Source organism: Asterias rubens, chromosome 15, assembly GCF_902459465.1.
Source record: "Asterias rubens chromosome 15, eAstRub1.3, whole genome shotgun sequence".
NCBI lineage: Eukaryota > Metazoa > Echinodermata > Asteroidea > Forcipulatida > Asteriidae > Asterias > Asterias rubens.
Window position 1 is genome coordinate 12055289 of NC_047076.1, and position 136301 is coordinate 12191589.

The 136301-nt window shown below is 39.8% G+C and overlaps 5 protein-coding genes across 11 annotated transcripts; 1 reads left to right on the top strand and 4 right to left on the bottom strand.

The window, feature by feature from the left end:
• Positions 1-22525: 22525 nt before the first annotated feature.
• Positions 22526-64520, bottom strand: LOC117299817 (golgin subfamily A member 4-like). Of its 6 annotated transcripts, XR_004520109.1 has the most exons (26): positions 64394-64520; positions 63133-63213; positions 62100-62288; positions 61056-61313; positions 60238-60285; positions 58563-58619; positions 57093-57191; positions 56171-56284; positions 55267-55386; positions 54079-54310; positions 53303-53434; positions 51879-51991; positions 50017-50145; positions 48648-48827; positions 42949-47918; positions 41816-42015; positions 40440-40570; positions 39112-39318; positions 38142-38234; positions 36344-36437; positions 35451-35527; positions 33805-33852; positions 32812-32904; positions 29645-29695; positions 26718-26764; positions 23504-23544 (listed from the first exon to the last, which is right to left on the bottom strand). XR_004520109.1 is itself a non-coding variant. In XM_033783341.1 (25 exons), exons 1-25 carry the CDS (start codon positions 64478-64480, stop codon positions 23028-23030), a joined length of 8316 nt encoding a protein of 2771 aa, XP_033639232.1. In that variant the 5' UTR covers positions 64481-64520; the 3' UTR covers positions 22526-23027. The 6 variants fall into 6 exon arrangements, 5 of the variants coding, with proteins under 5 accessions (XP_033639232.1, XP_033639234.1, XP_033639233.1 ...); XM_033783341.1 differs by lacking the exon at positions 29645-29695 and having other exon boundaries at positions 22526-23544; XM_033783345.1 differs by lacking the exon at positions 26718-26764 and having other exon boundaries at positions 23466-23544.
• A 2191-nt stretch (positions 64521-66711) lies between these two features.
• On the top strand, positions 66712-84300 carry LOC117300175 (protein Hikeshi-like). 2 transcript variants are annotated; one of them, XM_033783895.1, is made up of 6 exons: positions 66712-66802; positions 70416-70542; positions 74397-74584; positions 79100-79337; positions 81880-82010; positions 84021-84300. In XM_033783895.1, the coding sequence occupies exons 3-6, from the start codon at positions 74492-74494 to the stop codon at positions 84219-84221; spliced, it is 663 nt and encodes a 220-aa protein (XP_033639786.1). In that variant the 5' UTR covers positions 66712-66802; positions 70416-70542; positions 74397-74491; the 3' UTR covers positions 84222-84300. The 2 variants fall into 2 exon arrangements, with proteins under 2 accessions (XP_033639786.1, XP_033639787.1); XM_033783896.1 differs by lacking the exons at positions 66712-66802; positions 70416-70542; positions 74397-74584 and adding an exon at positions 76116-76401.
• A 16316-nt stretch (positions 84301-100616) lies between these two features.
• Positions 100617-107518, bottom strand: LOC117300273 (protein Hikeshi-like). Its single transcript, XM_033784007.1, has 5 exons — positions 107481-107518; positions 105454-105526; positions 104847-105084; positions 103097-103227; positions 100617-101073 (listed from the first exon to the last, which is right to left on the bottom strand). The coding sequence occupies exons 1-5, from the start codon at positions 107516-107518 to the stop codon at positions 100954-100956; spliced, it is 600 nt and encodes a 199-aa protein (XP_033639898.1). The 3' UTR covers positions 100617-100953.
• An 8274-nt stretch (positions 107519-115792) lies between these two features.
• Positions 115793-116848, bottom strand: LOC117300274 (alpha-1A adrenergic receptor-like). The gene has a single exon (XM_033784008.1). The coding sequence runs from the start codon at positions 116846-116848 to the stop codon at positions 115793-115795; it is 1056 nt and encodes a 351-aa protein (XP_033639899.1).
• Positions 116849-126060: 9212 nt separating this feature from the next.
• Positions 126061-127203, bottom strand: LOC117300275 (octopamine receptor 1-like). Its single transcript, XM_033784009.1, has one exon. The coding sequence runs from the start codon at positions 127201-127203 to the stop codon at positions 126106-126108; it is 1098 nt and encodes a 365-aa protein (XP_033639900.1). The 3' UTR covers positions 126061-126105.
• Positions 127204-136301: the final 9098 nt, after the last annotated feature.

A 136301-nucleotide genomic window follows, 5' to 3' on the forward strand; every position in this document is an offset into this window, starting at 1 on the left:
CAATGGAAAATCACTTTCTCTTGTTCGTTTCAAAGAAAAATACGCATTGAACAAAAGGCGATTATATGGCTTAAAAAAAGTGTCTTAAAAAAGAAGAAAAGGAAAGAAGGAAAGATCGTTGGTCTGTTTTCCCAAGAGTCAAGCCTGTCAATAATTGATAGGATTACATCTGGATGTCATCGAGTCCATGCTTGATGTTATTATCCTGCAATAAAAAACCCAACCCCTGATGACGTGTGACCAGACAACCACTGCTGCCTGCCTGCGACGTTCATAACACTCGTTTCTACCCAGCATCGCTTTATTACCGCGAATACGGGTTGTGTTTATTTGGGTTTCCGAATGACAGCGCGACTCTGGGCGAAGATGGATCTAAACGTGCGCGTCGTGCTAAGACGAAGAGGGGCGGGAGGGGGGGGGGGGGTAGCTGAACCTAGTCACGACATCTTGCAATTAGCCACTTCTTTGTTTAAATTTCGACTCTGTCTCTCTCATCTTGGGATCCAGATGCACTTGTTGATATTCCCAAGCTCTAAAAACTTCCGAGTCCAAAATTGAAGTCATTGTGAAACCGGCGTTGAGAATTTCGAAACTACTATTTGTTTAGTCATTTAATATAGGCCTAACCATGTCTTATACAACATAGCATAAACTCCTTAAAGGAACAGTAATGTTTGGAACCGTTTGGTTGTTTTAATCAAGATAAATGTAGATGTATACAATAAAACTAACATGTGAACATTTTGCATCAAAAGGTGTCCACGTTTGATAATGTCGCTGAAAATCCGGAGAGAATTATGCCAACGCTCGAAGAGCACTTCATAATCGGAACACACAATCTGAGAAATCAGACTCAAAAGTGATAAAAAGTTACCTTTTTTAACAATGGTGACAGAAAGTGTACAGTGATAACAAGTTTACTTTTTCGAAAGTCCTTGGCTTGCCAATCAGAATATAACAAATGAAATTAAATAACGACAACCAAGAAGTAAACAAAAAAACAAAAACAAACCAGTGCTGAGATTTCCAGTCATCTCCACCCATGTGGACGTTGTTTTCTCCTACCCCCTTTGAAAGTTTCCCCATTCACCTCTAACCAATACCATCTCTCCAAACTTTGTAAAATAATCCACAATCTTGTATACAATCTTCCCCATCAATCCATCCCTCGCAATATCTGTTCATCATCATCACAATCAATTTCAAGGTGTCATAATCCTCAGCTCACAGAATCATATCAAACCCAAGACCCCATCTCCCCGGGGAATTTCAGCCTATTCCACGGTCTTCAGTCACGCCAGGCGTCACGCTCCCCTCCCCCCGTCATACGCTCCTCCGGGCCCCACTAGGTTGCCGCCTCGACTCGCCTTGTACAACTTTCAGTCACCCGTGTCTTGGTCTTTTTCCCCTGGTCTTTTTTGTTTAAAAGAGTGAAACCCCAAACTCGTTTAATATCTTGCTCTCCCAGCCCACAACAGGTGTGCATCGTATATCAAGTCATGAAATACCTGTCATCTACGAACGTTATGAATGTCATATTAAATATTTCCCCTTGAAACAAAGATGTAATTATTGCTTGGCTGTATATTATGTAGACACACGCGCTCACAACCTGTTCGTTTGGGGTGATTTATCTGTGGTAACATAAAATTAATTATCTTAGGTAATTTAGTATCAATGAAAACAAATGTTATACTGTTAGGCTGCTGGTGTGTATCTCATTAGAGATTACTGTAAGCCCCCCTTCAAATGAGAATAATTTCCGAAACTAACATCATTTTTGTTTAGGCATTTACAACTTTTTTAAGTCTTTTAAAATACACCATATAATAAAGCTATCTCCTTATATAGCCATTGGACACTTTCAGAACAGAACAAAAATTTAAAGTTCACAGATTTTCAAATAAATTACAGGGTTTACAGAAGGTAATGATGAAAGACTTCCCATGAAATGCTTTACTTTTTGAGAAAACATTGGAACAATTATCAATTCTCGATATCGAGAATAACGGATTTATTTTAAACACATGTCATGACACGGCGAAAGGGCAGAAACAAGGGTTGGTTTTCCCGTTATTTTCTCCCGACTCCGATGACCGATTGAGCCTAAATTTTCACAGGTTTGTAATTTTATATATAAGTTCTTATACACGAAGTGTGGGCCTTTGGACAATACTGTTTACCAATGTTGTGCGATTGCTTTAAAGGCAGTGGACACTATTGGTAATTGTCAAAGACTAGTCTTCACAGTTGGTGTATCTCAACATATGCATAAAATAACAAACCTGTGAAAATTTGAGCCCAATCGGTCATCGAAGTTGCGAGATAATAATGACAGAAAAAACATCCTTGTCACACGAAGTTGTGTGCTTTCTGATGCTTGATTTCTAGACCTCAAATTCTAAACTTGAGGTCTCGAAATCAAATTCGTGGAACTTCTTTCTCGAAAACTACGTCACTTCAGAGGGAGCTGTTTCTCACAATGTTTTTATACTATCAACCTCTCCCCATTACTCGTAATCAAGAAAGATTTTATGATGATAATTATTTTGAGTAATTACCAATAGTGTCCTCGCCTTTATAGACCAGGGCCCAATTTCATAGAGCTGCTTAAGCAAAAAATTTTGCTTAAGCAAAAAATTCATTGCTTAGTAAAATCAGATTACCGGCCAAGACTCCACTCAATTGTAATGCTTAGTAAACAACAGCGTAATACTAGTCATAAGCAATGTATATGGCAAGAAATTGTGGCCAGTAACATGTGTAAAATAAGCGAGCTATTTTCGTGCTTAAGCAAATTGTTTGCTTAAGCAGCTCTATGGAATTGGCCCCAGTTGGAATGAAAATGGCAACATTTAAGTGAACTTTAAAATGTTTCATTCCATACGGAAATAGGGTTCACAACAGGGGAGTAAGCAGATTAAAATTGTGAAAAACCAAAAATTGTGGTAAGCAGTTTAAATAGCTAATTCTATTGCATGAAGTGTACAGTGGCGATCAAACATATTTTGCTCTTATCAATAAAGTTACGCGTAGAGGTTTTAAGTAACCCATGCTGTATCTCAGCGTAGTCGGTCGCGTGGCACACATCTGCCATACCGCGCGCAATGCCCGTGCACCCGTGCATCAAACTCAAAGCTAACAGCTGATAGCCCATTGTGATATTAAAGGGGCAGTCTGACCACTTGCAGGCAACTCAGTTCAATATGTTAAATGTTCTCAGCATTTCTTTACTCAGAGGCACTGGACACTCACTGGTAACTACTCAAAAGTAATTGTTAGCATAAAAACTTACTTGCCAACGAGTAATGGAGAGCTGTTGATAGTATAAAACATTTTGAGAAACGGCTCCCTCTGAACTAGCGTAGTTTTTGAGAAAAAGTTAATTTCTCACTCAAATAATAAAAGACTTCAGGCCTGTAGCCTTTTATAATTATTAGGCATCTGAAAGCACACAAAGTAATGCAACAAGGGTTTTTTCTTTCATTATTCTCTTGCAAATATGATGACCAATTGAGCCAAATTTTTCACAGGTTTGTACATGTATGCTTTAATATGTTGGGATACACCATACACCGAGTGAGGATACTGGTCTTTTACCAAACGCGTCCAGTGCCTTTATGATTGAGCTTTTTCAGCCAGCTTAAAGGAGCACCCCATTGCTACTCACAACTTCATACAATTAAAGACTCTGGACACTATTTGTAATTGTCAAAGACCAGTCTTCTCACTTGGTGTATCTCAACATAATATGCATTAAACAAAAATTGAAAATTTGAGCTCAATCGGTCGTCGAAGTTGCGAGAAAATTATGAAAGAAAAAACTCTTGTTGGACGAATTTGTGTGCTTTCATATAGGAATAAAAGACTCTGGACTAGAAGTTTGTGTTTAACATTTTAGTTAGAAATTACCTCTTTCTCAAAACTACGCTACATGAGAGGGATTCGTTTCCCATAATGTTTCATACTATCAACAGCTCTCCAATGCTTGTTACCATGTCAGTTTTTAAGTTAATCTTTGTTTTGAGTAATTACCAAACATGTACATTCCCTTTAAGTGGGTCATATTAAAGAGGTTTGCCATTATTTCGACTAGTGAAGTCAAAACGGAAGACTGGTTGAAAAACATTAAGATAAACACTTGTATTAAACATCAACAATCAATGGACTTGTCAGTCTGTTTCCAATTACGTTAGTCATCTGGTTTATTATTACTGCCATCAAAATATTTTCTTTATAATCTCGCCTTGTGCCCAGGACGGGCATAAGGCTGTAGCCCCCCCCCCCCTCCTTACAGACACACAAAAAGGCCATAAGCAATCACGACCCATGTCCATAGAGCTGCTAAGCTACACACATCGGTGTATATGGGTAAAACCAAAAATTAATATTCTTTATCCCGATGCAAATTTAACATCTATCACATCAATAATGCTTAGCATGAAATTTCGTCCTTGATCAAAATTTCCATTTGTTGCATATTGCTTGTTACTTGTATTCAGCTGTTGTTTGCTTATCCTGAAAATAACGTTGAAATTTGGTTGTAATCCTGCAAATTGTTGTGCTCAAAGTCGAACAAACAAAGTTAGGACGAGTAACTCGTCCTAACTCGAGATTATATAGTCTGAACTCTTTGTGAAATCCACCCCTGCACTTACTCAAAACGAATCAGAATGAAAATGAATGAGCAACAGAGAGCTGTTTAAGGAAAAGATATTGCGAGAACAGCTCCCTCTGAAGTAACAAAGTTTTTGAGAAAGAAGTACTTTTCTCACTAAAATATTTAAATATGAGAAAGACCTCAGGCCTGAAGCGTTTCTCACGCATCTGAGAAGCACACGCATTTGTGCAACAATAGTGGTTTTCTTTCATTATTTTCTTGCAACTTCGATGACCAATTTAGCCCCAAATTGTCACATTATTTGTATGCATATGTTTGGACACACAAAGTGAGCGCACTGGTCTTGGACAATAATTGCCTTTAACCTGACTAGACATCTTTTGTCAGTTCAAACACCGGGTACATACGCACGCCTTCGGAAAACAAAATATTCCACGGACGAACTCATTACAAACAAAACACAATTCCGTTATCTCATGCATAATCCCATGATAAGAGAAAGCCTATACGAGTTAATTAGGCTAATTAAGAACCTCATTTGACTGTTAATCCTTAGCTTCGGACAGGCGTCTTTGACGGTACACCGTTTGCATGTGTCTGTGTGACACGGGATTAGGTTGCAGAGGGGGCTTTTGTTTGTTGGGGAAATAGAAGGGTGCTTAGTTTGTTCCGTATCTTCTTAGATGATAAAGGACATTATGCAGGGAACAATGGAGTGAACATTAATCCTTAATGCTTTCATTTTCCGCTTCTCGTTCTTTTATTTTTGGATGAGGATTTGTTTGTTTGGATGGGGCGTAAAGCCGTTGGTCACGTGCGTTATGTAATGCATGTATCAGAACACTTACACTGATCGTGAAGAGAAGGGCGCACCCCACCAAATAAGGAGAAAACAGGGCGTCGATCTTAGTTCAATTTCTATATTAGACAGATTTGAGAGCCCCCCAAAAAGGGTTTCAGGACGTATTTTGGAAGACATTTATGCCCTACAAAATTTGTCATTTTTTTTGCTGAGACGGTCTAGGGACATTTTCAAAGACTGGTGTTCGCACGTTTGGAGAAATTACACTGGGGTGTTTTGGCATGGACCGGGGGGGGGGGGGGGCGTAAACTCGACGGGCCCATGGACTCTCCGTATGAAATTGAGCAAACGATTGCAATTCAAAAGTCAATGAAAACGTTTCCGTTTACTGTAAGTTTTTGTTCGTGTATAAGCTTTTTGCAATGTATGCTATGGAAGTTCAATACACAGGCCCAATGTTTTGACCCTATAGTTACACCCCGATGAAACGGCTGGATATCTCAGTTGATAGAGCACCGGTACACTAACCATAAGGCTGTCGGTTCGAGTCCCACCCCAGTCAAATTTGTCTTTGTTAAAACCCAAACTGTGTAATTTTGTTTTCATCCATACAGCTGCGTACTTCATGGGGCGCATCCAGAAGTGTTTTTGTTCAACCGTTTCTCTCTTTTCAGTTTCCAAATCATCCTAACTTGGTTAATGCCTTTTAGCTCCAAGGTATCCTATTCCAGTTCCTTCAAGATTAGCCTGACCCTTGACTCCCTATTTTCCGGCAGAGCTAACCTCTTTAACCCGTCGTTATTAACTGCCATTGAACCCACTCAAAGTCAAAGCCGTTTTTTTTGTCTTTAGCTGAAAGAGTTTTTAATCCCTTCGGTATCATCTGCTTTATCATGTTACACTGTGATGAGATTGCCACTTGTTCCCGCAGGGCAATAAATACTTGCGATTGAAGACAATAAAGAGAGAGTGCCATAAGAACGGCCCCAAGTTGGCAGAAATACAACTAACAACCAACTTGTAACATTTTTAAGTTTCATGTTTCAGATGTGGTTTATTCGACTGTATTGCCACATTAAAGGCAGTGGACATTATTGGTAATTACTCAAAATAATAATTTGCATAAAACCTTTCTTGGTGACGAGTAATGGGGAGAGGTTGATGGTATAAAACATTGTGAGAAACGGCTCCCCCTGAAGTGCCATACTTTTTGAGAAAGAAGTAATTTTCCACGAGTTTGATTTCGAGACCTCAGATTTAGAACTTGAGGTCTCGAAATCACAGTCTAAACGCACACAACTTCGGGTGATAAGGGTGTTTTAACTATGAAAGAACAAAACACCCTTGTCACACGAAGTTGTGTGCTTTCTGATGCTTGATTTCGGGACCTCAAATTCTAAACTTGAGGTCTCGAAATCAAATTCGTAAAAAATTACTTCTTTCTCGAAAACTACGTCACTTCAGAGGGAGCTGTTTCTCACAATATTTTATACTATCAACCTTTCCCCGTCACTCGTAATCAAGAAAGGTTTTATGATAATTATTTTGAGTAATTACCAATAGTGTCCACTGCCTGTAAGTATTTTCCATCACAGTTGCTCAGATTTCAAAATCTCCATGTGCTTTGACACTGACTAATTTATGTGAGGAGGTTTTTTAAAACCTGTCTGGTTTTGTTTATAGTAATCTTTCCCAAGCGTCTGTCTCGCAACAAAATGTCACAACAACAAGTATGCCAACTCAATTATGAGAACTTCACAACGTGCACGCGTTTTGCTTCAAGTTAATTGTCTATACCCAAAAGCCGGTGAGAGAGGGCTTGTAGATTGCGCGTGGTATAGCCCAAAGATAATTTAAATACTTACTAAAAAAACACATTCACGAGTTGAAAACAACCGGTGTAATGAGGCCAGTAATTGGTCCGAAGATGCTCGTTCATTTTGGGATGGCCAAGTGTCCATGTTTGGTACTCACGTTATGCATAGTGGATAATTGGATTGGGATGAAGCGTGAGATGAGAAAAGGGAAACTGGACAGCGACAGACATACTTTGGTCTTTGTGATGATGGTAGTGAGATTGGGAACAATTATAGTTTGTTTTGTGTTCGGGATTTATGAAGATGTTTGCGGGGGCTTAGTGTGGTGATTGTGTTTTTAAAGAGCCGTTTCGGGTTAAGGGGGCTGGGGAATTTATGCAACATAAGCTACTATAAGCAACATTCTCTCTGCAAAATTGTTTAAGTTTTTGCCAATGGCAAGGTTGGAAAACCACGGGAAGACTAATTGCATAGCGAAAACAGATAACAACACAAGTATTCAAAAATTAGGTTGAATACTTTGAAACAAAGCAGCCACTCATGAGATGTATTTTTTTTTTAATTGAAAGTTGCAGACATTTTAAATTTTGTCTAAGCATCGTGCTAACACTCAGTTGTTTATTTCAACCAGTACATTTCCTTTGTCAACACAGAAAGTACTATACAAAACTAGAGCTTAGCATCTACTTGGGATGTCAAAGATTAAATAATGTGTTTTACGATACCACGACCACATTCACTGCTTTCTGCAAAAGAAATTCTGGGACTCTGGAACAGTGACCCTATTCCAGTGAATTTGTTCGGTCTTGTTTGAGTTTCTAAAGACAGCTATAGGGTATAGATCGTTCAAGAATCTGAAATATTTTAAGTCTTTTACCATACCATCTAACATTCGTGACTCGTATATACTCATGAAGTAATATCATTTGTTGACCTTTGACATTGAGTTGACCTTTGACATATTGGCGTCATTGTCGCATCATCGCCTCGGTTATATGGGGTCAACCCGTGACCTCGATTAACCAGTATGCCCCCTTGCCGCCTGAGGGCGTTTTAAATGTACGTTGTAGCAGCGGAGATTGTCATGGGGTTTCAAAGAAACTTTTACCGAATATTGTACGACTGTGAACAACCAGTGTTTATTTATTTACATATTTCTTTTTCTTAAAGTATGTAAAAACTAGTGTACCCAACACCCCCCCCCAAAAAAACAAAAAAAAAAAAAAAAACAGTATAAATATGACCAACTGACGCAGTAATGACCGTGTGAAAAAAAACCTTGATTTTATGGTCTTTAATTTCTTGACTAATTACCACAAGGTAAGAGAACCACTGCAGCCGATGAAAATGTTTAAGGAATACGGTTTTAGGGAAAGAAATTCAAAACAATTCAATCAGAGGAATGTTTCACACAAGAAACGTTTCTCAGATTGTCTCTTGTCCAATTACTGAGTTTTCTTCCAACGTGGACAAAATCGCCCCAGATTCTCGGCGATATCTCAAAAACGCTACCATCTTTAAAGGCAGTGGACACTATTGGTATTACTCAAAATAATTATTAGCATTAAACCTTGTTTGGTACCGAGTAATGGGGGAGAGGTTGATAGTATAGAACATTGTGAGAAACGACTCCCTCTGAAGTGCCATAGTTTTCGAGAAAGAAGTAATTTTCCACGAATTTGATTTCGAGACCTCAGATTTAGAATTTGAGGTCTCGAAATCAAGTATCTGAAAGCACACAACTTCGTGCGACAAGGGTGTTTTTTCTTTCATTGTTATCTCGCAGCTTCGATGACCGATTGAGCTCAAATTTTCAGAGGTTTGTTATTACTTTTATGCATATGTTGAGATACACCAAGTGAGAAGGCTAGTCTTTGACAATTACAAATAGTGTCCACTGCCTTTAACTGAAATGTTTACAGGTTAGTTTTATTGTAGGCCTATATATCTACATCCATATAGGATGAAAACAATCGAACGGTTCCAAAAACCAAAGGTTTACTTTCCCTTTAAAGACACTGGACACTATTGGTAATTGTCTAAGACCAGTCTTCTCACTTGGTGCGTCTCAACACACATGCATAAAATAACCAACCTGTGAAAATTTGAGTTCATTAATTTGGTCACCGAAGTTGTGAGAAATATTGGTGTCGCACAAGTTGTGTGCTTTCGGGTGCTTGATTTCGAGACCTCAAAATTCAATTCTGAGGTCTCGAAATCCAATTCAAATAAGTTAATAGGGGAATTACTTCTTTCTCAAACACTACGTTACTTCAGAGGGAGCCGTTTCTCAAAATGTTTTATACAATCAACAGCTCTCCATTGGTCGTTAGCAAGTAAGTTTTTATGCTACAATTATTTTGAGCAATTACCAATATAATTGTGAAGTGCCTTTAAGTATGACCTTAAGGCTACTCAAAACAGATGTCGAGATGTTCCTCAACTCCTCTATAGACAAGAAAATAATCCCAACATAAAAACATCGATGACACCATGAAACAATAAACAATTATATACCTTCCATTAATAACGCGTACTACACGGCCGTTAATATGTAATGTGATCATGCGGTGAAGGATTATTAAAAGCATCTTCATGTCAATCCAAAATTACGTTCACTGCCACGGCCTGTCATAATCAATCATTTTCCGACGTGTATTTAATGACAAAACTCGCAAGTGGTTTGGTTTTTTTTCTGTCTGCGGACTCATAATTGAGTTGTTACAGGTTTATTATGGGGAGTTATATTAGCAATAATGTGATGCTTCATGGGGCAAAACATGGTGTAGTTTTATAGGCAATTATGTACAGCACTCGGCTGTTATTGAAAATAAAAATAAAAAATGAGTTATATATTTGGTTTGCGGTAACACCATGTGTGTATCTACTTGCCAGGTAGAGTTGTTTTAGGGAACTGTCTAGCTTTATTCTACTGCCGTGGAGTAGATAATCGGAGGGTCGGGAGACTTCTACTTCTTATCTACTCCACGGCAGTAGAATAAAGCAAGACAGTTCCCTAAGAACAACTCTACCTGGCAAGTAGATACACACGGTGTTACCGCAAACCAAATATATATTGATACCTCACCATGCAATGCCTCAAATCCTATATAAAAAATTAGTTAGTATGTAGTATAATGTACATTGCTTTCATTAACGATCGTAAAATAACGGGACCGAACATGCATGTTTCGTATACTCGGTAATTTTTAAAAACCCTCCGACGGCTAGCAATTAAAGGCACTGGACACTATTGGTATTGTCAAAGACTACCCTTCACAGTTGGTGTATCTTAACATATGCATAAGATAACTGACCTGTGAAAATTTGAACTCAATCGGTCATCGAAGTTGCGAGATAATAATGAAAGAAAAATAACCCTTGTCACACGAAGTTGTGTGCGTTTAGATGGTTGATTTCGAGACCTCAAATTCTAAACCTGAGGTCTCGAAATCAAATTCGTAAAAAATTACTTCTTTCTCAAAAACTATGGCACTTCAGAGGGAGCTGTTTCTCACAATGCTTTATACCATCAACCTCTCCCTATTACTCGTCACCAAGAAAGGTTTTATGCTGATAATTATTTTGAGTTATTACCAATAGTGTCCACTGCCTTTAACCATGGAGGTATAGGAGTAACTGCAGGCATTTGGCAAGCGGACCACTCGAGATCGGAAAAAACAGTAACATCAACTAACTAATTTGCTATTTAAATACTTATAAATTTACCCCCTTTCACACTAGAATCCTAGTGTGTATATTATTACTTTATACTCAAATTATTTCACTCTTACTGACTCTCATAACCCTCTAGATACTGCCAGAATGAACTAGAGCCTACACTAATTTCCAAGACATTAAATAGTTCCGCCCTGGCTTGGTTTTTATCACGCAGCAACAACTGCTGACCGTAGTGACCGAGAAAGTGTAAGCTGGCAATCCTGCCTTGCAGGTTCAAGGTTAATGCTTATAGAAGCGTGCTTATAGAAGCGTTGCTTATAGAAGCGTACTACATGAAGGGGCAGTGTCTATCAATCAGTTATGATAGGATAACCTGTTTATTCATCAATCACAATGTCGTGATTGAGGGACACAATTATTTAGAGGAAAGTTGGGAGATGTTCCATCAATTCTGGTCTATTGTTCTAAAAACCTTACTTGGTAACGAGTAATGGGGAGAGGTTGATGGTATAAAACATTGTGAGAAACGGCTCCCTCTGAAGTAACGTAGTTTTCGAGAAAGACGTAATTTTTCATGAATTTGAAAAGTGTGTTTATTCTTTCATAATTATCTCGAACCTCGACGACCAATTGAGCTCATTTTTTAAAAGTTTGTTATTTTATGCACATGTTGAGATACACCAACTGTGAAGACTAGTCTTTGACAACCACCAAAGCTGCCCAGTGTCTTTAAATAATAACAATCATTTGACAGCAGCAGGTATATGTTCACAATGTGCTTTGGTGTAAAATACTGGCGAGCCCAATTCTCTTTCCGTTGTACAACATACGAGACCAACGGCTTTACGTTCCATGCGAAGGACGCGGCAATATTGGCCAAGTGCTTCAGAACGCAAGTGTCACGACCGGAATTCGAACCCTCCCGTCACCCTTTAGCGCGTTTACGGTCACAGTTTTCTACTTTCACAGTAAATACACTCAGTTCCCTCGTGTACAACTTTCATCAAAATGTAACAAAAATTGCATTGAAGCCATACTAAGGTGCACACCTAACTTATTAGCCACTAAAAAAAATGGTTTACATGTAGGTAAACTTGTCTGTATACACCCAAACTAAGCATGCAGTGCATGTATATAGTGTCCATTATCACTCAAACAGGCTAATTGACTCACACCCATCTTCCGCTGTGTTCACATAAAGCATTACTTGGTTGCAGTTTCACAGCAGGACAAATCCCCCATGCAGAAGCCGTCAGAAAATCTGTCAGTTATACCTATACTCGCTGCTAAAACCCCCAAATTATTTACTTAGCATCATTTTCTGCCGTGTAACCCCATCGACATAAGCCGCGGGTATTTTACTTCCATTAAGCTGCTCTCACGGACTGAGCTTCGCAACCGAGCGCGTTAGTCAAGATTCTCGCGCCGTACTTGGACGGCGATTTACCCGCGATGGTGTCTGCACTTTTCTTGCCCGTGGCCGTGCTTTTATCCGGCGGCTACTTTTTTTTACTGTCAGGGGGGTGAGGCGAACTTTTTTTGAAGAAGAAAAATTCACCCCGCGGGCGGAAGGACTCAGGATTACATGCATGGGATGCTACCTGAAATATTTCCTGTGAGAAGCTTTAGGAAGAAGAAAATCTTATAAATCGTGGAAAAAATAATGCACAAATTCAAACTACTTTATGGATAAAAAAAAAAACCGAGCCTTATTATTATTATTATTATTATTTTTTTTTTTGCCTCTTGATAAATGCAAATTTATAATGTGCATCGAACATTCAGAAACTGCATTGACTGCACTTTTCTTGCAAAGCCTTCATTATATTAATGAGGAGTTTCATAAAATGTAACTGAAAGTTTGTCATTGACAATATATCTCTCTCATACAAACATTGGTCTAACATCTATGATTATGACTTGTACAAATCAAGAAGATGTGATCCAGTAAACTAGACGACAATACTAAATTCTAGTCATTGTGAAATCAGCGGCTACAGCTTGGGATTCGAACCCACAACCATGTGATTGCAAGTCCTGCAGTATATATACTCTACTCTATTGCACGGGTTCTGAAGAAATCTAGATCTATTATTTCGGATGAATTTCACCCTGCGAATAGTTTGTTTGAATGAATGAGATCAGGTAAGCGATATAGAGCGATCAGAGCCGACTCCAACCGTACCCGCAATAGTTTTTATCCCAGTGCAATAACTTTCAGAAAGATAGTTTATTTCAGAATGCAGTGATGAATTCTGAGACCTAATTGTGTAGCAACTTATAAGGGTTTACAAGGCGCTACGGCGCATACAGCAGCCACAACCAGGAACACCAGGCGAACCCTTCTCTTGTCGATAGTGCACCGGGTTCTTTAACATGCCTTACACAACACACGGTTCCAACGGATTTACGTCCCATCCGAAGGACAAAGCAATGGCTAAGTGCCTTGCTTCAGGACACAAGTGTCATGACTGGAGACCACACCATGCAAAGCTTCAAACATCACATGTTTCTTTATTGATACACCAGACTCAAGTGGCTGCTGCTGTTAGACGCGCACTCAAGACGCTGTGATGATACTTCACGTATCAAATGAAGTGTTACGGGACGAGTGCTCATTGAACCACACGAGGTCAAGACTAGTGTCCTTGATGTAATTCATAGATAGACTTGGAATGGTTTTCCACCTCTAAATGGTAATTGAAAGCTATGCATTGAAATACAAAATAAATAGATACGAGAGCTTACGCGATAAAACAAAAATTAAGAAATTTTACGAGATATTACGAGACAATATGAGATTTTACGAGATCTTACCAGAATACTAGTTCTTATGATCTGCAACACACCTCTACAGATTTGTATACAGACAAGGCGATCGTTTAATCTTTTGACGTGTTAAAAATGTGATCTTGAAACAATCTATGAAGGACAATTTCAAAACAAATTCTTTTTTTTAATTGCCTTTTACAAATAATGTGAAAGTTCGAAAATTACTGTCCACAAAAGAAACCCTGTTCCGCTTGTTCAGAAGGGAACTTAGAAAACAACATTTTCTTGTAAAAAATATCTAAAAGGCAAAGTTGGAACCGGTGACTCCCATTGAGGACAATTTGTTTCCCTTTTAATCAATAAAAACGTGAAATCAGTCAACTAAAAAAAAATACCACAGCAACAAAAAAATTAACGACAAAAAAGATCACAGCGCTTACGAACAAAGCGAGTCTTTACCTTTTAAATCTCAGATGTCAATTCAGAAATGCCCCCCCCCCCCAAAAAAAAAAAAGAAGTTCTGATGACGAACAAAATGTTTCCCTTTTGGACAATGAAAAGTTGACATCAATCAACTAAGAAACACACTGCAAATAAACAAATAATAAAGAAAAGCACTGCTCACGAACATTAAATTTCAGAAATGCCCGAAAGAAAAACACACAATTTTGTTTTGAAAAGTTCTGACCCAAAGGCAAAGTGGTAACCAGTGGTTCCCGATGACGACAACATGTTTCTTTAAGACATGACAAGGTGAAATTAATCAACGAACAAAATACAGGGCCAAATGAAAGCGAAAAAAAGTGCTCACGAATAAAGCAAGTCTAAACCTTTATAATCTCAGATTTCAATTCAGAAATGCCCGAAAGAAAGACCAAAAACGTTCTGAATCAAAAGGCCGTTGGGACGGCTCGTTTGACGGCCAACGGGATCCTCGAATACACGGTGGATTCACAAATGCGCGTTGGGGATCAACGGCCCATATGGCCCTTTACTGAACCGGAAATTACTCGTCGAGTTTTGTATAGAAACCATCGATTTACTAAAGAACACGAAAAAAGTGTTGTAAAAACGACTGTCACCCATGCTGACTTAATTCGTACAGATTTCCGTTTTTTTAAGGAAGCTGAAGATAGTTGGTCCAGATGGGGTTCGGATAATCTAAAGTTTAAGTTAAATATTCATGTCCCGAAAGGATGCGATTTTCTTTTTGAATGAGGTAAAACCAACTGCAACCATTTCGTGAGAGATTGTGCCGTTTTGCCGAAAGTGGTGATCGCATTGAAATTTTAGAATTCTGGAAAAGTTAGCCACATATTTTGTTTGCAAAAGTGCAAACATGTTGGGAAAATCTTTTGACACTTTGACCTAATGGTTTTTGACTCTGGCAAAATCACTTCCAACAATTTTCACTCGACAAGTTAAAATAGAAACTTTTTGATGTGAAACGAAAAAAAAGAAAATATAATAATTAGGTGAGGTTCGCGAAAACACCATATGAAAATCTCTTTTGGATAGCGTTGGTTCTCAACAGAATCGGTAATTTCACAACCAACACTCCTCAAAGAGGATTTTCACATGGCTTTACCTCGAACCTCACCTAATTATATTTCCACCAAGTTTCAAATCCTACTTATATTATAAATCAATAACCTGTTATTTCTACGGGCAAAACAATACAGAAAGCTTTAAACCCGCAGTTCGAGATAAATTGACAAATCTCTTTTTTTCAGACCCAACACTACAAAAGAGATTTTCACATAGTGCTACCTCAAACCTCACCTAGTCATACTTCCACCAAGTTTCAAATCCTACTTATAAAACAATTACCCTTTTTCTAAGGTCAAAACAATACAGAAAGCTTCAAGCCCACAGTTAGAGCTAAATTGGAATCATTTTGGTGTATAAATATGCCCTTTGTGCCTGTCCCATAAGAAAAGCCCCCAGAAGACCTCATAAAAACCGAAGAAATTTAATAACTTCGTTGCTACCAGTCTAAGAGCAATCTGTCTTTTACGGGCAATATTCAGCTTATCTAGATGCAAACTCTGGCTGGATTGAAAAGGGGGGGGGGGTGCCCACGTCCCCCTTCACCCCATCTGTCAAAAAATTCAGACTCCAGAAAAATTTCAGCACTCAGAGAACCGCTTCCGGAAACTCGAGAAAAATGGGGCTATGAAAATATTAATGACTGTGTACATCGAAATGCACTCCGGTCTTGGTTGCGACCGAAGGGGAGATCCCAACGCACTGCCCATTATCTCCATATGGCACTTTTTTTGAGAGGGAAACTACCGTCTACTTAACCGTCCGCAAATGGTGGTGTTTGTGTAAAGGAGGCTTGCGGGATACAATGGTGTTGAACTTACTTGTTTGCTTCGTGGGCTTAAAGGGCAAGTTTGATATCAATTATTTATCAGTTAATTGAAACCAACACGTAGATTGTTCCCCTGTAAAAACAAAATAATCCATCAATTCTAAGGCTGAACATCTTCTTGTAAGCTTCTAGCCCATTTCGATATTGACAAAAAAATAGTCTTGGTATAAATAAAAAAAATAAAAAGCATAGGGATCCCTTTTAAAACTGCCAATCCCCTTTAAAGATTCTAGCTCATTAATAGTCAATACTATTTATAATATGATTCAAAGTCTCTCTGAATATTCAAAAAAAATCTTTTACGTTTTTATGTTTCCTGGAAAGACGCACTGAATCATACATTACTTGCTTGATCACTAATTAACTTAAAGGACAAGTTTGATACAAAGAGCAACAACTCGTCAGTTAATTAAAATAAATAGCCCTTTAAAAATGTTGAATTGTTTCGTTTATACGTCTTCTAGAAAAGGCACAGAATCATGTGCCACCAATTACTCATTGCCACTTCTTCGAGAACACCAAAGCGAAACCCGTCACAACAAACACATCGACAAGACTGCACCTTTAATCACCACAAATCAGTGGCCACTTCTGCTTCATGAATATGCAAATAAGCTGGTCTTCTTTTTTACCCCTCGCTGACTGAGGTTGAATTTGATACACAATGAATAGGCGCACTGCGTGTGTGTTGCACTGCCGGGCACACGCGCCGTGCGGTCGGTTGCTTTTTGGGGCGACATCTGTCGTTTATTTGGAGGTGCGTGGCATAGCATCAAACACCCATACTTCACGCAGTATGCGATATTGATCTGATGTACGAGATTTACTGTAGCAAGAATTGGACAGATAAAGTAGCCTAATTGATGATAACATTTTGTCAATTTGAATGTTTTAAATTTGAATTAGAGTTAATTTGGTGTTCGAGGGCCCATTACACAGGCCCTAGGGCTTAATATCGTGGACTTATGTAGCCAAGTTTATTTTGTACGTCTGCTAAGTTGAAATAATTAAATGTTAAAAAAAATTGTTTATGGTTTAATAATTTTTGGTGTTGAACAAAGAACTGACTAGAGTGGGATTCGAACCAACGACCTCCGGATTAACGTGCCGGCGCTCTACCAACTTAGCTATCTAGCCCTATATTGGCGGTGTCCCTATTTTGTCAATATCTTTGTTCGGGGGTGCCAGTCAGAAGCCATACAACCGTTAACTGCCGTGTAGCCAGGGATCACACCCAAATTACGATACAACCTGGGAAGCGGCAGCCAGGGGATCACCTTAAGGGGATGTGACTTTGTGGTTTAATAATTTTGAACCATTATTTCACAAAGATAGCCTTAGGACTAGCCCTACGACTCTTTGTTATGAGTTAAGGCTAGTCCTATATTAAGGACGAGCAATTCGTCCCATTAAGGCAGTGGACACTCTTGGTAATTGTCAAAGACTAGCCTTCACAGTCGGTGTATCTCAACATATGCATACAATAACAAACCTGTGAATATTTGAGCTCAATCGGTCGTCGAACTTGCGAGATAATAATGAAAGAAAAAACACTCTTGTCACACGAAGTTGTGTGCGTTTAAATGGTTGATTTCGAGACCTCAAGTTCTAAATCTAAGGTCTCAAAATCAAATTCGTGGAAAATTACTTCGTGCCCGAAACCTATGGCACTTTAGAGGGTGCCGCTTCTCACAATGTTTTATACCATTATTACTCGTCACCAAGAAAGGTTTTATGCTAATAATTATTTTGAGTAATTACCAATAGTGTCCACTGCCTTTCAGTCTAGTCCTATATTTAGGACGAGTAATTCGTCCTATTAAAACTAAGATAAGACAGGTCTCAACTCTTCGTAAAATCCACCCAGGGGTCGATTTCACGAAGATAGTCCTTATGACTAGTCCTAGTCCTAGTCCGAAGTTGGACGAGTTAGTCTCGATATAAGAAATCATCCACCCTGGCTTCGATTTCCCAAAGATAGTCCTGTTTCTGAAGGCACTACACACATGTCAATAGGCAATTTAATCACAATTTTGTCTGATTTTTCCCAAGGGCAAAACAACATTTAAAATCAGACTTCAAGTAGGAAGAATATCATGCAATCATCAGAATTGATGAAAAAAGGTACACATCAAAAACTGGGGTGTTGACACATGGGTGTTGTCGCCTAAACAGCTTCAGTTAAAACAACACAACTTATCAAGTATAATTGTGAAACATTACGACGTTAGTCATGTTTACGTATCTTCTTGTTTACTACACCAACTTGCAAGCCGAACGAAATAAATCCAGACAGTATAAAAAACACATTAATATGTTCGCCTCTTCACTAGTTCCTATAATAAATTAATGTCCTTAATTTAAATTGCCCAAGCCAGGAATTTCATCTATATTTTCTACGGCATTAGTTTATACAAAGATAACACCCACAACGGGGAACTTTTTAGACGCTAGGTGGCAGCAGACGTACCGGGTATTGGGTAAATCTAGACTGGTCCCCTGTCTTTATCCGCAAGGATAAAGACAAATACTTGCTTTCAGAACCAGTGATTTCATTGGTTACAATGATTGCATTGGCTAAACGTGCAGTGACGTAAGCATTCTGTATCTGTGTTTTGATTGGTCCAAGGTGACGTTTGGCAGCTGCACCTGCGGTCGTCTGAATAATTATGAACGTAGGTGAAATGTGAAAATGGTCGAGGATTGACCGAAGCCCGAGGCCACTCTCTGGCGTTATTCACGAGCCTCGAAGTGTGACGTCAGATGTTCAGGCTTGGGTATATCCATTGTTCTTGGTTATGTGCACGTGCTAAAAACAATTCACTTTTATGTCTGCTGCCACCTAGCGCTCAAAAGTCTCCCATTGTGACTAAATCTGATCTGAATAACTTTAATTTCGCTTAATATCTACAAAAAAATGGAATTATTAATCGTCATAAATTAAAAGATTCAATTTCGAGTTTCAATATTATCGACACCCTTCCCGTAATTCATTTCACCTCTAAGAACAAATAACAAATACAAATTGACAACCGAATGGTCCAACTAATAAATTACCCAAAATATAAAAAAAATATGAACAATTCCGCAGTAAATCAAGTAAAGTTTGATAGACAAGATTTTATGGAATGGTCTCGCAGCCTGCATATAATAATTATTTATATACTTAAATCTATTTATTTAAATTTTTTACAATATCAAAAGTCATAAAAGTTAAGCTTTGATAAACTGATAGATTTGTACACGGCGTTTATTATTAATGAATAAAGTAGAAAATAAATCAAAAGCTGGACGATGTATTTCAGCTTTCAGTATAGAGCATGAACAATCAAATAACTGCTTTCAAAATTACTTATCATGGTGGAGCCAAACATTTGGAATTATCTGAATACAAAGAAGTTAAACCAAGAAGTTAAACATGTACATGTTTAACTTCACCGTGACAACATGACAAGCGAACATTTCTAAAATAAATTCTACAAAAGCTCCTTCCCCCAAAAAAAGAAAATTTAGCTGGATTTTCTTTTTGAAAGAAAAGGCATGGTCAACCTCGCTACCATGGGCAGTGGCCGTATCACGCTAGCTCTGCGTTATGATCGATTAAGGCATGCTGGGAAAAAATGGCGCGGCGAGATCGATCACCCCTGGAATCGAGGTTAAGGCATGGTATACTTGGCTTGTTACAGCACATGAATTTTGACTAATATGTATATACTTCTTGCATTGAAAGATTTGGCATAATAAAAAAGCTTGAATTTTCTTAAGGGTTTTTAGCATGATTTGTTTGAATGATTTTCTCATAAAGTAAGATCAAGAGAACTCGGCAAACTCCCACAAAGTGATATAAACACCAAGCTGGCAACAGCCAATCTCTCTCATACAAACATTGGTTTAAAGTCTATGATTATGAATTGCACAAATCAAGAAATTGTGATTCATTAACTAGACGACAATATTTATTCTAGTCATTGTGAAATCAGCGGTTAGCTGGGGAATTCGAACCCACAACCCTGTGATTGCAAGTCCTGCAGTCAGACATCCAATGGTAGGAAACCCCTCTCTCGTCCAACCTAAACTCAGGTTGGCTTAGTGGTTGTGTCCCTGTCTCTAACCTCTGTGGAACCCGGTTCGAATCCCACCACAGACGCGAACCTTGCATGTGGATCATGTTTTCAGCTCTTACCCGAGTCAAATGGTTTTCCCTATAGGGGGATTTTCCTCAGTCAGCTAATTTTTTAATTTTGTTTTAATCTGGGATGAGATTATTCTATCCTAACAAAAAAAGTCTGAAACTACGATCTAAATTTCAGGAGGTATAATTGAAATGTTTACCTTTTCCACTTTTTAAGATTTCTTTAACAATTTCTTTTCATATTTTTAGGCCCATATGTTACAGTGCAAGTCAGATACAACATACAGCCATTAGAGTGGATTTGAAATTCAAGTTAAGCAAGTGATCTGATTGCTCAGTTGAAGTGAATAAACAATCAATCAGTTGTACCTGTACTACATTAATAGTAACAGCCGACTTATTCAACAGCTCAAATATTCAACAGCTCATTAAAGCCATTATACACTTTCGGTACAGGAAAAAAAGTTCACAGATTTACAAATAATTTACAGGGTTTACAGAAGGTAATGGTGAAAGACTTCTCTTGAAATATTGTTCCATGAAATGCTTTACTTTTTGAGAAAACATTAAAACAATATCAATTCTCGATAGCGAGAATTACGGATTTATTTTAAACACATGTCATGACACGGCGAAACGCGCAGAAACCAAGAGTGGGTTTTCCCGTTTTTTTCTCCAGACTCCGATGACCGATTGAGCCTTAATTTTCACAGGTTTGTTATTTTATGTATAAGTTGTGATACACGAAGTGTGGGACTTGGACAATACTGTTTACCGAAAGTGTATTATGGCTTTAAATCGAAACACAAAATTGCCCCATCACCATAAACCAATTTTAAGACAGTTGCGATCCCCGCCGGTAACAAACCGGACTCAAACTGCCCTTTGCCACCGGGCTAACTCGGTGGTCTAGTGGTAAGACATCTGCTCTAGCAATGCAAAGGTAATGGGTGCGAATCCCACCCGAGTGATTTTGCCTGTGGATTTAATTCACAGTACCGAGTATACAGTGCTTAATACACACCGGTGTAAGAGTAAAAAACAAATAATATCTTTTGTAAACATTATTTTTTAATGATATTTTCACAGCTTTCTACCCGCTCATGGGTATAAAGACCGCAACCTCAAACTACACAATCTTTTGCCCTCTCATGACTTATGCAGCCTTTACGATAACAGCTGATACCTCATTTACCTCCATTATTAACCAATTCCCCTTGAAATTTCCCAGTTTATAACTTTTTTTTCAGTGGCAAACGCTCTAACTTCACTACGCAAGGCACCCTGAAACCGATGTAAATTTGGCAAGGTTTTCAGAACACACATTGCTTCAGTAAGCTTACTAATTTTGCAGATGTACATGTTAGTATACATTCCTATATAATTTGTTTATTACAGCTCCCCGAAAATTCACAACTATAGACTTCACACGAACCTGCTTACATGTATATAACGGGTACAGTTCAACAGCAACAAGACTACAAACATACGAAGAGTGTACTAACTTTTTGGGCGGTCAATTACAAATGTACATCTGCCATGGAGGAAGTTCATCCATGCATGTACATAGCATAGATTTTATCAATAAAATATTGAGCATATTCATACTGCATAAATGGCTTCCTGACAAACGTCTGTGGCCAGAACAAAAGTTTTACTCGACTAACAACGCCAAAGAACGAGACCAACGTCCCGTCCCATCCCAGGTGGATGGATGATGGATGGAGAGTATTCCATGTGGTCATACAACTCAAAGAAAGTGCAGGCAAAACTTGAGCAGCAGGACGCAACTTCAACAGCAACTGAAGCTGTCCATGAAGAAATCACAAGCAGCAAGGGCAACGAATTAACCCACGGCACCCACAGCAAATGCTGCAGTGCCCTGTGCTTAAGCTGTGGTACCCTTTGCAAAGTTCCAATACAAATTTACATTTTCCTCATAGAAGTACTCCTTACCAGAGGAAAACTGTCATGCTCCTTCAAGAGCGAAGTTCAAGGCCAACCGTACGTGAGTTTTGCAGACCTTGAAGAATCTTCTGGCGTCTGCAAATATTCTGCTGTGAGCGTGCTGTGAGCAGTGACCAGTTGAAAGATAGCTTGTGGGGTGTCTTGGCCGAGCCGATAAGAGCACCAAACTCAAGCTCTGGTGATTCTGTTCAGCCGAGTGGAGGTTCGAATCCCGGTCATGACTCTTGTGTCCCTGAGCAAGAGTCTTCACTATAATTGCTTCTCTCCACCCAGGGGTAGATGGGTACCAGTGAGGGCAGAGATGGTTCTTGTGATTGATTAAGCCGAGTAGCACATTTGTTGCACAAGGCTGCATACTCCTCAGGGAGCTGAGACGGTTTAAGGAATGATTTAAGGCCCAGTGACCAGGGGTAGTAATGTTGGAGCGCCACGAGCGTCAGTGCGTGCTAGACATGAGCGTGATATAGGAACCATTAATAACAAGCAGGAAGGATCCAGACCTTAGGAGGTATGAAATTATGACATTTCAACCGCTTGATCATCCCTGGAGTTGTAGACTCAAAAGAGCTTCTTGGAAAAGCATCCTTAGCACTAGTGAAGTAGATCAACGAGCAGGAGGCATCTTTATCTGGAGTAAATTACCACCAGGCAGACTTTAAGAGTCTGATTTCAGCTGAAATTTCTCATACCTGGAAGTGAGCGACTGAAACACTTGTTTCTGTTTCTTTACCTAATTCCTCTCCGCAGTACTTTCCAAAAAGATAGGATGTGAGTCGAGACGAGACCTTAACCCTCTTGGCATTTGGGACAGGCTTCTCGGTCGACGAGGCACCTGTCTTGTCTCTCCCTGGAAGAGACTAGACACTTGTTTCTTTACCCAATTCCTCTCCGCAGTACTTTCCAAAAAGATAGGTTGTGAGTTGAGATGAGACCTCAACCCTCTTGGCATTTGGGACAGGCTTCTCGGTCGACGATGCACCCGTATCGTCCTCGGAGCAAGGCCCTGAGGATCCGATCCCCATGTAGTCATGGAGAGAGTCCACGTCCTGGTAGTCGTTCAAGGAGCTCGTCTCGGTCTGCTCGGGGACTGATGAAGATTCCGGGTACTCCGGTAACGAGTTGCATTCCGGGAGAGAGTTGGGTCGCAGAGGGGTCAGCAGTTGGGATCCCGGAGGATCCTGCCGTAGATCCCGATGAGGATCCCGCCGGGAGTCCCGGTGTATCCCTGGAAAGTCCTCCATAATCTTCTGCACAGACACGCTGCTGCATTCTGAGAGTTGAAATATATTGCATTGCTGGGTTCCATGGAAGAAATGGGTGACGTTTGTCTCTACTTCTGATGCGTCCTCAAACTCAGGGGGACATGAGGCGGGCCTGTTAAAAACGAGAAAAATTTAATGGAGTAGTTGTTAAAATTTGCATCGGGGATAAGGAAAATAGTTTGGTTTTATCTGACACCGATTAGGTAAAGAAGAACAAAAATCAAACATTATGTGACCCAATCTTACAAACTTGAGTGCAGATTGTAGAGTTATCACGGCAGATTTTATGCATCGAGTTTTCATTGACTTTCAAGGGACACAATGCCTTTGGATTTGGGGGCTTTGGGCTTAAAAATCATTTTTATGAAATGAATATGGTCAGCAAGATGTTTTAACCAAAGAAAATATTGCTTGACACTCATGTTCCTCAAAATTGTGTGGTTTTCCTTTTAACTTCATTACCTTACAAAGTCCACCATTTTTTTGAACCAATTTTCTGTATCAACAAAATTACCGTCTCTTTAACAATGCTTTGAAGGATGACCATGAAGGTAAATGGTAAATATATTTGTCATAATAAATTACATTAATACTTTATGTTTGTTATTGGATGTACACGTACACGTCGATGTATTCAGCAGCAAGCTGAAGATGATAGAATTGTAATCATGTCTACAGTCCATTGAAATAATTTCAAAATTCATTTTAAAATTTTGTTTTAATTATGGTAAAACTCGTTCTGTAATCTGTAAGATTGGTCACAATCTACACTACAGATGAAAAATATCACTTGCAAAAAATTATGGTTTTATAGAACTAATGAATTATGAACTTAGTGCATGTGTGCTCGCAGGAGAAAATGGTGGCTGAAGATTTGATGCATGCAACCCACTCCGAAACCAAAAAATTTCATAAATAATAAGACAGCTATGGAATGAAACTTTGATGAGAAAATAATAACTGGAACAAAATTTGTTGACTACGTACATGTAAATAAAACAGCGTTTAAAGTTGAGGGAACAAATCATCGTTCCTATATTATATGGGGGCAAGTGGGAAAATTAAAAACAATTAAATACTGGTTAGTTGGTTTTGTTAGAGCAGGAAAGCAGAAATAAAAACAAGCAATCGGCCGGAATGGAACAAAACAAGCAGTCTGCTAAGGAAACCACAAGACTTGTTCATGTTTTTCACGGCAAAAATCCAGAGCGTTTACATTTATGATGAGTCTGCATGGTGAGCAGCCAGCATGCTTACAAACTGTTACATGTGAATTTCAGAAATAGATTTTGAGGTCTCAAAATCTAGCATCTGAAAGCACACAACTTTGTGTGCCAAGGGTGTTTTTCTTTCATTATTATCTCGCAACTTTGACGACCATTTTAGCTTAAATTTTCACAGGTTTGTTATTTGATGCATATGTTGAGATACACCAAGTGTGGAGACAGGTCGATTTCACAAGGAGTTAGGACTAGGTAGTCATAACTTAGGACTAGTCCTAAGAGATATCAAAAACGTACAGCTAGTCCTAAGTTAGGACTAGTAACTTGTCCTAATTCGAGATAAGACTAGTCCTAACTATTTGTGAAATCCACCCCTGGTCTTTGACAATTACCAAAGGTCTTTAAATTAAGTCAGCTTTTGCACTTGCCTGTAAGTCTCACTAAATAATGCTTTTCAACACTGAACTAACCGGTCGGACCACTTGGACAAAATTCAGACAGGTCCTCAGGTGTTGACTACTCATTTTGTGCACAATGGTTAACTAAAGGTTGACCATTTTGACTCAAACCCAGGCTGGTCGACCATTGGTTGACTGATGTGGTCGACCATTTGAAACCAGCCTCGAGCCCATGGTTTCTTCACTGGTCCCAACAGCATGTTCCATTCTAACATGTGTTAAGCGCAGAGGGGAACCAGTGACTCTTTAGCGAAAAGGTGGAGGTTGACTAGACTACCAAACGAGTCGTTTGGGTGAGTACGTCACTGCGCTAGTGCGTTGCTAGTCTGTGGTCGACCACTGGTGGACTAAATGTGTGCACTCAAACTTGCTCTTAGATTTGGGAAGAGTCAGTTGATTTTGGTTAAATATCTTCTCTAAGTTTAACTGCAAAAGGGGAAGAAGACTTGTTGATCTCAGATAAGTTCATGCCCCAAAACAAAAATCATCAGTAGATCATTTAAAAGTTCACTTTCAGCTTATGTTCACAGACAAAAGTAATACATACACAATCATTGTGCTGCAATCAATAAAGGATAATGGGTCTGACAAAAAGTGCATACATAAACAACAACAGTATGACTATGAGTAGGAATTGAAACTTTGCATGGTGGGAGTTTAATTAGATGAGGTTTGTGGTAACACCGTGTGTAAATCTCTTTTGAGTAGTGTTGGTGCTGAAAAGAACCGAGGGTTGACAACTCAACGTTTCAATCAGTATGCTCTGATCATCTTTAGGATGTTTGATGCTGCTTAAAGGCACTGGGCACTATTGGTAATTACTCAAAATAATTGTCAGCATAAAAATCTACTTTACTTGAGAGCTGTTGATGTTATAAAACATCGTGAGAAACGGCTCCCTCTGAAGTATCGTGGTTTTACAGAAAGAAGTAATTTCTCACTGAAACATTTGAATTAAATTCGAGACCTCAGCTGAGGTCTTGAATTCAAGCATCTGAAAGCACACAACTTTTCTGAGAAGGTTTTTTTTTCTTCCACTATTATCTTGTAACTGCGATGACCAATTGAGTTCAAATTTTCACAGGATTGTTATTTTATGCATATGTTGGTATACAACAAGTGAGAAGACTGGTCTTTGACAATTACCAATAGGGTCAAGTGCTTAAATAAGCAATACATTCTGTAATAAACTAGTTTGTGCGCTTACAGGCTTTGCGAAATTGAGCCCAGGGGCCAATTTCATAGAGCTGCTAACTTAAGCAAAAAAGTTGCTTAAGCACGAAAATAGCTCACTTATTTTACACATGTTATTGGCCAACATTTCATGCCATAGGCCTATACATTGCTTGTGATGGTATTTAGCTATTGTTTACTTTTAGCATAACAATTGAGTGGAGTCTTCGCCGGTAATCTGATTTTACTAAGCAAGGATTTTTTTGCTTCAGCAAAATTTTGTGCTTAAGCAGCTCTATGAAATTGGGCCCAGAGCATACAGATGGATACATTGATTTGTCAACCACCGATTCTTTTCACGACCAACACTAACCAAAAGAGATTTACAAATGGTGCTGTCACAAACCTCCCCTAACAACGGTATGACTTACATGTCATAATGACAAAGACGTTCGCCAACTACAGAACTACTAAGTTGCTACAGGGATCAAAGAGAGGGGTGGGTGTGGTCATTGAGAAAGATGTGGGGGGGGGGGAGTTGTTATGGATGAGAGGGAATGGTTGAAATAGAAGGAAAAGTACGTTAGGTATGCAGCAGTCACGGTTATTTTAGTATCAGAAGTCTGTGAGGAATTGAGTGCCACTTTAGAGACTAAAAATTGTAGATGAGTATTTTAGATTTATCCGAACTTTTTTGCAAAGTACAATAAAGCCTTTGATACCATGCGTGCAAACATAATTTTGAGACTGTTACTTAAAGGAACACGTTGCCTTGGACCAGACGAGTTGGTCTTTAAAAAGCGTTTGTAACCATTTTTTTATAAAATGCATATGGTTAGAAAGATGTTTTAAATGAAGAATATAATGATCCACACAAACATGCCTCGAAATTGCACGGTTTACCTTTTACTTCGTCAACTTACATGGTTGGCCATTTATTGGAGTCAAATTTTTGACTCCCATAAATGGCCGACCGTGTTAGTTCGCACAGTAAAAGGAAAACCACGCAACTTCGAGGCAAAATTGTGTGGATCATTGTATTCTACTTTTAAAAAATCTTTCCAACCATATGCATTTCATAAAAAAAGAAGAAGTTACAAACGCTTTTTATAGACCAACTCGTCCGATCCAAAGGGACATAATTGTCTTGGATTTGGCGCTTTGGACTATACAAACTTTTGTCATGAATTGAGTATGGATGGAAAGTCATTTTAAAAGTAGAATTACTTGTTTTTTTACCAATTTTTGACTCCACAAAATTACGGACTGTGTTTGCTCACAAAATAAACGTTAAAACCACACAATTTCAAAGGGATATTTGTGTGGATAGTTATATTCTACTTTTAATACATCTTTCCCACCATATTCATTTCATATTAACACTTTTACATCCAAAAGTGCCCAAACCAAAGCGATGTGTTCCTTTAAGCATCATCAATGTATTGCCAAATCTTACAACAAAAACACATTAATTACCCAAAAGCTTTTTTGCAATCCCGGTGAAAAAAGATCAATGATTGAAAGCAAAATGTTGAAAATTTTTACATCAATTCATAAAATATGCTCACTTGTATTTTGTTTTGTGGTAAGTTACATAGAACTGAAGTTTTAATTTGGATTGTAGCCATGCCTTAAGCTATTTGTTTGCCAAATTGAGCAACTAATTCCCCACTTAAAGACACTGGACACTATTGGTAATTGTCAAAGACCAGTCTTCTCACTTTGTGTATCTCAACATGTGCACAAAATAACAAACCTGTGAAAATTTGAGCTCAACTGGTCATCAAAGTTGCTAGATAATAATGAAAGAAAATACACACCTGTCACACGTAGTTGTGTGCTTTCAGATGCTTGATGTCGAGAACTCAAATTCTAAATCTGAGGTCTTGAAACCAAATTCATGGAAAATTACTTCTTTCTCAAAAACTACGATACTTCAGAGGGAGCCGTTTCTCACAATGTTTTATACTATCATACTCTCCCCATTACTCATTACCAAGTAAGGTTTTATGCTAATAATTATACTTTGATTAATTACCAAAAGTGTCCACGGGCTTTTTAGCTATTTGTTTGCCAAATTGAGCAAATTATTCCCCACTGAACTCATTCTACTCAGATTAAAGTTATGCAACCAATCGATTTAGTCTAGAGGTGGTATATATCACATACAGCTTTGATAGTTACTTGTTGAGCTACAATTTCTCATTTGAGTGGTTCTGATGAAGTGCTGCCATTTCAAAGATACTGTGCTACAACAAGTTTCACCAGGCCATGCACACAAAATGACAACGCAATGCTGTGTGAGCACATAAAAGGGAGTGTACACCAATAGGACTTTATGCAATCTTCATTATTACTTTTATATAATTATTTCTGGTACTGAAACCAAGGAAGCCTCATACGTGAACTAAATCACCGTAACTCGCAAGCCCGAGGAAACCTGCAAAAATGGATGTTTGAAGAAGGGTTCTGTGTTCTTTTACTCGCATTTCCAATCCACGTACTCAAGACCTGCGGCTTAAAGTCATCGGACACTTTCGGTAAACAGTATTGTCTAATGTCCAAACTGCGTGTATCACAACTTCTGTATAAAATAACAAACCTGTGAAAATTTAGGCTCAATTGGTCATCGGAGTTGGGAGAAAATAACGGGTAAACCCAACCTTGCTTCCGTACTTTTCGCCGTGTCATGACATGTGTTTAAAATAAACCTGTAATTCTCGATTTCGAGAATTGATATTGTTTTACTCAAAAAGTAAAACATTTCATGGAATGATTTTTCAAGAGAGGTCTTTCACCATTGCCTTCTGTAAACCCTGTAAGTTATTTGTAAATCTGTGTACTGTTATCTTTTTTTTCTGTACCGAAAGTGTCCAATGGCTTTAATGACCCATTTGAAGGATGAAGCAATAATGGTAAAGTTTAAGAGTCAAGGGCAGAAGTGTCATGACCGCGACTTGAACCCACACTTTTCTGATTAGATACTCAAGAGCTCGAGTGTAGTGCTCCTAACTGCTGAGCCACCACACTCCCCATTCGTACTTGGCTGAACACAAATTCAAACGATAGTGGGAAATGTTACCAAACAAAGAAAATGTGCAGGTCAGTCATTGACAAATAAGACTAACTCCAGTTAAGAGTAATTTCTCTTCAGATGGCATTACCTGTTGAGTATTTATACCAGTCTTTGTGTGGTTGACTCACTTAGATGAACATTGTCTTGATTGAGTTCAAATTTATCTACAAACATTTTATCCAAGGTGTACACTCCCTTTAAAATTTGTATGCCATTCCAAACCGACACTGAAGCCAAAATAAAATAACACTGAAGGGTATTTATACATGGTCCAGGGCCTACCCTTGTAATGAGCCATCTTGTGTGCTTGCGTCACACTGGCGCGGAGAAGAACTAGAACATGGATAACAACAAGTCAAACAAACTGAAATTAAAAATGGCGAGGTGAAACCCGGCAGCAGAAACTCATAAAACAAGGGGGTTCGGGATTTTGTTTTGGCGCATGGTGAGCGAGATGAGTGGTCTGGAAATTAATAGCAATTAGCAGAAGCCTGTTGGATGGTTTTAGATGATCGGAAATGTGTGACAGTCTGTTTAGACTACAGTCCATGGAAAGTTACAACCTCAACCCCTCATAATATGGGTGTGTTCAACTAGCTTCCCCCGATCTGCCCCTGGTACGTTCGGAGAGCTCTGACGCCATTCCAGGGACTCACCCTGGGCACACCAAGTGCCCTGCCCCTGCTTGTGGAATGGGTCATTTGGAGCTTGCCCGAGGTGTATGACACACGTACACTAATCGAACGTACCTAATCAAATAGTAGTTTAGGAAGCTAAGCATCCTTTACTCTCATCTGAGAACCTGAATTGCGAAGGATGCAGCTACAATGTGTTTGAGCAGCAGGCATGCGAGGGTGCCTCGCAGCCAGCCACATCAACACATGTATTTTTTATGAGGTATCGCCAAATTCACGAGGCCTGATGGCCACTTCAAGGTGAGGGCAACACTCAACAGATTCTGGCTGTCGACCCAAATCAACTGTCACCAGAAGCATGCTGCCACCTACTCCTGAAACAGGGTTACCCCCTTCACAGTAAGTAAGGAAGTAGGCATAGGTGTTTCATCCACCAGGAGCCTGGCTGGTAGAGCAGAACGCTCTAGGTTAGGGCTACAGTCACCTAGGGGGCATTGTCGCCTAATGTACTCCTGGGGATGAAACAGGGTTACCCTCTTCACAGTCCATAAGTATGTAAGCATGGGTATCATCCACCAGGAGCCTGGCTGGTAGAGCAGAATGCTCTAGGTTAGGGCTACAGTCACCTGGGGGGCATTGTCGCCTAATGTACTCCTGGGGATGAAACAGGGTTACCACCTTCACAGTCCATAAGTATGTAAGCATGGGTATCATCCACCAGGAGCCTGGCTGGTAGAGCAGAATGCTCTAGGTTAGGGCTACAGTCACCAGGGGGCAGTGTCACCTAATGTACTCATGGGGCTGAAACAGGGTTACCCCCTTCACAGTCCATAAGGATGGGTATCATCCACCAGCAGCTTGGCTGGTAGAGCAGAATGCACTACCTTCCCAACTTTTTTTCAAAGCAATTATGGTTTAGTGCCTTTCTCAAGGGCACAAGTGTCATCAATGGGATTCGAACCCACACCCTGACAACCACAGAGCTTGGGTCTGGTAAAGTAGACAGCTGGACCATGACACACCATGGGGGCACAGACAGAGATTGTGTGTTATTGACCTTTTTTCCGGAGGGAGGGCCTAGAAAAAAAAACCTAATGTGCATGGAGCATTTCAACCAATTGAGGGCGTGCATTTGTTATCGTTCTCATTTTCGTTCTTGTATTGGGGCCTTAAGAACGACACCTTCATTAAAATGTTCATAAACGTACATCTGAACAGACTTCTGTCAGTTAACAGAATGCCATGACTCTGTGGTTAGCTGTGAGTTAGCTGCAGGTGCATGTTAAATTATTTGGTTACGTTAACAATGAGTCAAGAAGAATAAGAAGGATTTGAAACGTTGCATGGTGGTAGTATATAATTAGGTGAGGTTTTTCGGTAGCACCGTGTTCAAATCTCTTTTGAGTAGTGTTGGTTCTGACAAGCACTGGTGGTCGGCAACCCAACGTTACGATCAGTATGCTCTGATCATACTGATTGAAGCGTTGTCAATAAGCTTGGGCGATATCACGATATTATCGAATATTGCGATACTAAATTGGAAACGATTTCGATATCAGAACGATTTGGTTTTAATTGGAATATCGATATATCGCAATATATCGCGATATATCGCGATATCGATAAAATATCGCAATATCGCGATGTATTTGCTAGCTTAGACATCTTGCACCCCATGGGTTTGGAGTAAAACCAGAAGAATAGGTCATTAGAACACCTCTCTTATGCTTGGACTGTCTCTTCTACAACTTTCACTGGGAGTTTGAAGACTGATGATGTCAAATTTAATTAATCGCGATTATATCAAATATCGCGATATATTGTCGGCGATATATCGTGAATAAAATAAATCGATATAGCCCAAGCTTAGGTGTCAACCACCGGTTCTTTCAAGAACCAACACTACTCAAAAAAGATTTAAACATGGTGCTACCTCAAACCTCACCTAAGAAGAATAAGGAAAGAACAGAGCTTAGGAAGAAATTTGGAAGGTGTTGAAAAGTTTGAAGAATAAACAGGTTTTGTTTAGACTGGACAATATTTGACAGTAATATGAGCTCTCTTACTGATGATCAAGCTTGTTGAAATTAAAGTCAGTGTTAACCCTTTAGTTCACAGATTAATTTAAAACAAAGCCAAACAAGAACATAGCCAACCCTGTTTTTCTCAAATTTTCAATAGCACCCGTTGAACATCACACCACAAAAGCTCAACACTCGCTCTAACAAATCGAATGAGGGGCGGTATATTTCGGGTTTGTAGTTTTTAAGTTATGAAGTCCAATTTGATGTGTTTTTGGGGGCCACTAGCGACCGCCTTGTGCACCATAGGGTTAGGTCTTTTTCGGCTAATTATAGTTTAGCAGATTACTTATTTGCAGGCCTGTGATTACACGAAGGCTACAAACTTTGTTGCCAAGAGGCCCAATCAAAGCTGCTTGCTCCATTCCTGACTTTCAAAAGTATTAATTGTTTAAACAAAAATAGCTTTGGATACAAACAAATTAGTTTTAGTCGAAAGACTCAATAGGGTACTTTCGGGACGCTTGGTGGCAGCAGACTTACCAGGTAAATTATATTGTTTTGGGTAATGTGAGCATGCTCAGACATGTCAGAACTACGTAAACAATGGACATTTACCTGGTAAGTCTGCTGCCACCTAGTGTTCCAAAGTCTCCCATTGTTATTGAAAAAAAAAAAAAAATAATCAAATTTTAATACATTTCTGAAGATGAAAACAAAGTTCTTCATTAGTTGGTGTCCCAGCACATTGTTTAATACATCGTTTTACAATCTGTCCTCAAGTGAATCTTACCAAGTTTGTCTGCTTCTGATCTTCACGAACTAAAATCTCATTCGTTTGCTCCTTGGAAAATTTCACCACTGCAGCTATTACTTTAGCCATTGTCTGGAAAGAAATGAGACCATGAAGAAGGGGTTAAACAGAGACAAATTGACTCGAGCAGGATTCAAACCAGTGACCTCAGGATTAATGTGCCGGCACTCTACCAACTGAGCTATCTAGCCCTGTATTGGCAGTGTCCCTATTTTGTCAATATCTTTGTTCAGGGGTGCCAGTCGGAAGCCATACAACCGTTAATTGCTGCTTAGCAAGGGATCACACCCAACGCTACGATACAACCTGGTAAGTGACAGCCAGGGATTACCTTAAAGGGCCTATGTACTTTTTCCTAACACAAAACACAATGTCCACAGATTTACGTTAAACATAGACTGTTTGAAGATATTGATAGTAGAAAGCTTCCCTTGAAATTTTACTTACTGAGGTGCTGTAGTTCTTGAGAAATGAGTAAAACAAATAATTTTCGTCTCAGTTTTAGCATGTAAAAATGTATAAACCAGTTATGCTATGGTTTTGGTATAATATCATCACTGGTTAATGGGATTTTACATGCTAAAGTACTTTCGTCTTCCCGAGACGAAATTATTTTGCGACTTGTTTGACTCATTTTCTCAAAAATCTACAGAACCTCAGTTGGTAATATTTGAAGGGAAGCTTTCCACTATCATTATCGTCAAACCCTGTAGGTTTAATGTAAATCTATGGCCATTTTGAAAAAGTACCCAAATGATTTAATGGGGTTGAAACTTTTTGTTTCAGATATTCATATTATAAACCACAAGGGAAACTGACTGGGGAAATTTGTATTGGCATGAGCAAACACACATTCAAAAAGAAACCTTGCGAATCAGCTTAAAGGTTGCTTGCCTGGTTTGAAACTTCTTTCTCTGTCACCTATGCAAAATGTAAACAACTGTTTCTTACCAAATCAAGTGTATACTGTACCTTTGTTTCCCTGCCCATCATGTATTGATACAACACATTCTTCAGATACTGCAAGAAAAATAAAAAACACAAGTTTCAGAAAAAAAATAAGTTAACGTCAGAGTTTACATTATAATGATAGACCTTCCTTATTATTTTGTATCATTCAAATTAATACTAGGCCTGTAACTAATAATAATTCTTAATTTAATTTTACCATGATAATATGTGTGATATAAGTAAACACTAATGTGTAGGCCTACCATACTAAATCACTGCAAAATGTCACTATACTTTAAAGAAAAACTTCCTCAAATATAAAAATTAACAAAATGCAATGAATAAATAAGTTGGGGCTTCAAAATTCTATCAGAAATATTACTACACAAATAATATGAGCTTGAAAGTCAAAGTCAAATGAATATATTCTATTACTAACTAAATAGAAGACCATGATAAGACATGGTGGAAGGAACTAGGGAGGAAATAAGTTGAAAGGGGGAAGGAAGAGGGGTTGGGGATTGAGGAAGACAGAAAACCTGTAAAAAGAAAATACATCAACGACAATCAAAGTGAAATACAATCGTCACCAAATCACAATGTAGAAACAATAATCAATTCAATAGCAATATCGATATAATATGCAGTTCAGTTCAAAGTGGCAATTCAGGAGACACGATTGACGCTGATAGGGTAGCGGTGGTGGATTATGGAAGAGGGAAACATACAGGAGAATATATGACAACATAATATGCAATTCAAAATGTGTCAATCATTGACTTGAAAGAGGTAGGGGGTGGGGGGTTAAGGTAGACGGAAACACGGAAGAAAAAAAGATGCCAATGACAATTAAAGATATTGAGTGCAATACGATCATCACAACATCTCAAAGTATAAGCAATGATCGTAATTCTGTGATAATAGCAAACAAAATATAATATGCAATTCAATTGAATTCAATTCAATATGTGTCAATGCATTATGATTGACTTGGAAAATATAGGGGTAAGGGATTTTGGGAACATAGAAGAAGAAAATAATATATCCATGACAATAAAAGAATTCATCACAATCGTCACAACATCTCAATGTGAAACAATGAATCACAAATCAATAATGATAGCAAATATATATACAAAATAATAATATGCAATTCAATTCAACACACATCAATGCATAAAATATCAGTAAAAAATACAAGTTCAAATCCAGTGATAAATTACATTCATGTATATTCATACACGAATAAGCATTTCGAACACATCAGAAATTCTCAATGGGAAAGATTTAGAAGAAGTATTCAGTAATAGAGGCAAAGATAAGTTCAGACATAGAAAAAGCGTTTCAACAAATAATACATACAAATTGAAATACACATGATTCTTAACACATGCATACACATTTTCAAAATAAAATACACTTTAAACAACAACATGACAATACTTTAACGTAATTTGTGGAAAGTTGCTTTGTTAATACAAAACAGATCGTCCACAAATGACGTAACAGGGCTTTAAACAAATTTGTTAGTCATTGAAAACATTTTAAATGACTTTCAGCAAAGATCGCTTGTCGTTTTCGTTTCAGCTGCATGTGAGAGTGCTAGTTGCCAAACACATTTAGATGTTTAGACGTTGTGGCCTGGAATGCAAAACCTTTTTACCTACCTCAATCTGTGTAGGCTCTGATAACGAGATACCTGGGAGCTTGCCAGGAGTACTGTTAGCAGAACCCATGGGCGAGCCTAAGTAAAAAGGACAATAAGAGAGGGAAAATCAATACAACCCTGTTTCTGTCCCAGAAGTAGTTGGTAGTGTGCCCCTGATAGCAGTTGATTTGGTAAAAATCATTCAAGTGTATAGCCCTCACAAAAAGCTACATGTACTCCAGAGGACGGTCAAAGCATAATAATAAAAACGTTGAGCAGAACCAACCCGCTCTTCTCAGAGCCACCACAACTCAAAAAAAAGAGATTTGACATGGCGTCACTGCAAACCTTACTTATTTTGTAGCCCCCAACACGTTGCCTTGGATCGGTTGAGTTGGTCTTTGAAAGCGTTTGGAACCATTTGTTATAAAATACATATGATAAGAAAGATGTTGTAAGAATAGAATATAATCACCCAAAAAAGTATCACTCAAAATTGTGTGGTTTTCCTTTTACCTCGTCGACTGACACGGTCGGCCATTTATGGGAGTCTTTACTCCTAAAAATGGCCGACTGTGTTAGTCCGCAACATTTAAGGGAAACCATGCATTTTCGATGCAAACATGTGTAGATCATTATCTTTTACTTTTACAACATCTTTCTACCCATATGCATTTTATAACAAACGGTTACAAACGCTTTTCAAAGACCAACTCGACCGTTCCAAGGCAACGTGTTCCTTTAAAGTGATGTGAGGTGATATCTCATGAAACAGTTTTTTTAAAGGGTGTGTTGTGGTTGAGTGGTCTAGGGTAGTGGTCTCGGGTTCTGTTATTTGAGAATATGGGTTCGAAGCCTAAGACCAATTCGTGGTTTTTACAACTGGCCTTCCTTTAGAAAAGAACAGCTTACCTGGAACTGAACTGAAGCTACTGTTTTCATCCACCAGATCTCGGTCTCGTAAATTCATCTCAGCAAGCAGCGCCCTCTGTTGTTGAACTTCAGCCTTCATATGAGAGGAAAAAGATACAATTATTCATGTATTTATTCTGGTTGTGAATCCAATGACTCTCAGAAAAGTGAAATTAATCACCGCACTACCCAAGAGCCCCTTGGAGAGAATACAAGGATGGAAGTTTGAACTTTAGATGTGAAAGGAAAACCCCACAGCATTTTTTCAGGGAAACCCACACCATCAGTGCCAAATTTCATAGCATAAAACCTTAAATGGTTATGAGTAATGGGGAGAGGTTGATAGTATAAAACATTGTGAGAAGCGGCTCCCTATGAAGTAACATAGTTTTCAAGAAAGAAGTAATTTTCCATGAATTTTATTTTGAGACCACAGACTTAGAGTTTGATGTCTCGAAATCAAGCATATGAAAGCACACATTTTAGTGTGACAAGGGTGTTTTTTCTCTCATTATTATCTCACAACTTTCACAACCAATTGAGCTAAATTTTTTAACAGGTTTGTTATTTTATGCGTATGTTGACATACACCAAGTGAGAAGACTAGTTGACAATTACCAATAGTATCCAGTGTCTCTAAAGGCACTAGACACTATGGGTAATATCTCAAAATAATTTTTAGCACAAAAAACTTTCCTGGTAACGAGCAATGGAGAGCTGTTGATAGTATAAAAGATTGTGAAGAACAGCTCCAACTGAAGTAATACAGTTTTTGAGAACGAAGTAAATTCTCACAACAAAATCATTTAAAGGGTATTATGTACTTGTTCCTAACAAAAAAAAACCACAATGTCCACAGATTTACATTAAACTTACACAGTTTGAAGATTATGATCGTAGAAAGCTTCCATGAAATTTTACTTACTGAGGTGCTGTAGTTTTTGAGAAATTAGTAAAAAGTAATAATTTTCGTCTCAGTTTTAGCATGTAAAAACGTACATGTATTAACCAGTTATGCTATGGTTTTGGTATAATTTCATAATTTGTTAAGGGGACTTTACAAGCTAAAATCATTTTGGTCTCATGAGACCAAAATTATTTTGTGACTTGTTTTACTCCTTTCTCAAAAACTACACAACCTTAGTTAGTAATATTTGAAGGGAAGCTTTCCACTATCATTATCTTCAAACCGTGTACGTTTAATGTAAATCTGTGGACATTTTGAAAAAGTACCCGAATCCTTTAAAGCCCAAAGCAACCAATCCAAAAAGCAATGGTTTGCTTTAAATCTTAAGAGCTATAGATAAAGTTACATGAATGCCTCTACCACAGTGATGAACTATTGTTTCTATTGACCCCTTGCACGTGCATCACACGCGGCGACCAATGCCACACTCACCATGTTGGTGGGCAGTGGTTTACGTGTATTAACGCCGCGTCGCCTAAAATGCACACTTTACTGCATAACGCGCAGCATAGAGTTATATACGAAAACGCACAGTGAAATTGCCCACCAGTATGGCGCATTCAAGATTTTTCTGATGATGACGTCAGGTGAAATGGGTCAATACCCCTAACATGGTGTAGTTATCAGTTAGTTATATGAATGCCTCTACCAGAGTGATGAACTATAGTTTCTATACCTCTAGCATGTTATAGCTATAAGTTAGTTATATGAATACCTCTACCAGAGTGATGAACTATAGTTTCTATACCTCTAGCGTGTTATAGCTATAAATTAGTTATAAGTTAGTTATATGAATGCCTCTACCAGAGTGATACTCTATAGTTTCTATACCTTTAGCATAATATTATTTTGACTCAGCTCCTCAAGGCTCAGATTTTCAGCTTTAACTAACAGCGGATCTAACGACTCAATCGAGTCAAGGCCCTGTAGAGAAAATATCATAATCTACTTTTGAAAAGCCTCCAAAATACATATCTTTGACGGTTGATGTCACAAAATTTACAAGAAAAAGGCAGAGTGAACAAGCCAAATCCAAGCGCTAACTTGAAATTCTAATCATGCAGTTTTAAACTCTCTCCAGACTGGGCACTGGGTGGTCTGTGGAGGAGGCAGAAGTGGCAGCTCAAGACCGGTCTATTTGGAAGCATCTCACAAGTCAGGCAGCCGGTGCAGAAATGCATAATGCTAACCGATGATGATGATTTTTAAACCCTAAAGTGAGCGCTGGTGTAATGTGCAAAGTGCAATGCCCTGGTGAAGTCAAAGTCCTTAGTATCCTAGACTGGACCATTCCACATACTATATATATCAAAGAGGGGTGATCGGGTCTCAGAGTTGAGTAATTTGTTTTGAGGGGCTGAAAAATATTTTCCCATACACAACATTGTAAAGACATTCAGACCAACCCAAACTAACCCTCTGATAAAGTGGAACTGTCTGTTCTTTGAAGCAGGCTTCCAGGAGGTTTTGAGGTTTCCCACATTGTCCGACACCCCTCCCCCTTCCCAATGCAGAATGAAAATGACCTTTCCCTTTCAAGGACAGAATTTCAGGGCACATATTCATAGAGCCGCTTAAGCAGAAAACATTGCTTAATAATTGTCTGCTAAGCAGAATTGAGCAGGATGCCAGTCACAAATTGTACATGTCGCATGGTAGTTTTGGCTGGTAACCTTAATCTAAAGCGACATTTTGTTGTGCTAAGCATATTGTTTTCTTAAGCAGCTTTATGAAACTGGTCCAAAGCCTGTTATGTCCAACCAAAACTGTCTGGACACAGACTTTCCTTTCTCCAACCTACCTGTTGGGATGCACCTTTGCTCTGCTGGTACATAGCAAAGTCTTTGCGCAGTCTGGCCTCCAGGTCAGACAGCTCGTTCTGGTGGGAGGATTCCTGATGTTCCATCCTGAACTCAATCTCATTCAGCTGGGCCTTGTGGTCTAAGTTAAGCTGGGCGATGCGGGACTCGTACGACTGCTTCAACTGCTTCATCTCCTCCCGGTACTCCTGTATTTTGGAAGATTGTGAAGTTGAATATAAAAGAGTGGAGATTGCAAAGACAGTTTAGGTGGCCTTTAACAAGCGACAACCTTCCATCCAAGTAAATGGTTTTCAAAGACTTTCCATGCATCTAGTCATACAAACCTATCTTTTTATGCCTATACACTGTACATGCTCCTGGCAGCATCGCCAGTACTATGCGAGTGTCATGGCCGAGTGGTTAAGAGCATCGAATTCAAGTTCTGGTGCTGATTCACCGGAGTGTGGGTTCGAAGCCCGGTTGTGACACTTGTGTCCTTGAGCAAGATACTTTACTATAATTGTTTCTATTCACCCAGGGGTATAAATGGGTACCTGCGAGGGTAGAGGTTGATATTGTGTAATGTATGAAAAAGCCACAAGCGCCGTACAGGCAGCTCAGGGCTGTATACTCCCAAGGGAGCTAAGAAACATTACAGGGATGTTATTGGCCCTATGACCAGGGCACTAATGTCAAGAGCAATGATACGGTTATTGTGAAATGCGCTATATAATAATTTGTTATTATTATTATTATTATTATTATTATTATTATTATTATTATTATTATTATACCCCTGGCAGCGCAATATTGTACAAAAAGACACAAAAAACCTGTCATCTGTTTTACCTGTTAAGCAAATTTAGTGTATTCATTTCCTTAATGATTTACACACTTTCTTTGACAGGTCAGCATTAAAAAAGTTATGTTGATTCCTATTAATAAGTAATTTTGAAACTTTACAGAAACAGAATACTGTGACCCTCAGAGCAGTTTCTGTTTTTATTACACTTAAACCCACCAAATGTCCGTGCCGTTTTCTTCACCTAAAAAGTTTTTGTTTAGTTGCAAATATTTACAATCAGTGTTTTAAATTTCATTATGTCATGCTATCATGTCAGGTTAGTTGTGTAACATCATTGAGAAAGACATCCAATTCACATAAAATGTGAAAAAGATGAGAGTTTTGTTGCATGTCTTCGCTGCCGGCGACCCAGCGATGTCGAACCAGCCATGGCAGCGTGCAGCACTTGCACGTATGGTTCGGTACTACATGTCAAAATGTCAACAACATACATGTACATGTAAAAGAGCAATCCGAACTTACAGCGATTTCTTCTTTGTGCCTATCGTTGATGTTCTCAAGTTCCTGGCCTTGGACGTTGATTTCTCGTTCCATTTCTTTCATGATGGTCCGATGCTCCTTCTCTATGCGCTGCTCGACATTCTGACCTTTATCTGGAATTTAAAATATGTCTATAAAATGTGGCATATTGGGGTGTCATGGCCAAGCGCTTTAAAGCCATTGGACCCTTTCGGTAAACAGTGTTGTCCAAGGCCCACACTTTGTGTACCACAACTTCTATATCAAATAACAAACCTGTGAAAATTTAGGCTCAATCGGTCATCAGAGTCGGGAGAAAACAACGCAAAAACCCACCCTTGTTTCCGCGCGTTTCGCCGTGTCATGACATGTGTTTAAAATAAATCCGTAATTCTCGTTACAAGAAATTAAATTGTTTTGCTGTTTTCTCAAAAAGTAAAGCATTTCATGGAATAATATTTCAAAAGAAGTCTTTCACCATTGCCTTCTGTAAACTCTGTAAGTTATTTGTAAATCTGTGAATTTTTTATTTTTTTTTCTGAACCGAAAGGGTCCAATGGCTTTAAGCATCATCATGCCTCTGCTTACCGCCAAATTCTCTGCGTAAGATCACAATCGTCCGCCTATATGCAAGCGCAGAAACTCTGCGCTTGCTGTGTTAGCGTCATGAAATCAGGCCGTGTTGTTAAAGTCATCCACGTGTGGTTTATTGAATCCAAGTCATGAAACTCGTTAGGGTTGAACAAAGAAAAACTTAAAAGAGAGTGATTTGAACCATCCACCTATGGCATGTATGGCAATATGGATTAACGTACCGGTGCTCTACCAAGGGAGCTATCTATATATAGCCCTATGTTTGCGGTCTCCCTAGGTTTGCTTTTTTGAGAGTCGTTGGCTTCACAAAAACAATCAAGATTAAAGCCAGTGGACACTATTGGTAATTACTAATGTCTGTGGGACATCCTAAAGTATGCAGATAGATGTAAAAGGAAGTGGACACTATTGGTAATTACTCAAAATAATTATTAGCATAAAACCTTACTTGGTAACGAGTAATGGGGAGAGGTTGATAGTATAAAACATTGTGAGAAACGTTTCCCTCTGAAGTGACATAGTTTTCGAGAGAAGAAATTTCCATCAAATTTGTTTTCAAGACCTCAGATTTTGAATTTGAGGTCTCATATGTGACAAGGGTGTTTTTTTGTTTCATTATTATCTCGCAACTCCGTTGACCAATTGAGCTCAAATTATCACAGGTTGGTTATTTTATGCATATGTTGAGATACACCAAGTGAGAAGACTGGTCTTTGACAATAACCAATAGTGTCCACTGTCTTTAAATAAATTCTCCCAGTATAAGGAAAACAGTGGATACTTACATATTGCCTCGTGCAGTGCCTGTTCGGTCTCGTTTTCCTTAGATGCCATCTTGGCATTCAGCTCCCTAACCAGCTGTTTAATCTTGGAGTTATGCTCCCCATCTAGCTCTTCCAGCTTCTTCGCATTGGCCCTCTGGAGGGAGGCAACTCTATTGTCGTTGTCCTTGTTCACATTGTCCAGTTCAATCTTGTGCTCTTGCCTACAAGTTAAAAAAAAATAGTTTAAAGATTTATTTTTCAATAATTTGGGGTAGAACAAAGATCAATTTACTAAAGAAGAATTTAAACCAATGACCATTACATTATGTGTACTGGCTGAAAACTGTGCGTGGTTTGTCACTATTTTCTTTTGATTCTCACAATGGATTAAAGGCAGTGGACACAATTGGTAATTACTCAAAATAATTGTTAGCCTAAAAACTTTCTTGGTAATGAGTAATGGGGAGGGGTTGATGGTATAAAACATCTGAAGTGACGTAGTTTTCGAGAAAGAAGTAATTTTCCGCGAACTTGATTTAGAGACCTCAGATTTAGAATTCAAGGTCTTGAAATCAAGCATATGAAAGCGCACAACTTCGCGTGACAAGGGTGTTTTTTCTTTCATAGTTATCTCGCAACAACCGATTGAGCTCAAATTTTCACAGGTTTGTTATTTTATGTACATGTTGAGATACACCAAGTGAGAAGACTGGTCTTTGACATTAGTGTCCAGTGTCTTTAATAGATGTTGATTTTGTCATCGGGGATAAGGAAAGTAATTTTTTTTTTAACCCTTGCAATGATTGTGTATTGAGCACTGTACACTCACTTCTTTCCCAAAGTTCAGTGAAAACCCACGGGTAAATCACTCCATTGAGATTCAACCCACAACCTTTGAATTGCTAGCGCAGATGTCTTAGCCCGACAGCAAGAGGCAGTTTGAATCCATTAATTAGCACAAACTCAGGAAAGGGCTCACCAGTTATTCTAGTGGTAAAACATCTGCTTTAGCATAACGTAAAGGTAGTAGGCTCACATACCTTATTTACCTGCGGATTTTTGTTACAGAACTCGGGAAAGTACTGACAATACAGTACACATGGATGTAAGGGTAAAAACCAAATTGTAAATTAAACTTAACTGTATGCACTTACCTCAATAAATCAATCTCATGCATCAGTCTGTCCTTGGTTCTCTTAAGCTGCTCCTCAAGTTCCTTCTCTCTCATCTTCGGCTCCTCGTCTCCCGCATCCCCACTTCCTCCAGGAGGAGCTGCTCCAAGCATTCCTTCCCTCGTCACTGATATCATCTCCTCGACAGGTTGCATCTCGGCAACTTGGACCTTCTCTCTCTCCTCTGTAAGCTCTTGCTGCAGCGTCAAGACCTCTAGTTCGTGACCTGACTTCAAAGTCTCCATGGCCTCCTTCAAGGAAGCGATCTCTTCAAGGTGGGAGGATTTCATCGCCTCAAGCTCCTCAGTCAGGATACGGCACCGCTCTTCAATGACGTCGAACTGTTGCTTTCTTGAATCCAAGTCATCACGGTATTGTTGCTTAATCTGTCCAAGTCTTCCCTCAGCCTTCTTCTTCAAATCAGCGACTTTCTGCTTGGCTTCCTCACGTGCCTTCTCAACTTCCACTTTCGACGACTCCTCAATCTCTGCATTTCTGCTATCTTTAGAGCTGCAGATTGCTTCCAGTTCTTCTATCCTCTGTGCGTCTCTTCTCTTCGATTCGTCTTCTGAGGACTGTTGAGTTTCCTGTGTTTCCTTTAACTTGTCGGCTTCCTGTCGTAATTTCTCATTGATTTCTGAAAGTTGGTTATCTTTATCGGCACAAAGTTGTTCCAGCGTAGCTATTCTTTCAATAGCCTGGTCTTTTGCACTAATCGCCGATGCCAAACTTTCTTGAACTTCTTCTCTAGATTTCTCCATGCTCTGCCTCAGCTCTTCTGCCCCCATGATCTTTGAATCTTTTTCTTTACGAAGCTCTTCTAGTTCGGCAAGTCTCTCTGTGGCCAGAGCTCTCATTTGGCTCTCTGATGTCGCCGTCTCCTGTAGCTCCTTTAATTTTGCTGTTGCATCTTGTAGATCAGCAGAGAGCTTCTGCTTTTCTGATTCAAAGTTAGCATTCATGGAGGTGATCTCATTTTCAAACGTCGACGTGTTTTCCTTGTGGAGTATCTGGAGATCTTGGCATTGCTTCTCCATCAAGGCAATCTGTTCTTCTGCTGCCTTCACCTTGACTTGCATCTCAAGGTCATTATCAATCAACTCGTCAATCTTCTGCTGGTGTTCTATCTCCATCTGCTGCATCTTCTTTGTCAGGTTAGAACTCTCCTGTTTTGTCGACCCCTCGAACTGCTTCTGCATCACCTCTACCATCTCAAAATGTTGCTGCTCTATCAGCTCCATGTTTGCTTTGTGTTCTTTCTGTGTTTTCTCAAGCTCTTCGGAGTGACATTTTTCAAGTTTCTCGATGAGTTCTGTTGTCTTGCTTTCCTCCAAAGCAAGAGAGTCTTCGTGCTCCTTCTGTAGCTGAGAAATCTTCTCCGTCAAGCTGGCAACTTCGGAAGCTTTCTCCTGCTCTAGTCTCAAAGCAGTCTCATCAATCTCTTTTTTACATTCCTGGACGGTTCTCTTAGATTCTTCTTCCAACTCCCTGTACTTTTCACCGTGTATTGTTGTACTATTCTCAATCTCCTCCGAGTGGATTTTCTTTAAGTTCTGTATCTCATCTTCATGGTCACTCCGTGCTCTTTCAAGACCATCTGCCAGTTGTTTTTCTAGTTCCTGTTTAGTTCCCTCTTTCTCGCTTTTGAGTTGTACTATCTGAGATTTGAGAGTTGCAATCTTTCCCTTTGCCTGGTCGCGGAAATCAACCATCTGCTTCTTGTGAGTTTCTTGTGCTCTTTGCAGGGCTTCTTTGTGCTCTTGGTTAAGACGCTCAATGTTTTCCTGATGCGTTGTCTGAAGCTGAGACGTCAGATCATCAGCTCCTGTTTCCTTTTCTCTGAGAATATCCGACAACTGCTTCTGGAAGTCTGATTCACGTTGGCTCAACTTGGCGTCCAATTCCTTAGTTCTTTCCTCTAGTTCCTCTTGGTGGGATTTCTGGAGGGCAGACAGCTTTTGATCACTTTCCTCTTGGAGTCCTTGAACAGACTCCTGCAAAGACAACACTTTTGATTCTAGAAGAGCAACTTTCTCAGCGTGCTGGTTGCTAACCTCAACCCGGTCTGCATCTGCCTTCTCCTTGAGAGCCTTCCGACTTTCTTCAAACTCATCTTGCAGCTGCCTTATCTTCTCTTCATGAGATGCTTTATACTCTTCCAGCCTGTCTTTGTTTTTCTCTTGAAGCTCTTCGTAAGTTTTCTTTACCGTTGTTATTTTGGACTTTGCTTGATTCTTCAGCTCATGTAGCTGTGCCTTGTGAGTTTCTGTCAACTTCTCAGACTTTGCAACATGCTCCTCTTTAAGCGCCTGCAGCTCTGCGTTTTTATTTTGAAGTTCAAGAGTGAGAACTTCCTCTGCCTTTCCTCTTATCTCAATCTCGGCTTTAAGTGTTGCTTCCGTCTCCTGGAGCTCTCTCAATCTATCAACTTGTTGAGAATTCAATTCTGCTTTCTCCACAGCTTCAGATTTGACATGAGAAAGCTCTTCCTGAAGTTCGTCAACCTTTGCGGATAAGGTTGACTCTAACGCCCTCAGCTCTTTCACAATATTGTCCATCGACGACAACTGCGCAGATTTTTCTTCAAGGTTTTGCCGAAGTTGCTCAAGCTGTTTTTCCTGCTCCTCTAACCTGCTACCCAGGGCCTCCGACTGTCCAGACTTCTGTTGGAACTCGACTTCAAGCTTGGCCATACTCCCCACTTGCTCCTTCAACCTCCCTTCCTCTTCTTGCAGATCTCTGTATGCATTCTGTGCCTCCTGAAGTTTCTCACTCTCAGTTGCTAAGCCTTCTTCCAGTTGCTCAATCTTCTGCGAAAGCTCCGTCTCTCTGCTTTTAAACTGGGCAGCCAATTCCGCAGTACACCTGCCTTCCATCTCAGCTATCTCATTACTATGAGCATCTTTACTATTTTGAAGTTGTGCTTGCAAATCTGCGATTGTCTTTTGCGAGTGGTCATCCTGTTGACTTAATTCTCTCTTAACCGCTTCAAGGGAGCTAGACATTTCAGTTTCTTTATCCTGAAACTCAGACGACAGAGTTTTAATCTCTAGTTTGAGCTTCTCAATTTCATCTTCTGACGCCTGTAACCTAGCTTTACTTGTTTCATTGTTGTTTTGTAGATCGTCAAACGCTTGCTGGAGTAAACTGGTACTTGACTTCAGATCCTGTATGTCCTTCTCCTTCTGGCTTATCTCATCGAAGGCTTCAGAGAGCTGCTGTCCGAGTTTCCCAGACACTTCCTCGACAGAACTCTGCTTCTGAACTTCGATTGATTCTAACCGCCTCTCCAAATCCTTCTCGTGGTTTCTCCTCTCTTCTTGTAGTCTTGATTCAAAGCTTGATTCAAGCTGGGCGACTGATTCCTTATGATTGTTTTCATTATCGACGAGTTGCTCCTCCAGATTTTTACACTTGTCTTCAAGAGATGCGCTGAGAGAATCTTTCTCTTTGCAGATTCTTTCAAAATTTGAAACAGCTTCTTCATTGGATTTCTGTAATTCCTCCAACTTCTTCGACAGACTTTCCAACTCTTCCTCTTTAGTTTTGATCTCTGCATCCAACTTTGCAAGAGTCTCTCCTTGTTCACGTTCCTTTGTTTCTAAGAGTTCTTGAACCTTTGAAAGTTCAGTTTCAAGGTCTGAAACCTTAGTTTGCTTTGATGCGAGTTCAACCTCAAGAATGCTCGTGCTTTCAGCTTGTACAATTTCCAGTTTTTCTTTGTCCTCTTGCAAACTGGCGATTTGATCTTTAAGATTGCTTGAAAGCACTGATGTGTCTTCTAAGGCTTTTCTAAGAGCCTTGACTTCTTCAGAATACCTCTCATTGTGAGTATTCACTTCTTGCAAGGCTGTATTGATTATGCTCAATTGTTCCGCGTGTTTCTGCCTTTCTAGTTGTAGATTCTCATTAGCTGCTTCCAGATCACCATCAAGTTTGACCTGAAGGGCTTCCAGAGAGTTCTGAAGATCTTCCTCTCTTAGTTGGAAACTTTGGATTGTTTTTTCTTGGGCGCCAATCAAATCGTTTGCCTCGGAGAGTTTGGCAGTAAGCTGGCTGGATACCTCATCAGCTGAACTCTGTTGTTGGAGTTCCAGAGCTTCCAAGCGCCATGCCGTCTCTCTCTCGTAATTCTCCTGCTGAAAATGAAGCTTATGCTGAAACTCAACAACCCTGTTGTCATACTCTTTTATTTTTTCCTCCATACCCCTGTTAAATGCCTCAGAGCGCTTTTTGGACTCTTCTGCTTCTAAAACTAGCTTTTGAAGTTCATTGTTTTTATCTTTAATCTCCTCCAGATGGAGTGCTGTTGTTGCCTTCAACTGCATCTCTAAATCTGCAACTCTAGCTTCAGCTTCTTGTACCTTACCCTCAAAGTTGCTCTGAAGCTCAGCATGCATTTGCTTGAAGTTGGCAATTTCCACATCTCTTTCCTCAAGAAGTTTTGATTGTTCACCGACCTCCCCCGACCTTGCTACTTCTGCCATTCGGGAATGTTCCTCCAGAGATCCGATCCTCTCATTCTTTTCTTGGACCTCTCCTTTCAGGTCCTGGATCAGCTGTTTCATCTCAGAAGCCTTGGCTGCCAGCTTCTGCAGCTGGTCGATCTTCTCCTGGATAATTTTCTGATGATTCTGATTCAGCTCATCTACCTTCGTCTCATAGATAGCGTCCGCATCTCTGGCTGCTTTCTCAACTTTCTCCTCGTGACGTCTTCGCATCTCATCGACGTAGGTCCGCTGTTGCTGTTTCATCTCTTCCAGCTTGGCGTTAGTCTCCTCTTGATGGGCTGCCTTCAACTCTCCCAGAGCCTTCTCGTGTTTCTCCTTACTGTTGGCGATGGCCGTACGGCTTCGTTTGACGATTTCTTCAATCTTATTGCGGGCTTCTTTTTTGTCTGCCTCCGATTTATCCTTCAACTGCTGGAAACTTCCATCCATTTCAAGCTTCTCCTGTAATGAACAACCAACAAAAAATTGTCCATTAAGAATTTTGAATAGGAAGTTATAAAACATGGAGTTAATATTTGACTCTGATTGGTACACTGTTTCTGCTCACCGAAACTAGTGCAATTTTTTGTAATCTTACTGGAATTGATTTTACAAAAAGTTAAGATTGATCTTAACTGCAAACTAGTCTCATTTGTTTAGCTAAGTGTGAGGCAAAAATGCTAAACTAAGCTCGACTTTGATGTGCCTAGAAGGTTTTTGTGCTTACTGGGTTTGATTTTGCAAAGGGTTAAGATTGATCTTATCCTTAACTCTGAAGCGCTCTTAGTTGCTTCGCAAACTGTGATGTCACAACACAAATCACCATGGGATAATAAATGACGACAATGATAATGACCCATCTTAAGATGAATGCTAGTGCTTTGTGAAATCGAATCCCAAATTAATGAAAATTGGGCACCGGCCACTAAAACATCGAAGGAGAAAAAGGAGAAGAAAAAAAAGCTCAGCTGCCAGTGAGATCCAATTGCTGCCAAATGACCTCCCCAACTTAATGAAGGGTAGACAAGTGAGTGCAAGTCTCATAATGATTCTTACCTCAACACGAATTTGAGAAAGACAGGTTGTTTCAGAAATTTTATAGGTTTTAACGTTATGATTTCGACCTCAGTTGACTAGAGAGCAAGAAAGAGAGGGATCGTTTCTGAATTATAAACATTATTTAAGTCTCACCGTTGTCATAGCATCAATGACACGTTGAAGTTCATCCTTCTGACTGTCTTGAGCGCTAACAGCTGCCATCTTCTGTAATTCTCTCTCCTCGATGGCCATCATCATCTCAGATTCCTTCTCCTTCAGGAACCTCTTCTGCTCTTCCTCCCTACGCTGCATCATCAACTGGAACTCCTTCTCCTGAAGCAAAAATGCAAACACACTTTTTTATTTCTCACATTTTTCATTGTGAACAACGTAATCCTCAACAACTTAGAGACACTGGACCGTATGGTAATTGTGAAAGACCAATCTTCTCACTTGGTGTATCTCAACATATCCATAAAATAACAAACCTGTGAAAATTTAAACTCAATCGGTCGTTGAAGTAGCAAGATAATAATGAAAGAAAAAACGCCCTTATCACACAAAGATGCTTGATTTCGAGACCTCAAATTCTAAATCTGAGGTCTCAAAATCAAATTTATGGAAAATTACTTCTTTCTCGAAAACTATGTCACTTCAGAGGGAGCCGTTTCTCACAATGTTTTATACTATTAACCTCTCCCCATTACTCGTTACCATGTAAGGTTTTATGCTAATAATTATTTTGAGTAATTACCAATAGTGTCCACTTCCTTTAACATCTATATGCATACTTTAGGATGTCCCACAGACAAAACAGTTACGGACCCTGGACTCAATGTGCGATTTATACACGGCCCAATCGAAGACAACATAAAATCTTACTGCTGAAAAAATGCTTTACTTAAAAATCTCTGTTTATTTAGACAAGGTGACATGGAAAAGAGTTAACTGTACACACATGTAGTGTATAATAAACTTGAGGGTACAACCTTGTGTAAAATCTGGATGTGTGTTGGCTCCGCTCAATGCTCTTTTTCAGTTTTTCCTGAAGATGAGCAGACTGTACTGCTCAAAATGTCAAGCCCAGGCCCGAAAGCCAACACTTCTCCAAAAGAGATATTACACATGGTTGTACGTGCAAGCTTACTATTAAGGTGTTTGGGCATTCCGCCCGGAACGCCTCTTGTTTTTGTCCATTTTAAAAATGTTTGTATTGATACTTCCTCTTCATCTTCTTCTCAGCGTCCCTCGTCTCCTAACCAAACACCCTTCCCAAAGTCATATGGACTTGAAACTTCACTCAAAGTTAGATAATTATTAGTTGGTTAAACCGCTTTATTTACCTCATGATTGTAATCTTAATGTTGTCAACACCAGAAAAGCTTCAAACATCACTTAAGGTGACATGGTCTGACAAATATGTTTCCCCTTGTTTTGGGGTGTTGATTCTTCAAGAAAGGCGTTTTCATTATCTTATTCATTTGGACTTTTCTGGTATAAAATGTACTTGTTTATTTTATACCTTGTTTGATAAGAGTTCTTCACTTTCCTGCTGTTTCTGTTTGAGGATTCCCTCCCAGTAAGAATTCCTCTCGGACTCAACGTCAGTTTTGTCCTTCTCTAGCTCTCTCCTCATTGACTCCTTCTCTTCCTGAAAAAAAACCCAAACCATTTTTGTTACAGTTACATACATACATGTGTACATACATTAATAAAACATAGCCGGGTCATTCCGTGTCAAATCACCCCAGAAAAAAGACAGTTTTAAACCCTACCCTCTTCAAATTGGCTCAAATTTGTGGGGTGATTGTTGCTCAGCAAGCTCAAATTTCAAATTTCAGCTACGGCATGCTCTTTCTTGTTGATTTCGGTCAAAATGCGCCTGACTGCCGCTATTCAAACGACCATAAATCAGTTACCATTGTGTCAAACTGGTTGAAATTAGTGTCTTTGGAAAGGAAATTGCATAAGCTTTCCAAATCTGCCTTAACTTTTTCTGTAGGAACATGTTTAGGTTTAGTAACCCTTTGACCTTTACGTTGACCTTGGATTTGACCTTGTGGATCACGTGATCTGAGATGAACTTCGGTGAAAATTTACCCCCGTATGTTTTCTCCACAATATAAAAAAATTAGAGATATAATAATTTTGGCTTGCTTCCAAGCTCCGCTCAAAGTTGCCCTACTGGCCTATTCCTATGCAAAGTACATGTACATAACACACATGTCCATACATATGTATATCATGAGTTTGCTTGAGGACCATAGCCTCACTTGGTAAAGTCTGAGCTTAGGTAAAAGTTTGAATTTCTCATCTGTAATTAATAAAAATAATAATAATAATAAAAAACATTTATATAGCGCCAAATCCATTAACAATGCTCCCAGGCGCTTTACAACAAGACAATTTTAACCACAAAAACAAAATAATTAATTGGTCCAAAATAAGATCCATAAAATATGATCATAAAACAATAAAGATACATGTACAAGTAAAAAGATAAATATATAATCAATCAAACACATTTAGTAAAAGCCACCGAAACACTTTTGATCCAGTAAAAAACACAACAATAATTATGCTTTTTGGGGTTGAACAAAGAATTGACTAGAGTGGGATTCGAACCTACGACCTACGGATTAACGTGCCGGCGCTCTACCAACTGAGCTATCTAGCCCTATATTGGCGGTGTCCCTATTTTGTCAATATCTTTGTTCGGGGCTGCAAGTCAGAAGCCATACAACCGTTAACTCCCTTGTGGTTTATATTAACAATAATTATGATAATAACAATTATAAAAACCGCAACAATGATATGAAGCAGCGTGACAATAAGAACATAGAAATTACTTAAGTTAAAAATGCTTCCCTAAAAAGATGTATTAAAGATGGATTCCCTATTAAAGCTATTGGACCCTTTCGATAAACAGTATTGTCCAAGGCCCACACTTCGTGTATCACAACTTCTATATCAAATAACAAACCTGTGAAAATTTGGGCTTAATCGGTCATCGGAGTCGGGAGAAAATAACGGGAAAACCCACCCTTCTATCCGCGCGTTTCGCCGTGTCATGACATGTGTTTGACATAAATCTGTAATTCTCGTTAACGAGAATGGATATTGTTTTACTGTTTTCTCAAAAAGTAAAGCATTTCATGGAATAATATTTTTTCCTTCCTGAGACAAACATTTAGCTGGTTCCACAGACGAGGTGCTATTGCAGAGGAAGCTCTGTCACCGTAAGTACATAATCTAGTGTTCACAGGTTTACAATCTAGTTTTACCCGAGGATGATTGTGTGGTCCTAAGTGAAGTTGAATTAACCGTCAGCAATAGTTCATAAAGATAGCCTATAGTTCACAAAGATAATTACCAAAGACATACCTGCATGAGAGAGATGACAGCCTGCTTTCCTCTGGACAGCTCCTGGGCAAGATTTGTTCTCTCCTCCTCCCCACGATTCTCTGTCGACTCGAGCTGCCGACGTAACTCCAGAACTGGGTAAACAAATTGTGCATCAAATAAAACAATTTAATGTTTTGTTCACTGAAGACCGCAGGACTCACTTGTAAAATCATAAGGTTGCAGGTTTGAATCCTACAAAACTAACCACTGACTGCACAATGACTAAAATAAGTATTGTTGTCTTTTATTTTGTTTGTTTGCACCGATGTGTGTATTAAGCTCTGTGTATTCACCGCAGGCACATGACCCTTGCAATTCTAGAGCAGATGTCTTATCAACTCGACTTCCAAGATTGCTTGGTAGCTCGAGGCAGTACGAATCCTTTGTTTTATTGTCGTCTAGCTACTGAGTTGATTCATTTGTGCAATTCATAATCATAGACATTTAACCAATACATTGTATGAGAGAGATTGGCTATGGCCAGCTTGGTGCTTATTATCCCCTTGTGCGAGTTCTACCGAGTTTAGCTGTTGGGAAGATCTTCAGACACAAACCACATGCATTCCCCAAAGATCAGCATGCATTCCCAACACAAAACAAAGGAACAGGGAGCCACACAGAAAGTGACTAATTGGGCAAAACTTTGAGAGCTCCGAATCTACGCTGTTTCCAATCATATTGAAAATTTCTTGCAGATTTGCCACATGACACTATTACATAGCTTTATGTGTGCACCATTTGATGGTTTAGTTGTATAGATCACTTTTAGGCAAACTTTGCATTATAAAAACAAGCAGAAAATACTGCTTAAATAATTTCTGATTAGCAAAAATATGCAGGATACCAGTCACATATTATACATGTGACATGGTATTTTGGCTGGTAACCTTATTCTAGCAATAATTTTGTTGTGCTTAGCTTCTTCTTGTGCTTAAGCAGCTGTATGTAATTGTGCCCTGCACGTTGCTATACAAAAGCTTGCCCTGAACCACTTGACACAGCAACTGTCTCTGTAGTCTGGGGAATTCACATTTAAGCAGTAACTTTTCACTGTTAGTAAGGCAGACGTGGTTCAAATCAAACTCCCAAGTAGTTCGTTGCACCACAGAGTGAGAGCAGTGTTAGGCCGTGTCCGAATTGGCGATTCGGCTACAGCTACGGCTAGATCGCGCGCGTCTGCCTATTCTTCAACACTGGTAGACGCGCTGATCTAGACGTAGCTGTAGCCGAAGTCGTCGTTTTGGACACGGCCTTATTTTCTTCAACACTGATGATAAGAAAAACTGTCTTTGTTGTACCTAGCTGCTAAATATTTTCAGCATCAAGCAAAGCGCATGTGAGTGAGTGAGTGGAAAGAGACAGGACCACCTTGCAAGAAAACGAGCAGGATAGGGGGTCCTAACCTGTCTTCCTTGCCTCTCTGATTTGTTGCAGGCGCCTGGCTTTGTGTGAATCTGAAGACTGGGTAGTATCGGAGGGGAAGAAGGAACCTCGCCCGATCGGGGAAGGGGAGGGGCTGGGAGAGGCAGGCACGCCTGAGGGATGAATCATTCATTCAAAGGAACTTTCACCGTGTCATGTCTTTTGAGGATACAAATTTATTCATGAAAACGTTTCAAGACAGTTCAAAATCAACTTCAAGACCAACATTCTACAGATCAAGCTCAACCATGCGATTCAAAATACACATTGCTGGATTCGAGCTTTCTTCTTCTTTACACATGTTTAAATTTTTCCTTTACACTTGGTGTATCTGTCAGTTTTTTACCTCACACCTTTGTACTAAGCACTGTATACTAAGTACTTTCCAGAGTTCTGTGAACAGAATCCACAGGCAAATTCCTCGGGTGGGATTCAAACCCGCGAACTTTGTATTGTTAGAGCAGATGTCTTCCCCCCAGACCTCCAAGCTAGCCCGATGGCTAGAGGCAGTTTGAATCCTTAGCAGCGGGTATGGAGGAATGTACCGAGTTTACAGTGTTTATAACCAAACTATATTCTTCATCCCCGATGAACATAGTGAACATGGTTATACCCGGAAGTTTACTATTTATTTACCCACACCATGCAAAGCTTCAAACAATACTTATATAAAACACAATTTTACTGATTGAGATATGAAATATCACTGCAATGAAGAAGGAGATTTATTAAAAAAAATAATACTCTTCCAGCTTACCTGTTTTCTCTGCATCTTCTAGTCTCTGCTTCAAGTCATCTCTCTCCTGTCCCGCCTCCTTTGCTCTCTCTCTAAGCTGCGCCCCTTCATCTTGGCTCTTGAGCAGCTCAGAGTGCATCTGTTGTTTGGTCTCTGCGATGGAGATGGCTTTCTCTTCACCGGCTTGGTCCAGGAGCTTCTTGGCTTGGCTCAGCTGCTCCGAGAACTTCTTCTGCTCTGTCAAGTGCTGTTCCTGTGAGATAAACAGGAATCAGTAGAGCATTAGCTTGCATCATACAAGTGTCATGGCCTTGTACACGTGACATGGCCGAGAGATGGACTCCAGCTCTTGAGTTTCCGTTAAGCAATGTAACGGTTAAGTCTCGGTCTTGACACTTGTGTCCTTCAGCGAAAAACTTAACCGCTGTTGCTTGCACGACCCAAAAGATGTGGGGTGTCGTAGCCGAACAGCTAAGAGCACCGGACTCAAGCTCTAGTGTTTCTGTTCAGCAGAGTGTGGGGTTGTGTTTCGGTCTTGACCCAAATGATGGGGGTGGGGGGGGAGTCGTAGTCGAACAGTTAAGAGCACCGGACTCAAGCTCTAGTGTTTCTGATTAGCAGAGTGTGGGGTTGAGTTTCGGTCTTGACCCAAAAGATGGGGGGGGGGAGTCGTAGTCGAACAGTTAAGCGCACCGGACTCAAGCTCTAGTGTTTCTGATCAGCAGAGTGTGGGGTTGTGTTTCGGTCTTGACCCAAAAGATGGGGGGGAGTCGTAGTCGAACAGGTAAGAGCACCGGACTCAAGCTCTAGTGTTTCTGATCAGCAGAGTGTGGGGTTGAGTCTCGGTCACGACACTTGTGTCTTTAAGCAAGAGACTTAACCATTATTGCTGTGTCCTTTGGATGGGGGGTAAAGCCTTTGATGTGTTGTGTAATGCACGTAAAAGAACCCAGTGCACTTATCTAAAAGAGAAGGGGTTTGCTCCGGTGTTCCGGGTTTGATCGGCAGCATATTGCGCCACAGAAGGTTGTAAACCATTACATGTAGGTACGCAAGGGAGTTGGTCTCACACTTCAAATACATATGAAGATAGGTGAGGTGAAGTGCTCAACCAACTGCTCAATGTGGGGCGTAATGGCCGAAGGGAACCAAACTAGTGCTATCAGCATCAGAGTGGGGGTTCGAGTGTTAATAAAAAAATACAAGTACCTTGAGTTCCTCCAGTTGTTTCTTGAGAGCATCTTTCTCTGCTGCAAGATTGCTAGATTTCTCCTTGTTGTTACGGATCGTGTCTTTGCACTTGCTTAGAAGTCCCTCCAGTCTCTTAACCTAGTAGAGTAAGAAGTTTAACATCAAAGATCGTAGAGATTTCTACCCTTAAAGGCCGAGTCACACTGCAGCGCTATTAAACCAAAACGGTAAGGATCGCGATGCAAAGAGAACGCATTCTATTGGTTGAATTGCTCATCGAAGAATCGGCGCACGCTCATTCAACCAATTGAGGGCGTGCATTCTTCATGTTAACGTTATCGTTCTTGTTATCGAGACCAGTGTGACCGAGCATTAACACTAGCCCGGCTTACATTGTCTAGTAAAAACTGCTACGGGCAAGTAAACACCACTTTTCGAGTGAAACAAAAAGCTTATTGCTATGTTTTTGTGAGTCAATTCGTCATTGTACATGCCAAATATTCTCCACCCTGCCTAGAATCTTTTTAAACACTTTTGGTAATTACTCAAAATAATTATCATCATAAAACCTTTCTTGATTACGAGTAATGGGGAGAGGTTGATAGTACAAAACATTGTGAGGAACCGCTCCTTCGGAAGTATCGTAATTTTTACCAAAGAAACAATTTTCCACGAATTTGATTTCGAGACCTCAGAATTAGATTTTGAGGTCTCAAAATCAAGCGTCTGAAAGCACACAACTTCAGGTGACAAGGGTGTTTATTCTTTCATAATTATCTTGCAACTTTAACGACCAATTGACGACCAAATTTTCACAGGTTTGTTTATGCATGCAGTGAGATACACCAAGTGAGAAGACTGGTCTTTGACAATTACCAAAGGTGTCCAGTGTCTTTAAAAGAAAGGAGAACAATTCCTTTACCTTCTCCTTGAGTGTGTTGCTTGACTCCACTGACGCAGAGCTCCCAGTCTCCTCTGTGCTCTCATCTTTGGCTTTCAACTCATTCGGTACAATTCCCTTCTTGAGGAGACCGACCTTGGTGACACGAGTAGAAATATCAAAATAATCTTTTTAAAAATATACATATTGCCAAAAGACTGTGAAAGCCTCATGAATATCGAAAAATAACAAGTCAAATGAAGACTCTATTTTTCTACGAAATCAAGTCTGCTATAAGGACTCCTGTTTTTCTTTACAAGCACCGGAAACAGGGGTCACACCTGTTATTTTATTTATATTTATTTATTTTAAATCTTTAGACATACACAATAGTTACAAGTTGTACAGGGGCTGTCAAGGTTAAAACAAAAGTATAAAAACTGTCATCAAAAGATGTGTAACACCAGACCCCTGCCAACAATAAAAATGTAATCATACAATATAAAAAGGTGATTGCACTGAAACATTTAAAAATCACACATAATAAAAAATTTAAACACAAGCAAAACCATACTATTGAAAACAAAAGGTTGTTTGTTGACTTGTTTAGAACCTATTATTTCACGACTAAATTTTACTTTTCCCAACAGTACGATACAATTTGTAAACTAAAGTATTTGTAAAAACAGCTTTGCGAATATGTCAAACTTAAAATATGTGTGAGACTTGCACAGTTTATACTGTGTTTCCATGTTAATACATTTCTTTCTTCCACTATATATTGTTGTTGTTGCTGTTGGTTTTTTTAGTGTATTTTTTGTAGGTGATTTTTTTTATTGCACATGACTTTTTTCAGCATTTCCTCTTGCAGTCAACTATAAATAATCATAGGAGTTTTTTAATTATTTGGTTTCTGTTTTGTATTCAGATACAACCGTTTTTTTTTCTTTCAAGGAGTTCATACCTGAGTCTGAAGGACGCCAATGATTTCATCTTTTTCATCCAGCTGCATCCGGAAGGCTTCTTCAAGGTGGGCTTTGGCTTGACGGTCAAGATCGGCCGCCTGGAAAAATAAACAGTTATTGATATCAGCATACAAATGACTGCCAATTTTCTCTACCAAATACTTTGACTGGTGGGAGTATAATCAGGCGAGGTTTGTGGTAGCTAGTGCTGGGTGAATAGTGAAATTTTGATATTCGGATACCGCTGGCCAACTATCCAAAATTAACCGGATATTCGTAATCTTTGAACAAATTACGTCAGAAATGTCATTGTTTTAACTCTTCACGGAGGTGAGCATAGTTAAATACTTAATTTATGCCGTTTTATGGTGTCTTAATAGAAGTTTCATAAGGATTCAGACAAAACATTCCTATCAGAGATACCGACGTCCGCAGATATACGGATATTAAAGAATATCCGGTTACTTGGTTGTAATTACAGAACTATCCGGTTTATAAATAGCTATTCGCGCCCATTGCGGATATCCGGTTAAGAAAAAAAAGGCATTTGCGGTTACGGATAGGAAAACCTATTCGCCATTAACCGGATATTCAAATAATTCGCCCAGGCTTAGTGGTAGCACCATGTACAATCTCTTGAATAGTGTCTGTTCTGAGAAGAACCAGTGGTTGACAACTCCACGTAATGCCTGCACAAATTATGAGGAAAGGTAAAATAACAGACACATATGAAAGTTCAGCTGAATACTGTGTAAACCTTTTGAGAAAACAGCAAAAGCAGAATTTTCACGAGACATCAAATCCATCAACGCTGAGTGAGGTGACAAATGGTACCAACTAAGCTTGGGCGATATCACGATATTATCAAATATCGCGATGTTAATTCGGAAACGATTTCTAAATCGGATGGATTTGGTTTTAATCGAAATATCGATATGTCGCAATATATCGCGATAATCGCGATATATCGCGATATCGATTAAATATTGCGATGTATTTGCTAGCTTAGACATCTTGCACCCCATGGGTTTGGAGTAAAACCAGAAGAATAGGTCATTAGAACACCTCTCTTATGCTATGACTGTCTCTTCTACAACTTTCACTTGGAGTTTGAAGACTGATGATGTCAAATTTAATTAATCGCGATTATATCGAATATCGCGATATATTGTCGGCGATATATCGTGAATAAAATAAATCGATATCGCCCAAGCTTAGTACCAACCCCATCTTTGGTCGCAGCATATAAAAAGGATCCCCGACCCTGAGAAGTCTGAGAAACGACTCAAGCATGGAATTATTTAACAGATTAAAATGTTTTCAGGTAACAAATTATTAAGAGGATGATGCAGGATGGTTATGAAATTTTAAGACACTAGTTTCATGAACAGGATTTGAACCCACACTCTGGTGATCAGAAACACCAGAGCTTCACTTGTTAAACCCTGGGGGAAATATTGTCTTTTTACCTCCTTAAGTTCTGAGATTCTCCGCAGTGCTTTGTCTTGGCTCTGGGCCATGATGCCCTGAAATAATGAATGAATAAAGATGTGATGATAGGATATGGAGAAAAAGTATGGCATGAAGTACTGAATAAGCGTTAGTAGGATTTGAAACTTTGCATGGTGGAAATAAGATATAGAAGAGTTTGCGGTAACACCATGTAATGACTATCTCTTAAAACAGTTTCTATCAGTATGCTCTGACCAGCATTCTCCAGAAGACGATCAGAGCATACTGATCGAAACGTCGAGCTAATCCAACGGTTCTTTTCAGAACCACCCCAACTCATTAAGAGATAGTCATTAAATGGTGTTACCGCAAACTCTTCTATATGAATAAGCATTGTTACATGTATTAAAACATTCATTAACATGGAAAATAACATTGATTTAGTATGATTCTCATAGCTTTATACACTTTTTTGTGTGTGCAATGTCAATGGAACGCACATTGTGTACATACAAACTGATTTCATATTCACTATACCTTATCAAGACCGAGAAAAAAACAGAAAATCAAAAAAAAAGTGTGTCCACAAGGGGAATTATAAAGACAATGTTGCTCAACAAGCAATTTTATGTACAAAGTCTAAGGGAGGCTCGTAACTACAGGGACAACGAAAAGAACAAAAGATGTCTCCACGGGGATGCAAAAAAGTAGAATAAGCGTACAGTGATAAAACGTCTCCTGGCGATGACTAGAGCAAGCTAGTCGAAACGTTGAGACCAATTTCAGAACTGACTCCGCGGCAGTACAGTTAATTACGATCCTATAAGCTAAAGTAGTAGTCCAGTCTAATTTCTATACCATCCGCCCTAGTAATAGTTAAAAAGCAGGACAGTTCTTTTCAGAACTGAGAAGTCTCCCGAACCTCCGATTATCTACTCCACGGCAGTAGAATAAAGCAAGACAGTTCCCTAAGAACAACTCTACCTGGCAAGTAGATACACACATGGTGTTACATTAACACTTACTGTAGTCAGAAACATTATATTCTGGACAATACAGTCTTTGAAGACCAACCATAATGTGAAGTCGTATTACAACAAGCCTTGCATGGTATAATGTATGTGCATATGTATTGCATTAAGACTGACAAGTTAAATGATGTGTGATGAAAACAACATCTGGTACAGCTGTTGCCAGTACATCAGCAGAGCAATAATAATAAACGTATTTATAACGCGCCTTTTGCCAAGGGATACAAAGCGCCAGGTATTCTTACTGCAAGGAGTGGGGCGAAGTTTGAAATATAAGACCTAATCCTTAAGCACCATGTAATGGTTTACAAGGTGCTGTGGCGCAATATGCTGCCAATCCTGCCAGGCACACTAGGGCGAAACCCCTTCTCTTTTCGATAAGTGCACTGGGTTCTTTTACATGCGTTTACACAACACATGGGACCAACGGCTTTACATCCCTTTCGAAGGACGAAGCAATGGTTATGTGTCTTGCTTTTAAAGGACACAAGTGTCATGGCTGGGGATTCGAACCCACACTCTGCTGATCAGAAACACCAGAGTTTGATTTCGGTGCTCTTAACCGCTCGGCCACGACACTCCAGTACATTACATTTGAACATGCTGGTACAAGGAATACACATACATATCATGTCAAAATGTAGATCATTACGGAACTTACCTTTATTTTGTCGTTATCTTTCTGTAAATCCTTGTAACCTCTGACCAGCTGTACAAAAGTGGACAAAAAACACATATTTTTTTCTGAACAAACCTTCATCTTTCAGGAAAAACTTGTTTGGAATAACTGCTAAACAAATAACTAATTTGTAAATTCAAATAAACGATCAACCCCGAAAATGCTTTAATGCAAAAACTTTTAAGCAGAAAAAATAGCTTACACCATCAATAGTATTTGAAATTTGATAGAGTCTCTTACAGACAGGCGCTCCAGAGTCGCGCCAAACCAAATAGATTAGGAGCGACTCTAGGTCGACCCAAATAACTTGTCGTTTCAGACAGGCGAACTTAACATGACATTTACATTGGCTCGGCTGATGACAAGTTCGACTTCTGAAACCAAAGTGCTCCAGAGTCGTTCCGAACGACTGCAACAGTCGATCTTTCAACTTCTGGCGCGTCCAGTCGCTCCTAACTGTTTCAGACGTCAACACTTTTCACGTACTTAATTCAGAATTTGAATCGGCGCAACCCTAAAGCGCCTGTCTGAAATGGGTGTATAGTGAATACCTATTACAAGAGACCCTTCATTTTTAATCATCACCATATGCCCAGACGTTAGCTAATCTGTTGATTATTTTGCACTGCTACTATCAGGATATTAATCAGTAACAGAACATATGATTTTGCTTTGAAAGTCTGTCAACCATTGCTGCCATTTGTAGCCGTTTTGAACATTTTGGTACATGCTGCTTGCAGTCGCTATGGTCTCCAAAGGGTTAACGTGAGTTGTTCAACACTCAACAGTACAGAACTCACCTCAGAGAATTTCCCCTTATATTTGGCCAAGCTACGCTCCATCTTCCGAAACTTCTGGAAGAGTTCGTCTTTACTGAAGGTGTCCATACTGACGACGGGCTCGTCCATCTCGCTCTCGGTGTCCGATGGGGCCTGGAAGCTCTTAACTGGGGTCTGGTACTGAGGGAAGAGAGGGCTCTCTGGTACGGGCGTGGCTTGGTGCTTGGTGGACTGAGGTGGGGTCTTGTTGGGCGTGGTCAGTAGAGGTAAGGCATTCTCCTTCAAAATATACGAGGATTTACAAATTATTGATAAGGTGTTCACAACTTTGTTATCAAGTGGAATACCATCTTAAAGGCAGTGGACACTATTGGTAATTACTCAAAATAATTATTAGCATAAAACCTTTCTTCATGACGAGTAATGGGGAGATGTTGATAGTACAAAACATTGTGGAAACGGCTCCCTCTGAAGTGACATAGTATTCGAGAAAAAGTAATTTTCCAAGAATTTGATTATGAGACCCTCAGATTTAGACCTCAGACCTTAAAATTTACAATACAAACAATGCAATGACAAAGATACCAAAAACAATAGAAGCACAAACAAGATGGCCAGAATAAAGGGAAGGTACAAGTTTGGTAATTACTCAAAACAAATATTAACTTAAAAACTTACTTGGTAATGAGCAGTGGAGAGCTGTTGATAGTATAAAACACTGTGAGAAACGGCTCCCTCTGAAGTAGCATAGATTTTGAGAAAGAGGTAATTTCTCACTAAAATAATAAAGGACTTCTAGCCAGAAGTCTTTTATTATTATCTGAAAGCACACAAATTCGTCCAACAAGGGTGTTTTTTCTCTCATCATTTTTTCGCAACTTCGATGACCAATTTAGCTCAAACTTTCACAGGCCTCTTATTTTATGCCTATGTTGGGATACACCAAGTGAGAAGACTGGTCTTTGACAATTACCAAACGTGTACCTTCCATTTAAACAAATAAATGAGTTTTGAGTCTACTTTTGAACAGCTGCAGTGTTTTCTGTTAATAAATAGACCACAAACCTTTGTTATTTCCGCTCCTTCAGCCTGACTCTGCATGGCAGCAGCTTGCTCAGCCTCTGGCGCTGATGACATGGACACACTGGGGCTGTCCTGGGGAGACGCTGAGCCTCCCCCACCGTTACCATTCTCAGCCTGCGAACCACCGTCCGTTGCATCTTGTGGCCGGGGTTCTGCTGGGGGTTCTGCCACCTACATGTAAAACATCACAGTATATACTGTTATTATCTTGGTGATGTTCCTTGTATCGACTAATAATAATGAATGCTAATAATCAACTTGCAAATAGGAACCAGACTATTTTGTTTTTCCAGCCTCGGTTTGGTTACATTGATATCAACGGGAAAAATTCAAGATGGCTGCACCATGCTTATGGTCTATTGGAAGTTAGCCTGACACTAGCCCTTCAATTTGCTCTGTTGGCTACTAAACTATCTGCAACCTACTTGTTCGAAAGTTTGAAGTATTGTGGGGAAAAAAAATTATCTGAACATGCGCTATTGAAAGCTGCCAAACTTTTAACCAAGAACATGAAGAAGATCTTCATTGTCAATAATTTTAAGAGCGATTACATTCCCCTTAAAGCCATTATACACTTTCGGAACAGAAAAATAAAAAAAAAGAATCACAGATTTACAAATAACTTAAAGGAATTACAGAAGGAAATGGTGAAAGGCTTCTCTTGAAATATATTCCATGAAATACATTGCTTTTTGAGGAAACATTAAAACAATTATTAATTCTCGATAAACACATGTGATGACACGGCGAAACGTGCTGAAACAAGGGTGGTTTTCATCTGTTATTTTGTCCCGACTCCGATGACCGATTGAGCACAAATTTTCACAGGTTTGTTATTTTATATATAAGTTGTGATACACGAAGTATGGGCCTTTGGACAACTGTTTACCGAAGGTGTCCAATGGCTTTAAAATAATTGTTTTTCTTCCTTGGCATTCAAAGGTTTTGGCTTGTCTTTGCATTTAAAAAAAAACTCGGGCAAATTAACTTTTTGAAACAGGAGATTTGAACCTACATGAACCTGAGGTCTTCTGGAGTTGAGTGAGTCTCTTGGTGGGGTAGATACTGCCGTGCCGCTCTGTTTGGATGTCTTTCCCTGTGTACATGAAGACAAATAACAAAATACAAGGTACTTGATTTGATAAAAACACACTGACGATATTTGTAACCAATTTTAGGTTTTAGAAAAAACACTAGGCTATATAGAGCAGGATTTGATCTCCTGACGTGCCAGTGTCCCAGGGAAATCTGTCTGTCCACCTCATGGAAAAACACATTTTTTACAGTTGAAAATACAATTTTTTTCATTAATTTGAAGATGATTTGGAAAAGTTTCCGTATGGCGCCACCACTTTTTTCATTCGATATGAAATAATATAGTATCTTATTTACCTCAATGAGATATCCCTTTTTGTAAAAATGAGTGAAAAAGTGGTGGCGCCATACGGAAAGTTATCCGATGATTTAGATGCATATGACTCTTGTGCACATATTTAACGGTTGACTTATGTTTAAATGTTCTGTTAAAGTGCATTTTAAAATTCTTGTTGTGAACTGTCGTGAGGGGTCGTGAGTTGCCAGTATTTAGTGCAACCGCTCTGCAGAATGACAATGGACCTTCCATCTCAAGTCCAGTGAAAGTGATGGCACTATACGGAAACTTTTCTTAGAATAGTACATGTATGTTAACAAATGAAGCTAGTTGAATTAACAAAAATAATAATCCATAATCAGTTGTGTAAACTCTCTGGGAAAAAAAGGGAAAAGTTTCCGTATGGCGCCACCACTTTTTCATTCGAAATAAAATAATATAGTATCTAATTTACCTGATTGATATATCCCTTTTTGTAAAAATGAGTGAAAAAGTGGTGGCGCCATACGGAAAGTTATCCAAAAAAAGTGCCTCCCTGAATCTTCTGCTGACCGGTGACAGTCGTTTTTTTTAGGAACAAAACAAAATTCAATGCCACTCCCCCCACCCCCACCCACTGCACTTTTAAAAACAAAGTGTCACACCTAGCTGTGCCAGTCAATACACAAAAAGACTTGTCCGAGAGAGCATAACTGCACAAAAAAAAAAACACTCTACAGCTTTAAGAAATTAATGGACGGGTTACACTCTCGGCATGACGGGGCAACTTGGCTCAGCAGACAACATTTTAGCAAAGCTAAACATTAAACAAAATGAAAAAGTCCAGCTGTCGGTTTTTGTTTCCTTTTTTTAGTCGTAGAATACGGGGCATTCTGGAGTCCAAAACACTCATTCTTACACGTACCTGATCTACATCTTTATTAGGTTGATTTGGCTTCAGTGGGGACTTCGCCACATCATCTGCAATCTTCTTTTTCAGGTTTTTAAACATCTTGGCTTACGTGTAAATTCTGCTTATCGATGGTCTGTGAGAGTCGCCATGTTTTATGTAGAAGTTTTCGTGCGCATGCTCAGGACACGTGGCCGGCAGATTACGTCACTTGAGGGCGCTATATCAAAAAGACCGGTGGGCGTGGCGCAATTTTTGTTCTGTACATCACAATGCCACTGTCGTGCTTTTCAATGGGGATGTTATTTGTATCCTAAATCAATTCAAAAAGGGAATCCTTAAAAACAGAAATCAAGAATTTTTTTTGACGATGGCAATTCTATACTACGGGGCGCATCAAGCAACTGATCAACCAATGCTCACTCGCGAAAAACTAAAAGTCACCCAGTAGCCTCATTGAACCAAATATTTTTGACAACTAAACTTCACCTTTTGTTTGTTTGTTTGTTTGTTTGTTTGTTTATTAGACAATCTCCACAGAATTCTATAAAATACAACAATTGGACAAAAACAGATAAAAAATACAAGGGAAAAGACATTTGAATCTGAGGAATTGTCGAGGATAACACAAAAAAGCTAAAAAATAAGCTTATTTCCATTGTGGTCCTCTATACAAAATAAAAATGCAGAAATACTGAAGACACATTAAAATACAAGGATAAAACTATGACTAGAAAATTGCACATGAAATAAAACAAATGGAATAGGCGACCAAGACACCCAACAACAAACAAATTGATTCGTGTCACCTGGCCCGGCCACTGTGTCACCACGAGTACTGTTCTAATGAAAAAAAGAATAATAACCGACTACAAACAATGCATCCTCCTGGAGCTGCAACTTATCAAAGTAATGCAGTTTGAGAGTTTTTTTAAATTTGGCTAGGGATGAATTTGTGTTCCGGAGCATGATGGGAAGTTTATTCCATAACTTTGCCCCAGAAACTCGGAAGGAGTGTTGACCATAACTGTGATGATGGGGAATATCAAAAGAAAAGTGATTTGATCGGGTGTTATAGAAGCGAGTACTACTTGTCAGTTGAAAAAAATCTTTAAAAATAATCCGGAGCCAAGGAAGTCAAGATACGAAATATACTACATAGTTTCAATTGATCAATCCGGTTCTGGACTGGGAGCCAACCAACTTGTTTGAAATGATCTACCGTTAAGTGAGTCCTTGGCTTCAGATTAAGAACAAATCTAGTCAACTTGTTTTGGGAAGTCTGTAATTTGGTTTTAGTGTGTTTAGTTAAGCTATCATACCAAAATGAAGAACAGTAATCATAGTGACACAGAACCAGAGCCGATGCCAACAGTTTTCTGATCGAGCTATCCAAAAATTTGGCCTTATTGTATAGTGTTTGGTAGGTTAGCTACTAAGCTTTTTTTTAGTTAGGGCTCATCCAAAACGAACAATGTATGACTAAACTGGCAGAAATCATTTCTTTGAAATCTAACTCTTTGCAAGACCATGGAGGTAGCAAGAGAAGGGAAAATGGGAAAATTTTTGAGTGAGAGGGCATAAAACTCGGGAGTGATCCGCCCAACGTCAACTGGTTTTCAACTGGTTCCAGATAAACTAAATTTAATTATAACACCCCTAACCAGTATTCTGCCTTCTCATTGGTTCAGATCGCGTCACATGATATGTCTTAGTTCTACAAGACGACGGCCGACATCGGTTTGCCGTGTGATGTGCATCGGTTTGCCGTGCGCTAGTCCGAAGACACGGCGTGCAGTACCCAGACAAATAGGCTTAACTGTAATTTTTAACTTGGCTGCACATTAGCCACCCAACCTCATACAGCAAAATGTGCACAAATGTCTTCTGTTGAATAACAAGTCTCCTTCATCCGTTACCGGTTTTTTAATTCCAGCAAGGAAAAACGAAAAACAAACCCTTTACCCTTTACCGTTGTTTAATCTGAAAAAAGAAAAAAGAAAAAACAAACGCCGTAACCCTTTACCTATTGCCTCTTTGGCGTTCCATAACACGATCACCGGTAAAGGGTTTCGTCGTTCGTTTTTCCTTTGCGTGGATTCCAAAACGGTAAAAGGAAAAAGGTTTGCTTTTTCCTTTTCCTGTTCGAAAATTTTGAAAACGGAGATGAATATGGGAATCGGTTCGTTTTGGTTTCATTACAAAGGTTTGGGAGGGGATTAAGGGAACAAAATTCGTTTTCCTTGTTCTTTTTACATTTTAAAATGGCAAGGGGGCCGCTCCGCCTTCTTAGAGGGAGAGTGTACACAGGGCCATCACGCGTCGTGCTGGAAGTGTGAAGTAGAATTAGTTTTTGCTGGTGACCAGAAAATGTACAAATCGACAAACACCTAGTTTGTGTAAGACTAAGAGCAATTAAATGAGGTAAGATTATCTAAGAATTGTAACACTATGTTCCAATTATGTAATTGTTTCTAGATAGTGTTTGTTTTCACCTGGAGTGGTGGTAAATAAAAAGTATGCAACACAGGGCCCAGAATTTGTTTTCATCTCCCGAGCTCCCTCTAACCATGGAGGTAGAATTCTACCTCCATGCTTTAACTAAAGTCTAACTAAACATAGAGCAAGTAATGCTACTCTCACATGTCACTGGGGAGAATATGCTAGCGAATGTGCTTATGAACGGAAATATTTAACAATCGCTCAAACTTTGCAACATTCGCCACAAATTCATCACGTTCACAAGTCATTCTCCACCTCCTTGCGAAGATTGGTCACTTTATGCTGCTCTCACACGGTGAATATGCTACTATAGTACTACTACTACTAGCGAATATGCTTTTATTATTAATGGAAAGGAGATATTTGACAATCGCTCAAACTTCGCAGCAGTCGCCTTGTCTTCGTAAGCGTTGGTGACAAATTCAGAACGTTCACAAGTTATTCCCCACCTTACGAAGATCGCTCAATTTACAAACCGGTTTGTTGATTTCAGCGAATGTTGCGAAGACGGTCATTCGGCGTGATTTTCGTTAGCATTGATTGGTAACGTTGGTAAAGCGTGCGTAAGCATTTGCAACGTTCGTAAAAGGCATTGGCAAGCGTTGCGCATCCGTAATATATTTGTAAGCTGTTGGTAAGGAGAGGGCCGACCGAAGACGATCGAGGGGTGAGACCGAGATGAAAATAGTCACTATCCAACTGCTATTTTGGACGAATTATACGTGCAGTTCAAATTCATGTTCGCAAGAACATTCGCCACTCTGTAAGAGGGGCAATACGAAGCGCTTCCGTACATTCAGCGAATGTTGTGAAGACGGTAATTCACCATCGATTTGCTTAAGCATTTGATAAGCCATTGGTACTGTTGGTAAAGCGTACGTTTTATGCGTAAGATATTGGTAAGGAGAGGTTTAAGGACGACATAGGACATTCAGTATTAAATCGTAACATTTGGGCGAATTCATCGCGAATTTCAAACATTCGTATTTGCAAGATATTCGCCCAAGTGTGAGAGTAGCATAAATAAAGTTACTCACTCAGATCATGGAGGTAGCTAATTCTGCCGAAAAGCATTGTAGGAAGGGAAACAAAAATAGACACTATTGTTGTATGCCCCCTCCCCCCCCCCACCCCCCCGGTGCCTTTCATCCATTCAGCAAAATCAACCAGGCGATAATCACAATATTGGTCTATATGGAGTATTGGTGACTGAATGGTGATTCCAGTCCGCAACAGTTCTTACATTACAAAACTAAACACACTATGACTTTAGCTGCAGTGACGGTCTATTGTTTTTATTATTATAATTATCTACAAATAAAGTTGTTTAAAAAAGGGGAACTGCTAACAAAGGGCTGGATAGCTCAGTTGGTAGAGCACTCGTACGTTTATCTAGAGGTCCTTGGTTCAAGTCTCGCTCTGGTAAATTTGTCTTTGTTCACACCCAATTAATAATTGTGTAATTCCATTATTAACTTTAGATATGATGAGCTGAGTGGATTCGATCCATCCAGCATAGCCTTGCTCAAGGCAGTCACATTATTCATCCGAAACGACGCTGCTGTAAACCCACCCGTATACACTGTGCGTGGTGCGTGTAATCACACCGCATGACCCACACCCGTATACACTATACACACTGTCACATCATTCAACTACTGTGGACACAAGTCATCCGCACTCGTACCACTAACTCGTACCACTTCCGGGTTTAATGTGTTTCATGAAAAAAAATTCCACTATTGGAAAAAAATGGGGGGGCTCTCGGATATGCTAGTATGCAGCTCATGAATATGTATATCTTTCGTCAGACCTATCAGACAACACAGGATGTGCATCGGATGAATTATTCATTTTGACGTCCAATCACGCACTTCCCTTATCACGACCTTTGGACCCTATAATGCTCGCTGAGCGTCCGTGGTGGTGGTGTGGTGATATGTAAACATGTCTCGTCTTTCGCAGGCATTATGGTAATGAGTTGACCGTGGGAACTCTTCGCTTATTATAGTAATGAGGTCAGTGGCTTCAACACAGACCCTACAAGGCTGTCGGCCTAGCGGCCGACACATGCGGATAGTGTACGGGGGCATCGTGTCGTGCGATGTGGTTACACACATTTTACGCACAGTGTATGACGGGTAGGTTTTTATACAGCGGCGGTCTTTTTTCGGAGTGAATAATTCGACTGTTTTGAGCTAGGCTACATCCAGCAGGCCAAACACATAATTATAAACATGTAATTTTTATATGGCCTGGCCTGGCTGGAGAGAGACAGATGATGATAAGCGTAATTTGCGTAATTTGGTAAAGGAAAGCTGTAGAGTGTAGGTAGTTACCGGGTAGGCCATATAGCTACTTTATCCATGTTTTATCATACATACATAGGCTAGCCATGGGCTAGCCTACACTACTACGCGTCGTCTACACTCCTGCCCTGTAATTATGAGGTTCGTTCCACTATTGTAATAGTTTCAACAAACCTCGAGGTTCAGATCCTCAACACCAAATAAAAGGTTTACCCTTCAGCTTGGAACGTGTGGAATGGCTTTTCCAAAATTAGTATAGATCCAGTTACTGAGCACTGTACTTCTTTTTGCCTCTTTTTTTCGCAATTTGTCATTATCGGCGGTTTGGGAAAAAAGACTACAGTGCCCCAAACCTTAGCCCCATGTATTTGTCCAGTCCACTTTGTATCCTTGCTGGCCCTAGCACCATTGCTGTCAATTAAATCGCTTTTTTGGGAGACAAAAATCGTACTGCAACGATCTGCATCATAAAACTTACCTATCTAGGCATAATGCTTCTCGAGGATTTGTTCAAAAGACATCACACGTTGTGGGTAAAAACCAAATGAATTTTCTCAGCGACCTTGACAACTGGTTGTTTTCGACCCGCGCCCACGTTCTCATGGGTCCGTTTCCTTCAATTTTTACCAATTGATCGTACCATTATTTATAAATGGTTAAGGGAACCCGAAAACAAAAAATGAAAGAAATTTATATTGTGCTGGGGCCGAGGATACACAGTGGATTGAACCATATTATGGGGCTAGTATGTATGTGAGTGCTTTGAACTCTCATTGAATGAGCCTGTAATGGGTCCAGAAAATCCTCTCCGCAAACTCATTGTTAAAAAGTTACAAATTCTTACCATAATTCAGCTCACAAGCTCTAGTGTTGTCAGCTACATGTAGCAGCAGAGTGTAGGTTTGAATTCTGGTCATGACACTTGTTTCCTTTGAGCAAGGCACTTTACCATCATTGCTTCATAAAGCAATTCTGCATTCTGCTTAAACTAGCCTGGCCCCTAGTGGAGGATTTCCATGTTTCAGCCCCAGGAGTAGGTGGTAACAATTGGCAGTTGGTTTGGGTAGATGGTTTTGTTTTGTTGAAAATGAAGTGAATTTGATTGAAATTAAACAATTAAACTAGTAATAATAATAATTACACAGCATTAAAGGAATCTGATGTTATAACACCATTCAAAGGTGCCGATATAACATGTATTTCTTCACTCTGCTTTGTATTTCTAGAGAAGAGGTATTGGATTGCAGATTTCTTTCACGATGCGTCTGACGTTCAACGATATCTCGTTGAGTAAGGAGATTGGATGCCACGGTGGTGGGTGCTTTTCTTAATGCTGAGATGGATGTCTATCAGGTATACCTCAAATCATCATATCATTCATTTGTTGCTTGGTCCCACTGAGCTATTGCCTAGATCGCGTGATCTATCTAGTGACTGAAGGTGATATACTGTCTACTACGTCCTTTTGGTTTGATAATAATCTCTTGTATTACATCATCACGCTCTTGTCCTGGCACCAGTTGAAAATCAAATGTCTGTAAGAGTCTGCTCATCACCAGTCTGGACTCAAGCTACACACATTGAATGGATAAAGAAACAGGAGTTTAGTAAAAAAATAAGAAATAAATGCACACTTTAGCCTAAATCTTCAGTTAATTGAGCTTTTTATACAAATCCATTGATATTTGGATACCAGCTTACATTTCTAAATATTGGTTTGGAATGTTAGAAAATAACTTCCTGAAACCTACATTTTTAATGTTTGGTTAAAGGCAGTGACATAATTTTCTAAAAAGAGGTAATTTTGCACTAAAATAATAATGGACTAAAAGCTGAAGCCATTTGTTATGCATCTGAAAACACACAAAGTAATGCAACAAGGGTGTGTTTTCTTTCATCATTCTCATGCAATGATGACCAATTGAGCCCAAATTTTTAACAGGTTTGTTATTTTAATGCACGTTGGGATACACCAAGTGAGAGTCTTTGACATTTACCAAACGTGTCCAGTGGCTTTAATGACAGCTTACCAGTGCAAATTGTTGACCAATGCAAGATCGGACTCCCATCGAGAAAGGAAAATGGGTAAAATAGTGCCTGTAAATAACCAAACAATTTAACATTGTTACCAAATAATTTTAATGTACATAATAGTCACATTTATAGAATTTAATGTATTATCAGGGGAAGTCTTTAATTTGAGAACAGAGACTGACACTCAGTGGTTTTGAAGTCTTTTAAATACTACCATGTTATAGTTTATCTACAATCATTGTCATTATGCATCTGCTGCAAAGATTTTTTATGCGTACATGAAACATGCCCAAGGAAGGGTCCCAACCAAAAGGACTACAGACTAGACAGTTTGCACACTGAAATTTTGCAACTTCAATAAGAATGCCACACCCTGATTAGAATGCCTGGCCCTGATAAAAAACGCTTGACCCTGATGGTTGCTTGTTCCTGATTGTTTGCCTGACCCTGATTGTTTTGCCTGGCCCTGATTTTTTGCCTGAGCTTGATTGTTGCCTGACCGTGATTTGTTGCTTGACCCTGATTGTTTGCCTGACCCCGATGGTTGCTTGACCCTGATTGTTTGCCTGACCCTGTTTGTTGGCATGACCCTGATTTGTTGGCTGACCCTGAAAATGTTAAAGTTATTGAAGTATGTTTGGATTTGAGATGACGATCTGGATCAAATACAAGAGGGTCCTTAAAGTATTGCTTGTTTCTTCCAATAGCATATGTATTCAGCTGTGAAAAGACGAGAATTCAAAGTTGAGAATCTATGATTGTCTGTTGGTGTAGGCAAAAGGTATGGCGTTGAAGTTAGCTGAGGAAAACTTGAGACTGCATTTATTGATTGGAATCATAAAAGGTATGGCGTTGAAGTTAGCTGAGGAAAACTTGAGACTGCATTTATTGATTGGAATCATAAAAGGTATGGCGTTGAAGTTAGCTGAGGAAAACTTGAGACTGCATTTATTGATTGGAATCATAAAAGGTATGGCGTTGAAGTTAGCTGAGGAAAACTTGAGACTGCATTTATTGATTGGAATCATAAAAGGTATGGCGTTGAAGTTAGCGGAGGAAAACTTGAGACTGCATTTATTGATTGGAATCATAAAAGGTATGGCGCTGAAGTTAGCTGAGGAAAACTTGAGACTGCATTTATTGATTGGAATTATAGCACATTTTTTACTTAGCTCCACTTACTTGATATATAATGTATACAACACACATACATGTATGCAGAAAGGCATTCTATACAATTATTTATAAACATTTTCTCAAGTACTAAGCCACAATTTGGAACACTAGTCAATCTCACTCTCCTTCATAAGTCACTCCTGTGCGCTGATTTCATAAATTTCAGCTAGAAAACTGAATGTACATAGTACGTATGTAGTTTGAGAAATGGTAGGGTTTTTCCTTCTTAACAAAAATTAATTTATCATCACTGATTTCGACACCATTACAACCTGAGGACGAGTCGGCCACGGACGCAAGTCTATGCCGAATGATGATGATGATTTCTTTTGTGAAGGTTCCTTGAGGCAGCCTGTCAAGCAAAGCACCTTGAGGTGTGGATTCATGCGGTTTAAGAACAGAATGAAAAAAAGGAAACTTTGCTTAGACTGTTGAAATGTAAATGTGATATTTTGTTGAGAGGATGCAGTTAAAAAGAGCTAAAATCTTACCCATAAAGCAGTGCCAGCAGGTATTTTGAAACCCAGTACTGTCTCCTCCGATGCTATCTAACGAGGTGTGCCAATAACAGGGGGCCAAATCCGTAAAGTTTCCTTGATAACCTAACAATTTTCAATATGGAGAAGCAACAAATGTGGCAAAATTATCAAAAAAAGATACGTAATAGAAGCAAATACTGTGCCTGCTGATGAGAAAAAAAGAGAAAATTGTCATGAATGTTTCACCCAAACGGATCAATTAGTTAAATTGTCATGAATGTTTCACCCAAACGGATCAATTAGTTAAATTGTCATGAATGTTTGACCCAAACGGATCAATTAGTTAAGCAAGGTGACAGCATATACATTAACACCAAGTCGTTTCTCAGATTCAAGTTGTATATTTACTTCTGATCAACAGCGGGCATTTCGATGATGGAATAATTTCACATGATGCTTACTACTGAACCGTTACCATCTTTATGCTTTCAGATAGAAATGACAAACAAATTCTGGGGTCTTTTCCAAAGATTGACCTTATCTTTAAATCAGCATTCCCGGACAAGCCCCCAATTTGTTACGATCCAAATTCCTAAAGGCCAGAGACTTTGAAAAATAACCCCGCCCTAAAAAATAAGGGTAACAAAAGTAGTCAGTTTAAAGGCTGAACTCTGTGTTTCCACTGCGTACCAGTGCGCAGAGCCGGAGCCCAAAAGCCTAGGTTTGAGAAAGGCCCCTGGTCAAAACCCTTTCTTTTTCTGTGTGCTTTCAAATTCTGCCTCTTTCGCTTTAGGGTGTCATGGCCGAGTAGTTTTAAGAGCATCAAATTCTAGTTCTGGTGGTTAAGTCATCTGAGTGTGGGTTCAAACCCTAGTCATGACATTTGTGTCATCGTCGTCATCATCATCATCATTCTCTGTGGTCCATCAAGAGGGACGTATCGATTTGTTTTAGACTGCCACAGCTGCTGTGCCGGTGAGCCATGGTCCACTTCTAGCTGGCGCAACCAGTGTGTTGCGTGGTCGCCCTCTGGGTCTCTTCCAGGCTGGGCCGGGACGGATTCCCACTCGGAGCGTTGACGCTCAGCTTGAGGGGGGTATGTGCTGGAGTATATGCTTTACTATAATTCGTTCTCTTCACCCAGGGGTATAAATGGGCACCTGCGAGGGTAGGGGTTGATATTGTGAGTGAAAAAGCCTTTAGAGGGCCATGGCAGCTCAGGGTTGAAATCCCCAGGGAGCTGAGAAAGTTTATAGGAATGTTATTGACTCGATGACAAGGGCAAGTATTGCTTACCAGAATAAGTTTACCAGCCAAGATATTTTGTCATGTGTGCTATCTGTACCTGGTATCTTGTTTGGAATTGCTAAAAGCATGGAGTATTGCTCCATGCTAAAATCAAAAATTGTCTGCTTAAGCAGCTCTCTAAAATTTGGCCCTGGTAAACGTCGTCATATGACATTTTCAACCAATGGGATAAAACCAGCCTTAATTTATGATTGTTGCATTGCATTCCAGGGCTTCGGCAGACTTCGGAACAGCTAAAGAGTACTTAAGAGAAGCCATCGCTATCGCCGAGCGACTTGAAGATCCTGTTGCCGTGGCAGATCGCCATGGGGACTTGGGAACCACTTTTCGGTCGGAGGGGCGGTTCACCGATGCCCTTACCCATCAGAAAAAACAGTTTGTGTTTGCAAAACAAAGAGGCAAGTTATTTCAACGTTTCGATCAGTATGCTCACTCGTTCATACCTGGGCCCAGTTTCATAGCGCTGCTTAACAGCCGATTTTGTGCTTACTGTGCAATTTCTATTTCATAGCGCTGCTAACCGTAAGCACATGAAAAGGCATGCTAACCTTCCGGTGCTTACCACACGAAAATAAATGACGTCACAATGCAAATCCATGGTAAACACGCAATGGCCGTCCAATTTTTCTGCTTACCTGTGAAATACGCTAAGGCTTAAGCAAATTTTTCTGCTACAGTAAGCACGCAAATTTGCTTACAGTTAAGCAGCGCTATGAAATTGGGCTCTCTCGTTCGTACCTGCTCTCCTTCCCTAGGTGACAGGCAGCTTTAGTGGTTTCCTGCTTCAACATTGGCTTCACTCATTACTCCATGAGCTCACCGGACTACGACATGGCCTTGGTCTGCCACGCCATACACTTGGAGCTCTCGGACAGGATCGGATATGTTGATAACGTGAACGACCCTCTTACATTATACCTGGTCTTCTTCCCTAGGTGACCAGGCAGCTCTAGTGGTTTCCTGCTTCAACATTGGCTTCACTCATTACTCCATGAGCCAACCGGACTACGACATGGCCTTGGTCTGCCACGCCATACACTTGGAGCTCTCGGACAGGATCGGATATGTTGATAACGTGAACGACCCTCTTACATTATACCTACTCTCTTTCCCTAGGTGACCAGGCAGCTCTAGTGGTTTCCTGCTTCAACATTGGCTTCACTCATTACTCTATGAGCCCACCGGACTACAACTCAGCCTTGGTCTACCACGCAGTGCAGCTAGAGCTTCCTGACACTGACAGGATTGGAAATGTTGATAACTGTGAACGACCCTCTTACATTATACCTGCTCTCGTTCCCTAGGTGACCATGCAGCTCTAGTGGTTTCCTGCTTCAACATTGGCTTCACTCATTACTCCATGAGCTCACCGGACTACAACATGGCCTTGGTCTACCACACAGTACACTTGGAGCTCTTGGACAGGATTGGAAATGTTGATAACTGTGAACGACCCTCTTACATTATACCTGCTCTCGTTCCCTAGGTGACCAGGCAGCTTTAGTGGTTTCCTGCTTCAACATTGGCTTCACTCATTACTCCATGAGCCCACCGGACTACAACTCAGCCTTGGTCTACCACGCAGTGCAGCTAGAGCTTTCTGACACTGACAGGATTGGAAATGTTGATAACTGTGAACGACCCTCTTACATTATACCTACGGTATGACGGATTTGTGAGGAATATATGAGGACCAAAACCCACCGCAGAAAAATGTATGCCGCCATGGAATGTGAATCTGTTGAAATTAGTGACTTGTTGCAGGTAAGATTTGAGTTATGAAGCTTTGAAAATGTTCCGCCCCAGTAACAGGCCTCAATAGTTAGGACTTTGTATCTGTGTACAGAGGAAGAGTCCTATATAGGGCTAATGGAAAAATATAGTGCGTCTGCATCTCACATCCAACAAGACCTCGGCCTTGGACCTCTTTGGATATGGGACGTAGTTGTGCTATATTTTTCCTATTGTGCTATATAAAGGAAGCCACTATCAGATAGCACCCCCAGGGATAATTACTTTAAAGAAGTCAATAATTATTTGAAAATCAAAATCATTTTTGATTTGTGTCTGTTCTTCTCTTCATCATCAGCTCTGAAGGACAATGAGGCGGCCATCTTGCTCCTTGTGGAATGCTTGGAAGTCCACAGTCAAACGGGAAACCATCGCGGACTGGGCATAGCCTACGGGAACATCGGTACGGTGTACCGAGCCATGGGTACGTTGTGTAATGTTTGTTATTGAGACATTAATGAGCCAGTCAGCATTCTCCCTTAAGGCAGTGGACACTATTGGTTATAGTCAAAGACTAGCCTTCACAGTTGGTGTATCTCAACATATGCATACAATAACGAACCTGTGAAAATTTGAGCTCAATCAGTCATCGAACTTGCGAGATATGAATGAAAGAAGAAAAAAAAACTTTGTCACACGAAGGTGTGTGCGTTTAGATGGTTGATTTCGAGACCTCAAGTTCTAAATCTGATGTCTCAAATTCAAATTCATTGAAAATTACTTCTTTCTCGGAAACTATGGCACTTCAGAGGGTGCCGTTTCTCTGGAGAAGTGAAAAAGAAAAACGTGAAATCTGTGGATGAAAATTTGAAAATAAAAAATATTAAGAAAGCACTGGATTGGTGAAAAGAGGTAAAGTTAACAAGAAAAATGAGCAGAGTTTCTGTTGGGCGCGATAATAATAATAAAATTAATAATGAGGTCTTATAGAGCGCACAAATCCACAAAAGTGCTCAGGGCGCTATTACAGAGAAAATACTAACAAAAATAACAAAGAACAGATTAAATACAAAAGAATGGATCTTTGAAACTTATTAAAAAAAAAACTAAAACACCCCAAAGAAATTAAAAAATAAACCTGATAAAAAAAAAATAAAAAAAAACCTCAAATATGATTAAAGTGCCACTGCACTGACGTCCTGGGTATAAAGGTTCTTTACAATGCGAACACAAATTTGACTACAATTTTCTTAATTTTTTACCTGATTTGAGAAGTTGAAATTCCGTTCATATATTCATAGTGTCCCACACTATATTTTCAACGAGTTTACAGCTGACAAATATATCCATGGAAGAAATTATTTCCGAAAATATGTCGAAGTGCTGCACTGGCGATGTTGATCATCGTATACCACTTGATAGTGTGAGCTCAAGTGCGCATGGCTTTAGAGTGCAGCGCGTTGTCTTGCTGCTATTCGCCGTCAACTAGGTAGGTGCCATCAAATCGCCTTCAACTCCTCCAATACACATTTAAAATCCAGGAGGCATAAAACTGGAAAGCACTACACCTCAAATAGAATTTTTTAAAGTTTCAGGTTGAATTTCGGTTACAAAGTGAGTTTTTTTCTTTAAAAATATTTATAAGCAGCAAAGCCGTCTGCCGCCATCTTGCTTTTTTACATGGCTTTTTCTTGTCATATAGACGGACAACAGAGGGCGCTTTCCTGCGCGCGTATATTTTTTTCCTAGGACCGATGAGGCCACTTAGCATGCGCCAACTTAACGGCCTCATCTGTCTGGGAAAAAGATATGCTTCCAGCACAAGGCCTCATCTGTCCTGGGAAAAAGATACGCTTCCAGCACATGGAGTCTTGGCACAAGACGTCTATGCTCGGTATACTATGTTCTGCGCTTTGTGTAAATTGCTTGCTGACTATTATCCATCTGCTTAGTGAGTGGTTGACGCAAGTTGATGGCGCCGCCAGTGACCAGTGCAAGAAAGTGTTTACACGGAAGTTAGTGGACGACGTGGGAATGGAAAACGTAAATTTCAATTTTCTTTTCACAAAATATTAACACCAAAGGAGACAAGTCAACAATTTTAAATAACGCGGGCTTGGAGTTCCAACTACAAGGAACATGTGAGTAAAAGTTCAGACTCCCAACTTAGGTAGAAATATTTTTAACAGATTTTGGAAAATCTTTCGCAATGGTACGGGACCTTTGGACTCTGTCGCGTTGCATGCAACGGAGGAGTCCAACCTGGGCTATATAAAGTACAATGCTCTCTTGTCTGAGTTGTTTGCCATTGGAATAACTTATCAAAATGATATTTGGTTGTGTTGACGGAGTGGACGACACCAAACGATTTGACGGCAAGTAGCAGTAGGATTGCGAGTGTAAAGTCAGGTTCATACTTCCTGCAAATGCGAATGCAATTATGCGATAGAACAAATGGTGACGATTTCACATGGCTGTTTAGCACTTAGCAAACTGATGTGAACTATTCCTTGCGAATTTGGGGTGCAAAATTACAACGCATCCACATTCGCTTTTGCAGGAAGAAGTATGAATCGGGCTTTACACTCGCAATCATCTCTTAACTATTCTCACCCATTCTATTCTCAGGTCCAGACGGACATTCAAAGGTTTACGCTTCGCACGTCATCCTCTAACAATGACAATGCGGCTAGCATCAACCACATCGTTGTCTTTCTACAGAGACCTCGGAGTGAGGGAGATCCCTCTGTTCCCCATCCCCAACACTAAACTCGCAATCAGATCAATTGTGGTTTTACCCTTTACACCGATATGTTAGTACTCGGTACTTTCCCGAGTTCTGTGAAAAAAAAATCACAGGCATATTACTTGGGTGGGATTCGAACCATCGACCCTTGCAGTTAACGAGCAGTGTCTTTTTACCATCCTAAATAAAGGGTTCAAACTGCCTCTAGCTACCAGGCACTCTAGGTGGTCTAGTTTGTAAGACACTGCTACAGATTTGCAAAGGTCCTGGGTTCTAATCCCACCCAAGTAATCGAGTATGCCTGAGAACTCGTGAAAGTTACTCGTCGGTGTAATGGTAAAATCAAAAGTATATGAAATTCTTTATCCCAAATGCAAATTTAACATCTAGTTCTCGCAACCATCTCTTAACTAGTTTCACCCATTTTACTCTCTAGGTCCAGACGGACATGCAACAGATAGACGACACTCATGTCCTCTTCAACATTTTCAATGCGGCTACCATCAACCACATCGTTGTCTTCCTGACCGGGACCGGAGCGATTCCAGAGGGAATGGGCGGGGCCATCTACTTCAGTTGGCCGTCACCGGAGGGCGAAATGGTCTGGATGTTTCTCGGTTTCATCACCAACGAAAAGCCAAGTGCCATTTTTAAAGTAGTCGGCTTGAAGAAAGGTATGGTTGACAAAAAAATGTAGTCAATATGTTTCATCAGGCCGGTGTTTATATCCCGTTTTATTGGCATAACTGTCACATCTCCACCCGCAAAATATTATGATTACATGTCCATGTACGTGCAAATGGGCAATTCCACGGTCAGTCGCATAACACTTTTCAGTGTCATTTCTCGATCGTGGTGCTAGAAGTTCTGTGTGAGATATTCTTTCCTCTAAGTTTATAGACTGATTCGTACTAAGCTTGGGCGGTTCCAGAAATTTGGGGCTCGGTTCCGGTTCCGAAAAAAAGCTCGGTTCTGAGACATACCCGGTTCCAATTCAATATAAAACATAAGCCGCCCGTCCCGAGCTCACACACACACAATTGAGCCGATCTATTTTAACTGAAAATAACCAAGTTAATCAGACATCGGTCCCGAGCTCACACACAAACAATTGGAGCCGATCTATTTTTAACGAAAATACCAGAATACCCACCCCAAGTCAATCAGACATCGTGCCACCGAGCACCTATTCTCCCTGCATTTAACCAAGTCTTTGATTTAGCCGGCAGTACGTCCGTTGTGTAGCAGTACGTCCGCAGTGCAGTACGTCCGCAGTGCAGTACGCCCGTAGTGCAGTACGTCCGTAGTGCAGTACGTCCGTAGTGCAGTACATCCGTAGTGCATGCAGTGTGTTGTCTCTGTACATACAAGTGTACATGCCTGTACATGCATGCAGTACTGTGTGTTTTGTGCATGGATGGGGCAAGCTTTTATGAATATGGATATATCGGCAGCCAATCACAACGTGCTGTCTATTTGGACTTTGGACTCTGTACATGTACATGTATATGCATGAGATATACATGTATAGATGCCTATGCATTGGAGGGGGCTGTGCACTGTGTATGCAGCCACACGTGATAGTTGATACTCATGTCGGCTTGAAGCCTTTGCACACTGTATCTGCGGTCACCGCTTTCAACATCAAGCCTCAATTTCTAGAGCCGGTTCGTCGCAGGATCGGCTCCACAGAGCCTTTTATAGTTGGGACTCGGTCTTTTAAAATCGGAACCGACAAAAGCGGGTACCCGGTTCCACAGAAGAGTGGAACCGCCGGTCCGGTTTTCAATTTGGAACCGGGTAGAACCGGGTAACCGAAGGAACCGCCCAAGCTTAATTCGTACTTGACACCCAAGGCTTTGAATTGATAATTATTAGAAATGTTGTGGGCTTTGTGCTCTGGATGTTATAACGTTGTAAAGACCGGTCAGTCGCATTACACAAAAAGGACATGGTAAAAAAAAACACTTGTCACAATTCAAAAATCTCCTCTATCAAAAAGATTGTGAAAGTGTTACTATATGTAACACACAACTCTTATACATGGGTATCCAACAGGATACTTATAAATGGTCAGCAACTTGAACTTTTAGGTATACATGGCAAAACCATGGTCAGTCGCATTACGGTCAGTCGCATTACAGTTTTCCAGGCAATGTAGCCACGCCTACATGGTGCCCAAGCCGAGTTCTGATTTGGCAATAATTGGGTTCGTTCCTTGTCAACAACTAAAAAAAAATTGGTTTCATATGTTAGCTAAAACTTCTAAGTGGAAAGAAAGTTGTGACATAAACTTGATTTTTGTGTGTTATGTCCATGTTTGCTTGGAATTGCCCAAATACCTACAGGAACAATCCTTCTTGCCCAGAGCAAGACTATTGAGATATTCCCTAAAGCAAAGCAAGAAATCATCTTAGTTAGAAGCATTGGACACTATTGGTGATTACTCAAAATAATTGTTAACATAAAACCTGACTTGGTAATGAGCAATGGAGAGCTGTTGATAGTAAAAAACATTGTGAGAAACGACTCCCTCTGAATCTGAAGTAACGTAGTTTTTGAGAAAGTTGTAATTTCTCACTAAAATGTTTGATTTGATTTCGAGACCTCAGCTGAGGTCTGGAAATCAAGCATCTGAACTGAAAGCACACAACTTCGTACGAACAGGGTGTTTTCTCTTCCATTATTCTCTCACAACTTTGAAGACCAATTGAGTTCAAATTTTCACAGGTTTGTTCTTTGTGCATATTTTGAGATACACCAAGTGAGAAGACTGGTCTCTGAAAATATTACTAAAGGTGTCCAGTGTCAATGATCAATTTTTGGCATCCAGTGGTTCCACTTCGTCAACAACAATGAGGTCACCCAAAGAACGTGTCCGCCCCCCCATCAACCAACTAATTCAACACCACCACTCTGCCTTCTTCGGTCATGTCGCTCGCCTAGCTGACAACATCCCAGCTTAAAAAGCTCTAAAGCATCGCCATCAACTCCAGGGGAGGCCTAGCACCAGCTCCTGGCTGGAAGAGACCTAGACAGAGGCCGCCCTCGGTCATCCTAGGCCTAACAACTTGGCCGGCCGAGCGAAATCGCCCACATGTGGCGTGAGGCTGTAGGACGTGGACACATGAAATCGGCGCGATGGACCCTTGCTGCCTCTGCGTGTTGATTGATTGATTGTCTTTTTATGATTTTGTTTGAATGTGTCTTTCAAAGGAAGTTCTACAAACAACTCATTCATGCAGTCTATGCCTGTACAGCAGCCGATGAAAACGATGTCACAGATTGGAATCTCTGTGGAACCCCTTCACGTTATCCAGCATCAGATACCAGCAGAAACTACCCAGGTACGTTTTTATTTTGTTGTTGTGCACAGTCGGCTGGGTATTGGTAATTGTTAAAGACCAGTCTTCTCACTTGCTGTATCTCAACATTTGCCTAAAACAACAACCCTGTGAAAATTTGAGCTAATTCGGCCACCTAAGTTGCGAGATAATTATGAAAGAAAAAAACACCCTTGTACATGTGGTAACTTTATTCCGGTTAACAAGGTCCCAATTGCATAGAGCTGCTCAAGTAGAAAATACTGTTAAAAAAATTCTCACTGGCTGGTAACTTTATCTCGGTTAGCATAATTTTGATTTGCTTAGCTTATTTTGTGCTTAAAGGCAGTGGACACTTTTGGTAATTACTCAAAATAGTTATTAGCATAAAACCTTACTTGGTAACAAGTAATGGAGAGCGGTTGATGGTAACAAACTTAGTGAGAAATGGCTCTCTCTGAATTAAGGTGGTATTCAGGAAAGAAGTAATTTGCCACGAATTTGATTTCGAGACCTCAGATTAAGAATTTTGAGGTCTCGAAATAAAGCATCTGAAAGCACACAACTTCGTGTGACAAGGGTGTTTTTTTCTTTCATAATTATCTCGCAACTTAGATGACCAAATGAGCTCAAATTTTCACAGGGTTGTTATTTTATGCAAATGTTGAGATACAGCAAGTGAGAAGACTGGTCTTTGACAATTACCAGTAGTGTCCAGTGTCTTCAAGCAGCTCTATGAAATTGGGCCCAGTATCTCAGGAGTTCAGGTTGCGCCTAGCCCTCTATAGGACTCTTCCTTTGTGCTGTTCACAGAAACAGAGTCCTAAATATTAGGGCTTTTTCTGGGGCGGAAACATTTGGAAGCTTTAGTAACATTTGAAAAATGAAAGGGCTGCATCGGATTTGTTGGGTGTCATGACCGAGTGATTAAGGGCATTGAATCGAAGTTCAGGTGGAAAAGTCAGCAGAGTGTGGGTTCGAATCCCAGTCATGACACTTGTGTCCTTGAGCAAGACACTTGACTATAGTTGCTTCTTTCCACTCAGGGATATAAATGGGTACCTGCGAGGGTAGAGGTTAATATTGTGTTTGAAAAAGCCACTGGTGTGCCAAAGCAGTTCAGGGCTGTATACTCCCCAGGGGGGCTGAGAAAGATTACAGGGATGTAATTTGCCCAATGACCAGGGCACTAATCTAAAGCACATTGAGATGGTTATTGAAAAATGCGCTGAATAAGAACTTGTCTTTATTATTATTACGTCTTCAATTAATCGTGATGCAATTATGCCTGGGCGACTATTGCGACTAGTGTCAAAGTCGCAACTATTGATTGCTTAGTCAAGTAGCGACTATCGTTTTTTAACTACTCGGTTAATCGTACCTCCACGACAACTACAACAATAGTCGTGGCTTCCTGCTTGGTGAACCAATGGTGTTGCTCACCACTATTTATGACGACATAATTTACTTACGAAACACAATCGGACATCACGATCAGAAACACAATGCGACTCGATGAGAGCTGTTGATAAAATAAAACATCGTGAGAAACGGCTCCCTCTGAAGTAACAAAGTTTTTGAGAAAGAAGTGATTTCTCACTGAAATATTTGCATCTGCGAAAGACTTCAGGCGTGAAGCCTTTCTCAGACTTCTAAAAAGAATTTTTTCTTCAACTATTTTCTGGAAGTTTGATAATCGATTAAGGCAAACTTCCACATTTTATGCATACATGTTGGGATACATGGGCATGGCAAGTGCTTGAAAACTGGTCTCTGACAATAGACCGATCCATTAGGCTCCGCCCACGGCGCACATGTGAGCAAGAACACGTGAGGCTCTCCTATGCCATTCTGCACAACTCGTCCGCCCACGCCAAGCATACGCATGTCAGACTTTATTTGTCAGACTTTGTGTTGCGCAATGGGATGTGATTGGTCAATACGCAATGATGGGGCGGAGCTAAATGGATCGGCCTATTACCAAAGGGGTCCAGTACCTTTTACTTACTTTTTGTTTTCTCTCCATTTATTTAGACGTCGACTTTGACCAGCTTCTCAGAGTTCTCCATGAAGATGTTGGAGAACTTCTACGACTACGCCTCGTCGTTCGAAATAAACCAGTCGCAGATGACACCCCAGCCAAACATCAGCTGGATCCCCATGACGGTCCTAGATAAATGGTTTCAGAACTTCAAGAATAAAATGGCGCAGGATCAGAACTTTTGGAGGAAGTAACTGTACTTGTGTAATTTTTGTATTTTAACAATTTTAAGATTTGGGTACTTTTTGTAACACAAAACATAATGTCCACAGATTTACATTAAACTTACTCAGTTTGAAGATAATGATGGCAGAAAGCTTCCCTTACAATATTACTTGCTGAGGTGCTGTAGTTTTTGAGAAATGAGTACTAAAACAAGTCACCAAAATCACTTTCGTCTCACTTTCAGTGATTGCAAGTAAAAACGTACATGTATGGTATGTTATGGTTTTTACATGCTAATACGTTTTAACATGCTAACACTGAGACTAAAATAACTTGTGTGACATTGTTTTACTCACTTCTCGAAATCTGTGGACATTGTGTAAAAAGTACCCAGACCCTTTAAAGGCACTGGGCACTGTTTGGTAATATTGTCAAAGACCAGGGGTGGATTTCACAAAGAGTTAAAGAGAGTGGACACTTTTGGTAGTTGTCAAAGACCAGTTTTCTCCCTAGCTGTATCTCATCATATGCATGAAATAACAAACCTGTGAAAGTTTTAGCTCAATCGGTCATCGAAGTTACGAGATAATAATGAAAGAAAAAACACCCTTGTCACACGAAGTTGTGTGCTTTCTTATGCTTGATTTCGAAACCTCAAATTCTAAACTTGAGGTCTCAAAATCAAATTTGAGGAAAATTACTTCTTTCTCGAAAACTACATCAGTTAAGAGGGAGCTGTTTCTCACAATGTTTTATGCTATCAACGTCTTCCTATAACTTATTTCCAAGTAAGGTTTTATTCTAAAAATTATTTTGAGTAATAGTGTCTACTGCCTTTAAGACTAGTCTTTTAACTCGAGTTACCCGTCCTAACTTAGGACTAGCCTTAGGATTTTAATATCTCCTAGGACTAGTCCTAAGATTGGACTAGTCCTAAGATAGGACTAGTCCCAACTCTTTGTGAAGGTGACCCCTGTATTCTCAATAGTGTCCAGTGCCTTTAACATTTACTAAACAATTTTTTAATAACTGTATATAAATCATTTTGCACGATGTCTTTACTTTGAAATTGATGCAATTATTATGGTGATTTCAATTGGGCATGGCGTTCTTTCTATTTTAGTCTAATTACCGTATTTTGTTCACCCTTGAAAAATCAGAAAAATTGTGATTAAACAGACTTGAATGTCTATTAAAGACTATGCCATGTGTACTTATCTTCTGCGCTGATCCTCTAATCGATGCTCGAACCGGAGTGTGCTCCTGTGTGTTGTGTAATGCACAGTAAAGAACTAAGTGCGTATATCAGAAGAGTAGGGTTACGCCGCAGTGTTCCTGGTTTAATCGGAAGCATATTGCACCACAGCACCTTGTTAAACAATTTACATGGTGCTATAAGATAACAATACCATACTTCAAAAACCTGGCCCCACATACCTTGCAGGGAAAATACTGAGCGCTTTGTTTCGACCCTTAAGGGTGTGATACAAAGCGCTATATAAGAACCAAGTATTATTATTATGTTGATGCATTTAAAGGGTCTGGGTACTTTTGAAGGACAAAAAACATAATGTCCACAGATTTACATTAAACTTACTCAAATTGAAGATAATGATGGTAGAAAGCTTCCCTGGAAACATGAATTGCTGTGAAGCTGTACTTTTTGAGAAATGAGTAAAACAATGTCATGGAAATAATTGTTGACTCTTCGAAAATTATTTTAGCATGTAAAAACGTATGTTCAGGACATTGCTTTACTCATTTCTCACAAACTACATCACCTCAGCAAGTAACTTTTAAAGGTAAGCTTTCTACTATCATTATCTTCAAACGGTGTAAGGTTAATGCAAATCTGTAAACATTGTGTTTAGTGTTACAAAAAGCACCCAAAGAATTATGTACATGTAATGTATTTATTTGCAACTGCTTTTAGAGATTACCAAAAGAAATAAACTTAGTACATAAAGGTCATAGGATTTGAGGCATTGCATGGTGAGGTATCAATGTACATGTATATTTGGTTTGCGGTAACACCATGTGTGTATCTACTTGCCAGGTAGAGTTTGTTCAGTCTCCTGACAATGACTAGAGCAAGCTAGTCGAAACGTTGAGACCAACCCAAGAACTTACTCCGCGGTAGTATAGTTAATTACGATCGAATAGGCCTAAGCTAAAGTAGTAGTCCCAGCCTATTTCTTCACCATCCACCCAGGTAATAGTTAATAAGCAGGACAGTTCTTTTCAGAACTTAGAAGTCTCCCGAATACCCGAACATCTACTCTGCGGTATTAGAATAAAGCAAGACAGTTCTCTAAGAACAAACTCTACCTGGCAAGTAGATACACACATGGTGTTACCGCAAACCAAATATGTATACATATAGGACGTTTAAAAAGAACTTCTACATATAGCCATACCTAAGTTATTTGTACACAATCCTCAATATCGTCACTGCTTAGCAAGGTTTAGGTGCTAAGCACATAAATTACAAGTTGAGGTTGGGAGATATACAGGTGTAGAATTTAGGGATCGTATGTATTCACTGCTTGGAGGATGTTGAAATCCAAATTCATTTCATTTGTTTTGCCAAATGTTTACTGTATTCGGAAAGATAGTGTATGATACCATGGGTCAAAGTTACACAGGTTTTAGTATCTTATCTGACAAGAATGAAAAAAAATTTCCATGTGAGTTCTCAAAAGAAAACCATTATTAATTGTGTTTCGAAACCCACACATAATTTAAAATTTGTTCTTGCTGACCTCTCCAGAGCTCTTATTCTGTGTTGTATAATAAGTTTAAGTTTTGTTATTGTTGTAACCCTTCCCGTAGGGAATGAGGTTTGTTCCGTTTAAGGAACAAAAGTTGATACAATACAATACAATTATTATTATTATTAATGCATCCAATATTTGCAAAATATTGCGTGTAGTTATTTAAATGCCTCGTAGTTTTAATAGCAACTGTACGAAATTAAATTGCAATGGAATAAGGTTGAATCTGTGTTTCATGTTTTCTCTTTCATTATTGTTGTGCAAAGCCTTTAACGTAAAATCAAACTTCAAAACTGTGCACCCTCAATATTGGAAAACATCACAAGGGGTAGTAAGTCCAGGATTTTTATCCATTACGGGCCCGAAATTCAACAAAATCACATTAAAAACAAAACAAAAGAGGTCGTGTATCCAGCATTTTCATCAAAAAAGACCTAAGTGTAAAATTTAAGGAACAAACATTTTTCATCATCAGAAGTCAAGCATTTTAGTCGTTTTTTAAAATGATTTCAGTGATGAAAATGCTGGACTTACCCCTTGCCTTTCTTAAATTTTAGGCAAATTTTTGATGAGAATGCAGCTGGACGTCTTTTTTTTCAGTTTATAAAAAGAAAGAAAATTTGAATACACATAATTGTCCAGAAGACCCAGAAGGGTGTATGTTTCTTTTCTTTTTTGCTTGAGTGGACGCAGTGAATTATTATAAGTAGTATAAAAATCCCCCCCCCCCCCCCAGACACACCAACAGGCACCTAGGTGCACTGGATAGTTCCAATGCGTGTTCTACCGAGAGCTGGTACACCCGGTTCGAATCCTGTACCCGTACATTATATAGACTTGATTTTACTGCTTGTCGCGGGAATGAATTTGGGGTAGGTCATACCCAAACTAGGTTGGATTATTTGGCCAGGTGGTAGAGTAAAAGACAGTCTCCAAGTTACAGGTTGCTGGAACAATAGGATGGGTCTCAAATATTCATTTTAATCTGGATTTTAAACCGTCATACTATCCGAAATGAGGCATTATCTCAAAAAGTAGCCATCGTAGACGACTAAAACCAAGATTTTCTTGCTCCTCGCCCCCAATTACACCTAGGTATGAAATTTCAGGCGATTTGGAAGACAAAAATTTCGGCTGTTTTTTGAAAAAACGACAAGGGGGTAAGCTTGACGTTTTTTCAGCCTCGGAAATATTTTCTCTCCGAATTGCCTCAAAATTTAACCAAAGGAAGTTCGTCATGTGTAAAAGACAGTCTCTAAGTTACAGGTTGCTGGAACAATAGGATGGGTCTAAAATACTCATTTTAATCTGGATTTTAAACCGTCGTACTATCCGAAATGAGGCATTATCTCAAAAAGTAGCCATCGTAGACGACTTAAACCAAGATTTTCCTGCTCCTCGCCCTCTATTACACCTAGGTATGAAATTTCAGGCGATTTGGAAGACAAAAATTTCGGCTGTTTTTTTAAAAAACGACAAGGGGGTAAGCTTGACGTTTTTTCAGCCTCGGAAATATTTTCTCTCCGAATTGCCTCAAAATTTAACCAAAGGAAGTTCGTCATGTGTAAAAGACAGTCTCTAAGTTACAGGTTGCTGGAACAATAGGATGGGTCTAAAATACTCATTTTAATCTGGATTTTAAACCGTCGTACTATCCGAAATGAGGCATTATCTCAAAAAGTAGCCATCGTAGACGACTTAAACCAAGATTTTCCTGCTCCTCGCCCTCTATTACACCTAGGTATGAAATTTCAGGCGATTTGGAAGACAAAAATTTCGGCAGATTTTTGAAAAAACGACAAGGGGGTAAGCTTGACGTTTTTTCAGCCTCGGAAACATTTTCTCTCCGAATTTCCTCAAAATTTAACCAAAGGAAGTTCGTCATGTGTAACAGACAGTCTCCAAGTTACAGGTTGCTGGAACAATAGGATGGGTCTCAAATATTCATTTTAACCTTGATTTTAAACCGTCGTACTATCCGAAATGAGGCATTATCTCAAAAAGTAGCCATCGTAGACGACTAAAACCAAGATTTTCCTGCTCCTCGCCCCCAATTACACCTAGGTATGAAATTTCAGGCGATTTGGAAGACAAAAATTTCGGCCGATTTTTAAAAAAACGACAAGGGGGTAAGCTTGACGTTTTTTCAGACTCGGAAACATTTTCTCTCCGAATTGCCTCAAAATTTAACCAAAGGAAGTTCGTCATGTGTAAAAGACAGTCTCCAAGTTACAGGTTGCTGGAACAATAGGATGGGTCTCAAATATTCATTTTAACCTTGATTTTAAACCGTCGTACTATCCGAAATGAGGCATTATCTCAAAAAGTAGCCATCGTAGACGACTAAAACCAAGATTTTCCTGCTCCTCGCCCCAAATTACACCTAGGTATGAAATTTCAGGCGATTTGGAAGACAAAAATTTCGGCCGATTTTTGAAAAAACGACAAGGGGGTAAGCTTGACGTTTTTTCAGCCTCGGCAATATTTTCTCTCCGAATTGCCTCAAAATTTAACCAAAGGAAGTTCGTCATGTGTAAAAGACAGTCTCCAAGTTACAGGTTGCTGGAACAATAGGATGGGTCTCAAATATTCATTTTAATCTGGATTTTAAACCGTCGTACTATCCGAAATGAGGCATTATCTCAAAAAGTAGCCATCGTAGACGACTAAAACCAAGATTTTCCTGCTCCTCGCCCCCAATTACACCTACAATCCCGGCAATATCTCGTTTGGCCCCCCTGCCCCCTTTCAATGTTGGTTCCATTTACCGACTGTCTTCCGAATTCAGTCAACATTGAGCGGGGGGGGGGGGGGCGGGGGGCGGGCAAATGTTTTTAATGTGAATGTGAATGGGAAGTGCACAGGGAACTGTTGTTTCATGAAAGGGTGGCCCAAGCATTTTGGCCGGGATTGTAGGTGTGAAATTTCAGGCGATTTGGAAGACAAAAATTTCGGCCGATTTTTGAAAAACGACAAGGGGGTAAGCTTGACGTTTTTTCAGCCTCGGAAATATTTTCTCTCCGAATTGCCTCAAAATTTAACCAAAAGAAGTTCGTCATGTGTAAAAGACAGTCTCCAAGTTACAGGTTGCTGGAACAATAGGATGGGTCTAAAATACTCATTTTAATCTGGATTGTAAACCGTCGTACTATCCGAAATGAGGCATTATCTCAAAAAGTAGCCATCGTAGACGACTAAAACCAAGATTTTCCTGCTCCTCGCCCTCTATTACACCTAGGTATGAAATTTCAGGCGATTTGGAAGACAAAAATTTTGGCTGTTTTTTGAAAAAACGACAAGGGGGTAAGCTTGACGTTTTTTCAGCCTCGGAAATATTTTCTCTCCGAATTGCCTCAAAATTTAACCAAAGGAAGTTCGTCATGTGTAACAGACAGTCTCCAAGTTACAGGTTGCTGGAACAATAGGATGGGTCTCAAATATTCATTTTAACCTTGATTTTAAACCGTCGTACTATCCGAAATGAGGCATTATCTCAAAAAGTAGCCATCGTAGACGACTAAAACCAAGATTTTCCTGCTCCTCGCCCCCAATTACACCTAGGTATGAAATTTCAGGCGATTTGGAAGACAAAAATTTCGGCCGATTTTTGAAAAAACGACAAGGGGGTAAAGCTTGACGTTTTTTCAGACTCGGAAACATTTTCTCTCCGAATTGCCTCAAAATTTAACCAAAGGAAGTTCGTCATGTGTAAAAGACAGTCTCCAAGTTACAGGTTGCTGGAACAATAGGATGGGTCTCAAATATTCATTTTAACCTTGATTTTAAACCGTCGTACTATCCGAAATGAGGCATTATCTCAAAAAGTAGCCATCGTAGACGACTAAAACCAAGATTTTCCTGCTCCTCGCCCCAAATTACACCTAGGTATGAAATTTCAGGCGATTTGGAAGACAAAAATTTCGGCCGATTTTTGAAAAAACGACAAGGGGGTAAGCTTGACGTTTTTTCAGCCTCGGAAATATTTTCTCTCCGAATTGCCTCAAAATTTAACCAAAGGAAGTTCGTCATGTGTAAAAGACAGTCTCCAAGTTACAGGTTGCTGGAACAATAGGATGGGTCTCAAATATTCATTTTAATCTGGATTTTAAACCGTCGTACTATCCGAAATGAGGCATTATCTCAAAAAGTAGCCATCGTAGACGACTAAAACCAAGATTTTCCTGCTCCTCGCCCCCAATTACACCTACAATCCCGGCAATATCTCGTTTGGCCCCCCTGCCCCCTTTCAATGTTGGTTCCATTTACCGACTGTCTTCCGAATTCAGTCAACATTGAGCGGGGGGGGGGGGGGGGCGGGGGGCGGGCAAATGTTTTTAATGTGAATGTGAATGGGAAGTGCACAGGGAACTGTTGTTTCATGAAAGGGTGGCCCAAGCATTTTGGCCGGGATTGTAGGTGTGAAATTTCAGGCGATTTGGAAGACAAAAATTTCGGCCGATTTTTGAAAAACGACAAGGGGGTAAGCTTGACGTTTTTTCAGCCTCGGAAATATTTTCTCTCCGAATTGCCTCAAAATTTAACCAAAGGAAGTTCGTCATGTGTAAAAGACAGTCTCCAAGTTACAGGTTGCTGGAACAATAGGATGGGTCTAAAATACTCATTTTAATCTGGATTGTAAACCGTCGTACTATCCGAAATGAGGCATTATCTCAAAAAGTAGCCATCGTAGACGACTAAAACCAAGATTTTCCTGCTCCTCGCCCTCTATTACACCTAGGTATGAAATTTCAGGCGATTTGGAAGACAAACATTTCGGCCGATTTTTGAAAAAACGACAAGGGGGTAAGCTTGACGTTTTTTCAGCCTCGGAAACATTTTCTCTCCGAATTGCCTCAAAATTTAACCAAAGGAAGTTTGTCATGTGTAAAAGACAGTCTCCAAGTTACAGGTTGCTGGAACAATAGGATGGGTCTCAAATATTCATTTTAACCTCTCTTTTTGGAGGCACTGCTATATCAACAAGTAAGCGACATATGCGACAAGAACACGAATAGTCGGGTACCCTATAGTTGGTCTTATAACCCATGCTTCGTACCCAGTAATTTACCGCGTACACATGTATTCAAAATGATCACCAACCATGCAGTTGACTCTGGCTGTCTCCGTGGACGATATTTAGAGCCTTTTTGATGTAGTTTTAATCTTCAGGGAACTGTTCAGGCAAGACTAATGTGTACTCGTTTATTCTGATTCAATATAAAGTCGTTCAAACCCATGGTAAAAGCAATGTTTGTGATTTGTTTGTTTCTATTAGCTATAGGTCTACACTACGTTAGCTGGTATGCTGGTTAACTGTGCACAACATGGTGTGTTATTGCTCAATATAATTCTCTGTTATAGTTAGTAGGCCTGTAGGTTGCTGTTTTCCCGTTGATTATTCGGAGATTAAAACAAAACGGCCAGAAATTGGTGGTGAGGTCGTAAAATTGTTCCAATCTAATTATTCACTGCATACAATTGTACAGCCTATCTATGGCAATGCTTTGATGTTGTACCCTGGATTTAAAACTTTGCATGGTGGAAATACGATATGGACAGGTTTGCGGTAACACCATGCAATGACTATCATCTCTAAATATGGGGTGGTTCTGAAAATAACTGTTGGTTTCAATTGACGTTTCGGTCAGTATTCTCTGATCGCCTTTGGAGAAAAACAAAATTCTTTTACGATGCACAAACACTTGACGTTTAAATTTTAAGTTTAATGATTTTAATTATTTAAAAAAATAAAAAAAAAATAAAAAAATGCTGCTTAAAATAAATTTGAATGTGTATGTCAATTATTGTCTGAATTCTTTTTATATTGATTTAAAGAGCAGTCATAATGTGAAATGTAGAAACTCAAACATTAAACAAATATTGAATTAAAACATAAAGAATACTCCGTCCCGTGTCTTATTTAGAGTTCAATTTCCTTAGACTATCAAATATTTATTACATATAATAATAAATGGTTTTGTTGGTCACATTGTTACGCCCCCCTGTTTGAATATGCCCCCCCCCCCCCATTCGCCCGATTTGCCCGGCTTCTAGAGACTTTTTCAATCGCTGATATTTTCTCAGTTAGATAGACCCGTTTTAGTCCCGTGCATTTTATTTATCTCAAACACCATCGAATTTGTGCATGCATCAACTCTGTTGTACCCAGTCCCAATCTTTACATTACCTGGGGTACTATGGCATCGGGAAATCCTTGTAAAACACGCGAGTGGAAGGCACTCGCTATATACGTTTTGATTTAAAGTTGTCCACTCTAAGGTTTATAATTAAACTCGAACCCATTGTTCATAAGAAGAGCGGTGGCCCAGTGGTAGAGCTCCGGATTCTGAGCGCAAAGGTACTGAGTTCGAGCCACGGCGTGTGTCTTTTTCTACGCGTAAGAACATTGGTTTAAGCGGAACCCTATGGCATAGGGAAATCCTTGCTTTATACCTAATAAATAACATGCGAGTGGAAGGCACCCGCTATTACGTTTTGATTTACAGTTGAATTCATTTTTAAGGTTTATATTTAAACTCGAACCTTTTGTTATGAAGAAGGACAGTGGCACAGTGGTAGGGCTCTAGACTCTGAAGCCAAAGGTGCTGGGTTCGAACCCCGGTGTGTGTTCTTTTTCTGCGTTGAGGAATACTGGTTTACGCGGTACCCTACGGCATAGGGAAATCCTTGCTTAACCCCTAATCAATAATTAATGCGAGTGGAAGGCATAAGCTATAATACGTTTTGATTTAAAATTGTTCATTCTAGGGTATAACATTAAACTCGAACGCAAATGAAGTAAGAGTAGTAGTGGCCTAATGGAAGGGCTCTGGGCTCTACACCCGATGGTACGGGGTTCGAACCCCGGTCTGTGTTCTTTTAGTATGCTTGAGAACATTGGTTTGCACGGTACCCTATGACATAGGGAAATCCTTGCTTTACACTTAATAAATAATTTGCGAGTGGAAGGCATAAGCTATAATACGTTTTGATTTAAAATTGTTCATTCTAGGGTATAACATGAAACTCGAACGCAAATGAAGTAAGAGTAGTAGTGGCCTAATGGAAGGGCTCCGGGCTCTACACCCAATGGTACGGGGTTCGAACCCTGGTCTGTGTTCTTTTAGTATGCTTGAGAACATTGGTTTGCGCGGTACCCTATGGCATAGGGAAATCCTTGCTTTACACTTAATAAATAATTTGCGAGTGGAAGGCATAAGCTATAATACGTTTTGATTTAAAATTGTTCATTCTAGGGTATAACATTAAACTCGAACGCAAATGAAGAAAGAGTAGTAGTGGCCCAATGGAAGGGCTCCGGGCTCTACATCCAATGGTACGGGGTTCGATTCCCGATCTGTGTTCTTTTAGTATGCTTGAGAACATTGGTTTGCGCGGTACCCTATGGCATAGGGAAATCCTTGCTTTACACTTAATAAATAATTTGCGAGTGGAAGGCATAAGCTATAATACGTTTTGATTTAAAATTGTTCATTCTAGGGTATAACATTAAACTCGAACGCAAATGAAGAAAGAGTAGTAGTGGCCCAATGGAAGGGCTCCGGGCTCCACACCCAATGGTACGGGGTTCGATTCCCGATATGTGTTCTTTTAGTATGCTTGAGAACATTGGTTTGCGCGGTACCCTATGGCATAGGGAAATCCTTGCTTTACACTTAATAAATAATTTGCGAGTGGAAGGCATAAGCTATAATACGTTTTGATTTAAAGTTGTTCATTCTAGGGTATAACATTAAACTCGAACGCAAATGAAGTAAGATGAGTAGTGGCCCAATGGAAGGGCTCCGGGCTCTACACCCAATGGTACGGGGTTCGATTCCCGTGTGTTCTTTTACTACGTTTTGATTTAAAGTTGTTCATTCTAAGGTATAACATTAAACTCGAACGCAAATGAAGTAAGAGTAGTAGTGGCCCAATGGAAGGGCTCCCGACTCTACATCCAATGGTACGGAGTTCGATTCCCGGGTGTTCTTTTACTTCGTTTTGATTTAAAGTTGTTCATACCAAGGTTTAAAATTAAACTCGAACGCAAATGAAGTAAGAGGAGACGTGGCTCAATGGAAGGGCTCCGGACTCTACACCCAATGGTGCGGAGTTCGATTCCCGGGTGTTCTTTTACTACGTTTTAATTAAAAGTTTGTCATACGAAGGTTTAAAATAAAACTCGAACGCATAATAGTAAGACGGAGCAGTGGCCCAGTGGAAGGGCTCTGGTCTCTGGACCGGAGGGTCCCGGGATCGAATCCAGCTTCAGAAAAGTTGGACACGTTTTAAAAATGTTTTTTTAATTATTTTTTTTAAACTTATATAAAAAAGAGCATAGGTTCGTTTTAAGTTTTAAGTTTTAAGTTTCTTTTCTAAGCGAGTGCTAGCGGTGAGTGCCACTGCGCGGTGTGTGCCACTGTCTGGTGGGTCGAGACTTCTCGGACGGCAACCGCGCTGCCACCACCGGGGTTCGAACCGGGGACCCTTCGCTACGGAGGCCGACACCCACCTACGACACCCACTTGGGTCCCCCCCAACATCATTCGCATTTTAGACCTGATAAACCTTCGGTTCATACTTTACACAGAAAGCTATGGCATGGGATTTCAGTGCTTTATACTTAGTATATAATTGAATACTCATCATAGGATACTATGGTATGGGAATATCAATGCTTTATACTTTGTATATTATACTTTATACTTGGTATATAATTTGCGAGGGGAACACTTTCCACATGATGCTATGGCATAGTAAAATCAGTGCTTTATACTTAGTAATTTCGAGTGAAATGCACAAGTTGTGGGCTGGTTACATAGGCATGGGAAACTCATTGGTTCGGACTTAAAACATATTTGAGTTAAAATCTACACACTGTATAGTTTAAAATGGAAAAAGGGGTACGCATGGTACTATGGCATAGGGAAATCCTTGCTTTGGACTTGGTAAATAATTTGCGAGTGGAAGGCATAATACGCTTTTACTGACGGGTATTGGTAGTAGATAGGGGACTCTTGTGTTCGGACTTAAAAAGTATTCGACGAGTTGAAGGCACACGCTGTAGGCATAAAGATAGACAATTAGTTTAATTAATGGGGAAATGGTACGCATGGTACAATGGCATAGGGAAATCCTTGCTTTGGACTAGGTAAATAATTTTGAGAGTGGAAGGCATACGCTTTACTGACGGGTAGACAGGGGACTCTTTGGTTGTGATTTAAACAATTGGTGAGTGGATGGAAGGCACACGCTGTATTGGTATGGCGCATTGGTTTACAAGGAAACATAGGCATAATAGGGGACTTACAAAATAATTATGCGAGTCGAAGGCACACGATGTAGGTATAGAAAATTAGTTCACAGGGGAAGTTGGTCTGGCATTTCGATGGGAATTGGGGATTGTCGGTCGCTGTGGAAAGGGTAGCGGGGTACACTGGGGTTGGGTGGCTGAGTCTTTAATAGGCTAGCTGGGATCAACATGACGGCGGGAATATAACTTCTTCGAATTTCCACCAGTGTTCTTGGTGGGTACTCGCCGTGATGGTACAATTGGTTTTATTGAGTTTGATACAATAATTATTTGAGACATTGTTATATCGAAAATCAGGCAATAAAAACAATTACATCAAAAAGTTACTAAGGTAGACGACTAAACCCAAGTTTTCAGGCGATTTTAAAAAACACAAATTTTTTCGGCAGATTTTTGAGAAAACAGCATGGGGTATATCTTGACGTTTTTTCACCCTCAAACAAATTTCTCTCAGACTTGCCTCAAAATTTAACCAAAGAAAGTTCTTTATGTGCAAAAGACGCTCTACGGATTAAAGATGGCTGGAACAATTGGAAGGGCCTCAAATTAATATTAATTTTAATCTTGATTTGGGGGCATCGAAAACTAGACAATATCTCAAAAAGTTGCCTACGACTCAGACCAAGGTTTTTCTGTGCACCTCGTCCTTCATTACACATCTGGATGAAATTTCAGACGATTAAAAAAATAAAAATAAAAAACCCGCCAGTTTTATTCAGACCATGTTCAGACTTTAAAAAATTACATTATCATTTGGCAGTATAGGTGGCAAACCAGTTTTAGATTTACAACTTGATATGAGAAAGGCAATCTGCAAAGGCTTAAACATGATGTATCAATTCTTTTGGATGGTAGGCCTACGACTCCGAATGTCAGACCACCGGTCATTTTGGTTGGTAAACAGTTTACGACAGCTCAGTGTTACATAACATGTAAACAGAAACTGACATAGAAACACGTAGGAGTGGCCGACACGAATTGAAGTAGATAATCTATAAGAACTACACAGAAAAGTCGATTGTTTCATCAGATCATGGAGGAATTCTTCATCCAGTATCTGATTGACGGCAAATTGGCAATGACAATGCAATGACCTATGCTCTAACGTAACGGCTACTTCCGGATTGCCGTTGTTTATGTTGAGCATGAAGGTGGAATAAAATTGCGACAAGAATTGCCCGTTTTATGACAAACTAGGTGGTTACACGCCTTCCACGAGGCATTCATCCTATTCTACATTATGAACTTGAATAAACTACATGCTAAAGCTTACCCATAGAGACATTAAATCACATCAAATGATCCTAAGTATATCCATGGTGTTGATAAAATAAAGCATGGGTGGTGGCCATTTTGAATATCGCGTCACGGCATCAAGCCGTCGAGTACCCAGACCTCTACTACTCTGTTGATGTTTATTTCGCGTAGCGTGGAAATCGGGTACCTGTCGGTTGCTTTAGCTGGTTCCAATCACCGGTGTCTGTCCAAGATCAAAGGGGCAAACTGGCTCCCGCAAGATCTCGCAGAATGATTCGAAATGCGAGAATCGAAGGCTTGAATCATATTAAAAGTGATGAATAAACGCTTACACTGTAACTAGTTGTGGTAATTAAACCAAGTAGCCTTACGTTTGTTTAACTTGAAATGATTTAGCGCAAAGTTGAAAGAACTAAAGGTAATATATGAGGTCTATTTGTTGTTCGTTTCTCAGCTTATTATTAATGTAGGAATAAATAACTTGTAGGTAGATTATTAAAAAGTGACCTTATTTCGTTGTTGAAAATATCTCATTCAAATTTGCGCCACCAAATAATCTAACTTTTAAAGCCTTCGGTACACTTCAACCACCCCCCCCCAAAAAAAAAAAAATAAAATTAATAACAAAATATGGCCATCTTATGCATGTTGTTGTGTTAGGAAATTGCAAGGATTTTACTAAAACGCAAGGCTTACCATTTGAATTTTTGTAACAAAAAATGCAAGGCTTTGAACATCCATTTTGTTTACTGAAAAAGTTTAAAGAGATGAGCCTTGTGCCGCAAATTAAATACATCAATAAAAAAATACAAACAAAACAAGGGGTAGATGTCCTACAGTTTATCAAATTTTGGGCCATAAATTTAAAGAAACACAAAGAGTTGTTTTTATTCTCTGACGTGTTTTTAACTTGAGGAATAACTTGTATAAATAATATTTTCAACTTGAGGAATGGTTTTAGATACAGATTGGTCAACATCAAATCTCAATCTTAGAAAAAAATGAAAGGTACCAGCTTCATTTTAATGCATACAAATCGAACTTAAAAAATGTGGTCAAATAATACAAATAAATAAAATCACAAGGCATAAGTCAAGCGGTTTTGTATCAATGTTTTGTAATTTTGTTTATTGGAATAGTACAATATAACACATTTGGCTTGATCAGAAATGTATAAGGTTAAATCACAATAGTTAAAGGCAGTGGACATTGTTTTACTCATTTCTCGAAATCAGTGGACATTGTGCAAAAAGTACCCAGACCCTTTAAAGGCACTGGGCACTGTTTTGTAATATTGTCAAAGACCAGGGGTGGATTTCACAAAGAGTTAAAGACAGTGGACACTTTTGGTAATTGTCAAAGACCAGTTTTCTCACTTGCTGTATCTCATCATATGCATGAAATAACAAACCTGTGAAAATTTTAGCTCAATCGGTCATCGAAGTTACGAGATAATAATGAAAGAAAAAACACCCTTGTCACACGAAGTTGTGTGCTTTCTTATGCTTGATTTCGCGACCTCAAATTCTAAACTTGAGGTCTCAAAATCAAATTTGAGGAAAATTACTTCTTTCTCGAAAACTACATCAGTTAAGAGGGAGCTGTTTCTCACGATGTTTTATGCTATCAACGTCTTCCTATAACTTATTTCCAAGTAAGGTTTTATTCAAAAAATTGTTTTGAGTAATAGTGTCTACTGCCTTTAAGACTAGTCTTTTAACTCGAGTTACTCGTCCTAACTTAGGACTAGCCTTAGGATTTTAATATCTCCTAGGACTAGTCCTAAGATTGGACTAGTCCTAAGATAGGACTAGTCCCAACTCTTTGTGAAGGTGACCCCTGTATTCTCAATAGTGTCCAGTGCCTTTAACATTTACTAAACAATTTTTTAATAACTGTATATAAATCATTTTGCACGATGTCTTTACTTTGAAATTGATGCAATTATTATGGTGATTTCAATTGGGCATGGCGTTCTTTCTATATTAGTCTAATTACCGTATTTTGTTCACCCTTGAAAAATCTGAAAAATTGTGATTAAACAGACTTGAATGTCTATTAAAGACTATGCCATGTGTACTTATCTTCTGCGCTGATCCTCTAATCGATGCTCAACCGGAGTGTGCTCCTGTGTGTTGTGTAATGCACAGTAAAGAACTAAGTGCGTATATCAGAAGAGTAGGGGTACGCCGCGGTGTTCCTGGTTTAATCGGAAGCATATTGCACCACAGCACCTTGTAAAACAATTTACATGGTGCTATAAGATAATACCATACTTCAAAAACCTGGCCCCACATACCTTGCAGGGAAAATACTGAGCGCTTTGTTTCGACCCTTAAGGGTGTGATACAAAGCGCTATATAAGAACCAAGTATTATTATTATGTTGATGCATTTAAAGGGTCTGGGTACTTTTGTAGGACAAAAAACACAATGTCCACAGATTTACATTAAACTTACTCAAATTGAAGATAATGAAAGTAAGTAACTTTTAAAGGTAAGCTTTCTACTATCATTATCTTCAAACGGTGTAAGTTTAATGCAAATCTGTAAACATTGTGTTTAGTGTTACAAAAAGTACCCAAAGAATTATGTAATGTATTTATTTGCAACTGCTTTTAGAGATTACCAAAAGAAATAAACTTAGTACATAAAGGTCATAGGATTTGAGGCATTGCATGGTGAGGTATCAATGTACATGTATATTTGGTTTGCGGTAACACCATGTGTGTATCTACTTGCCAGGTAGAGTTTGTTCAGTCTCCTGACAATGACTAGAGCAAGCTAGTCGAAACGTTGAGACCAACCCAAGAACTTACTCCGCGGTAGTATAGTTAATTACGATCGAATAGGCCTATTAAGCTAAAGTAGTAGTCCCAGCCTATTTCTTCACCATCCGCCCAGGTAATAGTTAATAAGCAGGACAGTTCTTTTCAGAACTTAGAAGTCTCCCGAATACCCGAACATCTACTCTGCGGTAGTAGAATAAAGCAAGACAGTTCTCTAAGAACAAACTCTACCTGGCAAGTAGATACACACATGGTGTTACCGCAAACCAAATATATATACGGATAGGACGTTTAAAAAGAACTTCGACATACAGCCATACCTAAGTTATTTGTACACAATCCTCAATATCGTCACTGCTTAGCAAGGTTTAGGAGCTAAGCACATAAATTACAAGTTGAGGTTGGGAGATATACAGGTGTATAATTTAAGGATCGTATGTATTCACTGCTTGGAGGATGCTGAAATCCAAATTCATTTCATTTGTTTTGCCAAATGTTTACTGTATTCGGAAAGATATTGTATGATACCATGGGTCAAAGTTACACAGGTTTTACTATCTAGCCTCACTACGGGATTTTTGTGCACAAAGAAAATCAAAAGTTCGACGGATAAATTTGACCCCAAATCATTGCTCAATTGGCTGGGGTGTCATCTGCGACTGGTTTATTCCGAACGACGAGGCGTAGTCGTAGAAGTTCTCCAACATCTTCATGGAGAACTCTGAGAAGCTGGTCAAAGTCAACGTCTAAATAAATGGAGAGAAAAAAAAAATTAATTAAAAGGCACTGGACCCCTTTGGTAATAGGCCGATCCATTTAGCTCCGCCCCATCATTGCGTATTGACCAATCACATCCCATAGCACAACACAAAGTCTGACAAATAAAGTCTGAAATGCGTATGCTTGGCGTGGGCGGACGAGTTGTGCAGAATGGCATAATAGGAGAGCCTCACGTGTTCTTGCTCACATGTGCGCCGTGGGCGGAGCCTAATGGATCGGTCTATTGTCAGAGACCAGTTTTCAAGCACTTGCCATGCCCATGTATCCCAACATGTATGCATAAAATGTAACAAACCTGTGGAAGTTTGCCTTAATCGATTATCAAACTTCCAGAAAATAGTTTAAGAAAAAATTCTTTTTAGAAGTCTGAGAAAGGCTTCACGCCTGAAGTCTTTCGCAGATGCAAATATTTCAGTGAGAAATCTCTTCTTTCTCAAAAACTTTGTTACTTCAGAGGGAGCCGTTTCTCACGATGTTTTATTTTATCAACAGCTCTCATCGAGTCGCATTGTGTTTCTGATCGTGATGTCCGATTGTGATTGGTAAGTAAATTATGTCGTCGTAAATAGTGGTGAGCAACACCATTGGTTCACCAAGCAGGAAGCCACGACTATTGTTGTAGTTGTCGTGGAGGTACGATTAACCGAGTAGTTAAAAATTGATAGTCGCTACTCGACTAAGCAATCAATAGTTGCGACTTTGACACTAGTCGCAATAGTCGCCCAGGCTTGATTGCATCACGATTAATTGAAGACGTAATAATAATAAAGACAAGTTCTTATTCAGCGCATTTTTCAATAACCATCTCAATGCGCTTTAGATTAGTGCCCCGGTCATTGGGCAAACTACATCCCTGTAATCTTTCTCAGCCCCCCTGGGAAGTATACAGCCCTGAACTGCCTTGGCACACCAGTGGCTTTTTCATACACAATATCAACCTCTACCTTCGCAGTTACCCATTTATACCCCTGAGTGGAAAGAAGCAACTATAGTCAAGTGTCTTGCTCAAGGACACAAGTGTCATGACTGGGATTCGAACCCACACTCCGCTGACTTTTCCACCTGAACTTAGAATCAATGCCCTTAATCACTCGGTCATGACACCCAACAAATCCGATGCAGCCCTTTCATTTTTCAAATGTTACTTAAGCTTCCAAATGTTTCCTCCCCAGAAAAAGCCCTAATATTTAGGACTCTGTTTCTGTGAACAGCACAAAGGAAGAGTCCTATAGAGGGCTAGGCGCAACCTGAACTCCTGAGATACTGGGCCCAATTTCATAGAGCTGCTTGAAGACACTGGACACTATTGGTAATTGTCAAAGACCAGTCTTCTCACTTGCTGTATCTCAACATTTGCTTAAAAAAACAACCCTGTGAAAATTTGAGCTCATTCGGTCATCTAAGTTGAGAGATAATTATGAAAGAAAAAAACACCCTTGTCACACGAAGTTGTGTGCTTTCAGATGCTTTATTTCGAGACCTCAACATTCTTAATCTGAGGTCTCGAAATCAAATTCGTGGCAAATTACTTCTTTCCTGAATACCACCTTAATTCAGAGAGAGCCATTTCTCACTAAGTTTGTTACCATCAACCGCTCTCCATTACTTGTAACCAAGTAAGGTTTTATGCTAATAACTATTTTGAGTAATTACCAAAAGTGTCCACTGCCTTTAAGCACAAAATAAGCTAAGCAAATCAAAATTATGCTAACCGAGATAAAGTTACCAGCCAGTGAGAATTTTTTAACAGTATTTTCTACTTGAGCAGCTCTATGCAATTGGGAACTTGTTAACCGGAATAAAGTTACCACATGTACAAGGGTGTTTTTTTCTTTCATAATTATCTCGCAACTTAGATGACCGAATGAGCTCAAATTTTCACAGGGTTGTTATTTTAGGCAAATGTTGAGATACAGCAAGTGAGAAGACTGGTCTTTAACAATTACCAATACCCAGCCGACTGTGCACAACAACAAAATAAAAACGTACCTGGGTAGTTTCTGCTGGTATCTGATGCTGGATAACGTGAAGGGGTTCCTCAGAGATTCCAATCTGTGACATCGTCTTCATCGGCTGCTGTACAGGCATAGACTGCATGAATGAGTTGTTTGTAGAACTTCCTTTGAAAGACACATTCAAACAAAATCATAAAAAGACAATCAATCAATCAACCCGCAGAGGCAGCAAGGGTCCATCGCGCCGATTTCATGTGTCCACGTCCTACAGCCTTACGCCACATGTGGGCGATTTCGCTCGGCCGGCCAAGTTGTTGGGCCTAGGATGACCGAGGGCGGCCTCTGTCTAGGTCTCTTCCAGCCAGGAGCTGGTGCTAGGCCTCCCCTGGAGCTGATGGCGATGCTTTAGAGCTTTTTAAGCTGGGATGTTGTCAGCTAGGCGAGCGACATGACAGAAGAAGGCAGAGTGGCGGTGTTGAATTAGTTGGTCGATGGGGGGGGGGGGGCGAACACGTTCTTTGGGTGACCTCATTGTTGTTGACGAAGTGGAACCACTGGATGCCAAAAATTAATCATTGACACTGGACACCTTTAGTAATATTTTCAGAGACCAGTCTTCTCACTTGGTGTATCTCAAAATATGCACAAAGAACAAACCTGTGAAAATTTGAACTCAATTGGTCTTCAAAGTTGTGAGAGAATAATGGAAGAGAAAACACCCTGTTCGTACGAAGTTGTGTGCTTTCAGTTCAGATGCTTGATTTCCAGACCTCAGCTGAGGTCTCGAAATCAAATCAAATATTTTAGTGAGAAATTACTACTTTCTCCAAACCTACGTTACTTCAGATTCAGAGGGAGTCGTTTCTCACAATGTTTTTTACTATCAACAGCTCTCCATTGCTCATTACCAAGTCAGTTTTTATGTTAACAATTATTTTGAGTAATCACCAATAGTTTCCAATGCTTCTAACCAAGATGATTTCTTGCTTTGCTTTAGGGAATATCTCAATAGTCTTGCTCTGGGCAAGAAGGATTGTTCCTGTAGGTATTTGGGCAATTCCAAGCAAACATGGACATAACACACAAAAATCAAGTTTATGTCACAACTTTCTTTCCACTTAGAAGTTATAGCTAACATATGAAACCAATTTATTTTTAGTTGTTGACAAGGAATGAACCCAATTATTGCCAAATCAGAACTCGGCTTGGGCACCATGTACATTACGTGGCTACATTACCTGGAAAACTGTAATGCGACTGACCGTAATGCGACTGACCATGGTTTTGCCATGTATACCTAAAAGTTCAAGTTGCTGACCATTTATAAGTATCCTGTTGGATACTCATGTATAAGAGTTGTGTGTTACATATAGTAACACTTTCACAATCTTTTTGATAGAGGAGATTTTTGAATTGTGACAAGTTTTTTTTTTTACCATGTCCTTTTTGTGTAATGCGACTGACCGGTCTTTACAACATTATAACATCCAGAGCACAAAGCCCACAACATTTCTAATAATTATCAATTCAAAGCCTTGGGTGTCAAGTACAAATCAGTCTATAAACTTAGAGGAAAGAATATCTCACACAGAACTTCTAGCACCACGATCGAGAAATGACACTGAAAAGTGTTATGCGACTGACCGTGGAATTGCCCATTTGCACGTACATGGACATGTAATCATAATATTTTGCGGGTGGAGATGTGACAGTTATGCCAATAAAACGGGATATAAACACCGGCCTGATTAAACATATTGACTACATTTTTTTGTCAACCATACCTTTCTTCAAGCCGACTACTTTAAAAATGGCACTTGGCTTTTCGTTGGTGATGAAACCGAGAAACATCCTGACCATTTCGCCCTCCGGTGACGGCCAACTGAAGTAGATGGCCCCGCCCATTCCCTCTGGAAACGCTTCGGTCCCGGTCAGGAAGACAACGATGTGGTTGATGGTAGCCGCATTGAAAATGTTGAAGAGGACATGAGTGTCGTCTATCTGTTGCATGTCCGTCTGGACCTAGAGAGTAAAATGGGTGAAACTAGTTAAGAGATGGTTGCGAGAACTAGATGTTAAATTTGCATTTGGGATAAAGAATTTCATATACTTTTGATTTTACCATTACACCGACGAGTAACTTTCACGAGTTCTCAGGCATACTCGATTACTTGGGTGGGATTAGAACCCAGGACCTTTGCAAATCTGTAGCAGTGTCTTACAAACTAGACCACCTAGAGTGCCTGGTAGCTAGAGGCAGTTTGAACCCTTTATTTAGGATGGTAAGAAGACACTGCTCGTTAACTGCAAGGGTCGATGGTTCGAATCCCACCCAAGTAATATGCCTGTGATTTTGTTTTCACAGAACTCGGGAAAGTACCGAGTACTAACATATCGGTGTAAAGGGTAAAACCACAATTGATCTGATTGCGAGTTTAGTGTTGGGGATGGGGAACAGAGGGATCTCCCTCACTCCGAGGTCTCTGTAGAAAGACAACGATGTGGTTGATGCTAGCCGCATTGTCATTGTTAGAGGATGACGTGCGAATCGTAAACCTTTGAATGTCCGTCTGGACCTGAGAATAGAATGGGTGAGAGTTCTATTTTCCCGAGGCGAAGCCGAGGAAAAATAGAACGCTACGGGGATCACCGAGGGAGTCATAGTTTTTAACCATTGCACGAGTAAAAGCAGTCAATATTTGTTTTATAACACCCCAAACATTTCTAAATACTGTACTATTATTATTAAGTTACAGACCTGAATGCTACAATCCACGGACGACGCGAATACAGATTGCAAAAACTTTTACTGTGCTGCATGTAGTGTCGTGCAATCCGAAATGGTTACAGACTATTAATGTATCATCATCGTACACGCAACGGACTTCTTGGTACTACACGCCGTGTGCTAGGCTTCGGACTAGCGCACGGCAAACCGACGCACTATCACACGGCCGTCGTCTAGCAAAACTAAGACATGTCACGTGACGCCCTCTAAACCAATGAGCAGGCAGTATACTTGTAAGGGGTGTTTTAAAACTACCTATTGACACTTCAAAAAATTAATCATTTAACCTCATTGAAAATGCCTTACGCCAACTAGCGACTCAATAGGGTCGGTTGGCTGCTGGCTTAAACACAGTCTGAGATCGATCCATCGTGTACACTACGGCTGCTGGTTTGACGAGGAAAAGAATGTGGTGAAGAGTATTGATTGCCGAATAGAATTTAATTAGTGATCTTACAGATTTCTCAATATTAAGATTGGTTTATTTTCTACCATTGAACAGTGGCCATGACCGACTGTTCTAATTCACGGACCCACGCACTGGCTTTGTCAGCAGAGCAGAGTGTGGGTTCGATACCCAGTATGAAATAGTAATAATTTTTATATTGTCCTTGAGCAAGACACTTTAAAGAGAGTGGACAATATTGGTAATTTTTATTGTTAAAGACCAGTCTTCTCGCTTGGTGTATCTCAACTTATTATGCATAAAAATAATAACAAACCTGTAAAAATTTGAGCTCAATCGGTCGTCGAAGTTGCGAGATGTTAATGAAAGAAAAAAAAACACCCTTGTCAAACGAAGTTGTGTGCTTTCAGATGCTTGATTTTGAGACCTCAAAATTCTAAATCTGAGGTCTCGAAATCAAATTCGTGGAAAATTACTTCTTTCTCGAAAACTACGTCACTTCAGAGGGAGCGGTTTCTCACAATGTTTTATACTATCAACCTCTCTCCGTTACTCGTAATCAAGAAAGGTTTTATGATAATAATTATTTTAGTTAATTACCAATAGTGGGGTGTTCACTGCCTCAAATAATCGATTGCTTCGTTTTTGGAAGGTTACTAGAGCATTCCTATCTGTAGTCCAGCAGGGGCCAATTCCCTGAAACATGTAAGCAGCAGTTTTTACTTAAAGGCAGTGGACACTATTGGTATAGTGTTATTAGCATGAACCTTACTTGGTAACGAGTAATGGGGGATCTGGGCCCAATTTCATAGAGCTGCTTAAGCACAAAAGTTTGCTTACGCAAAAAAATAATTGCTTAGTAAAATTAGATTACCTGCTAAGACTCCACTCAATTGTTATGCTAAGTAAACAACAGCTAAATACCAGTCACAATCAATGTATATGGCATGACATTTTAGCCAGGAACATGTGTAAAACGAGCTATTTTTGTGCTTAAGCAATTGTTTTTGCTTAAGCAGCTCTATGAAATTGGCCCCTGTTGATAGTATATAAACACAATGTGAGAGATGACTCCTTCTTTCATTATTCTCTCTCTACTTCGACGACCGATTGAGCTATAATTTTCACAGGCTCGTTTCAAACCAAGTGAGAAGACTGGTCTTTGACAATTACCAAACGTGTCCAGAGTCTTTAAGCAAGGGTATAAATAAAGTGCTTGCTAACCCGCGGTTAGCACATGACTGATGTTGTTGAACCTGCATGCTTGCCTAGAAATTTTCTGCCAACTTAAATCTGTCACTTATTTCTGTCACTGTAACTCTCCAGAATTAGGACAGTCCCTCGAAAATGGGCACTTGCTAGGTAGGCCTATGGTTATGTGTGACCTCTCACATAAAAATTAAACGTATCAAAACCGATGCATAAAAAGCGATTGTTGTGAAATCATCAAAGGTCAGATAGAAAAAAAAACATACTCATAACGACAGAACCTAATCAGCGGTAGAGGCTAAATCAGTCAAATTTTTATTCACACGAAAGTAAATTAATACTGCTCACAACACGCCCTCTGTTGACTTCTGGGCCCACTTTCACAGAGCTGTTTATGCACAAAAAGTAGCTAAAAGCATAAGACACTTATAGATGGTTGCTGCAACTTGTGACTAGTATCGTGCTCATTAGTTTTTTGCTTAGCAGAAAATCTTTAAGCAATACTCGCTAAATTGGGCCAATGTCATCATGCACAACTTGTGACTTGGGTGCTGCTTATGTCTGCTGAGCATAGCGTTTTAAGCAATATATTTTCTGCTTAAGCAGCTCTATGAAATTGGGCCTTGCTTTAGAAAACAACAATCTCCTCAACCTCGACATGGCAAAACAAAACCACACTATTAAATGAACCTTACCGAAATGGTAACAAAAGAGTGGTTAGCAGTGTAGGCACTTTATGTAATAACATAAACTGACAAACCTGTAGAATTTTGAGATCGATGAGCTATCTGGGTCACGAGAAAAATAATTGAAAAACGATTACACATTTTGCATGACATCGACTAAAACAAATAAAACGCTCACTGAGCGATAAACTCCAAACGGGAAACTAATTAGATTTATTCTCGTTAAATCTGACATTTCCCACAGAAATATTTCAAGGGATGTTTTCTACCATCACGACATTAAACCGTGTAATTCGTATATAAATCTGTGATTTAAAGGGATTTTGGATTACCAAATCTGTAATGTTCCTTTTACAGTTTCTACCATTTTAAAGGCAGTGGACACTTTCGGTAATTACTCAAATTAATTATTAGCATACCACATTTCTTGTTAACGAGTAATGGGGAGAGGTTGATGGTATCAATTATTGTGAAAACGGCTCCCTCTGAAGTGACGTAGTTTTCGAGACAGAAGTAATCCACGAATTTAATTTCGAGACCTCAGATTTAGAATTTGAGGTCTCGAAATCAAGCATCTAAAAGAATACAATTTCGTGTGTTAAGGATGTTTTTTCTTCCATTATTATATCGCAACTTCGACAACCAATTCAGCTCAAATTTTCGCAAGTTTGTTATTTTATGCATGTTGAGATACACCAAGTGAGAAAACTGGTCTTTGACAATATTACCAATAGTATCCACTGTCTTTATAAAACGATGTCTTAAACCAAAAGAGCATTCGAAGGTCTTAGATCATCAGCTTTAGCTTCCGACCACTCTGTCCAACAATCCAAGTTTGGTAAATCCTCCTCTCCCGTCGCCAGCTCACACACCCCTCTCACAGAACTCATGACGCTCGCCTGACGCTCGCCTTCAAGACAGCTAACGTCCGCCTCGACGTCCACCTCACGCTCCATTATCTGCAGCCCCATATTTAGCGCCCTCCAGCGGCGTATCAATCTTAGACACGTGTTTTTGCCTTCGAAAATGACAATGCCGAGCGAGACGAAACTGAGTGTTGAGTACACGGGGAGGAGTATCTGGGATGCGAGGGAGTCGGGGTCCAGACCGGAGGAAGCGTTTGATGAATTGACTGCCGTCCACCCGATGTATAACGCGGTACCAGCCAGCAGGAAGATGGACAGACAGAAGACTACGAGATGTAACTTGTCGAGGAGACTGAGACGTAAAGCTTTCCACTGTTTAGAACAAAACAAATTAGAGCTTCGTTAACCGAGTTTAAATCACAGAAAAATGTTCGAGAGTCTTTATATATATGCATATGACGTCATTTCAATAAGAAACTCTCGCCAATGTCAAAAAGAAATTTTTCATTGGCCATTCCTGTGCGCCGCGCGTTCAAATCTGTGCGTTTTGAATGTTTTATCATCGGTTTACATCTAATAATATGGTGGCTGGATGTCGTCAATGTCCAGGCCGTGTCCGAAACGGAGACTTCGGCTAGAGCTGCGGCTAGGATCAGCGCGGCTGACTGTTCGCCAACTGGCAGACGCCTAGCCATAGTCGTAGTCGCCTAACAATGGATGTTATGCATTGACGTCATCACGACGTCATAAAAGTAAAACTATGATGAAACAATGGAAACGCACACCTATGTACGCTTGCGCAGGATGGGTCAATGAGCACCCTTCTTTGACTTGTAGCCATCTTGTAGCCATCGTAGCCTACTGATGACGTCAAATGGCGTCATTTGCATGATGCCCGCGTGCAGCATGTACAGCACACAAGTGCGCATTACTATGACGTATAAGTTATTTTTGTGTACTGCGTTGTGTCACATGACACACAAAGAAATGCAGGTCAATTAAGCATTGTGACGTCATAAAAATACATTATTATCACCATAGGCCTATCAAATAAAAAACAAAACAACCCAACACAAACAAAACAAAACAAAAAAGCAAAACAGACAGCGACTGTATGTGAGAGGCAGAGACACTGAAGCCAGCTCGTGAACAAGTAGCTTTTACAGATTGTTAATCTGTATATTCAAGATTCGGCGGTTCAGAACGTGAGTTTTTCTTTCCTTTTCTTCAACTTTTATCAAAGTTTTTGATAATCAAATATTGCTAACCCAATAATGTCCTATTTAAATAATATGGGTTAACCATACTATAGTTGCTTTTTCTCTGTAATACTACCACGCGAAAATACAAGTCTTGAAATTGAAAACAAAGTAACCAACAATTTAGGCTTAAGTCTGGGTTCTCCCCTTAATAACTCTCCATGCCACGCAATAGTTGCTTCCGAAGCCAAACCACTTTTTTTGATCTAGTAAACTTAAAATATTATTAGATGTTCCTAGTTCACTAGTAATTGCATAAAAATGTTTAAAAATTACCTGGCAAATATTCCTTGATCCGACCATCTTGGTCTTGTACTTGAAGCCGCAAAGCTCACATCGAGACAACCCACTCTCCGCCAGCCATGTCGCAAGACATCGGTGGTGTGTGTACTTCACCGTCCCAGAACAGACACAAGGGCTTATCAGGGGTTCCAGGCGCCTCCCTGCGTGGCAAATACGGCAGATGTCGCCATTCGGAAGGCTAAGCATCGAGTCACTGACGACACTGTTTAGTCTCAGAAGTTGGGGTGCAGTGGAAGGGTGTGGCGTGGAGTCATTTGACAAGCTGGCATCATCTCTATGTGAAGTATTGGGTTGGGAGTGTTGTGCTTGGGTGTGGTTATTTGGTGGGTGGGGTAGGACTGCTGGTAGGGACTGGCTGGCTTCCAGAGGGGTGCGTGGACGGACGGCTTTCGCCCCTTGGAATGAGGCGAATGAGACCTCCCGTGAGTCACTCTCGACAGGATCAGAACCAGTCTCATCACAGCACATGCAGCGAGTAACTCCAGTCAGCGAGGAGCTTCGGTACCCCATCAAGTCATCCAGACTGCCACCATAGAACCGAGATGCGTTTTCAGAACCACCTTCTGGTTGAGCATTACTTGAAGAAGAAAGTTTGAGGGAAGTAGCGTCATCGAGTTGTGGACACCCACTCTCACCATCAACTCCAACCTCAAACGAAAAACCTGAATTCTTAGCCGGTGTAACTTCTTGGCAAGCAGTCGGGCTACTCGAAGACGTTTGATGGTCATCGTTAATGATACCGGAAGATTGGTTCTCCATTTTCAGGAGAAGTTGTCCCGACATTCACAGTGTCAAACTTTGCTCTCAACTTAAACTTTGTGTCGACTCTTCACAGTTTCGACAACACGTCGCAGACCCAACCGACAGATCACCCGTTAATCACAGATGCCTCACTCAAAATCTCAAAAGAAGTTTCGGTGATTTTAAGTCGTAATATTTTTCATTTTAGTATTTCCTGGTGATTTCGCGCATTTTGCTGCTCAGAACGCTTTTACAAACAGCGTAGGGCCGAGCTAGCAGCGCATGCATAATTTTTACGCGCAGCGCTTGGACGAAACGCGTGCTGTATCTGAAAACTCAACCGTACCCGAACCTCATATCTATGAATCGTTTTATAATGGACATTTTCTGCCCCAAAACGTATCAGTAATTTTCAATAGTTATATACAAACTCTAAAATGTGCACTTATTCACAAGAGATATATCTTTGAATAATTACGTAAGAGCCTGAAAATCCACTAAACACTTACAAGAAAGTTGTATTACCCCTTGCACAAAAAAAAAACACCACAAGAAGTAGTTTCAATGTTGTGATACAAACAACGCTTGGCTCCATTTCATAAAGCTGTTAAAGGGAAGGTACTTTGGTAATTACTCAAAACAAATATTAACTTAAAAACTGACTTGGTCGAGACTTGGAGAGCTGTTGATACCATAAACAAATTGTGGGAAACGACTCCCTCTAAAGTAACGGAGTTTTTGAGAAAGAGGTAATTTCTTTAAAATAATGAAAGACTTCTATTCCTATCTGAAAGCACACAAATTCGTCCAACAAGGGTATTTTTTTTTTTATCATTTTCTCGCAAATTCGATGACCAATTGAGCCCAAATTTGCACATGTTTGTTATTTTATGCTTATGATGGGATACACCAAGTGGGAACACTGGTCTTTGACAATAGGAGACTTTCCAACGCTAGGTGGCAGCAGACATACCGGGTAAATTTCCATTGTTGACGTATTTCTGAACATGCGCATAATTCTGAGAACAATGGATTTACCCGGTAAGTCTGCTGCCCTCTATCGTCTAAGATAGTCTCCCATTACCAAACGAACAGTGCAGAAAATACTGCTGGTCCAAATTTCTTTGCTATAGGCAAAAATTGAGTGGGACCATAGAGCTATATATATTGACTAGAGCGCTAACTTGCTCCGCGTTTTGAAGCCACCCTGAGCGCAGACATGTTTGATGTGTTGCGTGACTACGGAACGATTTTTATTTTAAGAGAACACACATTGCCGCGATTTGTTTTTAATTCGGCATGTGCGCTTTCGTACGCGACTGCCCATTCGCGCACGTCCGCGCTACGAAAACCGTATGTTCGACTTGATTGCCGTACTAAAAAAAGTATACGCGCCTTTTAAACATGACGCACATGGCGCTCACAGTTTTGTACGCTCATCAGCAGATTGTGCGTTCACATTTGCTGCATCTTTTGCTTCGATGACACATAGAAAAGAACAAACGCACTATCATGCAAATAGCCGTACAATTGCCGTGCAAAATTTCAAGCTTTTGTATTGGTTTGTACATAAACATGGATGCGCCCACACGGCTTCAAAACCTTAGTGCGTGTATAACGGGGTGTTAGCGCTCTAGTCAATATATATAGCTCTATGAGTGGGACACATTCACAACAAATAAACTAATAACCTATTTTTGTCTGGTATCCGTTTCTGTTTAGCAACATGTGTTTGTGCTTAGTAAGGTTTTTGTTGACATGCTTCACCATTTCCTAACACGTGTCTGTGAAGTAATATTAAGAACTCCTGTATACAGGATACAGTTATTGTGTCAACAGTAAATTTTGACGTTATTTTCATTAATTAATTTATTTCACTCACTGCTCCTTTAACTTTAATAAGACTATTCCAACACCACATTGTGGTAAAATGACAATAGTCACCATAAACAAAACTAAAAGATTTTAAACAGAAAAGCAATGACTTTCGAAAAACATGCACACGCACAAAAACCATTGCCTCTTCGTGGTGAGGTTTAATTCGTTGATAAAATAATGCTAAATTTTGATAATAATTTGCCATTTCAAAGATTCCTTCATTAAATTCCTCGTCTTCCACATTTGTAAATTATTATGATATTAATAACTATAAAATGATAGACAATGAAATATTCTCACACCACAACGTAGTAAAACAACGAAGTTCACTAATATTTGCACAATGAAACTTTTGACTGGGACTTATATGCATAACCTGTCTCCTAAGTATAATTGTCGGCTGTGCTTAGCTAATTTTAGTGCTTATAAGCATGAAGTTTCGACCTACTGGCTTTTTACTGCCCTACTCAACAACCCACTAGGCTAACACAACGTAATGTTCACACTACCACGAGTTTATTACCTTTCTTTTAATTACCTATTATGTAAATATACATCAACAATTTACTATAATTGAATGCTTGCATGTTTGTCTGAAACGGGGTAAATATATACACACTTGTTTTTCCTCCCAGATGGCAATTGTCCACGACATACTTATGAATATTCTATATAAAATAAAATCGTTAGACATGAATAGTTTACTCTTCGCCAAAAGGCCGGGAACAATGTATTGGGGTAAGTAAATACAATAATAGCCTATACTGCGATTGGACAAGTCTTGTCAATTGAACGAAACACCACAGGGCCAAATGTATTAAGCTGATAAGCAGACAATGCTGCTGAGCAAATATCTTTGCTAAGCAAGAATTTAGTTGGATACATGGGCCCAATTTCATAGAGCTGCTAAGCATGAAATGTTTAAAACAGAATTATTAAACAAATTAATTTTCATTTGTTGTTTTTTTTAAACTGGTATTCAGCTGTTGTTTGCTTATCCTGAAAATCACGTGGAAATTTGGTTGATAATCCTGTTGTTATCAGAGGCAAAAATTTCATGCAAAGTAAATTTTTGTGCTTAGCAGCTCTATGGAAGTGAGCTCAGGTGCATCAATAGTTACTTGTGGTGTTCTGGATGGTGAGCTAAGTCTATGCGCTTACACAGGCGTCATGAAAGTGGGCCCAATTCTTGTCATTGTTTCAAAGAGTTGCTTTAAAGGGAAGGTACACGTTTATTACTCAAAACAAATATTCATTTAAAAACTGACTTAGTAACGAGCATTGGAGAGCTGATGATAGTATAAAATTAACCGAAGTTTTCAGAAAGAGGTAATTTCTCACTAAAAAAAAAAAAGACTTCTAGCTAGAAGTCTTTTATTCATATCTGAAAGCTCACAAATTCGTCCAACAAGTTTGTTTTTTCTTTTATCATTTTCTCGCAGCTCCGATGACCAATTGAGCTCAAACTTTCACAGGCTTGTTATTTTCTGCTTATGATGGGATACACCAGGTGAGGACACTGGTCTTTGACAATCACCAAACGTGTCCCCTCCCTTTAATAGGAAAAGTAGGCAGACACAATGACTTGTTTCATATAATACCATAATAAGGTTACCAGCTAAAATATAGCAATTCACATGTACCTTCCGTGGTGGGTATCCTGCTTTTTATTTTTTTATTTTTTTTCCTTTTTTTCTTATCTTGTTATATTATTTGTTAAGGCTTAGCAGGAGATTTTGCAAGCAATATATTTTTTTCTCGAGCAATCTATGAAATTGGGCCCTTACATTTTATTTTATTTTATTGACATTGGGTTACATTACACACACGTTCATCGGTTTCAAATTACCGAAAGGATCAAACACAGTGGGTGCATGTATAAACAAAAGGACCTTTATCAAAACCCAAAGACATGGCAGCCCGTTATGAGTTCGTGCTTCAAACAGAAAAGAAAACAAGAATGTTTCTTAGAATGTGCAATTTCGTTCGTTATTAATATTTTCATTTCGTTACGGAGTGACAAACCAGGTGGTATTATGTTTGCATTCAAAGATGGATACACAACAGATCCTGGCACGGTTAGGCTGAACATTGTATAGTATAACTAACTTCTACCCTTTAAAGGGTGGCTGCAGTGTTTTTTTTATTCATTTAAACAATTAAACATGACTTTTTAAACCTCAAATATTTGTTTATATTTTTTTTTAAATGCGCAAGTATTTTAAAAATGGTTTTCAAGAGATTAGGGGAACCCACCCAGCCCCTAAAAGGGAGTCTTCATTTGCATAAACGTGACGTCATGTCGGTAACCCGAGCCGCCGGGCCCCTGGCTGTGTGCATATAGGACGCAGCAACAATAGTGTATTGCTTAGGGAATCAAACACACACTCTGCTTATTAAAAACACCAAAGCTTGAGAGTCCGCCAGTGTTCTAATGATTACGAACGTTCCTGAAGAGGAGTTCAGTTTCAAAACTTAAAAAATGAATTCTGCCTACCTTTAATGACAACAATTTACCTGCTTGATTTACGAAAACAATTAATTTTTTAATATAAACCACATTCTCTTTTCTAAAAGAAAAGTGATTTCTCATCCTAACAAAAACGCACCCTTTCCGGGATCTCTGAAAACCTACAGAGAAGTATGGCTTTGAAAACTGAGCGAAACTGCGGATGTTTTGCCGCGTAAATGATAGGATTCACACAACTGTTACAGGCAAGAATGGTGGCCCCAACGGGATAAAGTCTCCGTCCGTGCTGCTGAAGAACGAGGCTCAACCCGAAGGGAGATATGCAAAGTGTGAAGACACACACCACGAAGAAGAGGTTTTTAGTCACGTCGATTTGGAGTTTGTTCTGGTGCCTCCTTTCCCGACGGGCAGCGGGAGCGGCGTTGGACGCAGTAGGGCCGTCGGTCTCGATCCGTCGGCTTGCTTGGGGAGCCACTGATGCGGTAGGCCCGTCCTCCATGTGCCCGACCGCACGGGCGTGCTTCCGAACATGGCGGAAAACACACACATAGCTCCACAGAATGGCGCTGAATTGAGCCACCATCGCTGTGAAGAAGAACACCAAGTAGTAACCCGGGTTCGATTGTGAGATTATCCAGGTGCAGACGAAGAACTCCGGGTCGAACCCGAGTTTGATGAAGCCGGTACCTGCAGCGGTCAGGAGAACGCTTAGGGGGAACAACCACGAGAAGGCTATTGCTATAGCCGTCCGTCGGGACGTGAAGATTTTACGGTAGACGGTAATCGGCTTTGTAATCAGAATGTACCGGTTCAACGCGACGCAGGTCAGGCAGTTGATGCTGACCGTTAAGCAGGTCAGAACTACGATGGCCGATCCGACGCAGATGGGGTCTGGCAACGGCCACTCACCCCTGAGGAGACTCAAGACTATCAGAGGCAGATCCAGACTAGTCAGGAGATCGGCTACGCTGAGGTTGAGAACGAAGTAATTTGTGGTGTGACGTAGCTTGCGCGATAACAACACAGCTAGAATGACGAGAGCGTTACCGGTCACCCCAAGTATAGCCGTTGTACCGATGACGGCGGCTAGAATCTGCCGTTCAGCGTAACTGTAGTATACATCTGTCGCTGGCACTGTCACGTAGGGTGGGTTGAACTGGTCACTGGAATTCGCATCCATTATTATGTATCTTTTGAATCTTTTGGAATTGCAACAGTTGACCTAGGATGGGTCCATTGAGTCCTAAACGTCTATGGTTACGGAACTTAGATCGTCCTAAGTCCCAAGATTTATCCTGAGTTAGGAAGAGTTTGGTGAAATCAACGGCTGGATAGGTAAACCAAAACGGCGACTGGATGGCACCGAAACAAAAACCTCACTAAAGTAGGATTTGAAACTTTTCACGGTGGAAGTATAGTTAGGTGAGGTGTGCGGGAACACCATGTGTAAATCTCTTTAAGTTGTTTTTGAAAAGAACCGGTGGTTGATAACCCAACGTTTCGATTAGTATGACCTGATCGTCTTCAGGAGGAAGCTGGACTCTGTTTTGGATGTGTTGGTTCTGAAATGAGCCCGTGGTTGATAACCCAAAGTTTCGATCAGTATGCTCTGACCGTCTTCAAGAGAAAGCTAGTCTTTGTTGCTGGATGTGTTGTTTCTGAAATGAACCGGTGGTCGATAACTCAACGTTTCGATCAATGTGCTCTGATTGTCTTCAGGAGAATGCTGGACTTTGTTGCTGGATGTGTTGGTTCTGAAAAGAACCCGTGGTTGATAAAAAGACTCAGATATGCTCCGATCGTCTTCGGGAGAATGCTGAACTCTATTGCTAGATTCTGCTTCTCAATGCAAATGCGTGGAAACTTCGGGATCTGAGATAATTCCAGACCTAGGTCCATGACAGCTTGTCAGAGAATGAGTAACATCACCTCTTCAAAGCAGTTTATAATGTTCCTCTATTTACATCCAGTTGATAGAATCAGACCCGCACAACATGTCAATTTAAGGATATAACATATCCACGCTCTTCTCTGTATGCCAAAAGTCAATGTGCACAACCGGTCCTGTTTGAACATGATGATTATTATAAGGTTGTTCATCGATCCATCAGACAACAAAACTCAATAATATTCCTCTGATAGTCTGAATAAGTAATAAAGTAATGATTCTGTCTCGAAATTTGTATGCTATAGAGGCCCTTATTAAATGCATAATTGAACTGACCAGCCCCGTAATAAATACATGTCCAAAGTTCTCTTGGTGGTTTGTGTCAGGAGATTTTCATTGGTGGAACTTCACTTCGCTTTTTTATATGCTGAATGATATTTATGTTCTCCAAAATGTAGTTGGGTTGTGAATAGACTGGTTCCCTGTTTCGATAGAAACACACACTGGTCTTACATGACCAATTATATCATTGGATAAACGTGCAGTGACGTAAGTTTTGATTTCTGCGTTGTGATTGGTCAGCTGCGAAGTGACGTAGTTTGTCAGTTACATCCGCACCTTTCGATCGTCTGCAGCTGCGTGTGCATGTATAGTAAAATGTAATGTATGTACGCGTGTGAATGGATGTAAGGTCAAGGTCCATTTGTCAGAATCCTGCCAGGTGCTCAACGCCGGTATCTGCCGTTGAACGCGAACCTGGAAGTGTGACGTCAGATGTTCAGGCTAGATTGTGTCAATCTTGCGGCAGATGGGGGCGTGCAGGGAGTGTTATTGAGGAAAGTGTTTGTCAAATATTTGCACACTTATAAATGTTAAAGGTGGGGTCATATATTGGTTATTGTCAACGTTCTGATGATTTGTAAGTAACATTATTATAAAGAGAAATAGTCTACACCATCAACAGCTGCAGCACTTTAAATTTGTTTTATGGTCAATACCTTTTTGCGTATTTAGCACTGACTCAATGACTTTACCTTTAAGGCAATTCCGTTTTGAATTCGTGAAGTACTTGCTTTACTTACAATCTAGCAGCAATTAAATTTGAATGTGAACATAAGTTAATGCCAGAGCTATTAATGGTTCAATCACTAGACGAGCCCGGTTGTTTTAGCAGCAAAGATATGTGTTTATGAAGTTAATAAGCTGGACTTAAAAATAAAAATAAAAAACAAAAAGAAACACGCGCCCACAAACTGCGCCCTCAACGACTAGACTACTGCTTAATGTCAAGAGATGGCGCTACAGTTTCTCTTTGGGAAGTCCAAATGTGTATGCAAAATAATTAATATCTAAGAAAACAGCCTTTGATTAGATGCTCTTCGCAATAGCGCAGCGCCCTCTGTTGATAAATAACATAGTGGCCGGGCCCATTTTTTAAAGGGCTGCTTTCTGTTCAGCTAAACAGAGAGAGCATCCCTTCATAACAAGGTCCTAGCCATTCCATTGCTTGTAATTTAAAAACATTGAATGACTACAATTTGTCTGGTCTTTATGCCTTTCCATAACCATTTGCTCCTCTTTTTGCTATAAATGGATAGCTTTTATATGTGCGTGTTTATGCCTCTGCCGAATGTCCGGTGTATTGCTAATGAAGCTAATGATGGTGAAATAATTTAGCTCTTACCCCAACAAAACGCTCATTAGTAAACACAAAGGAAACTGTATTTATTCATCATTCATGGTAATATTGTCGAAAACGCACGCCTTCGCATTTAATCAGTATAATTGTTGAGTCAGATAAAAGCCTTGAAAAGCTTTTGTGTCCATTTTATCCTTACAAACAAATATTTGCCATAAAAACTACCGTACCCGTTTAACGAGAGACATTTATTGTTTTCATGCGAACTTGTACTTTTATACAAATATCAAGGTTCAAATTGTGCATAAAAATTAAGCTGTGGCTATCTTTTAAAATTTGAAATACGATTCCAGTAATTAACTGCAAGAATCTTGAAGTATTAGTTTTCAGCAAACTCGGGCGGTGCAGGGACTAGAGGGTTAATGACAAAAAACACCCTTGTCACACCATGATCACACGAAGTAATGTGCTTTCAGATGCTTGATTTCAAGACCTCAAATTCTAAATCTGAGGTCTCGAAATCAAATTCGTTGAAAATTACTTCTTTCTCGAAAACTACGTCACTTCAGAGGGAGCTGTTTCTCACAATGTTTTATACTATCAACCTCTCCACATTACTCGTTACCAAGTAAGGTTTTATGCTAATAATTATTTTGAGTAACTATCAATAGTGTCCACTGCCTTTAAGTCATAGTTGTGACATTATTATACAAGTCATATATTTACTAACCATTTCATGTCATTATTCATAAGTATAACTCATACACACAGCATTTTATAACTATAATTATTGTATTCGATATCATGAGGCAAGCGAAACGAGCGCCTGTATTGGTGGATACCGGCGCTGTGTAAGAGTTTGATTATATTATTATTTTACAATTTTTATTTTAGTATATGAAATGCAAGAAGGACGATTTTTTTTTTCTAAATTTCATTTCAAGGCTTCTGAAGCAATCACTGAACAGGGAAAATTTCATCACAACCCCCCAATTGATGCAAAAAAAAAATTGATTATTGCAAAATGAAGATATTTCGCCGTGGGGAAATGAAGCACTCTGAGAGAAGTAGTGTTAAAGGCACTGGACACCTTTGGTAATTGTAAAATTTCAGTCTTCTCACTTGGTGTATCTCAACATTTATGCATAAAATAACAAACCTGTGAAAATTTGAACTCACTGGTTTGGTCTTGAAAGTTGCGAGATAATAATGAAATTAAAAAAAAAACTGAAAAAGTTGTTTGCTTTCAGATGCTTGAAATTCAAATCAAATATGCATAATTTAGTGGAAAATTACTTCTTTCTCGAAAACTACGTTACTTCACAATGAGCAGTTTGTCACAATGTTTTATACTACCAACAACTCTCCATTGCTTGTTACCAAGTAAGTTTTTATGCTGATAATTATTTTGAGTAATTACAAGTAGTGTCCCGTGACTTTGATAATAAAACCCCATTAAAGGAACACGTTGCCTTGGATCGGGCGAGTTGGACTATAAAAATCGTTCTGTAACCGTTTGTTATAAAATGCATATGGTTGGAAAGATGTTTTAAAAGTATAATACAATGATCTACACAAATTTCACTCAAAATTGCGTGGTTTTCCTTTTACTGTGCGAACTAACACGGTCGGCCATAAATATGGGAGTCAAAAATGTGACTCCCATAAATGGCGGACCGTGTTAGTCGACGAGGTAAAAAGAAAACCACGCAAATTGGAGTCATGTTTGTGTAGATCATTGTATTCTTCTTTTACAGCATCTTTCTACCCATATGCATTTTATAACAAACGGTCACTGAACGCTTTTCAAAGACCAACTCGACCGCTCCAGGGCAACGTGTTCCTTTAACCATCGGTTCTTTTCAAAACCAACACTATTCTCAAAAAGGTATCCACATGGGGTTACCGCAATCAAAACTTCTTTATAGACATGAAGCCCTAAAAGCAATCATTTGTACCATTGTTTGAATAACTTAAATTATTGAGCGCGTTGGAGAACTTAATTGCATTCAAAGGAATAAAAAACAAATACCGGCGAGCAGTTAAATTTAATAAATGTTGGACTACAAATTCACTTCTTTTGTTTAAACTGTCACAGTGGTGCTGGCTGCATTATGCAGCTGAAAAGGTTTAAGGTCTGACGTCTTTAGATTTTGTGTGTGAGAAATTACCTCTTTCTCAAAAACTACGTTACTTCAGAGGGAGTCTTAGAATGTGTTATACTATAATATCAACTGCTCTCGATTGCTCGTTACCAAGAAAGTTTTAGGCTAATAACTATTTTTGGTATTTAGTTTGATACCTTTAGTAAGTCAAGTTTTGGGCCATGACATGTATCCCTGCCTGTGGACGGAGATGGATGTATATAATTTACTTGTTGAAGGTTCAGCTTCAATGGTCGTCAAGATATTTTAGGGGGAGGGGATGCTAAAATCATTTTCGTCTCATTTAGAAGAATTTCGTGACATAGTTTTTACTCATTACTCAACAACTTCAGCACCTCAGCAAGTAATATTTTAGGAGCTTTCTAATGTATTAAACCTGTGGACATTTTGTATTGTGCTGTACAAACCCTTTATGATTAAGCAGTTCTATAAAACCTCGTTCCAGACACATACTGATATTTCGTTGTCGTTACCGAGCATGAGATAGCAAATAGAGGTTTATCAATTTACGGTTGACCATTAACTTTCCCCGTACTCTGCTGATGAGAGAGCACCGTGACGATAAGACTCGGTCGAATTAATGCCGCCAACATCAAGATTACTGTTTGACGTTCGTCAACATAGACCCCTTGTCTATTATATAAAGCTTGTGTCAAGAAGTTCACTACCCTTAGCATGAGTCAATCACTCTTTAAACAATATTTATGTTGGAAACATTGACGGTAGTTGACGGGACAACGATTGGGTGAAAGCAACCAAAAGTCGTCAAGTTTGGCGTGTCTGAATTTTGACGAAAATAACTTGGAAAAGAAATGGCAGTTGGGTTATTGCTGTTGCTGATGATGCGATGTTGCTGTGGTTGTGGTGTTGTTGCTGTTAATGTTGCTGCTGTTGCTGCTGTTGCTGCTGTTGCTGCTGTTGCTGCTGTTGCTGCTGCTGCGGCTGCGGCTGCGGCTGCGGCGGCGGCGGCGGCGGCGGCTGCTGCTGCTGCTGCTGCTGCTGCTGCTGCTGCTGCTGCTGCTGCTGCTGCTGCTGCTGCTGCTGCTGCTGCTGCTGCTGCTGCTGCTGTTGTTGTTGTTGTTGTTGTTGTTGTTGTTGTTGTTGTTGTTGTTGTTGTTGTTGTTGTTGTTGTTGTTACGAGCCAAACTACCATGTCATATCTCTGTGACTTGTGTCCTAATCGTTTCTGCTCAGCAGACAATTGTTCAGCAACGCTTAAGCAGCTCTACAAAATTAGGCCAAGGGTGTACGATCATGGTCAATATAAAACATGGAAATATTAAAACATGTTAGCATGTGCTGACAGCGGCACTCACTACAGTGCTTTAAAGGAACACTTTGCCTTGGATCGGTCGAGTTGGTCTTTGAAAAGCGTTTGTTATAAAATGTATATGGTAGAAAGATGCTGTAAAAGTAGAATACAATGATCCACACAAACATGCCTCGAAATTGTACGGTTTTCCTTTTACCTCGTCGACTAACACAGTCGGCCATTATGGGAGTTAAATTGTTGACTCCCATAAATGGCCGACCGTGTTAGTTCGCACAGTAAAAGGAAAACCACGCAATTTCGAGGCAAACTTGTGTGGATAATTGTATTCTACTTTTAAAACATCTTTACAACCATATGCATTTTATAACAAACGGTTAAAAACGCTTTTTTTATAGACCAACTCGTCCGATCCAAGGCAACGTGTTTCTTTAATAAGTGTTCAATAACTTGCGCTGCGTTGATTCAATGTTTGCATTACCTTATACCATTTCTAGACGTAGCCCACCTTTATCAAATGAAACGTGTCTGGAAAATGTTTATGCGAATGTAGTGATTTGTTCAATAAAACGTCATCATTTAGATGATTGTTTCCACCAGGACATACTAACATTAATAACCAAAACACACACACACCCCCACATACAAATTTATCTCTGTTTTCAGATGCTGCCCCACGAATAGACCCCTTGTAAACTGGCTGCCATATTTGGGGGTGTCAATCAGAAAGAGAAATTTTAAATGGTGTTTGAAAGGCACTTGACACTATTGGTAAATGTCAAAGACTAGCCTTCACAGTTGGTGTATGTCAACGTATGCATAAAATAACAAACCTGTGAAGTTTGGAGCTCAATCGGTCATCAAACTTGCGAGATAATACTGAAAGAAAAAACACCCTTGTCACACGAAGTTGTGTGCGTTATGGTTGATTTCGAGACCACAAGTGCACCAAAAAGTTGTAATTTCCAAGGGTTCGGGAGGTAGGCACTCTTACATTGCTTAGTACACATCGGCGTTAGGGTATAACTAAAAAAACTTTATCCCTGATTTGACAAGAAAACTAACATATATTAAAATTGCTGAGCATTTAATTTCGAAGTTAATTGAACAACTTTGCGTTCACCTTTTGTGAACAATTCAACAGCTTTGCAGCTTGTGACCTACATAGCAGCTTTAATTCATAATCAAACCACACGTTTTCTTTTGTAAATAACACAGTTGAAGGACGCAGAGCTAGAGCTACAGCCTTCGTACCTTTATTTAATAACTGTCCTTAATTGTGCGCTCAGGTTAACAAAATGGAGTGAACGCGTGTACATGTATGTTTCGCCAGGTGACTGTACACGTACCTTAGTTTTCCATTGCACACAAAGTCTCATAGGCCCTTTTCGAATCCACGGCATCGGCTTTGGGTTCGGCTTCAGACTCCGTTCTCTTGTCTGAAGCCCTGAGCACGTACGTAAAACACGCGCAGCTGAGTCAAAACAACCGCGGGACCAAGCTAGCCTGAGCCGAGAAGCCGAAGCCGTCGTTTCGAAAAGGGCCATAGGCCTAGAGCTAGTTCGAGTTGGCTATTTAAGTCGACCCGTGATTGACTACTGATTAGCAAGGTACACAGTACGCAGTACGCAGTACGCATTACGCAGTACGCATTACGCAGTACGCATTACGCAGTACACAGTGACGCACTCCGACTCATTTGGAAGTCTACAGTCAACCTTCCGCCTTTTCGCTATACTAGGGAGGTTTAGCTGCACGTTCCGCGTGAACGTGAACGTGGGAGTCGAACTGAAATTGTGTCATTAAAATCTGACGTTTTTAGCATACGTGAAGTTACAAATTTTAACGTCAGGAACGTACGTGCGCGCAAACGTCATACGTCAGCATGCAATAAGCACAAAGTGGCGACGTCAACCAGAAACAACACATACATTTTGTGATATTCACGTTTACGTTTGCGCGTAATACACATGTTAGAATTGAATATGCGGTTGGATTCAGTGAAGGAACCATGGGCTCGAGTCTGGTTCCGAATGGTCGACCAGCCTGGGTTCGAGTCAAAACTGTCAACCCCTAGTTAAACATGGTGCACACTCGAACTTGCTCATAGCAGCTTTGTTTCAACAGGCATTAATATTGAAGTGTTTTACTTTGCTTTTACAGCGCGCCTGATCTATATTCTAAGAGACATTGAAAAGTGACACGACAAACCACTGCAAGGTTTCACAATATTACTATAAAATACTATAAAATCACAGTTTGTGCAATTCATAATTATATACAAATGAAAGAGTATTAAAAACACGTTAGCACTGTTTTAAATGCACTGGACATTGTTGGTAATTACTCAAAATAACTGTTAACATAAAAACTGATTTGTCAACCGATTTGTCAACGATCAATGTTGATAGTAAAAAACGTTGTGAGAAACGGTTCCCTGGTAGTTAACGCGAAAGAAGTAATTTCTTCCACTGAGATATTTGAAATTGATTTCGAGACCTCAGAATTAGATTTTGAGGTCTCAAAATCAAGCATCCGAAAGCACACAACTTCGTGTGACAAGGGTGTTTTTTTCTTCCATTATTATCTCCGACTTTGACGACCAGTTGAGTTCAAATTTTCATAGGTTTGTTATTTTGTGCATATGTTGATGAGATACACCAAGTGAGAAGACTGGTCTTTGACAATTACCAAAGGTGTCCAGTGCCTTTAAAGTAAGGTTAAGAGACTTGTTATTTTCCGCGTAAAGTTTAATAGTGCATCTCATAGCTAAAGAAAGGCACTGGTCACGTTTTGAAATGGTCAAAGACCAGTATTCTTATCCCAACATACAAATACAATAACAAATCTGTGAAAATTTTGGTTGAACTGGTTATTGAAGTTGCCAACAGATAGTTGAAGAAAAACCACATTTGGTGCCAAGTGTGCTTTTAGATGCCTGCGCAAGGCTTTAGGCGGATAAAGTCTTGCTCAGACTCAAATACTATTTGAAACTCAAATAGTTTTTGAGACTCATACTATTTGAGACTCAAATACTATTTGAGACTCAAATACTATTTGAGACTCAAATACTATTTGATTGAGAAATTACCTCTTTCTCCAAAATTTCCGTCACTTCAGAGGGAGCTGTTTCTCACAATGTTTTATACTATCAACAGCTTTCCATTGCTCGTAAATAACGGTTCATACTTCCTACGAAGTTATTTTATGCTAATGATAGGATACACCAAGTGAGAAGACTTGTCTTTAACAATTCCCAAACGTGTACCTTCCCTTTAACCGAAAAGGTAATTCAGTCGTTAAATGTGGTCGTACTGGTGTATCAAAGAATATCAAATAAATGTGTAGACCTACATTAGATTTAAAGTTGGAAAATGAGTGCATCACAAAACTTAATTTGACATGGTGCCTACCTTAAAGGTGACTTTACTGAAGTTATACAACAAACAATGGAGATGTTAAAAATTGTAACTTTCTACTGTGTTTTAACTGAGGTCGTGCTGGTGGTTGTTGATCGGTACTTCTGACTCGTCCCACCTCTCGGTATCTTTCTGCACCGTACCATATACCCGAACGCCTCCTTGAAATCAGGATGCGAAGTCGCGTAGATGATAGGGTTGATACAGCTATTGCAGAACAGAATCATGCCACCCCATGGCGTCAGCCGATAGCTCCAATCTGCTGATACTATGATGACGGTGAAATACGGCGTCAAGCAGACAACGTACGCCAGCACGATGTAGAGTAAGTTCTTGGTGACCGCGAGCTGACGTTTCCATAGCTTGCGCTTCATCGCCCGGTGCCCGCTCGTCCCACTCACCTTTGCCGAGACGGATGAGGGCTCGGAAGGGGTGTCTGCCCGCGCCATCTTGCGTGACGTCTCCCGGACGTAGCAGAATATACAAAAGTAACTTAGCACGATCAGAATCAGTTGGATGGGATAATAGGCTGCTGTTATGAGAATGTTAAAGTAGAATGAGTACAGGTTGTCCCGGTCCCATGTACATGTACTGTAGAGTTTTTCGTAACCGAGTTCTCCGAAGTCTGTAAGGACGGGGGTTAGGGCACAGCAGACGGGGATGCACCAGGCGAACATGACCATCCCAGCGAGCTTACGTTTGGAGTAGACACGACGAGTTGTTAGACGCGACTTGGTGATACCAATCCAGCGGTTGATGGCGATTAGAGAAAGGCTGTTCACACTGCCCCCAAATGTGATTATGGTGACAAACCCAACCATTTGGCAGAGCCAGGGAGCCTCCGGGATGGGCCAGGAGTCACCTCCAAGGAGGGCCACGGCCTGCCACGGCATGACCATACTCGTCAACATGTCGCAGACGGCCAAGTTCACCACAAACACATTAGTGGTTGTCCGTAGTTTCTTAGACAACGCCACAGCGACGATGACGAAACAGTTTCCGATTGTTCCGATGAGCGTCGCGACGATGAACAACGCAGCGATGATCTGTCGCTCGTAGAAATTCTGGTACACGACGATTCTTTCATCATAATCTTCGTCGTAGTAATCGTCCTGTTCACTATCAGGTATCCATGAATTGGTGAAGTTCTCCATCTCTCCTAAAGTCGATCCTGGATTCACAGAAATCGTTGGATGCAGAAATTGGTGTAGCCCTTTTAGCTCAACATCCAGCAACTACCTCCCTGTCTCCTAACGTTGCCTCGAGCAAGCTAGTCGAAACGTTGAGACCAACCCAAGAACTGACTCCGCGGTAGTGCAGTTAATTACGATCCATAGGCTATAGTAGTAGTCCCAGCCTATTTTCTATACCATCCGCCAGAGTAATGTTAAAAAGCAGGAAAGTTCTTTTCAGAACTGAGAAGTCTGCCGAGTTCCGAAAATCTACTCCACTGTAGTAGAATAGAAGCAAGACAGTTCTCTAAATAACAACATCTACCTGGCAAGTATATACACGTACACACATGGTGTTACCGCAAACAAAAAATTATTGATCCTCACCATGCAATGCCTCAAATCCAACAACAAATTTCCCAGTCAGAACTTTATAGCGTTTCACCGAGTGTCAAACTTTGAAGAGTGGTCCGATTTGTCAGTCTACGGACGCGAATGCAGAAAGTGGTGTAGCCTTTTTGTTTTATATCCAGCAACTCTCTCCTGACGCATACATTTGTGTAGACTTTTCTTTTTTTTATATCCACTCTCTCATGTTCAGAACTTCATGAGAGAATTTCACTGATCGTCAAACTTTGAAGAGTGGTCCCAGTTTGTTGTATTAACACCGATGTCGTGAATGGAGAATGTGGTGTAGACTGTCCTATTTGATTTCCGGCAATGGTTTCTCTGTTCAGTACTTCATGACAGCATTTTCATTGAATGTAAAGCTTTGAAGAACGCTCGGGTTTATTATTAGATTGCCTTTTTTGAGCCCAACACATAGATTAGACTACTGGTTGGAAAAAGTGTCTATCGAGTTACGAATGATCCAAAACATAATGCTTTCACCTAATTCCTGGCCTGTTTCCAGTCTCTTCTACAGCTACCTGAAGATCACTTTCCACGAACTAAAGTTGCTTGCTCCAGGTCCCTATATAAAAGGGAGTTGTTGATTGACGTACACTTCACTACAGCGCGGGAAAGAAAACCCTTCTTAATTCCACGGTCTACAACGTCATCTCCACGTGATCTCCACAAAAAAAACCTTGACCGACGAATTGGTTGTCGATAAAGAAATTCGAGTCCTATCACCGATAACAACATAAACATTGGCATACCTCCCTGGAGATGTGATGTTCATGGGTATTAACACTCATATCAGCAAATCAGTCTAATCCCTTATAACGTAGTCAGGCATCTGCAATTAAACCCATTGAAGTGTCTGTTCATGTAGCCTACAGAGCATAAGTTTAATGTAATACCAACAGCGTATTCTCACTCTCGCTGACAGTGCAAAAACTGTAAAACACACAGCGTCCGTCTACCTGATGAAAAATTTATATCTCTTTCAATATTTTTTCCCGCCTATGCAGCAAGTGCACGCTTTATATTTTATTGATTGTTCAATCACGGCAGTTTACAAGCCTCGGCGAGGTAAAACTGTATCGTCCTTGTTGTCATCTTTTGCGCACACTCGGGTAGGCGGTGCTGTAATACTGGTGGTAAAATTACACGCTGTCCAATTAGGATTCCTTGTGATGGGAAAGCTACTAATATAGCACTCGAGACCAACGGCATTGGTATCTCCAGGCAAACTTAATTGAGGATTGACCATGAGGTACGTAATATGATCCAAAATAAAGCAGGAAAGGAGGAAGTATACCTCATTGGTGGTATTGGTTGCGACGAAGCCTTGAGCGAAACTACAGGTTGCGCTCTATAAGTGCTGTGCGGTTATATTGATGGTGTTTTTTTTGTATAGCGCCCATAGTCCGCCACTCAATGACGCTCGAGGCGCTTCAGTATTTTCCTGTAAGGTATAGACCTTTATCACGGTGTGGTCATCTTGATTTTACTCCATTCCAACTCATTGTAATTGTAACCAAACTGAGGCTGGACGATATAATAGTCTGGTGCCATGCGCAATGAATGTTAGCATTCAGTTGATTGGAAACAGAAACATGACCAAGATGGTGACAGCGTGGTAAAAGTGGAGCTTGAAGTATTATAGGACCAATGTGTTTATCATGTCACCATGTGTGAGGGTTTATAAGTTCCAATATGCGGCCAATCTTTGAACGATTGAAGGCATATACAGCACCATGCATACATTATTACACACATCATTTTATAAAATATCGACATTCGATCAATATCACAGCGGTTTCTGGTGAACCAAACTCAGCAAGAGCAATTCAAATATGAATGATATACAATAGCACCACATACCATTGTTTGTTTGCTTAAAGTTCAACCATAGCGTGTGTTGACAAGTTATGACCAACTTTTGTGGGTCAAATTGGTGTCGTGTTGTATATGTGTACATTCATATAATGTTGAAAAGGGGCATCTCTTGAAAACATAATAACATGTTTTAATATCACAGCGACTTAAAGACATTGGACACTATTGGTAATTGTCAAAGACTAGCCTTCACAGTTGGTGTATCTCAACATATGCATAAAATAACAAACCTGTGAAAATTTGAGCTCAATCGGTCATCAAAGTTGCGAGATAATAATGAAAGGAAAAAACACCCTTGTTTGATTTAGATGGTTGATTTCGAGACCTCAAGTTCTAAACTTGAGGTCTCGACATCAAATTCGTTGAAAATTTTACTTCTTTCTCTAAAACTACGTCACTTCAGAGGGAGCGGTTTCTCACAATGTTTTATTCCACCAACCTCTCCCCATTACTTGTCACCAAGAAAGGTTTTATGCGAATAATTATTTTGAGTAATTACCAATAGTGTCCACTGCCTTTAAGTTAATGATTAAACCGCGTTATCAATATTGTAATAATTTAGGCTTCTCATGTCCTATACAGCGCACATGTCCGTCACTCAGTGACGCTCCTGGCGCTGTAACATACAATATTTCCTGCAAAATGTGGAACTACGTTTTCGATTTATAAGACTTCATCCTTAGATAGCACCATGCAATGTTTTACAAGGTGCTGTGGCGCAATTTGCTGCCGATCGGACCAGGAACACCAGGGCAAACCCCTTCCCTTTTCGAAAGAGCACTGTGGGCTCTCCTACATGCGCTTAACGGCTTAACGTCCCATCAGAAGGACGAAGCAATGGTTAAGTGTCTTGCTTAAGGACAAACGTGTCACGGCTGGGGATTCGAACCCATATTACAGTTTTCTAACAGCTGCAGTCCATCCAGGAAACATACAAAATATAACGAGTCTCTTACCTCACGTTAAACATGGTAAAAATGAGTTTTTCTCCAGAACACTCCAAGCCAATTTTCTGAAAAACGTGGGGTCAAACAAGCCCGCGCGACAAAGGAATCGTGACGTCAGTGGCGGCTATTTGGTGTGGAAATGCCAAAGCTGGAGAACTGTGTTCAAAACCAATAGGGGATAATCGTCACTGGCGTCCAGGGCCATTATAATAGATAAGCCGTTGTTTGACTCTCGGCTGAAAAAGCCGCGCGGCCGGGTGCATTTATGACTCGAGTTATTTATTACTAAATGCAAATTTTGAGAGTAAAATGGTTATTAACCGGTATCTGCGATGTCTATTTGGCCATAAAAAGGTAACAGTTGACATATTGAGATCATCCTTTATTGGCTCTTTAAGGACTTCTATCCCGAGTTATGTGAACAAAAATATCGGGAAAGAACAGAGTAATATAGTGCATAATACACATCAGTGTCGGGATAATAAAATATATACATCAGGCTTAATTAAGAGGCAGTGTAATCTTTTTGATAGCTGTCAAAGCCCGGTATCCTCACTTGGTGTGTTGTATCCCAACATATGCATTTAAAATAACAACTCTGTGAAGATTGGGACTCTGTGATACTATTTGGACTTTGTGATATTATTGGTCATCGAAGTTGCATGAAAATGATGTACGAAAAACACATTGAAAAACACATTGTCGCATAACATAGTGCGCAGAAATGGTTCAGGCCTGAAGCCTTTCTCTTTCAAATTTGTGGCTGGAAAATTACCTCTTTCTCTAAAACCACGTTACTTCTTCCAAAGGGTAGTTTCTCACACAATGTTTCAAAATATAAACAGCTCTCCAGTGTACTCTTTACAAATTAGTAAGACTTTATGGCCGTTAACTTGTGTATAGTAATTACCCGAAATAATAGATGGTAAATTTGCATCGGGGACAAAGAGTATTATTTTGTTGGTTTTACCCAATATTATCTATCCCCGATGCATCGTGTTTCCCTCTACTTAGAATTATTCTTCCAGCTAGGACCTAATAATTCGCTCCGGGTTTTTGGTGATATTTAAAAAACGCAACCACCTTTTGAAATAAAATTTCACAAGTTTATTTGTATTGTAAAAGGCGACATCTACCTGATTGGAATAAAACGATCGAACGGTTCAAAAACTTTGCCTTTAAAAATACTGGACACTTTTGGTAATTGTCAAAAACCAGCCTTCTCACTTGGGGTATCTCAACATTATGCATAAAAAACAACGATTGGGCGTCGAAGTTGCGAGATAATAATAGAAGAAAAAACACCCTTGTCACATGAAGTTGTGTGCTTTCAGATGCTTGATTTCGGGCCCTCAAAATCTAATCCTGAGGTCTCGAAATCAAATTTCGTGGATAATTACTTCTTTCTCGAAAACTACGTTACTTCAGAGGGAGCCGTTTCTCACAATGTTTAATACTATCAACCTCTCCCCCATTACTCGTTACCGAGTAAGGTTTATGCCAATAATTGTTTTGAGTAATTGCCTATATTGTCCACTGCCTTTAAGTATACGAGCGCTGCAATAAGTATGCTATTCTTTGCATGGCATCATCGTATAGCTGAATGTGGGTATCTTCTATATGAAACATAAAGCACTACGAATTTTGAAGACGTTACAATGTTTATGAAAATTTATGTCCAAAATGTTTTTCAAACTGACGATGGAGCTGCAATTTTAGGCTTGTAAAAAGGTTTTCTTGTCAGTCTGCGGTTTAATTTGAAAAAAAGTTTAGGTCTATTATAAAATTATTGAAGAACCCACTGTGCGGGCTAAAGTGTTCTCAAGAAAAATAGGGTGCTTTTGAAGCATAATTTTAACCCATTACATATTTTTTTATATAACCTTAAAATTGCATCAACGTGAATAATAAGTATAATTGACTGTTCAATTGTGGTGTTTTCCAACGGCGGCCTCATACTTCATTCAGCACAATTTATCGTTAAGTGCAACGCTCACAAAGCTTCAATTTTGGCTTGTGTAGCTCAAAAGGTTTTCTGGACCAGAATTATATCAACAAGACTAGATTCTAAATGAGAAAGAACTGTTTAACGGGTCTAGGTACGTTTTGTAGGACAAACAACACAATGTCCACACTAAATTTACACAGTTTGAAGATAATGATGTAGAAAGCGTACCTTAAAATATTACTTGCCGAGGTTCTGTAGTTTTTGTGAAATGATTAATAAAAAAAACCCACCCTTGTCGCACGAGTTGTGTGCTATCAGATGCTTGATTTCGAGACCTCAGTTGTTTTGTCGAAATAAATTCAAATATGTTATACGTGAGAAATTACATCATTCTAATAAGAACTACGTTACTTCAGAGCAGTTTCTCACAGTGGTCTATATAATCAACAGCTCTCCAATACTCGTTACCAAGTAAGGTTTTGTGCTAACAATTATTTTGATAAATTAGGCCTACCAAGAGTGTCCATCAAAGGCACACACTAAACAAGTCACGAGTCCCGGTCCAGTAAAAAATTTGACCCCCGACTCGATAAGCTGCTCTATGGCAAAATGCTGGCTATGCTTCGTCAAACAACCTCTTACCCGAAATTCAGACCAGACCTGATTTAAAAGAACACGTTGCCTTGGATCGGACGAGTTGGTCTTTGAAAAGCGTTTGTCACCGTTTGTTGTAAAATACATATGATTAGAAAGACGTTTAAAAACTAGAATACAACGATTCACACAAATTTGCCTCGAAATTGCGTGGTTTCCATTTTACTTCGCAAACTAACATGGCCGGCCATTTATGGGAGTCATTAGGTGCGTTCGTTTAGCTCCCCTGGGTCGACCCCGCTGGTGGCAGGTTTTTTTTCTAGGACGAACGTGGGTAGTTATCTGCACACGTTCGTCCTAGAAAAAAAAAATGCAACACACCGGGGTCGACCCAGGGAAGCTAAACGAACGCACCCAAAAATAGCAGACCGTAAATGGCCGACCGTAGGGAAAACCACGCAATTTCGAGTGATACTAACTTGTGTGGATCATTACATTCTACTTTTAAAATATCTTTCTAACCATATGCATTTTACAACAAACGGTTACAGACGCTTTTCAAAGACCAACTCGTCCGATCCAAGGTAACGTGTTCCTTTAACTTGAACTTTGACTGAACGAAGCGCATGAACACTAGGGCGGATTAACAATCCCGTGCCCCCAATGCACTGTGACCAAATAAAGCATGCACGACTTGCAGAGCAAACCCAAAGAGAGACGCAACGCTGAACCCACAACGACGACTTGTGAAAACAAACATATTACACATAACATTAAAGACAGATTTGAACCGTGGTACACTTGTGTTTTTTTTTCAATAAGGGAAAGACATTAACCCGTCGCGTCTTTGCTTTAAAGGCAGTGGACACTAAATAGTGTTGGTAATTGTCAAAGACTAGCCTTAACAGTTGGTGTATCTCAACATATGCAACAAATAACAAACCTGTTAAAATTTTAGCTCAATCGGTCATCGAACTTGCGAGATAATAATGAAAGAAAAAACACCCTTTTCACACGAAGTTGTGTGCGTTTAAGATGGTTGATTTCGAGACCTCAAGTTCTAAATCTGAGGTCTCGAAATCAAATTCGTGGAAAATTACTTCTTTTTCGAAAACTACGTCACTTCAGAGAGAGCCGTTTCTCACAATGTTTTATACCATCAACCTCTCCCCATCATCCGTCACCAAGAAAGGTTTTACGCTAATAATTATTTTGAGTAATTACCAATAGTGTCCACTGCCTTTAACTCACAAGGACGACTTGTGAAAACAAACATATTACATATAATATTGAAGACAGATTTGAACCGTGGTACACTTGTGGTTTTTTCAATAAGTGAAAGACATTAACTCGTCGCGTCTTTGCTTTAAACATTGCAGTAAGCATATTATAAAATATGACGTTTTAATCGCGTGTAAACAGCAATCAGTTATGGGGGAGCAAAATTCAGTTTTTGTAGATTATTTCCATCGACCAATGCATCAAAACGCCAATAGTTAATTACCTTGATTAAAGTGACAGCGTTAGTTGTTGTATACGTTAATCATTCGTATTTTAAAGGCTCCAGCAGTAAGTTACAAACAAAAGAAAAATAAATAAAAAATATGTATAAAACTACATCTCAATAGTGTACTATAGTCTTTATTCTCTTTTCGGTTTTTGGATGCATTATCCCTAGCGCTTTGCATCCTTTAGATACAGGGAAAAATATTCAGAGTTAAAGGCACTGGCATTGTTGGTGATTGTCAAAGACCAGTCTTCTCACTTGCAGCATATATCTCACCTTGTGCATAAAATAACAAACCTGCACAAATTTGGGCTCAATTGGTCGTCAAAGATGCGAGATATTATTAAAAGAAAAAAAAACACCCTTGTCACACGAAGTTGTGTGCGTTTAAGATGGTTGATTTCGAGACCTCAAGTTCTAAATCTGAGGTCTCGAAATCAAATTCGTGGAAAATTACTTCTTTTTCGAAAACTACGTCACTTCAGAGAGAGCCGTTTCTCACAATGTTTTATACCATCAACCTCTCCCCATCATCCGTCACCAAGAAAGGTTTTACGCTAATAATTATTTTGAGTAATTACCAATAGTGTCCACTGCCTTTAACTCACAAGGACGACTTGTGAAAACAAACATATTACATATAATAGTGTACTATAGTCTTTATTCTCTTTTCGGTTTTTGGATGCATTATCCCTAGCGCTTTGCATCCTTTGGATACAGGGAAAAATATTCAGAGTTAAAGGCACTGGCATTGTTGGTGATTGTCAAAGACCAGTTTTCTCACTTGCAGCATATATATCACCTTGTGCATAAAATAACAAACCTGCAAAAATTTGGGCTCAATTGGTCGTCAAAGTTGCGAGATATTATTAAAAGAAAAAAAAACACCCTTGTCACACGAAGTTGTGTGCTTTCAGATGTTTGTTTTCGAGACCTCAAAATCTAAATCTGAGGTCTCGAATTCAAAATTCGTCGAAAATTACTTCTTTCTCGAAAACTATGTTACTTCAGAGGGAGTCCTTTCTCACAATGTTGTATACTATTAACAGCTCTCCGTTGCTCGTTACCAAGTAAGGTTTTTATGCCTAATAAGTATTTTGTGAGTAATTACCAATAGTGTCCACTTCCTTTAACTCCTGCGAAAAATTTGCTGCAAAAAACAGCTATATATGTGAATTTTTTTCTATCGCAATCGTATTCACAGGAAGTATGAACCGGGCTTTATTTGGCAAAACAGTCAAAACTAAGGTACGGCATAATGTCGTTAACCAGGGGAAAGTATATGCGTTGATTATAGCCTCATGCTCGTTTGGGTTGGCACAGCAGTACCACTCTGGTGTAAGTATGCACTTATACAGAACCCACATAGCTTCTTGAAGTCATTAGGCGAGTTCTAAGTACCCTTTGTGGCTGTGTTTCCCGATGCTCCAGTTCTTGAGAAAAAAATGTATTTATATTTCGAGATCGATACTGCATGGAGACGACTCATTTACAACGCATTGTGGATAACAAGTATGCCCAGGAAAAAAAAAACGCAGTCTTTAAAAGGCACTGAGTGGAGAGACAATTAGGCGGCTTGGCTCAATGGACAACTTGCTCTCATCGAGCGTTCAAACATCAAAAACAAACAGGAAACAACAAACAACAAACAACGAACAGAAAACAGCAATTAACAAACAACAAACAACAAACAACAAACGACGGCAACATCGGCGGCAGAAACAACAGGAACACAAATCAAACTAAACAAACAAGCCTTAAAACACCAACAAACGAATCAAAAACACAAACAAACGAA

Coding starts and splice junctions, on each gene's coding strand:
- LOC117299817 (XM_033783341.1), bottom strand. CDS start 64,480: ATGTTTAAAAACCTGAAAAAGAAGATTGCAGATGATGTGGCGAAGTCC. Junction 57,192..58,562: donor GAATCTCAGAACTTAAGGAG/GTAAAAAGACAA, acceptor TTATTTTTCCAG/GCGGCCGATCTTGACCGTCA. Junction 40,571..41,815: donor GGCACTGCACGAGGCAATAT/GTAAGTATCCAC, acceptor TTTAAATTCCAG/ATAAAGGTCAGAATGTCGAG.
- LOC117300175 (XM_033783895.1), top strand. CDS start 74,492: ATGGGGACTTGGGAACCACTTTTCGGTCGGAGGGGCGGTTCACCGATG. Junction 79,338..81,879: donor AGTAGTCGGCTTGAAGAAAG/GTATGGTTGACA, acceptor TGTCTTTCAAAG/GAAGTTCTACAAACAACTCA. Junction 82,011..84,020: donor TACCAGCAGAAACTACCCAG/GTACGTTTTTAT, acceptor CCATTTATTTAG/ACGTCGACTTTGACCAGCTT.
- LOC117300273 (XM_033784007.1), bottom strand. CDS start 107,518: ATGCAGGTTCAACAACATCAGTCATGTGCTAACCGCGG. Junction 105,527..107,480: donor CAGTCATGTGCTAACCGCGG/GTTAGCAAGCAC, acceptor GGAGTGAGGGAG/ATCCCTCTGTTCCCCATCCC. Junction 103,228..104,846: donor AGTAGTCGGCTTGAAGAAAG/GTATGGTTGACA, acceptor TGTCTTTCAAAG/GAAGTTCTACAAACAACTCA.
- LOC117300274 (XM_033784008.1), bottom strand. CDS start 116,848: ATGGATGCGAATTCCAGTGACCAGTTCAACCCACCCTACGTGACAGTG.
- LOC117300275 (XM_033784009.1), bottom strand. CDS start 127,203: ATGGAGAACTTCACCAATTCATGGATACCTGATAGTGAACAGGACGAT.